Raw genomic sequence first — 128,444 nt, forward strand, 5'->3', positions numbered from 1 at the left:
ACCTTGCCAACAAAGGTCCGTATAGTAAAAGCTCTGGTTTTCCCAGTAGTAATGTATGGAAGTGAAAGCTGGACCATAAAGAAGGCTGATCGCCGAAGAATTGATGCTTTTGAATTATGGTGCTGGAGGAGACTCTTGAGAGTCCCATGGACTGCAAGAAGATCAAACGTATCCATTCTTAAGGAAATCAGCCCTGAGTGCTCACTGGAAGGACAGATCCTGAAGCTGAGACTCCAGTACTTTGGCCACCTCATGAGAAGAGAAGACTCCCTGGAAAAGACCCTGATGTTGGGAAAGATGGAGGGCACAAGGAGAAGGGGACGACAGAGGATGAGATGGTTGGATAGTGTTCTCGAAGCTACCAGCATGAGTTTGACCAAACTGCGGGAGGCAGTGGAAGACAGGAGTGCCTGGTGTGCTCTGGTCCAGGGGGTCATGAAGAGTCGGACTCGACTAAACGACTAAACAACAACAACAACATGCTGAAAAAGGCTTTTATTGCTTAGGAAAAATTTGGGTTTCCTCCGGATTAGACTATTGTACAGTGGTACCTCTGGTTACGTACTTAATTAAGTTCCGGAGGTCCGTTCTTAACTTGAAGCACTTTAGGTAGTGGGGCCTCCCGCTGCTGCCATGCTGCCGCTGCGTGATTTCTGTTCTCATCCTGAAGCAAAGTTCTTAACCCGAGGTACTATTTCTGGGTTAGAGGAGTCTGTAAGCTGAAGCGTATGTAACCCGAGGTACCACTGTACTTGTAAAGGTAAAGGTACCCCTGACCAATAGTTCCAGTCGTGACCGACTCTGGGATTGCGGTGCTCATCTCACTTTATTGGCCGAGGGAGCCAGCTTACAGCTTCCAGGTCATGTGGCCAGCATGACTAAGCCGCTTCTGGTGAACCAGAGCAGCGCACGGAAACGCCGTTTACCTTCCCGCCGGAGCAGTACCTATTGATCTACTTGCACTCTGACGTGCTTTCGAACTGCTAGGTTGGGGAGCAGGGACCTAGCAACGGGAGCTCGCCCCGTCACAGGGATTCAAACAGCTGACCTTCTGATCGGCAAGTCCTAGGCTCTGTGGTTTAATCCACAGCGCCACCTGCGTCTCCATTGTACTTGTACCCTGGACTAAATCACTGATGAGGCCAAATGGCTTTCTCTTGCCTGGTTTAGAGATGTAAGGGCTGCTATTTGCATTAGGTTTATATCCATTGGGATGTGCAGTTAGGCACTAAAGACAGGCTGATGGTTTTGTACATGAATGAGTGGAATTTAAAATAGCCATGCATGCAGATGAATAGTTTATTAGTAGGCCTGAATCATCCATATCAGAATTTCTGGCTAGGTGATCAATTGGTCAAAATCCAAATTAAAGCCAATGGGCGCTATAAAGTTATCTAGTTTATATTCTGTCAATTTTGTTGGTGCCCAGAGGTGCAAGTGTCTCTTTCTGCTAATACCCTTTCATGGGTAGTCTTGGAGATGACCTACTTGGCAATCCCTTTATGGGTGGCATTATATAAATTATATATATGAGGACCAGTTCCATGTGCGCTTACAACAGCTAGGGAGGCCCTGGTCTATAGTATCCCATCGCTTAGTTTGAGTCACATGCTCATGCCAAATTAATTTCATGGGTTATTCTGATTAGAAAATAGAGAGGCAGCCTTTTTGTGCAAGAGGGAGGCCAATAGTAGGATTTATGTCAGCTCAATTAACAGGGTCAGATGAATTTTTGCCATTATGAGTTTTGCTGTTCAGATAATACTTTTCTGCTAGCACTGAATGGCAATGCTTTTTGGAGTCTATCTTTAGACTCCTACCTTTGAGATTCTTGGCATCTCCTATACTGTATTGCTGGAGGAAATCATTAGTTCACAGATTAGATTACAAATGTTTATTGGAATGCTGTAAAGGATCTTTGTGATGAATGCAACAGAGTTACAAATGTTTCATTCTGCAAAGTCAGTGGAAAGTTGCTTTTGTGTCCACACGTAGTGTCACTTTAGATTTAAAATTGAGCTGATTCCACAAAAATTGATGTTTTGAGTATACTGTACTCCACAGCAACTTGATCAGAAGGGTATAGCTAGGCTGGCAATGTAACCCAGAAAATGCCTCTTGGGGTCTCAGGCTCTCTCTGGACATCCCCACCTGCCCCCCAACGACTCTTCACTTCTGACACACCAACCAAGTCACCAGTCTTTTTACGTCCACTGAAGAGGAATTCACCAGGACTGCAAAAGGCAGTCTCTAAAGCAGACAGACACGCCTGGCAACTCTTAGCTTCCCATTGGTAGCAAAATTAATTTAGAGCATGCTTGCCCCTTTAATCAATACTCTTGCGGAGTATGTCAGGGAAAACCTTTATTTTAGAAAGTGCAGGAAAAGCTGTGTTTTCCAGCTGGATATGCAGGGCCAGGACAGAAGCGTGGGGAAATGAGGCTGCTGGCTTGGCAGCCAAGGAAGGCTGCCGAAAGATCCCTGTGACTCAGAGACAGGAAACAATACAGAGACTTGGCCTCCACATTCCTTCCAGTTGTGCTCACTCTGCTCTTTGTTCAAGGATTGCAACATCCATTAAGCCCATTAGCAGAGCCTCCAGCGACACAAAATATTTCTGGTTTCCTTGCCATGATGAGCAGCACAAGGAATGTGTAACTGCTCAAACCAAATTCAACTACTTTAAGGCAAAACAGGTATTTGGTGTTTTTAATGGATACCTGAACTCATTCATGGTTGAAGATGTAGAAAGACTTCAAGGCACGGCAGAAACATTTCCCAAAGGATCTAAAGCAGGTTGGTAAGTGAGTACAGAATTGCAGTCTCAAGACTGGACAAGTGGCGGGGGGGGGGGGGGGGGACAGGACACTTACTCGTTCAAATCCCAGCCACTGCATTGAGAACTCTGTTTTCAAGGTATCCAACAAAGGATGGAGGTTAAGACAGAAACATCATCACATAGCAAACACCTATTTATTAATAAATTAGTATACCAGAAGGAAAGTTTCTTTCAACGTCATCCTCTCCTTCCCCTCCCCATGCAAGGTAGGACATTCCACCTTGCAAGATCCTCTCCAAAGTAAGCCTTACCATGGACTGGTTTATTACTGGCATAGTAGTTGCAAATATAATAGAGGCAGATTTCTTACAATGCAGCATTTTTAATAAAAAGTGATGTCTGTGTGAGGGGGGAAATGCAAAGACCAAGTGAGGTATTTGAAACCTATTGGCCACATCCGTATAGATTTTTTTAAAAAAAAACACACACAAAAAGACAAAAATTTGAAGCACAAATCAATGTCTTGTAGAATGAGAAATGTGGCCCTGCCAGGGTTCTTGTTTACCTTCCAGAGTCCAGCTCCAGGTGCTACTCCAAAAATGACCCAAATTACCAAGCCCACTGAAATCCTAAAATGGCAAGGCAAAGTACTCCTCTTGAGTTGAGTGGACAGAATTACATTCATCTGCAGGCCAAAATGTCATTATCTTGAAGGCTGGAGAAATTACATGTAACATGTTTTGGAGGAGTCACCCACCGATATCTGCTTTGTCCACTTGGAAACCATACAAGGAGCTCGTAAAACATCAACAATTGGAATCATCCAGCAGTTACAGGTGCTTTTTCTTTATATTGTCTTAAGAAAAGCTGATCAAACTGACAACCGCTTTTCACATAAGCCTCCAGTTATGAGCAGGGCAGTAAACGAGAATTAAAAATACCTGCCATGAGAAAAAATATATATATTTCAAGTTGGAGTTAAAAAAACACCACACATAAAACATCAAAAGCAGAACAAAAAGCACCCCTAACTGATGAGACTAGATGAAGCCGGTCCAAATTCAACAGATAAAATTGAAAAGAATATCTGTGGTTGTTGTTTTTAAGTGGTTAGAATGACAGGTTAAAATGTTGTAATTAAGAGGGGGAAACAAGACCTTTTAATTCAGATAATAAACATGAAAGGGTGCACATTGCCCCTCCCTCCTCCGGCAAGGAAGAAAAAAGCAAAACCTTGAAGAAAATACTGGCCACAAGTTCTACAAAATATCCTGCCGGCATGTTGTCTTTAACAGGCGCCAAGCGAGCGCAAGTAGCAGCCAGAATATGTGTGCAGCGTGCAATCATTTGGTGAGCCAGTCTAGAGCAAATCAGGCAGGTGGCTATAGACCGAATCCAGGAGAGTCTGGCTTGCTTCCTGGCTCTTGACACCAGCAATTTCGAAAAGCCTGTCCAGCTTATCTTCTGCCTGTGGGATCTCTTCAATGGCATGCAGCTCTTCTGGGTTCAGTATGTGAAGCATGTCGTCAAAGATGGGCTGCAGGTCACAGGGGTCCAAGCGCACCTGTCGCAGCACAGTATCCTTCTTTTCTGTGGAAAGAAAGAGGGCGTTTTGCTATTAACCCAGGATTTGCCAGAAGTCCCTTGGCCACAGCAACCTCTGCAGCTGCAAACTGAAGCCTCAACACAGAGCCAAACTATAAGTTACACTCCTGAGGTTGGATCCAGGCTCTCAGCGTGCTTAGAGCAGACACTGTTTAATCAAAGGAAATTCTTCTATACTATTAAGACTGCCATATTTCTCTTTACACCTGCTTTCTGCCTAACCAGAAATCTGTTTGTAACAGAGACTGCAGGAACAGATGAGCTTAATGTTTTGAAAAATGGAGACCACCCACTTCTTGCTTATCCCAGAGTCCTAGGGGCAGCCTGATAGCTGCAAGTACCTAACAGAGACTAAGGATGAAACAGTAAAACCTCCAACGGCACAACCAAGAAGAACTGAACGGAAAGACACCTCCACTTCATCCCAAACCCCCCCAGCCTGGAATAACACCGCTCTGTAAGTCTGGATCCAACCCAACAGGGAAATATGCATTCTTGCATCAAATCAGCCCACCCCATCCCTAAACTTGCTATGCAAATGCTGCTCATTAATCCATCCATATCTGGTTCATGTGGAATCCGCTTCCTGCCCACTTAAGGGCCTGTTTGCAAGACCCTGAGCTTCTTATTTCTATCCTGTTTTCCTATCAGCTCAGATTCCAGCATTTTTGGGCTAAGGTTCTTCCAAACCCCTCTATCATGGTAGCTCAGCATCCTCTTGCCTGGCTTATGGAAAATGGTACCCCAGATGACCCACCTGGGCCATACAGGTTTGTGAAGATAAAGTAGTGGGAGGGAGTTGTGTATGTTCCCTTTGCACCTTGAGCAATGACAGGAAAAAATGGAACTAACAATTGCAGTTATTTTAAAATGTTTGGCATGGCATAAAATCAACAGCAAAGCTGCTTTGTAGATAACTTGCCTTATGGGTGATGATCATCAAAAGGAATGTTTAGAAACACACACTGCTGTATTTTGGGCAACAAAATCTAAGTCTGCATTCCTAATACGTTACTGTTGTTCCATTTACTTTGAAGTCTGACAAAACACTAAAGCATGAGATGAGATTTTAGACTGGCAAAATTCAGTACCTTTGGTAATAAAGGAGCCTGTTCGGCTCAGAGCAGAGCAGCCACTGGAGGTTGAATCACAACGCAGAAGCGGTTCTGACTCATCCACAAAAAAGCACTTGTTCTTCTCCAAGGGAGATTGATCCACAGGGATAATGGCTGCATCTGGCTTTGGAGCTGGGCTAGGACTTAGAGGAGCAGGATTTGCAGGAAGAGATGATTTGTCAACTTCAAGCTGAAAGACAAGGACGCAAAATGCATCGGACCTGAGGTGTCAGCAGTATTGCATCTCTGCAGTGCAAGAGGTCACACCCTGCAGGGCTGAGAAGAACCATCAGCCAATCCACTTCTAGGGGAACTTAAAACAACCCACTTGCAGAGAATTATTCGGCATTAACATGAAAAGCTTATTAGCTAAAGAAATTCCCCACTCCACAACTGAGTGTGGGGCCAATAAAAGGAGCAGGACACTGCCAATCTTTCCTGTACCTTTTTTTTTTGGGGGGGGGGGATTGTTGTTCATTCAGGGGCAGAAAAAATGCAATGATTGATCCTCATGATGAAGCAGTTGCAGCAACAGGACTGACTTCAGAGCACACACGCAAGATGAGTCAGTGCAGGTTCTCACTCACTCAGGTTTAAAATCACAGGCCAATAAATGCTGGTTTTGAGCGGGAGTGGAGAACCCTTCTGGGCTGGTGGGCCAGGTCATTCTCTGCACCCCACGGTCTAACTTTCACAGCTGGGTGGAACGACCTTAAGGAGAACCCCTTGCAAAGCTTCCCTGCTGAGCGTGCGGGGTGGGGGGCTGGGGCCGGACTCTGCAAGGGCTTCTTGCCACTCCGCCAGGCTAGGGGAGGGAGCAGCAGACAACCCTCTGCTTTCTGAAGCTCCCTTCCTGTTGCCTTGTCTGTTGCTGCTGCCTGAGGCAGTTGCTTGACCCTCTTCAGGAGGGCAAAAGCTCTGGTTTCATTGCACTATGAAACTGCATGCCATCTTATAGGAGTTTATAACAATTACTTTTGAATGTACAGTTACTCATTTGGGTTTCCGTTAAACACTCAAACTAATAAATGGCTTTGAGGCATCAGTAACTTTAATAATAATAATAATAATAATAATAATAATAATAATAATAATAATAATAATTTATTATTTATACCCCACTCATCTGGCTGAGTTTCCCCAGCCACTTTGGGCGGCTCCCAAGCAAGTGTTAAAAACAGTACAGCGTTACATATTAAAAACTTCCCTAAACAGGGCTGCCTTAAGATGTCTTCTGAATGTCAGGTAGTTGTTTATCTCTTTGACATCTGATGGGAGGGCGTTCTACAGGGCGGGCGCCACTACCGAGAAGGCCCTCTGCCTGGTTCCCTGTAGCCTCACTTCTCGCAAAGAGGGGGCCGCCAGAAGGCCCTCGGCGCTGGATCTCAGTGTCCGGGCTGAACGATGGGGGTGGAGACGCTCCTTCAGGTATACAGGATTGAGGCCGTTTAGGGCTTGAAAGGTCAGCACCAACACTTTGAATTGTGCTCGGAAACGTACTGGGAGCCAATGCAGATCTCTCAGAACCAGTGTTATGTGGTCTCAGCAGCCGCTCCCAGTCACCAGTCTAGCTGCTGCATTCTGGATTAATTGCAGTTTCCGGGTCACCTTCAAAGGTAGCCCCACGTAGAGCGCGTTGCAGTAGTCCAAGCGGGAGATAACTAGAGCATGCACCACTCTGGCGAGACAGTTCGCGGGCAGGTAGGGTCTTAGCCTGCATACCAGGTGGAGCTGGTAGACAGCTGCCCTGGACACAGAATTGACCTGCGCCTTCATGGACAGCTGTGAGTCCAAAATGACTCCCAGGCTGCGCACCTGGTCCTTCAGGGGCACAGTTACCCCATTCAGGACCAGGGAATCCCCCACACCCATCCGCTCCCTGTCTCCCAAAAACAGTACTTCTGTCTTGTCAGGATTCAACCTCAATCTTTTAGCCGCCATCCATCCTCCAACCGCCTCCAGGCACTCACACAGGACCTTCACCGCCTTCACTGATTCTGATTTAAAGGAGAGGTAGAGCCAAGTATCATCTGCATACCGATGAACACCCAGCCCAAACCTCCTGATGATCTCTCCCAGCGGCTTCCTGTAGATGTTGAAAGGCTTGGGGGAGAGGACAGAACCCTGAGGCACCCCACAAGTGAGAGCCCAGGGGTCTGAACACTCATCCCTCCCCACCACTTTCTGGACACGGCCCAGGAGGAAGGAGCAGAACCACTGTATAACAGTGCCCCCAGCTCCCAGCCCCTCTAGACGGTCCAGAAGGATGTTATGGTTGATGGTGTCAAAGGCAGCTGAGAGATCCAGAACTAGGAAACAGCTCTCACCTTTGTCCCTAGCCCACTGGAGATCATCAACCAGCGCAACCAAGGCAGTTTCAGTCCCATGGTGAGGCCTGAATCCCGATTGAAAGGGATCCAAATGGTCCGTTTCCTCCAGGCGTGCTTGGAGTTGTTCGGCAACCACCCGCTCAATCACCTTGCCCAAGAATGGTAGATTTGCTGTGCGTAAGAGAAACCTGGTGGGCAAGCAGCGGCAAGAACAGGCCCATCTGCTTCATCCAACCAGGTCTCTGTTACACATGCCAGGTCAAATCCTCCATCCACAATCAGGTCGTGGATGGCAGTGGTTTTATTCATCATTGACCTGGCATTGCACAGCAACACTTTCAGGTCATGTGGGTTTCCCTTGCTGATTCCAGTATCCTTCCGGTCAGGACCAGACCTGGAGGCAGGGATAGTCCTCAACCAACGACTAAACCTGCCTCCTCGGTAATGACATGGTCTGGTCTTAGCGTAACTCCTCCTCCGGCCCGTGATCACTGAGATCGGGTGTCCCAATACATTCCCTCCTGTGGAACCTGCCCCAGCCATTCTATTGGCTGAGGCCCACTCCCAGGCAGCCCTGACCCTTCCCCTTAAAAAGCAAAGTACAAAGTATATAATAACTTAACAGAATAATAAAATAAAAAAAAGCAAAAAACAATAGTGCTCAAATTAAACTACTCCCCACGCTGACTAAATGCTTATCCCACCCCAAGCAAAAATAAAATAATAAAATAAAATAATATTATAAAAAACAACCACCACCATTTAAGGTGCTGCAAATTAAAAGCGCTTAAAACATTTAAAACCCTTTTGTCCCTTGCTGCAGGTAGCTGCTCAGGCCTCTAAACCGTAGTGGTGAGTGCTGAGTGCAGGCCCCGCCCCCTAGGCCAGATGGAATTGGCAGGAGAGGGAGCGGCCCTCCCAACACTCACGCAGGCAAAAGTGACTGTGCTGAATAGTAAGAAGAGGCGGCCCTTTCCCCAAGAAGATACAGTCGTACCTTGGTACTCAAACGCCCTGGAACTCAGACATTTTGGCTCCCGAACACTGTAAACCCAGAAGTGATTTTCCGGTTTGAGAATGTTCTTTTGGAACCTGAACATCCAATGGGGCTTTTAAAGAAATATACTTTTAAGTGATTTTTTTAAAGAAGTGGACACAGTAAAAGTGGGGGGGGGGGAGTAAAACTGAACTATTTAACCACTAGATGGGCAAAGAGCCTCTTAGGACCCTCTGTGCATGCCAGCATCCTGCCTAATGCTCTGACATCAAGAGGAAGTCTATTGAAGCTGGGGCTGAATGCTGACTCACCCACAGAGCCTTGCTTTAAAGTGGGGGGGGGGAGGGTTCCCAAGAACAAAAGGAGAATAAACACATGCACACACAGAGTGCTCAGCTAGCCACTTCAATTCTCAATTTGAACAAAGCAGCATTCATGTAAAAATGTCTTAAAACTCAAGTGAACTCAGCTGAGCACGTGCAGGTTCCACATGCAGAAAGAGGGAAGCAGAAAGAAGTTTCCTACACAGCAGCTGTTTGGGCTTTGATATTTGGTAGCTTAGAGATGATTGGTAGCTCCGTCCTCTTCTCTTCTTCCCCCTTTGAATGAGCGCCCTTGTGCATGGTTTTGTGCTTGAGCACACGTAATGGAGGCTAGGAGGCAGCGGAATGAGGTGGACCAGATTGCAGGAGGGGCTCATCCTATTGGAAATTCCCTTTGTGGGTAGGAAATGAGCATGCTAAAGAAGGTGCTAGGCTACAATGTCTTTACCTGTTACAGAATGCAGAACACTGTGTGAGAGAGAAGCCATGCTCAGAGACAATGCCAAAGGCAGAAGCTAAAATGTTCCTGCGGCCACATGTACCTCCAGCCATGCAACCAGAGATGTTTTTAATGGAAGGTGTTGGGGACAATGGATGTCGGCATCAGATATGTGCTTTGCTTCTGAGCTACGGCCTGTACATATATTTGAATATGGCAAGGAAAGAGAATTAATAGGAATTAGAATTGTATTAAAGCAAGAAGAAAAGCCACTTGCTCAGGCTCAATCATGATCAAAGCCTTGAAAATGCATTTCCGCCAAATAGCTACTGCCTTCTCCTCGCTGGAAATAGGAACGCACAAGCAACTGAACTGCTCACCCCAAAAGGGTACATTTATTTGCCAGTGTTCAAACGAAACAGTCACACAAAGTTCAAGGACTGCTCCCAAAGCCCAGTACAGTGGTACCTCTGGTTACAAACTTAATTCGTTCTGGAGGTCCGGTTCCTAACCTGAAACCGTTTTTAACCTGAGGCACCACTTTAGCTAATGGGGCCTCCCGCTGGAGCATGATTTCTGTTCTCATCCTGAAGCAAAGTTCTTAACCCGAGGTACTATTTCTGGGTTAGTGGAGTCTGTAACCTGAGGTGTTTGTAACCCGAGGTACCACTGTATTCTGCTGCCTGTCCCTTCCCTAAGCTCCAGGAACTGCCACGGGGCAGGGAAGAGAGCAGCAGGTCTCCTCAGCAGATACTGGTGGAGCGCCTTTTCCTGCCAGGACCACCAGTCACAGAGCCCCAGGTGGAAATTAACATTATCCACGTCATTTCCACTGGGGAGAATGACATTTGAGCCCCGGGTTGCATCCCCAGGAGAAAACTCTGCTCTACTTGGGCTCAGGGAGTATCTGCCCGCCTCCGTTCCATTCCCCAGAGTCAGTAGAAGGGCCTTTCAGTGGTGGGACTCACTGGACCAAGGTGATGCCTTCCATAGTTCTAGTTACAGGTAGGTAGCTGTGTTGGTCTGCCGTAGTCGAAACAAAATAAAAAAATTCCGTCCAGTAGCACTTTAGAGACCAACTAAGTTTGTTATTGGTATGAGCTTTTGTGTATCTGAAGAAGTGTGCGTGCACACGAAAGCTCATACCAATAACAAACTTAGTTGGTCTCTAAAGTGCTACTGGACGGAATTTTTTTTATTTTGGACCAAGGTGAGCACAGGACTTGCTTGCCTCCCTCCAGCTCACAAGCATTCCGTCAAGGGTGCTAGGTCTCGCAAACATCCAAATACTTACTGCTTTGCTAACTAGAGATAGCTTGCTACTTTTTTGATCAACCCAACATTCGTAGCTGTGGCATTCCTGGCAGTTTAAGTCAAGAGAGATTAATATTGCTAACCACCAGTAAAAAGGCCTCAATACATGGCCCAAACACGAGACGCAAAATGAGTAAATATTCCACAGTCGGAATCATCAATATACAGAAGTCATTGCTGTTAAACTGAGAAGGTTTAACGGCAATAAAAACACATTCTGAGCCGTTCGTTCAAGCAGCCGGCCCAATCTCCACTGGGCTCAGAAGCAGGTTCCTAAACTGCTTCTCAGCCCTGTGGCTTCCCTAAATTGCAGCATGGAGCACCTGGGTCCCAGAGCGTCCTGGTCCTTCCCAAAGAAAGGGCTGCCTCTGTGCAATGCGTCTGACTGGGCCTGCGTCAGGAGCAGCTGGCACTGGCAGGGAAGGGAGAGACAGGAGGAAAGGGGAAATGAAAAGGGGTCACAGGAGGACAGAGGAGGACGCCCAGGAGAGCAGATACTGTTACCCTCAGTTACTCAAGGCAATTAGCTCCCATGACTGCTAATAAAATATCTCCATGAACCCAGTATAATCCACCACGGCTCTCCAGACTCTCTGTGTCTCCTTCTAGGCAGCCTTCAGGCTAAACAGTCAGATCCCAGTCATGCAATTCTCTGCTAAAATCCTGTATTTTAAAAATATTTTTATTTATTTATTAAATTTGTACACCACCCTTTATCCATAGATCTCAGGGCAGTTCACAACATAAAAAATACGAGATAAAAAACACGAAACACATAATAAAAAATGCAAAACAAAAACAAACCCATACCCCCCTGAGAGGCGCCTGGACATGTTTTGCATATGCTAATCTTGTACCAAGGTCTCGTCTGGACATGTTTGCCAAGGTTGAACTAGTGTAACCTCTGTCTGCCCCTCCCCTTTTGTGACATGTCAGTGATGTAAAGATGATGTATCAATGATGTTGTATGAACCGTATTCTGGGATATTGTGGGAAGTTTTAAAAGTCAATGTTGCCCCATGCTCGGGGTTCCTTACTCCTGTGGGGATCTGCTGAGCAACAATAAAGAACATGATCTACTGACCACTGTTTGGCTAGAATTTCCTTCTTTCACTGACCGCATGGACCCGTGGGGGACTTGTACCCCGACAAGCTGGGCTGTTGAGTAGTCTCTCACCCCAGAACTTTTCCTTATCAGCGCCAACATCAAAATGGTAGGTGTCTAGTCTGCCAGAATTTCTCCCAGGGGCATACTTGACCCCTTCCTTTATTTTCACCAGAGGTGGGTGGATTCTGTAGCCAAAGAGCAGATTAGAAGCTTAAATTCCCAACCACCTGCAGAGCTGGGGAAGTGAAATGATCAAGCGGGACTCAACTCGCTTCCATTCAAATCTCGCATTTGTCACAAACCCAGTAGATGGTCTTGGGCCAGTCACTATTCTTTCAGCCTCAGTCCACATGGTAATCCTGCTGGCCTACTGTCTTACAAGGTTGTGGCCAGGTGAGATAAAGAGCTGTGTAAATGGAAAGTGTTGTATTAATTATAGCACCTGCATAACAACTACAGCCAGCTTGCCCAGTAGCCAAGGTGACTATGGCCCAGATCAGATGCAATACTAAACCGTGGTTTGTAATGCAGACGAATCTCACAGAAATATTACATGTGGGTGTTTTAAAAAAAGAAAGGTTCAACAATTTCCAAGACCCTGCTATTTACAATTCCCCGCTCACACCATCATGTCTACAGGTGAAACTTGGAAAATTAGAGTATCGTGGAAAAGTTCATTTATTTCAGTAATTCAACTTAAAAGATGAAACTAATATATGAAATAGACTCATGACACGCAAAGCGAGATATGTCAAGCCTTTATTTGTTATAATTGTGATGATCATGGCATACAGCTGATGAAAACGCCAAATTAACAATCTCAGAAAATTAGATTATTAAATGAAATCAGCAAAACAAGGACTGCAAATAGAGCAATATTGGACCCCTGAGAAGTAGAAGCATGCATATGTACTCAGTACTTGGTTTGGGCCCCTTTTGCATCAATTACTGCCTCAATGCAGCGTGGCGTGGATGCTATCAGCCTGTGCTTCATGAAGTCCAGGGTCAACGCAGCCGCCTACCAGGAGATTTTGGAGCACTTTGTGCTTCCTTCCGCAGACGAGCTTTATGGAGACGCTGACTTCATTTTCCAGCAGGTCTTTGTCACCTGCCCACACTACCAAAAGTACCAAAACCTGGTTCAGTGCCCATGGGATTCCTGTGCTTGATTGGCCAGCAAACTCGCCTGACCTGAACCCCATAGAGAATCTATGGGGCATTGCTAAGAGAAAGATGAGAGACAAGAGACCGAGAAAGCAGAAGAGCTGAAGGCTGCTATTGAAGCTTCCTGGTCTTCCATGACACCTCAGCAGTGCCAAAGGCTGATAGCATCCATGCCACGCCGCATTGAGGCAGTAATTGATGCAAAAGGGGCCCAAACCAAGTACTGAGTACATATGCATGCTTCTACTTCTCAGGGGTCCAATATTGCTCTATTTGCAGCCCTTGTTTTGCTGATTTCATTTAATATTCTAATTTTCTGAGATTGTTAATTTGGGGTTTTCATCAGCTGTACGCCATGATCATCACAATTATAACAAATAAAGGCTTGACATATCTCGCTTTGCATGTCATGAGTCTATCTCATATATTAGTTTCACCTTTTAAGTCGAATTACTGAAATAAATGAACTTTTCCATGATATTCTAATTTTCCAAGTTTCACCTGTATATACACATGCTAAAACTTCATGATTTGATGAAGCGGGCGGCAGTTCGGGAAGCTTCTGCTGCGACAAATGTGTTAAGTCATTCGGATGCCACAAGACTTTGAAATGTCCCAGTTTCACCATGATTGCTTCAATTCATTGTCTTGTGCATTTGTAGAAATTGACTTTTCATGGAAATAGACTACAATTGAACATTTTCTGCAAAAGAGAATCTCTTTGCATAATTTCTTGAGTCTTTTCCAAAACTGCATTTGTCCTCAACTAAATTCCCTTCCCTTTCCTAATAGGGCAAGCTCAAGAAGATAGTGTATAGTTTAAGTTTCAAGAAACAGTCACTTTGCATTACAGATATCCGAAACTGCACCTGCTAGCTGCTAAATCCCACCAGAACCACAGACAGACAGACAGACAGACAGACAGACACACACACACACACACACACACACACAGAGAGAGAGAGAGAGAGAGAGAGAGAGAGAGAGAGAGAGAGAGACAGAGACAGACAGACAGACAGACAGACAGACAGACAGACAGACTACTTGTGAGGTTGTGCTGCCTTTGGTGATCCAGATTTCACAGAAGTCTAGAAGGCTAATCCTGCTTTAACCTACATTTCATCATCGATGCCTCTGAGAACAAGCATGACTGGAGATGCTATCTGAAGAGCCAGTGCAACTGTGCTCATTGTAAAATGCACCTCAAATCGGAAAAGCACTTTGTCCTTGAAGGAACATTTTTCTACAACCAGGCCATACAGATGCAGATTGGGCCAGCTGTGTTATAGAAGGATACTTTGTGTTCTAAGCAGGAATTCTCTGGGTTCCAATAACACTGAAAAATAAAAGGGAAAGTGCTCCATATTTGCCAGAGTAATACCTTTCTTTTTATGTTTTTTAAGACTTAGATTTCTGGACAATTTTAATGACCAACAATCATTTGCAGGTATTACTGATCCATTCAGTTTTTATTGTTATACATTCATCACGCTCAATGGAGACTGCAACATGCTTTGCCCAGCTTAGACAACTGCCACCTTCTTAGCTGAATATTTCTTGTAAATAAGGACATTGAACAAATGTGATGGATGAAGTGAGGGGCCCATCTTCCTGTTTCCACAGTGGCCAACCAGCTACCTATGAGATGCACAGAAGCACAACAGCAGTCTCTCCAGCTGTGACTCCCAGAAACTGGTACAGGCAAGTTGCCATTTACGTGAGTTCAAGGCACACACAACTGCACACACATGCAGAAGTGGGCCTTAAAAGCGGCAAAAGAACACAAAAATTGCAAAAACGGCGCAAAAACAGGCGCCTTTGCACTGACCTTTGAGGCCAAATTCCACAACAATCATGCCCTCCATTCTACCAGGTTTTGATTTTGCCCACTTTATGCTGTCCTCTAAAACCAGTCTCCACACAACTAAATTTTACTCAGAGCAGAAATGAGGGTCTGGTTTGGAACAAATCTCCCTTTGGGATGAAGATAAAATTTAAATGGAGAGGAGTACATCTAGGAATTCTGAGTGTGGGAGCACAGAATAGCAAGGCAGCGAGGCCAATGAAGTGCACAAGTGCCAAAGTCACTGGATATATGTCTTTATTCCCTAACACCTGGAGCCTTCAAATCAAGATGTATGAACTGGAATGCTTGCGTCCCGGCCTTGCAGTCTGAGCGCCACCAGTGCTTGAGACGGAGAAGATGCAAATTCCTTGACTAAGGAAGATGTGGGGGAAATTGCTTTCATGGAAAATGGAATAAAATAAACTGGCATTTTCCCACTAAGCTGATGCTACTGCTTGAACTGGAGAAATACTGTGAAAGACATATTTGCAAGTGTCTGAAGTTATCATAACCAAAGGGACACCTTCCATGGGTTCACTTTTCATGGCAAGCTTACAAAGGAAAGACCTTGCTGTACTTCCCTGAAGCTATTAAGATGTGTGTGGAAGTGACTGAAAAGACTTAAGTACAGCTTACTAAAGAGATTAATGACCCAATTCCATTACTTTCTAGCATAAGCCACAACTTGCTCTGCTGGTAATTGATGAATGCAGAGCTGTAAAAAAAACAAAAAAAACCCTTCCAACTTCCCAGCTGTCACAGCTGCCTAAGAATAACATGTCCAATTTTTTGCTACTGCTTGGGAACTTATATTTTCCCGGGCATCTTGTTCTCCTACGTAGCCGGCTTCCTTTCTCTTCTGATCATTGCACCACTTCCTTTAGAAGGTAGTATGATATTAATTACCTAAAGGGATTCTCCTAGTGTGACATACAAACAGAGTCTCCAAAGGTTTAGGACACAGAATGTACAAAGGAAAGGAACTAAGAGCATAATCTGGCAAAAATGGAGTACACTTAATTCCCACTCATTTTATGGGGAGACTGGAGGACATTCTTAACTCTGCCATTGCTAAGATAAATAAAACTGTGCTGCAAATTTTTAGGGACATAACTATTTTGCCAACACAAACATGCTTTGCCAGCACATGCATCATCACATAAAGAGTTCCACCAATTTTTGCTGGACTTCTATCAACCAAATGGCCAGGATACCCTTCTGCAGGGAAAGCAACAAGGAAAAATGAACAAGAGGTCCAGATACATATTTCAGTTTCTTGTGACCAACCTTCAGGATGGGTTCCAGGTTTCAGGGGGCCTTGACATTATATTTATGGCCAGCACAGAGGAAGGCCTCCCTTCCTCTCCCGAACTACAAGAGACTAGCCTTTTTAGCAGGCTAGTAAAAAGTCTAGTAAAATTGAATGCAGATTTCCAAAAAATAGCAAGGAGATACAAGAAGGCCTTCTTAAATGAGCAATGCAAAGAAATAGAGGAAAACAATAGAATGGGAAAAACCAGAGATCTGTTCAAGAAAATTGGAGATATGAAAGGAACATTTCATACAAAGATTACCATAATAAAAGACAAAAGTGGAAAGGACCTAACAGAAGCAGAAGACATCAAGAAGAGGTGGCAAGAATACACAGAGGAACTATACCAGAATGAAATGGATGTCTCGTACACCCCAGGTAGTGTGGTTGCTGACCTTGAGCCAGACATCCTGGAGAGTGAAGTCAAATGGGCCTTAGAAAGCATTGCTAATAACAAGGCCAGTGGAAGTGATGATATTCCAGCTGAACTATTTAAAATTTTAAAAGATGATGCTGTTAAGGTGCTACACTCAATATGCCAGCAAATTTGGAAGACTCAGCAGTGGCCAGAGGATTTGAGAAGATCAGTCTACATCCCAATCCCAAAGAAGGGCAGTGCCAAAGAATGCTCCAACTACTGCACAATTGCACTCATTTCACACGCTAGCAAGGTTATGCTTAAAATTCTACAAGGCAGGCTTAAGCAGTATGTGGACCGAGAACTCCCAGAAGTGCAAGGTGGATTTCGAAGGGGCAGAGGAACCAGAGACCAAATTGCAAACATGCGCTGGATTATGGAGAAAGCTAGAGAATTCCAGAAAGACATCTACTTCTGCTTCATTGACTATGCAAAAGCATTTGACTGTGTCGACCACAGCAAATTATGGCAAGTTCTTAAAGAAATGGGAGTGCCTGATCACCTCATCTGTCTCCTGACAAATCTCTATGTGGGACAAGAAGCTACAGTTAGAACTGGACATGGAACAACTGATTGGTTCAAAATTGGGAAAGGAGTACGGCAAGCCTGTATAATGTCTCCCTGCTTATTTAACTTATATGCAGAATTCATCATGCAAAAGGCTGGGCTGGATCAATCCCAAGCCGGAATTAAGATCGCCAGAAGAAATATCAACAACCTCAGATATGCAGATGACACAACCTTGATGGCAGAAAGTGAGGATGAATTAAAAAACCTTTTAATGACGGTGAGAGAGGAGAGTGCAAAATATGGTCTGAAACTCAACATCAAAAAAACGAAGATCATGGCCACTGGTCCCATCACTTCCTGGCAAATAGAAGGGGAAGAAATGGAGGCAGTAAGAGATTTCACTTTCTTGGGCTCCATGATCACGGCAGATGGTGACAGCAGTCACGAAATTAAAAGATGCCTGCTTCTTGGGAGAAAGGCGATGGCAAACCTAGACAGCATCTTAAAAAGCAGAGACATCACCTTGCCAACAAAGGTCCGTATAGTTAAAGCCATGGCTTTCCCAGTAGTGATGTATGGAAGTGAAAGCTGGACCATAAAGAAGGCTGATCGCCGAAGAATTGATGCTTTTGAATTATGGTGCTGGAGGAGACTCTTGAGAGTCCCATGGACTGCAAGAAGATCAAACGTATCCATTCTTAAGGAAATCAGCCCTGAGTGCTCACTGGAAGGACAGATCCTGAAGCTGAGGCTCCAATACTTTGGCCACCTCATGAGAAGAGAAGACTCCCTGGAAAAGACCCTGATGTTGGGAAAGATGGAGGGCACAAGGAGAAGGGGGCGACAGAGGACGAGATGATTGGACAGTGTTCTCGAAGCTACCAGCATGAGTTTGACCAAACTGCGGGAGGCAGTGGAAGACAGGAGTGCCTGGCCTGCTCTGGTCCAGGGGGTCACAAAGAGTCGGACACGCCTAAACGACCAAACAGCAACAACAAAAAGTCTTCAGGAGTCGGAGTTTGCTGCTGGTTGGTGGCCCGGTTCCTGTGTACCCCTGTTGGTGGTTTCCACATGTTATATCACATAGAACAGTGGTTTTCAACCCCTGTGCAGTGGCACCCTGGGGTGCCTTGCATGGTGGTTAGGGGTGCCTTGGGCAACACTGCCCTCTGGCCCTCTTTCCTTCCTTCCCTCCCTCCTCTGATGCCCTCTCGCGTCTCTGCCTCCCAAAGGCTTCCACAGCTGCATGTTGCAGCAGCCTTGGCTACAGGCTCCTCTGGGAGGCACCTCAAGAGATTCGGGGCGGCAGCAGTGGCTGCCCAAAAGAATCCCAAGGAGAGGTGAGAGGAGAGGAGGCTGAGGGAACACTCCACAAGGAAGGGTGTTTGAAAAAGAGTGAGGGGCTGCCAGTGCTGCAGGCAAGGGGTGACCTAACTGGGCTCCTGAACCCCACGGGGGTCCCGCAGAAAGAAGGTCGTTGGTCAAGTGAGCCGTGGACTCAAGAAAGTTGAAACCCTCTGACACAGAATGAAAACTTTCAGAAGGGTGGGGCGCAGGGAAACCCCCATAATGCTCTTGACTGGTCGCAGCTTGAACAGGAGCATTCCTGTTGGGGGATTTGTCACACTGCAGCATTTTGTTGCAAGCATCCATAGGGATGCAGCTGGCGCTGTGGGTTAAACCACAGAGCCTAGGACTTGCCAATCAGAAGGTCGGCAGTTCGAATCCCCATGACGGGGTGAGCTCCCGTTGCTCGGTCCCTGCTCCTGCCGACCTAGCAGTTTGAAAGCACAAAGTGCAAGTAGAAAAATAGGTAACACTTAGGCGGGAAGGTAAACGGCATTTCCGTGCGCTGCTCTGGTTCGCCAGAAGCGACTTAGTCATGCTGGCCACATGACCAGAAGCTGTATGCCGGCTCCCTCGGTCAGTAAAGTGAGATGAGTGCCGCAACCCCAGAGTCGTCCACAACTGGACCTAATGGTCAGGGGTCCCTTTACCTTTAATACCAAACTTCGGTGATTGGGAAGCAAAGCAAAGCAAAACCACCCAAAACAAGTCAGTCATTTCTGCATACTTAGGGCCCTTTCCCCCTCCTCCCAGATACACAGAAGCATATTAGTTTGCAAACAAGAACCTGAACAGCCTGACGGTACCAATATTCCAGGACTTATGAAATATTGAGAGTGTCAGTTAAAAAGGGAGGGGAAGAATTAGGGATTATTAGTGTATTTGAACCCCTAACAACTTACAGTATCCTGGCGATGGGGACAAGGGTCTGGGAACACAAAGAGCCACCTAGCCAGCCAGATGCACTCAAGGGGACTGCTTTCCTTTCCTTCAGTTTTATGGCATTCATGCAATAATAGTTTTTAGAAGCCCAATTTATGCAGGAAAAATGTCATGCAAATCTGCTGACTGTACATGTACTGTAAGCAAAACACTAGGAGGCTGTTATGAAACACCGCTGGCTTTCTGCCAAAGAGTCAGTCAGTCCTGTACACACTTGATGTTCCTGGAGAAACTGCAGCGATGGAGAAGGGCGGGCTGTAGCTCAGCAGCAGAGCACCTGCTCGGCATGCAGAAGAAGGTCCCTCTTGGCAGGGCTGGGATTATCCCCTCTGAAACCCCAGAGAGCTGATGCCAGCCCAGTATTGAGAGAGACGAACCAGCAGCCGAGCTCAGCAAAAGGCAGTTTCTCCTGTTCCCATGTACTGCACAGAGCGGTTTTTAAACATGCCACACCAGAGGACTCAAATGAACAGTGTCCAGGATCATAGGCGCCGACTCCATGGGGCTTGAGGGGGCCCGAGCCCCCTCAAAAATTTGTTTGGGGGGGCTCTGCCCCCCCAATAATCTCCGGCGCCCCTCCAGCAGAGCGCCATCGCCGCCCCTCCCCCAGCCCAAAATGCACAGGGAGGGGCAGGCTGCATGCCTCCTGCCCTCCCTCCCGAGCAAAAGCTCCACCCAATTTCCTTTGGAGCTGATTAATAGGCGCAGCACGCTCTCCCCTATTCGCTCACGAGGAGGCGGCGCCACTTTATTTGCATATTCATGAGCTTATTTATTATTCATGAGCTTTCCCGGGCCCCCCCAATATTTTTTATAAGTCCGCGTCCCTGTCCAGGATTTTGCAATGGGACAATGGAATGCAAAATCCAGATCAGACGATGATGACTTCTTATCTGATATCCTACTGGAGCAGGAATGGATACTAACAGAATACTGAACACAACAACCCAGAACTGATTTTCTGTCACCTCCAAGACTGTATGCAAAACTGTTATCAAACTTCTGCACCAAGTAACCAAATTCTGCAACTGGCTTGAACTGGGCAAATCTACACACTTCCTAATTTTACCTCATTTATTCTCTTTCTGGTAGTCATAGGGATGAGCCAAGGAATTAATTACACACAAGGCACTGAAGCCCCACCATCTGCCCCATGGAAACTACAGTGGAACCTCGGGTTACAAACGCTTCAGGTTACAGACTCCGCTAACCCAGAAATACCGTATTTTTCGCTCTATAACACGCACCTGACCATAACACGCACATCATTTTTAGAGGAGGAAAACAAGGGAAAAAACATTCTGAATGAAACAGTGAATGTATCATTTTTGTGCTTCATGCTGTGGCCACAGACATGTGATCTGATGGTGAATTCGGGGTGACCCAATGCAAAAATCCTGAGAATCCCTGTGGATCCATGCTTTGTAACCACGTTTTTGGACCATTGCAGCCCCAGGCAACAGTGGGTACGGGATTTTTGGGGGGCAGGCTGTAGCCATGGACATGCTATGTGATCTGATGGTGAATTTGGGGTAACCCAATGCAAAGATCCTGAGGATCCATGTGGATCCATGCTTTTTAACCACATTTTTGCACCATTGCAGCCCCAGGCAACAGTGGGTGCGTGATTTTTTTGGGGGGGGGCAGGCTGTAGCCATGGACATGCTATGTGCTCTGATGGTGAATTTGGGCCGACCCAATGCAAAGATCCTGAGGATCCATGTGGATCCATGCTTTGTAACCACATTTTGAGTGGGGAGGGAAGGAAAAACACAGAAGGGACAAGGAGCACGAGAGGGGTGTGCAGAGAAGCAGCTGGCTAAGAATGCAGGAGAGGGGTATAACGGGAGGGAGGAAACGAAGGCAAAAGTTTTCCCCCACCCAAGCCAGCCAGTGCGCGCTCTCTCTCTCTCTCTCTCTCTCTCCCTCCTGCATGTTTTCATGGAGAGGAATTAGAATGAAGGACGCTCTGCTTTCCCCTCTGCTTGCCTGGAGGGGAGGGGCTTTCCCTGCTCTTTGTTCCGTTTGAGCAAACACAGCAAGGAAACAGAGGAGGGTGGGCAGTAAGACCCTGAGGCAGAATGCAGGAAAGCAGCCGCTTCCTCTTTTCAGGTTTCCCTTCTCCGAGACGCGCAATTTGATTTTTGCCTGATTTTTTTTGCCTCCACTCGCGCCAGTCGGCTCCAGGGACCACACATTCGCTCAATAACACGCACAGACATTTCCCCATCCTTTTTAGGAGAAAAAATCTGCGTGTTATGGAGGGAAAAATACGGTAGTACCTCGGGTTAAGAACTTTGCTTCAGGATGAGAACAGAAATCATGTGGCGGCAGTGGGAGGCCCCATTAACTAAAGTGGTACCTCAGGTTAAAAACGGTTTTAGGTTGAGAACGGACCTCCGGAACAAATTCAGTTCTTAACCCGAGGTACCACTGTATTCCTTTCACTTTGGAGACTTCATCGGGCATGGGTGAGGCATTGAGCAATAGTCAATGTCAGCCATGTTCACAGTAAGCCCATTGAAATCAATGGACTTAAGTGAATTACTTTAAGTACTCAGACTATGACTTGGCTGGATATCACCCACTGAAAATGTACATTTGCAACCAGAAAAGCCAATGAAAGCCAAGGCCAAGACCACACCTTGTAAGGCTATGTTGCAACCTCTGGCTCCCTTGCAAAGCCCAACAAGCCCTGTGCTTTGAACTGTGAACCATCTGTTTCAAATCCATCTGGTTTTTCTAAGAAGCAGTGGGAATTTGTTGTCTGAATTTACTTGCTTTACACTTCACCCCATTCCTTTGTCATAGAAGGGACATAGTTGGAGGAGACCATGAGGGTCATCTAGTCCAATCCTCTGCAATGCAGGAATCTCAGCCAAAGCACCCCTCCCTCACAGATGGCCAACCAACCTCTGCTTAAACACCTCCAAGGTAGGAGAGCCCAGCACCTCACAAGACAGTCCATTTTCCTTGTGTGTCTAGGTCTTTTCACACTGCTAACCTGAGGGCAGGGACTTTGTTCATCATATTGATATGTAAGCTGTTCTGTGATGCTTTGAATGAATGAAGGAATGAATTCTTAAGATACAAGTTGAAGTCTGCACCCACTACCACATCCTGCAGTTCCTTTGAGTTCCCACAGAAACATAACAGACAAAGAATCATATTCATGACATGATTTTAGGTAGGGTGATGTTGCATTAAGCTTTTAGACACAAATATTTGATGCAAGAACTCATCTAGCACCGAACACAGAGACGACAGCTGTATGTGGCACAGTTAAGAAGAGGTTAGAGAAAAATGCTTAGCTTTCTGCTGCTTAAAATTAGAACAGGAACTGCAGCGCATAACATGGTGAGACAAAGGTATTCATTATTTAAAACAATGAATCAGAAGCCAGGCTTGGTGCACAGATGACTCTGCTCAGGTTACAGCTGAGAATCCTGCACCCACAAGAACGAAGCCTAGGAGAGCAAATTTCAGATAACACAAAACAGACTTGAGGAGGAGTCACTCATGCAGCACCCTGTTCATTAAAAAAACTGCCCCACTGAAAGTAACACAGTAACACACACAAAACTTTTTGATACACCATGATCTATTGCAAAGTATATTTACTAGGGAAAACAGGAACAAGAACAAAAGCTCAATGTTGTCAGAAAAGCCTCTGGCTTTGGACCAAGAACCCACATAATTGCGTTAGTCAGGTCTTTCTTCAGAGAGAAGATTTCCAGCAAAAAGGAAACATGAATGCCCATAAGTAATAATAATAAAAATAATGATAAATAATATATTATTTATACCCCGCCCATCAGTTGGGCGGCTCCCAACTGAATGTTAAAAACACAATACAGCATTAAACATTAAAAACTTCCCTAAACAGGGCAGCCTTCAGATGTCTTTTAAAAGTAAGACAGTTGCTTATTTCCTTGACATCTGATGGGAGGGCATTTCACAGGGCGGGAGCCACCACTGAGAAGGCCCTTGGAGCTGGACCTCAGTCTCTGGGCTGAACAAGGAGGGTGGAGATGCTCCTTCAGGTATACAGGACCCAGGCCACTTAGGGCTTTAAAGGTCAGCACCAACACTCAGAAACGTGCTCAGAAACGTGCTTGGAAAAGTATAATACAGTTTAAAAATAAAAGGCAGAGGCAAACCTGATTTAAACAAATGTGTAGAAAATCACCTGCTGCTGACTTGGCATTATGAAATGGTACACTCTCTGTGGTACAATCAGGATCTCCGTAATACTGAGAGATTGCTGGAAGATGGTGGTAAAGTCCCACTTTGCTGCTTAACTATAGGATTGACACTGGCCAATTGTTTCAGAAAGCAACTTTAAACTACATTATGCACTGCTTAATTGGTAGGTACTAGTGTCATTTCAGGGCTTCCAACTGCTTACAGAAGCATGGAGTGAAACAAGGAACAAGGAAACAAGGGGAAAGGGGAATTCTTCTGCTAGCTCCCTGTATTTTGCTGTACAATTCCTGCTTGACACCTGTAACCAATACCAGGATGCCTGAAGGAGGCGAAGGTCTGGTCCAAGGGTTCCGTTATTATCTATCGGCACAGCCACCTCTCAAAACGGGAAGTATGATCTCCTCCAGGTTCCATGAATTCACAGTACACAAAAAATTAAGTGGAGCTCCATCAGATCGTTGAGGAAAATCTTTCAGGCCTTAAGAAACTGGCAACATTTTGCCAGGAATGTAAAGATATGAGTTAAGATTCCTTCCAGTTCTACAAGTCTATGGTGCTATGAAGGTAGTTAAACCCTACAAAGGGCTATCCTGTTTGCAGGCCTCAAAATCAGCAGCAGGGACCGAGCCTTAATTCACTAATGCTGCAGCTCTAATTCCACTTACCTGAAAGTAAGTCCCATTGAATCCAATAGGTGTTACCTCTGAGCAGACATGGTCAGGATTGTGCTGGGCGTGAGCTAACAGAGTCAAGCATTACATGTGTATCTTACCTGTGTCGTGTCTTCCATTAAGCCCCTGATCTTCTCCACCACATCCGTGCGCCGGTGCTGACGGAGAGCACTGATCAGCTGGGCAAGGCTGGCTTCAGAGCCCCTGATGGTCCAGTGCTGTAAAGCTGCATAGGCCCTCTCGTGGTCTGCAGAATAGCTGCTGGTGAAAGCAGCCACCTCCCGCTCGCTTGCATTGCACAGGAACTGGTAGATCTCCTTCCACTGGCTCCCAACTTGGGCTGCCACCAGCTTCAGAATGTCAATGCCTGTTTGACGGGTGATAAACCAAAAGAAAATTGAATTTCGCTTAGTATTCCCAGGGGTCATCGTTGCATATTCGGACCAAGCAACAAGGTCCCTCACAGCGGTATTTCAAAAGCTATTCTGTAGTCTACTGGTTAATATTTTTTCTGAACCAGAAGGTTCACTGAGAGGCAAACACCAATGCTCTAGCTTTCTTAACAGTTGAGGGTGCCACCTTATGTCCTCCAAAATTGTGCCAAGCTGGGGATCCTATGAGTAGCCCTGATCATTGCCTCATGCAGTTATGGCGATGCGACTTTGGTTCACCTAAATTTGGAGGGTTTTAAAAAAATGGGTATTATTGCTTGTGCTTCTGCAATTCCCATACTGCAAAGATGGGCAAACTTTGGACTTTCAGGATCTACTTTGTTTTTTACTAGAACCCCAAGTTCTATCCACTGGAGTCTGGCAGTGGTGAGTTGGGCCCATGGGGAGCAACATTCCCCCATGACTGAAAGGATAATAATAGGAAGAGTTTTGGGATTTGAAAAGGATGGATGACCTGGGCCACCTCTGGAGAAAGCTTAGTAGAAACTGTCTCACTTATCTATCCATACAGAACCTCAGGGCTCAGAAGGCACCTTTCCCCATTTCCCTCTATGTGAAGTTCCAGAGAACACGAGAAAAATACCTCTTGCAACCTGTGGATCCAGCTTACTTTGGGCCTCAACATCCCTTTCCCATATGCCATAGGTGGTGGGAGGGCTCCTTTAATTTGTCTTCATTGCCAAAGGCTGCCAGCCAATTGTCTTCTGCTTCCCGTTGGCAATGGAGCAAAGGAGAAGGAGACTTGTTTGTTGCCACCAGGAGCATGGAAGCCATGCACTACATAGAAGAATTTGAAGCTGAAAGACCAAGATATATATTAAATTCAGGAGGATTGAAGATGATAGCCATGATTTCCTTTCCACCTTCAGCACTTGGTTACAACTCAAATCTATTTCAGAATTATTCTGGCATTTATGCTGATGCCAGATTCAGAGAGACTGCACAGCCAACTCACTAGTATAAGGAAATAAAACTTTCCTTTTATTGCAAGCAGTGACCTTTCTATTCAAAGAGCAGCTTTAAAACAAAACTCAGGGACCAGGGACCTTGTTTAGTACTGATGGAGAGTTGAAAAATACAAACGCAACATATGAGCTGAAGTCCCAGCATGATAAGGCATTTTGGCTGCAAGTCTCTCAGAACACAGCTGTGAAAACTGCCCCCATTGCAAACTGGCTGCACAGAAAGCACCTCTGCAGTTTCAGAATGGAGTTCTTGATCAAGCAAGGCATCAGGCCATTAGAGCCTCTTCTGGCTCATCAGTCTTCCCTTCCTCAGGCAGACAGCCTTGTCCATGTCCCAGGGGGCTGCCCTCCCACTGCCCCTGTAGGACATTGCAGCGGTCCTTCGGAAGAATATAGGCAAGCCAGGGGTCTCTCTTTGGATCTGAGGAATGCTGTGTTTGTCAGTGCCTCTATCAAGTGGGGGTGATGCACCTCCATTCGCCCTGCCAATCTGCTACCATCAGTGGAATTCAGCGGGTTCGAGGAGAGTTCCCTTAACAGTAGTGAAAGAATCTCTGAAGGGAACTCTTGCCAAACTCACTCCACCGACTGCAAGAATCTTCTGACATTGGAAAACAAACAGCTTTATTGCAGCATGACATTTTGTAGTACAGAGTACTCACAGATGCATGCAGTCCATAAACTTATGCCACAATAAATCTACTACTCCTTAAAATGATTGTTTTCTCCGCAGTCTAACAACTCCCTGGAATATATATCACAGCAATCTTTACAATACTTTGGTAAGTTAGGCAGACTCTCACATCAAGGGGGTGTAAGATTGTGGCTTGCCTCAAGTCACCTTGCGAGTTTATGATAGTGCTGAGACTTGAAGCAGGGGGAATGCCAGCTGATAAATAATTGCTCTTATTCACTATATTAGGCTTTCAACAAGCTTGAGACTTCCTCACTACAGAGTCTAACACCAGCCCAACTCAAGCCAGTACCTCTGAACACGCGTAGAGTGCCTTTCTCTAACAAAAAGCTAACTGAGCTCAGCACACAATAACCCAAACATGGACAGAAAACAACACCACATCATAAACACAAATCACCTGGAAGAGCTTGTGAGGAGGACTGAGAGGGGGCAATTTAAAGCTGCAAACTAGTTTTGAGTATTTGCAGACTGCCTTTCTCATTGAACAGATATTGCAGATCGGCTTTCCCCTTATCCCCAAATCGCAGCTGTTGGCAAAGTCACAAATCCCGAGCTTTCATTTTTACGTACGTGAACTAAGTTTCATTAGACCGGGTGGTATTTACTTGGGAAAAAATATTAAAATGATCATTTTGTAGGATATAAACATTTTCTATGCTACTACTTTCCATGAGATTATAGGCTTATGGATCAACTAAACCAAGGTTATGGATCTTAAAAAATAATAATAATCACATATGCTCCAATTAATTTCCTCCTTTATCTAAACCCTCCCTGTTTTCTTTTCCAGTTAATTTCCATGATTCCATCCTCCTTTCCTGTGCTGGCTTCAGTTTCCCCCCTCTTTTTTTTGGGGGGGGTGCTTGGGAAAGATGCCCTCTGTCCCCCTGCTCATGAACACCCTACCTCATTGCCCCCTGTCAGCCCTGCCCAGTACAGCTTTCTCCTTCAGAGCTCAACTTGCATAGCTGCCTAGAAGGGGCAAATTAATTACTAAAAGAAAGAGATAACAAATTGAAACTGAAAAAATATGAGGAAGTAAAACATCACCAAACAGGGTGGATTCAGTACCAGCAATTGAACGAAGTGAAATTCGAATATAGGACAAAGAATTGTTACAAAATAGGACAAAGGTAATCTCAAAAATGTATGAAACATTACTAGAGTGGGAGGTGAAGGATGAACAAGTAAAAGAGGTAATGATTAAATGGGCAATGGACATAGGCAAACCTATTCAATTATCATCATGGGGGAAATTATGGAAAGAGAATTGGAGATTTACAGCTTGTGAGACGATAAAGGAAAATTTGTTAAAGATGTTTTATAGATGGTATTTAACACCACGCAAAATATTTAAAATGTATAAAACAAAGGGACTTGCCAATCAGAAGGTCGGCGGTTCGAATCCCCGTGATGGGGAGAGCTCCCGTTGCTCGGTCCCTGCTCCTGCCCACCTAGCAGTTTGAAAGCACATCAAAGTGCAAGTAAATAAATGGGTACTGTCGGGAAGGTAAACTGCATTTCCGTGTGCTGCTCTGGTTTGCCAGAAGCGGCTTAGTCCTGCTGGCCACATGACCTGGAAGCTGTACGCTGGCTCCCTCGGCCAATAAAGCGAGATGAACAACGCAACCCCAGAGTCGGTCATGACTGGACCTAATGGTCAGGGGTCCCTTTACCTTTTTAAACCTGCACTGAGGACGAAGGAAGTCAATTAGAAGAAAGGAAGAAGTGAAATATGGTGATATGTTTATTATTTGTTTAGTATTTGTGTCTATATTCGTACTTGTATTTGTACAGTATTTTCTTTTTAAGTTTATTCTTTTAGTGTCATGTGTGTTTGTGTTGCAACCATAACATTTATTTCAAAAAAAGAAGGAGGGGCAAATTAAGGGCAAAGGGATCAATTAAGAGCAACAGACTGAAACAACTAGGGAAGGGAGCCCTTTCTGGCAGCATGCGCCACAGCAGTGACCTGTTTTGCTAAGAGTGGCTTCGGTTTGGTTCCCTGCCTCCTGGGGAGGAGTAAGGCACCAAGCAAGCAAAGGCTAACAGGTAGGCTCCCGCCCTAGGATACTTGCATATCGCCATTAAGCATTAGCCAGCTTGGAGGCAGCTATCGGCAAATTCCAGAGAAAGAATGCACTGGCAGGGTGACTCAGGTGAAGACCCTGTAAGTTGCTTGAAAATCTATATTCCAGGAACTAGGCAGTTCATGTTAAAGAAGGAGCCTCCCCTAGAGTGAAGTGAAGGCAGCGTCTATGTTTGTTTAAAAAGAAAAAGAAAAGAGTACAGCCTCTAGAGAAGCATTTGAAGTTGAGGAAGATGCAGTCAGCAGCCCACTTTCACGTAATCACTTGGAAGAGCTGTGTGTTCCCATTTGCCAAAAGTAACCGGAGGCAGAGAGAAGAGCCTTGGCTTTATGAATGAACGCAGGATTCCCTATTCAGGTTTAATGCCAGAGGTGGGGGCGAAGCTGCAAGTGGGCCTGCCAAAAGGGGCACAAAAGTGTGCTAGAGGTAGAATTTTCTTATTGTAAATTTTAGATAGATTTCCACCCCCGTTTTTGTCAAATGGCACATCCTCTTAGGGTTTTTGGGTGGGTCACATGCCAACTGTGGGCAAGACTAAAACTAATGGCAATGGTGGGGTATCACGGGGGGGGGGGGAGGCCAGAAGCATAGCTTCTCTCTCTCTCTGGAGCTCCTGCTGCAAATATATAAAAGCAGTGGAAGTCTTAAAGCCATCTGTGATGTATAACCACTGATTCTGTATTTAAGTTTTGTAGCATAATATATTTTTGGGGAAGATTAAACCTGCTGAGGGGTCCATAAAATTGTGGCTAGTTTAATGGAGGGCTGGCTAACCTTTCATGACCCAAGAGCTAAATTTTACCTTTGCCAGCATTGCAGGGACAGTATACCAGCACCCTCCACAAGCCAAATAAGCCCTCTCTCTTCAGCTGATCTCCACCCAACTGTGCGAGTCCCAGTTGCGCAGCAGGCACTGGGCTCTGCTCACCCCAGCACAGCCTACTTTATTTCTTTTTCCTGGGAAGGGGGCAGATTGGGTCCCCGAACTGGGGCTTAGCCATCTCTGAAGACAGTAATTCAAAGTAGTCCTGGGGACTCTCCACAACCTTGAGCATATTTCTATTCTGCTGAATAAGAAAACTAGCTTGGAAGCCTGCATACATTTTTCAGCTGACTGATCTATCAACAGTCTTATGATAGCCATTCTGGGCTTTCTTGCTTTATTCTCTGCTGAAGACAATGGAAATGTTATGCATTTATACTAGTATCCTTATAGGAACTATTTGAAGAACCGTGCCTTAAGTAATGCAAGAATACAGCTGGCACAGACACAGGCAGATAAGCCAGCAAATACGCAAGAGCAATGGACCACATCAGCATTTGCTTTAACCTGCTGAGCCATTTTGAGATAACTACCACATCACAGAGGCTCAGGAGTTAATAGCAAACAGCTTTTACGAATACAAAGTTCGTCAAGGCACGCCACTCCACTTCCATAGTGCTTTAAGTTTAGGATCAAACCAGAGGCAACTTTTAAGCTGCTGTTTCGGAATGGCCGTGCTTCTTTCCAAAAAGTAGCCATGGGAGATTCCAATCTCTAGTTCTGGGGCAGGTGGAGCTGGGAAAGATCTTATCCCCATCGCTTGTTTTCCTGCCATCCCATCTTGTCACAAAGCTGTTTTTCCCCAACTGAAAAATGCCAGCTTCAATAGCATGGCCTTTAATGTGCTGCAAAACTCTTGTTTTAAGTTAAACAGGATGAACAATTTCAGTTATGAACAGAATTCTCTAGGTTTCATTTGTGGAATTTGCTCGACATCACTCACCATGGCCATTGCAGTAGTAGATCCATTTCTCCCTGTTCTGAGACAGAGTGGAAGATTTTCTCAAAACGGACTTTTCGACAATGGCACTGGGATCCTGCCTTGGTCCTTTCTTTAGCGTTCGAGAACTTTTACGGACACTGCACACAACAATCACCACCAGCACAAGCAGCAGCAGCAGCACAATCATCCAGGGCAGGTGCTCGTTGATATCGAAATGCCTGTGGGCAGCCTGCCTTGGAGAGCCTCTCTTGGGGGGGTTGTAGGGAATGCTGGATCTCACACTGCCACTCATTTCCAGCGCTGGCTGTACTTTCAGGATGGGAGGGGCGTGCTTATGGTAATAGGTTTGCTGGTGATTCAAAGGCGTAACATATCCCATATCAGTCACGTTGACAACTACAGTCTCATTCTTTGAAGTCCCATTGTAGCTGTTGGTTGGCTCCACCATGTCAACGGACACATTTGGGGTAGGGGTGGCAGAAAAATTGGACACCGAAGCGTTCACACCTGGAAAACAAATGCAATGTTAGAGCAGCAGGTATAGAACCTACCCACTCTTACTGTAGCTCTGGCCCAAATGCCCTTTAAGTACAATTGATTCCTAGAGGACGTACAAAGGGGGTTCTCATTTATGTTATGTGAGTGCAAACAAATATACATATAACAGCATCCACAGGAAGAACTGGGTGGAAGGCGCAAGTTGAACTCATGACCCATACACTGGTATCAACAACAGCCCCAAATTTTGTTTAAAAGGGAATGCGCTTCTGGGAAAGGGGCGCTCTGTTGCTCGACTGCTGGAGGCCAAGACAGCCAGACTGAAGAGGTTGCGAATAATTGCCAAGGGCAAGGGAGATAGTTCTAGGATAGAAGGTCTGTATGTGGAAGCCTGTCCCTGATGAGATTCTGAACAATTTTTTCCAAACAAGTTTGCAAGCTGCTTTGATGATCTAAATGTGGGGGGAAGGCTATAAATAAAGCCCCAAATGACACAGGCACAATTAAGCTTTCAGTTAAGTTTTGCAATATTCAAAAATGTTTACAACACCAAAGCTAAACAGCAAAAGTCAAACCAACACCTTGCTCATCGTTCTGACAAAGTGCAGCCATTGTTTTGCAGGGATCCCCAACTTGCAAAAATAATCAAACATGCACATGACATTAAGCATGCTTTTTCTCCTTGTTCTAGATTAGGCATGACCAGATTTTATGGTGAAAGCCATTGATAGTTCATTACAAAGAAAAAGTGTCAGAAATGAATTAGGTTTTCTAAACATGCTGTGCTGAGACCAAGAGAATATCTTGGCTCAAGTCCGCCCACGTCTATTGCTTCGCCTCTTTCAGTTTGGCAGCCATGCTTTGTCATAATGTATCGCACAGCAATGAACCAGGATCTTACTTTAACAACCTTGATTCAGTCCCTCATATTTTTGATACAATACCTTGTTACCACAATCAGATCCTACTTCAATAGCTACATCTCGGTAATACGATGGATCCACTGAAGCCATTTTAAAGTCCCTGACTTAATTCCTCCTCTTTCTGCGGTTCCTTAAATTTATTTTTTACATTTCCTGCATATTCTAAATTAACTTAAGTTATTCATGTATTTTAAATATATACTCTTATAAAACTACAGGTTATTACAATAATCCTGCCAATGTTCTTATCTGTTTACAGTTTGTAGATATTCAATAAACCATTTCTATTCTTTTATTAAAAGTTTGTTATCTTGATTTATTATTTTTCTGGTAAGTTTCAGCAAAACTGATCAGTAGCTTATTAATACAGTATTACCTCGGGTTAAGTACTTAATTCGTTCCGGAGATCCGTTCTTAACCTGAAACTTAACCTGAAGCACCACTTTAGCTAATGGGGCCTCCTGCTGCTGCCACGCTGCCGCTGCATGATTTCTGTTCTCATCCTGAAGCAAAGTTCTTAACCCAAGGTACTATTTCTGGGTTAGCGGAGTCTGTAACCTGAAGCGTATGTAACCTGAAGCGTATGTAACCCGAGGTACCACTGTACTAAGATTAGCTGTTGCTACATTATGTCAGCTAGAAAGTTAACAAAAATACATTTTATCCCCCCAATACAACAGTTTATGTATTGAAAAGGACTGGAGGTATCTGATAACCACTGGGAATATTCCAACTGCATTTCAACCCAGTTTTTAGTTCATTCCAAAGAAATAGCATATATAGACTTAGATAATAAAATTATTCCAATTATGATTTTTATGCTATGGCAAACATTTGGAATAATGGTGTTTTGATCCATAACAGTGAATGGACATTGAGTACAAACTGATTCCACAACCCTTGCTATGCAAGAGCTACGAAGGTTGCAGTTTGGATTGTATCCAAAGGAGGGATGCCCACCTGTGTGTCCATGGAGGTGTCTACATAACAATATATAAATTCCAAAACAAAATGGAACAAGCCACCATTCAAAGATTCCACCTAAACATTAGGAAGAACTTCCTGACAGTAAGAGCTGTTCGACAGTGGAATTTGCTGCCAAGGAGTGTGGTGGAGTCTCCGTCTTTGGAGGTCTTTAAGCAGAGGCTTGACAACCATATGTCAGGAGTGCTCTGATGGTGTTTCCTGCTTGGCAGGGGATTGGACTCGATGGCCCTTGTGGTCTATTCCAACTCTATGATTCTATGATTCTAAATCAATCAGCACCTACTCTCCTGACTGATGCAAAGCAACAGAATCATGAACAGGATGGCGCTAGTCTGAAGTGTTTGGGATAAAAGAAGATCTTATTTGATATAATCCTAGGCATATCTACCCAGAAGTCCCACAAAGTTCCATGAGAGTCCCTGTGAGGGATGCAAGCATAGGAGGATTACAAGATAAAAGCCTCTCCCATCTCCATGGCTTCAGACTGCTCAGAAAAGTTATGGCATGGTATGCTAAACACAGAACCCCCACCAGGGCAGAAGCAGACCCTGACCAGTGTGGAGCTGACCCAAGAGATAATTGCACCGCTTGGGAGCTGGGTAAAGGGTCTCTAATACCATGTAATGCACCAGCTGGAAGTGCCTCTGTACAGAAGGCATTCCAAAACACAGCTAACGCCTTACCAGCTCCTTTCTCAGAAAAACACACTTAATTTTTTAAAAATTAATATTAATATTTTATTGAAAGAATTTCAATTCTAAAGAAAAAGTGATACAGAGAAAAAAGGGGGGAAGTGAGGGGATGGGGGACGACAACAAAGATGTGTATAATAAAAAAGATATACATATATACAAAAATGCGACATACCATACTTCTTGCCCAATCTTGCATGCCCTAGCTACAGACGTTTGACAATGCTGTTCACTTACCTTTGGAAAGAAAAGTAGAAGGAACTTTGTAATGTTCTCCACCCTCTTCCGGTCGTGACAAAAGCCCAGCTCCAGTCAGAAAAGCTGGTGAAAGTCCACAAGTGTTGTCTCTCTCTTTTGTCCCTGGTTTGATCACAACCATGTTTGCTCGTGAGCAGTCAGTGAATGTTTTGCATCTCAGCATGCTGGAAGGCACATCAGAGAAGCTGCCACGAGGGCAAGGTTTACACTTGACATCTTCTGTTTCAGTTCCTTTCTTTTTTAGGCCCCACCCAACGCGGCACACGGAGTAAGATTTGCAAGCATCACCGTCTCGAAATTTACCAGGTGGACAGATGCACTCACGGTCCGTCAAAGCAGTGCAAGGGGTTTTCTCAACCATTGGTGGCTCACACAGCTTTCTACATGGATGGCATCTCTCTATCCCATTTTCATGCTTTGTGAATGTTCCACTGGCGCATGGGCTGCACTGTCTTAAGCTGGTGGTTGTGCAGTGCTTAGACACATAGGTTCCTGCGGGACATTTGTCACAAGTCAGCTTTGTGTTAGTGGCACGATCCAAGTGGCTGTATGTGCCAGAAGAGAGGCTTATGGCATTCTGTTCAGATGTCAGCTTTGACTGAGCATCAGTGGTACCAAGGAACATAAATCCCTGAAACACAGAGATAAATGTAAGTTAGCTACAGGTCATAAGGCAGGTCACAGCAAGCCGTATCAGCTTTACTCTATTTAGGTAACTGCATTTGAAAGACATGCTCGGCTCGTGGCCTGGAAGAGTTTTTGCCCATCTACCAATCCATGAGCTGAAGTTTACTGCCCTGATCGCTAGGCAGGTCATCAGCTTCTGAAGGGAGAAATACGCAAGCTGCTAAAAAGCTGCCAACAAAATGTCTACTAATGGCACTTTAAAGATTTTCCATAGCATCCTGACAGACAAGTATAGACCCTGTGGGGTTCTTTCTTACAGGCAGGTGTAACCCATTCCCTCTGAATTGCCTTTTGGAAAGCCTCTGGCAGAGGACTGGCAGAAGACCGAGGAGAAGCTGCCTTTGATCCTTTGAGCTGCCCCCATCCCGGAACTGTTGTCCTCCTCCTGTAGCCCTAAAACAGCCCCTCCAAGTGCCCTCATCTGCCAGAGAACATTAAGCAGCCAATGGAAAAAGGATCCAGGAAGTTAAAGGCCTGTTAGCGTAACTTCTGGGTAAACTGGTGAAAGAATCATTCAGTTCTGTGACAGGGTCAATAAACACATGGAAAGGAATGATCCAAGAGAGCGGAAAGACACAGTATACTTGGACTTTCAAAAAGTGTTAGATAAAGTTTCTCAGCAAAGACACATGGGGTAAGAGAGGAAGTCCTCTTATAGACTGGAAACGGGCTAAAACAGAGGAAGCAAAGACTGGGAATTAATTGACAACTTTCCTAATAGAGGGATGTAATCAGTGGGGGGGGGGGGTTTATATTGGCGCCAGTGCTTTTTAGCTTGTTTATAAATTATCTGGCATTAAGGGGGTGAACAGCAGGGTGGTCAAGCTTGCTGGTGACATAAAATAACTCGGGGGAGGGGACACACACACACACGACTAAATGAGGTAGGAAAGAGCTCTAAACCCATCTCTCCCAACTAGAAGGAAGGGCATTAAAATGGCTATGCAGGCCATAGTAAGCAGCGGACTCCCTTGGAAGGTAGTGGACTCTCCTTCCTTGGAGGTTTTTAAGCCGAGAGTGGATGGCCATCTACCAGGGATTCAGCAGCTGTGATTCCTGCATTGCAGGGGGTTGGACTAGATGGCCCTTAGGGATCCCTTCCAACTCTATAGTTCTATTATTCTATTATCTCCATGCATTAGTCACTAATGACTGTTGATTCAAATATCCATTTTATTGTGCACTGGATTCAACCAATGAGTCCTGTTTGCAGAAGCCTGCAGAAAGACTTCTGCTAGTACGATGGGGCCTTCCCCCCTTTTCCTTCCCCATGCCCCCCCCCATATGAGCATCAGCTAGGGGTGGGGGTCAGGAGAAGCCCCAATGCCAGCGCATCAGATTTAATGCTGGCATAATAAAATAGATATCTGAAGTGGTGTCAATTTAAAAAATTCAAATCTATTTTGAAATCATACTTTGAAACGTAAGATTTTCACCAGTAGATAACAAAACAGAGTTGCTAAATTAAACTGGCTCAGTTTTCAGGGCTGCAAAGTTTAAGTCCACTCCACATGGTTATAGCAACTGGAATTAAGTGCCCTTCAAGACTATTATCCTGCATTCTTGCTCTTGTTGGGATCAGCTGCAGTTAGCCAGCACATGCAAGTGGTTAACACTTTTGTTGAACTCTTAGCAGTCAACCAAGTGACTGTAATTTTTGGGTGTGCAGCATTTTGAGCATGATGGTCACTGGAAGAGCAAAGAATTGTTTCCATTATATCTTCCCAAATAAGATTCGGCCCCAAATACTAAACTACCACAACTGCCTGTGAAATTTAAAACCTACAAGTTTATCAAATAAATGGCCACAGGGCTGTTCACATCCTAGCAGCTACGCAACTGCACTGAAGATTTCTAGAGATTTAAGAGTAGAATTTCGGTACCAACAATGGAAGGTCATTTTGTTGCTTTTGTCGTCAAGGCCCAATAAAGATGTGATGTACTTATAGCTGAGAAAAGGGGAGTGGCCCAGGGTTAATATTCTGTCAGGGTTAATATTCTGATTAATGGTTGCCCAGACATGGCTTCTCAGGCAGGGCAGGAAAGAGTGTGGAAACCCACTGAGACGGAAATTTAATAGGGAGCCCTTGATGAAGCAGTTACAAAAGCCTTTCGGCTGCAGAAAGGAACATAGGAAGCGGCCTTATAACATTTCCTCTTCTCCAATCTCTCCCCAGTACAAAATGCTTCCACCCCAGATATTCACTTCATCCTGCCCCACAGATGGCCTGTCTTCTTCACCTTGTTCTCCAGTAACAACCACAACCCCTTAAGAATGTTTTCTGCAGCCACTCCATCTCCCAGGGGCCTGAGCTGAGTGGGCTTGCTCACAGCAGCAAGGATATCTTTTAGGCAAATGGTCCTGGGATCTACCACTGGATCCCAGGAGATGTTCTGCCCCCCCCCCCTTGAGGTCTACCGCTGGAGAAGCCCATGGCATGGCAGACAGGCCAGCACAATGGCTGGCCCTGCAAACCGCCAGGCACACTCCTTTATACCAGCTCCAAAGTGGCAGGGGAAGCTCCTCCCCACTAGCTTAATGGAAAGGGAAATTTACTCAAAGCTGGCCACCCCTGCATCAGCTACAATCTCACTCTGACAGAAAACGTAGATAAGCACAATCACAACCACGGCTGGATTGGCGGACTCCTGGGGGTGGGTGCAGTGGGAGTGCTTGCCATTTCCCCATCATTTTTTGCTTTTCAGCTTGGGTGTCTCCCCCCCCCCCCCTTCCCAGAACGAGCACACAATGGATGCAGTTCCACCAGGGCACTCATCCTCCACTTCTGCAAAACCATTGATTTGTTGTTGTTGTTTCCTTTTAAGACTCATGCTGGAGATTTTGGTAACCAGACTGTTTTCAAAGAATGGGAGAAAACGTAACAAATCTATGCCCCAGCATCTATCACAATAGTCATTTTTCTATGCACGCAAGATTAAAATGAATGATAGCATGGTGGCAAGAACCATGCAAAGGATAAATTGGACTTCAGAAAGGCTCTGCATGTTGGTCACGAAAACCCCAAGAAGATTGTTTGCTATTTTTAAAAAAGCTTTTGTACAAACGGTGTATCCTGATGGCAGTTTCAATTCTTCTTGCTGGACTTTCAGGATTACTATTTGCATACAATCAAAATTTGCACAAGAGGGATTCAGTTGCAAAGATACACATGTGGAACCCCAAACACTTATGCTTTCAATATACCCAGAAAAAACACCATTCCAAGTTGTGTGGTGGCTAGGGGCACCCCATTAAGAATGGAGAGCCCTGGCTTCAACTCCCCGCTCTGCCAAGATACAGTCTATGTGACAGTGCCACTCCGTCAGCCCCGCCTGCTTCACAAGGGTTGGGGGGCAGAGATAATGGGGGGGGGGACCCTGAATGCTGCTGCCTTGAGTTCCTTGAAGGAAAGGTGGGATGCAAATGTACTAAACATGCAAGTGTTCTGCTGTAACAGTACTAGCCAGGGTCAGACAGTTCCTTGGCACCTGGCCTATGAGACATCGGATGGCAGGATCCAGGGCCCCGGTCCACAAGCGACCCTTAAGGAGGGCTGCTCCCCCCTCAGCCAGAACGGGGAGAAGCTCCTCTCCTGCCTCCCAGCAGCAGCTTCCCAGCGGGACTTCCAGCCGCGCCCTAATGCTGCCTGCATGCTGCTCCCTTCTGCGCAGGAGGAATATGCCCGCTCGCGGGGCTCCTTGGCGGAGGTCTGGCTTGCCGCAAGAGCGCAGCTGCCTCCGCCCGCGGGCGCCTCCTCGCCGGCCCCGCTGCCGGGAACAGGACCGGCCTCTGCCCATGTGCAGAGCGCCTCTCCGCCCCCCTCCCCGCCCCACTCACCGCGACGAGGCTGGCCACGAGGGCGGCTCCGGGGGCGCCCATGGCGGGCGGGCGGGCGGAGGGCGGGCGGGGGTCCTCTAGGCGCCCATGGAGGCCGCTAGCAAGAGCCCCGGGCGGCGCATGGCCCGCGGAGGGAGCGCGCGGGGCCTCAGCGAGAGGCCGCCTCCGAGGGGGGCGGCGGGCGCGGGGCGGGCGGGGGCGGCCGGCTTCCCATAGCGACCCTCGCTCGCCGCGCTGCCGGCTCCTGCTGCTGCTGCTGCCGCGGAATGGGCGGGGAGCGGCGGAGGCGGGGCTTCTCCCTCCCTCCCATGACGTCACTCCGCAGAAGCCCCGCCCGCGCCTCCGACGCAGCACAATCGCGCTCCGGGGGCGTCAGGGCCGGAAGTGGCCCGCGGGGCGGGGGGGGGGCTGGGCTGCGGGAGAGGAAGAGCCGCGAAAGGCGGCGCAGCGGCTCTTCTGGCCCCGATAAATTGCCGCCCGGAAATGCGCTCAGTCGCTTTTCCAGCTCTCTGGGGGGGTCAGCATTCGAGGGAGGGAGCAGGAGGCAGGGGGCCAGGCGCCCCCCTTTCCCGGGAGGGTCCCCCGATTTACAAATCAGCCCCATACAAAATCCATCGAAGTTGGAAAGTGTCCCCGGATTCATTGGGAAAAAATCTGGTAACCTTAGCGAGAGGGGGAGGGGGGCGTAGGAGTAGGATCGGGATAAATTTTGGCGCAAAAACCTGGTGCCGCCTTTGACTTCCTAAAGCAGGTGTTTTAGGTTCTGCTTGGTTTGGGGCTTGCCGTATTTGACTGTTTCTCTTGAACAAAGCCTATTCTTCATTGCTCAATCAAAGTCTTGCTGTTGTTTTTCGAAATGGGAGATTGCTTCACACCTACAATAGTTTATTGTCTGTTGGGGAGAGGTGGTTCTACGTGTTCTAAGTAGTTGCTGTTGATAAGATTATCCGAAACTAAGCAGTCTGTAGAAAGCTTATTGTTTCGACTTGGAAACTGGGAGTTAATTTAAAGACAGCGGTCAATGCAAGTTATTGCTTAAGGCCGTGGCTCCCAATTAGGGGGTCCAGGGACCACAGGGGGTCTGCAGCCCCATCTCTTGCCTCCCCCAACTAAATTTTTGTCATTTTGCATGGTGATATCACAAGTTTTATTCTCTGTTTTACCACTGTGAGATTTTTCAATACATTGACCAAAATTGGTTTTGAAATCACAAATCATTGACCCGGCAATACGCAGCAATATATCGCTCCTTGTGTGAGGGAGAGCAAGGCAGCCGATTTCAAGTCAAACGAAGGGAGATGAGGGCAGCCGATAAGCTGCAGCCTTCCCTCACGGTGAGGGAAAACAGGTCGCCCTCACTTCAGTCAGCAGGAAAGCAACAGCAGCCCCAGTGGACGGACATCTCGGCTGGCTGCCCCACTGACTTGATGCACCCCCACCTCCTCCCACTCAAAGCATGCAGTGGGGGTGACTCCGCTTCCTCTCCTCCCCCCACCCATCTAATCTCCATGACTGCGCCTTCCCTCATCCCCACACCTGATCTCCAATTTCAGACATCATGATATATTGGAATATTGCAATGTTTAGCTGCTAATACATCACAATGTTGAAAACCAGATATCAATCAGCCCTAGTCTGTTTTTTTAGTACAGTGGTACCTCGGTTCTCTGGGGGACACGGGTGGCGCTGTGGGTAAAAGCCTCAGCGCCTAGGGCTTGCCAATCGAAAGGTTGGCGGTTCGAATCCCCGCGGCGGGGTGCGCTCCCGTCGTTCGGTCCCAGCGCCTGCCAACCTAGCAGTTCGAAAGCACCCCCGGGTGCAAGTAGATAAATAGGGACCGCTTACTAGCGGGAAGGTAAACGGCGTTCCGTGTGCTGCGCTGGCTCGCCAGATGCAGCTTTGTCACGCTGGCCACGTGACCCGGAAGTGTCTCCGGACAGCGCTGGCCCCCGGCCTATAGAGTGAGATGGGCGCACAACCCTAGAGTCTGTCAAGACTGGCCCATACGGGCAGGGGTACCTTTACCTTTACCTCGGTTCTCAATCTGTTCTGGAAGTCCGTTCCAAAACCAAGGCGTGCTCTCCTATAGAAAGTAATGCAAAACAGATTAATCCGTTCCAGACTTTTAAAAACAACCTCTAAAACAGCAATTTAACATGGATTTTACTATCTAACAAGACCTTTGATCCATAAAATGAAAGCAATAATCAATGTACTGTATTATAAAATAAATAAGACAGTATTGTAGATGATAAAAATTAATCTTAATTTTTTTTTCTTAGCTGCACTGATGATAGTCACTGTTTAGAGGGGGACTTTTATCCATTTCCGCAGTCACACAATCAATCAGTAGCTGACCTGGTTTCCACACAGTCACAAAAACAAATTAACTGAAAAAACCTCAAAAACAAAAATGCAAAATAGCAAAAACAAAAGCACCAAACGTAATCCGTTCCAGAAGTCTGTTTGACTTCCGAAAGGTTCGAAAACCAAGGTGCAGCTTCTGATAGGTGCAGATGCCCCCGAAACAATAGCTGACAGCCACATCAGAAATTCAGCTTCCAAAAATCGTTTGAAAACCAGAACACTTAGTTCCAGGTTTTCGGTGTTTGAGAACCAAGGCATTTGAGAACTAAGGTGTTTGAGAACCAAGGTACCACTGTATACCTAAAATCCTTTGCTTATCAGGGGCTACCCCACATTTTCAAAAACTTGCTTCGCAGAGGTAACCACCATAGAGTTATCATTTTTTTTTCTTCAAAAGTAGGGGTTGGATTGGCTTTTGAAAAATTGGGGATCCTCAGTAATTAGCTAATTGGGAACCACTGGCTTAAAGAAATATTCACAATGGAAATTGCAAATTAGCTGTGAAACTTAACACCTTTCCTAATTTTCTATTAACCCAGTGAGAGATAAAGCACACAAAAGGAATTTAGTCATTAGGCAAACTGAGATGCTTATAAATCTTTTTGGGAGGTTTGGGGGTTATAAAACAAGTTTAGAAATGTCCCCCGACTGCACTCAGCTCTCACCTGTGGCTCCTAGAAGCTGTTAGCCTGCGACAGCAGCCACAGTCTGGGAAACGGCTTTGACTGGCCGGCTAAACCAGGAGAGGGCAGCCGATGGGTCTCAAACCCTCAGTGAGTTAAGGACAGGCTCCGGTGGATTGAGTGGATGAGACCAATAGTGGGTCCAATGGCCAAAAAGGCAGTTTCTGCATGTGCTGATGCCAAAAATATTGCTCTGCTCTACTTTGGACCCCATCAGGGAGGCTGAGAGGGGGGTCTTGTCTGGGCAGCCCCGGACCTCCAGACACACTGGCCAGGCTCGCACGCTGAGGAGGTCACTTCAGTGCTGCTGAAGCAGCAGTTTGACTTCGCCTCCAGAGGCACACTCCATTGTCTCTTGAGACAGGCGCCAACAACAACTGATTGGCTGGGACACAAGACAAGGCCTTTTTGACAGGGGTTAGTTGCTCCCTCTCTTTTAAAATCAGGAGTGCTGTAATTTAATGCTTTTGGGTGATATTTAATATTAATCATAGGTACAGTTTTTAGTGATTTTGGATTGTTGTGTGTGTTTTGGAAATCTAGTATGCTGCTTTGTTTTTGTTTTTCAATAAAGAAAAGTAGGACAAGCAAACTACTCAATATAATAAAGCTGTCAAAATGAAGTGGTCTAGGACTGGTAATGGTTTAGCTAGAAATTGCACTACTAAATGAGAACACTCTGACTTGTTTTATTTCTTACAGTGCCCCTAGGTGGCAATAGCAGCCCAGAAACCACAAACATACTTACAGGCTATGGCAGTCTTCATGAATGGCACCAGCAAGCCTCTCACTGCAAGCGACTGAACGTGTCCTCAACTCGCCATATTTTAAAGAGATGAAATGACCTTCAGTCAGAGGCTTCTACTTTTGAGTCTTGTATGTCTCCTGTGCATATTTACATCTCAGGAGTGTCACCCAATGGACAAGGATGCTGAAAGATTCATCATTTAGATGTCAAGAGTGGTGTTGGGGGGCTGAAGATTAAAGGCCCCAAAGCTGTCAGCTATCATTCCTCAAACATTTCCAAAAACTTGCTACACTAAAGCTCTAGAGATTATCTTGAACCTGAGTACAGCTGAGGAGGTGGCAGCAAACACTTAATAACCGACATCTCATCGCATTTCCTTGTGGAGAAAAATATTTGCTTTGAACAATGCAAGGAAAACCCCACCTTCCTGTGTATAATGATTAACTGCACGACCAGTTCTACATCTTTTGATTAACATGTTCCTATTAATTCTCTTAAACAAATGGAGGCTGCTAAAGTTCTGTGATCCCAAAATGGAGATTAAAGGAACAGCTTTGTTGTTGTTGTTGTTGTTTAGTCGTGTCCGACTCTTCGTGACCCCATGGACCAGAGCACACCAGGCTTCCACTGTCTTCCACTGCCTCCCGCAGTTTGGTCAAACTCATGCTGGTAGCTTCGAGAACACTATCCCACCATCTCATCCTCTGTCGTCCCCTTCTCCTTGTGCCCTCCATCTTTCCCAACATCAGGGTCTTTTCCAGGGAGTCTTCTCTTCTCATGAGGTGGCCAAAATATTGGAGTCTCAGCTTCAGAATCTGTCCTTCCAGTGAGCACTCAGGGCTGATTTCCTTAAGAACGGATAGGTTTGATCTTCTTGCAGTCCATGGGACTCTCAAGAGTCTCCTCCAGCACCATAATTCAAAAGCATCTATCCTTCAGTGATCAGCCTTCTTTATGGTCCAGCTCTCACTTCCATACATCACTACTGGGGAAACCATGGCTTTTACTATACAGACCTTTGTTGGCAAGGTGATGTCTCTGCTTTTTAAGATGCTGTCTAGGTTTGTCATTGCTTTTCTCCCAAGAAGCAGGGGTCTTTTAATTTCGTGGCTGCTGTCACCATCTGCAGTGATCATGCAGCCCAAGAAAGTAAAATCTCTCACTGCCTCCATTTCTTCCCCTTCTATTTGCCAGGAGGTGATGGGACCAGTGGCCATGATCTTCGTTTTTTTGATGTTGAGCTTCAGACCATATTTTGCGCTCTCCTCTTTCACCCTCAATAAAAGGTTCTTTAATTCCTCCTCACTTTCTGCCATCAAGGTTGTGTCATATGCATATCTGAGGTTGTTGATATTTCTTCCAGCAATCTTAATTCCGGCTAGGGATTCATCCAGCCCAGCCTTTCGCATGATGAATTCTGCATATAAGTTAAATAAGCAGGGAGACAATATACAGCCTTGTCGTACTCCTTTCCCAATTTTGAACCAATCAGTTGTTCCATATCCAGTTCTAACTGTAGCAGCTTGTCCCACATAGAGATTTCTCAGGAGACAGATGAGGTGATCAGGCACTCCCATTTCTTTAAGAACTTGCCATAGTTTGCTGTGGTCGACACAGTCAAAGGCTTTTGCATAGTCAATGAAGCAGAAGTAGATGTCAACTTCTAAGGGCTGAGGTCCCTCCCCCCCCCCTTAAAGTATTTGAGGGGGCTGCCAAACAAGATGATGGGCATTGCTGTTCAAATGGTGTCCGTGCACTGCATCATGTTATTGATTATGCAGAGTGGGGCTTGCCTGGGCCCCCAATATTTTATTAAAGTCCCCCCCCCCCGCTTTGACCAATAAATATGGGTGGAAAAAAGGCTACATGAAATTTAAAAATTGCCCATCTGCCCATTTCCCCTGCCCTTTGGATTACTCCAGCGTGATTTCTGTATTACCCTTTAAGTGCCATAAGAGGCCAGCCTGCTTGTCTTCTGCTCAAAAGGTATGCCAACAAGAGTTGAAAGTTTCCTCCAGAAAGGTAGAGTGCATTTCTGTGAGCTGCTAAAATGCTCTCAAAACGGTGGCAAATTTTTTGAACCTGGTTACTAAGGCAGCAGATCTGGAAAGAGCAAAAAGGGCCTTAGGCTACATCCTTCTCTACCACCAGGCCCAGAGTTGCTATCATTTCTTTTGAGAGGTCCAGTGTCAAATACAAACTGGCACGGGCAGCCTATGACTGTCAAAACTCAACCGCCCATGGTTCAGCTCTACTGGCATTGCAGGATGTGAGCTCTGAAACCTTGACACTGAACATTGCTGGTCTCAGCAGATGATGTCTCTAACTTCACGAAGCCAAACTGCCTTAGAAATGGGGCTTCTGCTTCCTAGTTGAAGATGATGGCACACAGTGCTCAGCTGTCCCCTGCTCCTTCCTGGGAAGAAAACCAGGACAAATACATTGAGGAAAGGCTACAGCATAACTGCGCAGAATGGTCTGTGGGAGATGGCAGGATGGCTCCAGGTGAAAGAGAGCAGAGTTTTCCTTCAAGGCACAAGTCTGCTGAGACCATGCAGAGCTTCTAGTCACTCTTCAAAATGAGAGTGAACAGACTTTGGAGCAATCAAATGAAGTGGGAACACGATACAGGGAAATAAATGGGAACAAGCTGTGGCATGGGCAACCACCTCCATTCTAGATCTGCTAGAATTCAAGCAAATGTGGTTAAAATCTTCTGGTGCTAGCACAACACACCCGTGTGTCTTTGCAGAATAATGGGACCTAGCTCTCAGCTGTGCTGGAGGGAATGTGGGTTTGGAGGAACCCTGCTGCTTCTGGTGGGAATGGCCAGCAGTGGGTACCACCTGAGCCTCTGCTGAGTGAGGTCTACCTGTAAATGGAGCTCCTGAACTATGCTCATCTTTCATTTTTATGGTCAAAAACGGTAACTTGATAAACTTTTTGTCAATGGCTGCCCATCTTACAATTTCACACCATTGGAAGGAGGCAGACAGACAGGAGGCAAGAGCTTGGGACCTTTGGCCTTCTGGAGGAGTTAACCAATAATTTCTGGACTACTAAGAGGTAAATCAACACCTTAAAGGCATTGTGTGGTTTGGCATCCATTTATTTTGTACACCACAAGGCCTGGAAACGTGAGGCACCCACCTTCCTACGGGAAAATAACCTGGATTGCTTGATTTGTCACCTTTGATCCCCCCCCCCCTTTGGTGGGTCATGTTTTCTGCCCAGATATTTTGGGAGGGGAACCCAGCACATCCACTTCTGCTTTTGAATGGACTTTGTAAAGCCTGGGCTTGTGTATTTTTAATATTAGAGAGGTTTTGAGCAATCCTCGAAGCAAAATTATCGAGGGAGACTTTCCTTCCCCTTGTCTTGCTGTGGAGACAGCTGCATTTTTTACCCTCTAATGAGAAAGTTAATATGAATAGCTTGGAATCATTTATCCCTCACAAACTACTGTATTAGTTTATTTATTGTCTCCAAGTTCAAACACTTCATATGAAGTAACACTTCCAGTCTTTGCATAATTTCTAATCTATGCTGTATTTCAATGTGCCTTTAATAAGCTACTGCGTGAAGAGCAAAAAGGAGGACCCATTTGCCGACTTCGCTGGCGCCCCTGCCAAGGAAGACCTGGGGCCTCTCGGCGGGGCGGGGGGGGGTCCGCGCCGTCGTCTCCCTTTCGCGGTGCGGTTCCCCTTCCCTCGGCCTGGCGGCCCCCGCCCCGAGCCCCCTCCCGGCCCGCCTCCTCGCGGCCTGGCCCGGCGGTCGGGGGCGGCGCAGGCGGGCGAGGAGGCGGCGCCCAGGAGGGCGGAGGCGGCGGCGGGGCCTGCCGGGCTTCCCTTCCTGGCGGCGGCCAATCTCGCCTCGCGACCCGCCGCGTCCGGCCTGAGCGGTGTCGGGCACCGGGCGAGGGGCTCCCAGCGGCGCGGCGCGCTGCCTCCGCCCAGCCGGGTCCGCGCAGCATGGGTAAGGGGCGTCCCTGAGGCGGCGGCGGGGGGGAGGGAGGGGGCGCCTCATGGAAATGGCGGGTCCTGCTCCCCCCCCCGCTCCGCCTTCCCTTCCTCACCAGGGACTGGCGGCGTGAGAGAGAGGGCAGCTTGCCTCGCCTTCCGGGTATAATGGGGGGGGGGGCAGGGCTCCCCTCCTGCGGTTGCCGCTGCTGCCGCCAAAGGGGCTTCACAGCCAGCCCCCCCCCCGTCCGCCTTCCGAGCCGGAGGGGTCGCCCCACCTGGGAAGCGGGAGGGGCTTCCTCCGCAGCGGGAAGCGAGTGGCCGGGCTCGGCGGTCCCTTTGCAGCCTCTCCTCCTCCTCCTCCATTTTGGAAGGAGGCAAAAGGCTTCATCCTTCATCCCAGAGATGGGCGCCCATTGCTCGGGGCCGGGGAAGCCGCTGGCGCCTCCCGTGCTGCTTCCCGGCCCTCCTGCCAGGTACCGGTACTTCTTCCGAGCCCGATTCTGGCGCCGCGTTGCTGTGCAAAAGGCCTCTTGTTGTCAGGCTTGAAGAATCTCCTGACCCCACGCTTTGCTTTCCGATGAAAGTTTCAGGCAAAGTTGCTGCAGCCTGTGGGGGAGTGTTAAAGGATGGTTTGGTTTTCTCTGTCGAGTATAAGGGCCACTGTCTCTCAACAGTTCCCTTTAAGATTAAATTGGAATTACAAGGGACAGTTGGGAAATTTCATGTAACCTGATCCTGTGTACGATTTAGAAGTCAATAATTGCTTATCCAGAGGAACCTAATTCCAAACAAATGTTTGTGTTTGTTGAATGTCTTGATGGTTTTGGAAATAAACCCACAAAAAGATACCAGCAAAGCCTGAATCCCCCTGAACATATTGAGGAACAGCACGCTTGCAAAATGATGCATGTTTTCAAAATTGTAAAAGGGAGAGGATATTCATGTGAAAGAAGAACACCTGTGGACAGAGTAGCTTTGGAGGCTAGCTAGGAAAGAATTCATTGAGCCAAAGAGAGTAGAAAAAATTAATGAGAAACTAATGACATGCAGTTCTTTGGAGAAGACATTTGGGAGGTGGCAGTGGAAGTTACAGAAGGCTACATTTCAAAAAGGGACGCGGGTGGCGCTGTGGGTAAAAGACTCAGCGCCTAGGGCTTGCCGATCGAAAGGTCGGCGGTTTGAATCCCCGCGGCGGGATGCGCTCCCGTTGTTCGGTCCCAGCGCCTGCCAACCTAGCAGTTCGAAAGCACCCCCGGGTGCAAGTAGATAAATAGGGACCGCTTACTAGCGGGAAGGTAAACACCGTTTCCGTGTGCGGCTCTGGCTTGCCAGAGCAGCGATGTCACGCTGGCCATGTGACCCGGAAGTGTCTCCGGACAGCGCTGGCCCCCGGCCTATAGAGTGAGATGGGCGCACAACCCTAGAGTCTGTCAAGACTGGCCCATACGGGCAGGGGTACCTTTACCTTTACCTTTTAAATTTCAAAAAGCAACTGTATATAGTTATTGAAAATAATAAGATCCACGTAACAAATGCCATGTAGTAACTGGAGGAAGTGCCCAGTGGCTTGTTTTTACTCTTTAATTACCACTTGCTTTAAACGTGGCTCAACAGTGATTCTGGCTTCTTTTATATGGAAATAATATACAGTGTATGTTGTGTATTGTAATGATGCTTGATAAAACTTGATTATTTTTCTTCCTTGGGAAGAGGATGTTGTTGCTGATGGGCTTTGCTCTGCATTTGACCACCTCTAAATTGGAAAGTACTGAAGCAAAGCCCAAGACTCCAGCATATGCTGTCAGTGATCACATAGTGTAGCAAAAGAAGCACTGTGTGCCTAACTTCTTAGTAAGAAGGAAAAGTTTTTCTTTGGAGTTTGTCTGTCTACAAGTTACACCTTTCTCTTTGTTCAGAGGTAAATTTGTTGTCCGTTACCTCTTGCATAATTTTAATTACCTTTGTTTCCTGCTAACTGGGCAGTTTTCAAAGATGAAAAGACCTGATTTGCATGTCTTGCTAAACCCTGGTTTAACAAGATGAGGAGGAGGAGGAGGAAGATGACAAGAGCCTCAGGCTTCCATGTTCTGCTTTCTTCATCCCGCATAGCTTGGTAGAAGGACTTGGGAAGCTTTTTTCCTAAGTCCCTGAATCACATGTGACTGTTCAGCCATCACTTCCTTCTGCCTGCGAGGCCAAAAAAGGTTAACCACCCTTGATTTAGTGTGACAGGTGAACTAGGCTAGAAGTTCTGATTCAGAAATTCTTGCATATTATAAATGCTTGTATCTTCTCTACCAAACAAATGTTTAGGACAGCCTACCTACCCAAATGTGCACTGATTTCTGCTGTGATACAGTGGTACCTCGGGTTAAGTACTTAATTTGTTTCGGAGGTCTGTTCTTAACCTGAAACTGTTCTTAACCTCAAGCACCACTTTAGCTAATGGGGCCTCCTGCTGCCGCTGCACGATTTCTGTTCTCATCCTGAAGCAAAGTTCTTAACCTGAGGTACTATTTCTGGGTTAGTGGAGTCTGTAACCTGAAGCGTATGTAACCTGAAACATATGTAACCCGAGGTACCACTGTACTGGGATGAGGTGGGGAAGGAATTTGCTGTGTGTTACAAAGTATGTTTTGCTATAGTCACATGCCTAGACACATCAGAATGCTTCTAACATTCTGTAAATATGTAATGAGTAGGAAACATCTTTAAAACATACTTATCTCATCTACTCCACAATAGTCTTGTGCAAAATTGAGTAAAAGTTTCCTTTGATTATCCTAATTTAAAGTCATCCTTTTATAATCATTTTGTGGGACGCGGGTGGTGCTGTGGGTAAAACCTCAGCGCCTAGGACTTGCCGATCGTATGGTCGGCGGTTCGAATCCCCGCGGCGGGGTGAGCTCCCGTCGTTTGGTCCCAGCTCCTGCCCACCTAGCAGTTTGAAAGCACCCCTAAGTGCAAGTAGATAAATAGGTACCGCTTTCTAGCGGGAAGGTAAACGGCGTTTCCGTGTGCTGCGATGGTGCAGGCTCGCCAGAGCAGCGATGTCACACTGGCCATGTGACCCGGAAGTGTCTCCGGACAGCGCTGGCCCCCGGCCTCTTAAGTGAGATGGGCACGCAACCCCAGAGTCGGACATGACGCCCGTACGGGCAGGGGTACCTTTACCTTTATAATCATTTGGGCACAAAGTAAAGTTTAAAATGCAGTATGTGTGTATGTATGTGTTATACGTATACATATTGTGTAACATCTCTAAAGCTTTTCCACTAGTCTAAAGTGGTTGAATGTTACTTTGTAAGTTGGAGAGAGAAATAAGCAAGTAGCAGCCGGGGGGGGGGGCGGGCGTGTAGTGGTGGCAAAGCAGCTGGCCAAGTTCAGCTCATAAGTTTATTGTTCTAGGCAAAAGCCATGACAAACTTGTATTAGGCAATAATATTAATAAAATAATGCAGAACGTGATCCTTATTTCCCTTGTGCATAGAGTGAAATAAAAACTTTTGACCACTATTAATAATTCATATTTTTATCTCCAAAAGTTACTGAAATGTAATGTAAATTGCTGTGCTTGAACTGTTTATCCAGAAGCCTTTCCCCCCGTTTTATTCTTTTAAAAAAAACAGCCTGTTGCTGAAATGGGAAATGCTGGCATGTGTAGAAAATGCTTGTGGTAGTGTGGGTGACGCTATATCAGCCTATTTATAGCCAGAGAGGAGGAAAAACAGCAGACACACAAAAATGGCTAAAATTAACTCTTGATTATTGACTTGCTTTTAACCTTCAGGTCTAAATCTGTGACTTTAAAAAACCAAGCAAACTAAAATAACAACAAAACCTGTCTTCTGGACTTGCACCCTAATCCTATGTAAATAAAGATTACCATATATACTCGAGTATAAGCCAACCCGAATATAAGCCAAGGCACTTAATTTTAGCACAAAAAACTGGGAAAACTTATTGACTCGAGTACAAGCTGGTTCACCACACCACAGACCTGGTGGCGGCGGCGGCAGGAAGAACAAGCAGCCTGAAACGGCTCCTTTTGGGCCGCTCGTCCTGCCGCCGCCCGCCTCACTCGAGTATAAACCGAGGGGGACCTTTTCAGCATAAAAAATCTGCTGAAAAGGTTGGCTTATACTTGAGTATATATGGTACTTCTATGTGATTATGCACAGGATTGTCACCTAGATTCTTCATTGTGGCCTTTGTGTGGCCACATCAGAACGAAGCAATGTTTGGAAGGGAGCTACAAACCTCTGGGTACAAGAGGCCTCCTGCCCCATGAGAGTGTACAAGACTCAAGGGGCAGGAATTACTATCTTCCCCTTAAGTTCCCTTCTGGCCACCACAAGAGCACTATTGTCAAGTTATTTCCTCATCCAGAGAGCTCATCCTCCCTTTTACTGCCCTGTCCTTTACCTCTTTTGCTTTCTCTTTTCTTTTGTTTGGTTCTTTTCTTTCTTGAGTGCACTTTATTCTATCTCCCCCCCCCTTTTTTTCTTTCTTTTTGCTGCTTTATTGGCCTGAGGGCCTGCTGGAGGGCTAGCGCCCTGCCTTGGGTGAACAGGAATGTTACTTATTCCGTCTCCTTCCGGAGCAAGTTGGATTCCTATTCCCATTGTCCAGTGTTTACTAAGCAGTCCTGCGTCGGTGATGCGTGTGGGTTTTTTTTTTTGGGGGGGTGAATTGTTAGCCGTTAATCAGTTGATATGTGATTTATTTTGTTTTGTATTGACTTGCCTGCCAGTGCTAAAAAAACCTGCTTATTTGGGTGTCTGTTTTCCCAGGTTAGGAAGACTGAAGCTTTGATAAGAGCAATTGCTTCAGTCTGGGAGCTTCTATAGGAACTGGGGCTCTCAGTTGGGTTCTGATCCAAGCAAGTGTTACTGTGTGCTTTCCCGTACTCCTGAGGAGCCCCATGCACAGCTGGTGGACACTTCGCCAGCGGCTTTGAAGTTCTTGCCTGGCTCCTAGTCTCCTCTTCTCCTCATCAGATAGACATATCTGATGGCTCCTTGGAATGAAGACTGTGGCCATGGTGGATATCTGCTGGAGGGCCCAGCTCCTCATCTGAGGAAACCTCGGGTCTGCACAGGGTTCAGCGCTAACACTGGGTGCCAGGGTGGCTTCCTCAGGTGGCAGGAGCCTTGATGGGCCGTGGAGCCTAAAAGGGATAGAGATTGGAAGGGCAAAGGCAGGTTCAGGAATGGTGTGGGCTGGAAATCAAACCCTTGCATGGAGAGATGTAGGCAAAGCCACACACTTCGCAATCTTGAATATCAACTTAGTTACCGTCTCATTTGAGCTTCTTTCTTGTAACTTACAGCCTTGGTGTGTTGCTCTTCTTTGGTTTTGTGAGTGTTATGAGTATTAAAGCAGTTTGTAAAAACACACACAAGTAGGGCTTGTACTTCCATGTGCCTGAATTACATACAGTACGTTTCCGAGCAACAGTTCAAAGTGTTGGTGCTGACCTTTAAAGCCCTAAACAGCCTCAGTCCAGTATATCTGAAGGAGCGTCTCCACCCCCATCGTTCAGCCCGGACACTGAGGTCCAGCTCCAAGGGCCTTCTGGCGGTTCCCTCACTGCGAGAAGTGAGGTTACAGGGAACCAGGCAGAGGGCCTTCTCGGTGGTGGCACCCGCCCTATGGAACACCCTCCCACCAGATGTCAAGGAAATAAACAACTATCTGACTTTTAGAAGACATCTGAAGGCAGCCCTGTTTAGGGAAGTTTTTTAATGTTTGAAGTTTTATTCTGTTTAATATTCTGTTGGGAGCTGCCCAGCGTGGCTGGGGAACCCCAGCCTGATGGGTGGGCTATAAATAAATTATTATTATTATTATTATTATTGACTCTTCTCTTCTCGCTCCTAGTTGAGTATGTTGTGGAGTATGACTATGATGCAGTGCATGATGACGAGCTAACTATTCGAGTTGGAGAAATCATAAGGAATGTGGCAAAACTAGAAGAAGAAGGATGGCTTCAGGGAGAGCTCAGTGGGCGAAGAGGCATGTTTCCTGACAACTTTGTTAAGGCAAGTTCATCACAATTCTTTGCTATAACAGTTGTGCAACTTCAAACATTAAATCATACCTGTACTACTTGACATTAAGCTTGGAGATCAGAACTATTTCAATACAGTGGTGCCTCGCAAGACGAAATTAATTCGTTCCGCAAGTTTTTTCTTCTTGCGAGTTTTTCGTCTTGCGAAGCACGGTTTCCCATAGGAATGCATTGAAAATCAATCAATGCGTTCCTATGGAAACCGCCTTCAGACCAGGTCAGGGGACAGAAGGCTGTTCTGAAGGCTGGCGGTGGGAAGAAAAGCCCTTCTCCCCACCTCCCGCCCCGCAATCTCCGGGGACAGGAGGGCTTTGCTGCCGAAGCAAGCCCATAGGGAAATTCGTCTTGCGGAACGATTCAAAAAACGGAAAACTCTTTCGTCTTGTGAGTTTTTCGTTTTGCGAGGCGTTCGTCTTGCGAGGCACCACTGTAATGATACGGCTGAAATTCTAGAGTGGTGTGCGAAAACCTTTGTAGGAAGAAAGACCTTGATTGGTTCTAGAAATTGGCTGGGAATATTCTGAAGAGTTGTAAATTTAAGGCTGTGATTTGTTTTCTTTCGTATTGCAGCTTACTATTCGACTTTCCCTATTTATATTTTATGGCATTTTCTTCTTAAGGTTGCAACTTGCAAAAGCTCTGAATTGGAACCCTTTCTATTCTTTAATGCCAGTTGTATTCCTCTCTGCAACTGACATAACAAATATGCAAGGAAGAAGTTACTAGGTTCTTGCATATTGCATCACAGTGGGCCAAACTTGACATTACGGGTGACTGATGAAAATTGTATCCCTGCATCTAGTTACCCCCTTCTCAGCCGTTATGTCTGATTTAGCTTGTACCAATATAAGGACTTCAAGATGGTGTACTAGATGCAGTTGGATGGAAAATGGATAGTGTACAGAGTCATTTATGTTTGGTACCTCACTAGTAGCTTTTGGTCCAGAAATGGGTTTGGGTCTTGTCTCCCTCACTGCTCCATTTGAATGGGTCTTCTCTCTGCACAGAAGCTTGTACAGAGTGGTTTTGGAGCTAAAGTTCAAAGACTTTATAAAAAATGAATATCTGTGGCCAAGATATTTCTCAATCAATGCAGAGATTCTTCTGCACTGTATAGAAGTTTTCACCCTTCTTGAATATTTACTTGCTTTGTTGTTTGCAACCACCATCTGACGTTCTGCAATTTGGATTGTATGAGTTACTTGTTATTTTGCCTAACATAATGACTCCTTGATATAATATAAATTTAAAAGGAGAAATAGCTGGTGGTGAAATGGGATGGAGAAGATTCTGATCCCCTGGATATGATGACTTGAGTGTGGTGAAAAGAGCTGTTAAAACAGAATTGGAGAATTGGATCTGGCCAGTTGGCCAGATCCTGATCTCTTCTACCCCTTGTGGGCCAGATGAGCAGGTGGGCAGCCAGTCACTTGACATGGCCATGATGTCAGATGATGGGACCTTTTGGCGGGTCCTGACAATTGCTGGGACTTCAAAGCACCATGCAAAGAGCCTTGCTGGGTGCTTGGAAGCACCACCTGCCAGCTGATTGTTAGTGCTTCAAAGAGCTGAGCAGGGCTCTTTGCAAGGAGCAAGAGGCTTGCAAAGGGCCCTGCTCCATATTATGCAAGCCCCTTCAAGGATTGCACAGCTCCCTTTTACTGCCAGTCAGCTGATGGGCAGTAAGAGCAAGCCTCTTTTACCCAAGCACAAACAGGAGCTCAATTTAAGGTTCCTGATTCTACACTAGTATGATGGGGGAGGTGCTATAGTTTGGGGAAACAAAACTGGAAGCCAGATTGGGACTGCTGGTGGGGCCTCATCAGGCCCATGGGCTGATGTTTCTCCATCCTAAGCTAAAGGATTCGAAATAAGGAAACAAAGCCAAACTTCCACATTTTCAGGATGTATGTAGAATATTTTTCATCAGGGCTGAAGGGCACAATTTCTCAACAGCAGGATGACATGCTTGATGTCCTATTCTGAGTAATGAAATGCTGTTGATGTTTGAAACAAATTGCCTGCCAAGTATTAGGAATGTAATTGATTCAGAAGGGGAATGGACTTCAGAATACCCTCAACAATTCTACAGTACAGATACCTAACCTACACTTTAAAAAATCGTGCTTTCACATTTGGTACTACTGTATTTTAAAACTTGAATTTCTAGAGCTGTTGTTGGCCTGTCAGAATGAGAGTGTAAGTTACCTCAGCTGCCAGGTGTAAAGGTAAAGGGACCCTTGACCATTAGGTCCAGTCGTGATCGACTCTGGGGTTGTGGCGCTCATCTCGCTTTATTGGCCGAGGGAGCCGGCGTTTCTCTGCAGACAGCCTCCGGGTCATGTGGCCAGCATGACTAAGCCACTTCTGGCGAACCAGAGCAGCACACAGAAACGCCGTTTACCTTCCCGCTGGAGCGGTACCTATTTATCTACTTGCACTTTGACGTGCTTTCAAACTGCTAGGTTGGCAGGAGCTGGGACCGAGCAACGGGAGCTCACCCCGTCGCGGGGATTCGAACCGCCAACCTTCTAATTGGTGATGTTAAATAATGAACTTAGCAGCAGTGGGCTTTCTTTGTTCTCCCAAAAGCTTCGTTTAGCTCAGGGGTGAGGAACCTTCAGCTCGCATGCCCCTTGTGCCCCTTCAGGCTTCTCCACGTTTGTCCACTGAGGCCATTTCAGGCAAGCCACACCTACCTGCCCTACACCTGGCATCATACAGGTGAGGATGGGGCTTGCCCAAAACCTGCTTTGTGCGGCTCCCAAAGTGCCTGGCAACCAGCTGTTTGTCAGGAGCCTTTGAAGCGCTGCACAAAGCTGGGACCCAGTTTCAAGGGGCACCCCTCTCTTTTGTACCAGCTGATTGTGCGCCTGAGCCCAGTGCCAAGCAGCCTCACTCCCCCTTTGCACTGACTGAAGGGAGAGTGATCCTGCTTAGCACTGGATCCCCGCTTTGGCAGTGCTCAGCAGGATCACTCTCCCTTAGCATCAGCAGATGGGCAGTGTTCGAAATTCCCAGGCAGCCTTTTGATGTGCTGAGGAGGGACCCTTTCCATTGTGGTATGATTTGCATAAGTAAACAAGCTGTGAATGTGGTTAAATGGATTGCTTCTCTCTTGGCGAAACCTCCCCTTAAATCCAGAACTTTGCAGGTAGCAACTGAAGACAGTCTTTCAGGGGGAGACACCTTGTGGCTGGCAAGTTTTACTTGTAAGGCTTTCATGAGCTGGTTGATTATTGAAGGGGCTTCTCATGGTGATCTTGCTTTTCAAGAGTGCAAGGGCCTCTTTTCTTGCATTTTCCTTCATTTCTTCTCATAATTATATTTTTGTTGGCTTTCCAGGAAGAATAATGGTTTCCCCCCTTTATTTGAATTCTGCTGCATCATTTTGCGTTTTAGGCGTGCAGGCAGAGCATGGGGGTGGGGAGAGCAGACTGGAAATTACGACAAAAAGAGGGTTTTCGCAGGGTGTGGGGGACGCCCTACCTGTGCATTCTGAAGTTTGATTTTGTGTATCTGATGGCGTATTTGGTATGGAGAGAAGAGTGTAAGTGGAAGAAATATTCTTATATCTTGAAATAGATAACAAAACCATTCTGGGTTTTGGTCCTGCCCACTTGTGACCGTGAGTGAGATTTACTGAATGTGTGTTGTCTGCTTTTTGAACTCAAGTCTGCAGCACAAGACAGGGCATCTTAAGATCTAGCCCTTCCTGGAGATGCTGGGGGTTTAACCTTCTGCACTCAAAGCAGCTGTTCTGCCACAGAGCTACAGTTTGCAAAGGAAGAGCATTTCAGAGAGGCTAAAGCATACCCTATAAAACTGCCTTTCACTGACTGACCATTAGAACGTCAATCCAGTTCTAACTGGGTGTTAGAAACAAGCCAACTTGAAGCCCTAGCATGTTCCCCTCCCCCACCCCAGCATTTCATTTCCAGATTGAAACTGACTAGTCACCCTGCCCGCCCCCCCAGCATTTTCAGATTACGCTTATTGCCCTGCTTCCTCCTGCAGCAAGAAGGTTCACATAAGCGGGAGTTTCACCTTGGAATTTCCTGAGTGCCACACGCTGTACACATTGTTTTATCGTGAGTACTTCTGGAGAAAGCAGCTTTTGGACTGCTGGGAGTTCGGCCCTGTAAAACTGCCACTTTTTACTCACAAGGTGAACATCTGAAGAGCAGTACCTATTCTGATTTCTCAATCACTGCCAAGATTACGTACAGCATACATACATCATTTTAGGTATTTGTAAGCTGTCTTCCATTGTCTAAACCACGGGTGTCAGACTCAAGGCCCGCGGGCCAAATCCGGCCCGGCAGACCTCCTCATGCGGCCCGTGTAGCCGCCGCCGGCCGCCAGCGCTTTTTTTTATTCTCGCTTTTTTTTTTTTTAAAGGAGAAAGCTTGTGTGTATTCATTGAGGGAAAGACCGGGGCGGGTGGGGGGTGGCAGCACCGCACATTCAGAGAAAAGGAGGACGGCCCCGGGGGCGGGCTGATGCTTTTACGTGACTGACTGGCTTGAGGTTGTGCAAACAAGGCTGGGCTTTCCCTCCGCACGAAATCTGGCTGCCGCAGTGCCGCCTCTTCGCTTTAGCGCGCAGAAGGCGAAGCGCACGGGAGTCCGGCTCTGAGCAGCAAAGCGGGGAAGGAGGCACGCGCCGCCCCACCCCTTTCTCCCCCCCCCCAGAGAAAAATGCCAGACAAGCCATAGTACGTTCCTAAAGGAGGGCTCTCCCCTTCACGCTGCCCAATAGCAAGCCGCGACCATTCCTGCTAGCCAATGGCGAGGCGACAGAGGACTTTTCCTTTTCGGGCGGTGGCGTTTTGGCGCCGGATTCACGCCTGCTTAGCGGCTCGCTCTGCAGAGCTTTCTCCGAAAAGCAGTTGTTGCGGAGAAAGAGATATCAAGTTATAGGTTCCTCTCTCCGCGCCTCCCCGGTTGGCACCAGCGGCAACCACGCGAAAAAGCGCGCTGGTTTCTAAAGAAGTCTCGTTCCTCCCAAGGCACATGTTCACTTTTTGCAGAGAGGCAGTTGCAAGGCGAGGAAAGCTCCTGGTAATCATAAAAATCCCATAAGGATAATTAAATTGGGATGGGGAAACTAGCTGGGAATTGCACTAGGGCCACGATCCGCAAACCGCTTCCTCCGGAGCAAACACTTAAATAAATCCCAGTGGAACTTCGACCTTGCTTGTCGACATAATAGAGTGGTTACTCCTGTCGCAGGGTCTATTGTTCAAGAAGTGGCAGTTTAAACTATTTGCAGGCTACCGATCCACATCAGCCGCTAACGCAACGTGAACGTGACCATTTGTGCTCTGCGAGCAACCCCTCGCTGGGGAGAGGCTGTTTAGCGCGGGAAAGACTCTTGCCTTAACCCTTGCAGAGCCGCTGCTAGTCAGCCGTGCTCAACCCTCACTGTCGCCAGATATGGCTGGGAAAGACTCTTGCCTTAACCCTTGCAGAGCCGCTGCTAGTCTGTGCCTGGCAGTGCCGGGCTAGATGGACCAATGGTCCGAATCGAATTGTTACAATACTGATGAGACAAATACACCAGTCGATGGCAAACCTTTATTCTGAATGTGGCGGTGATTTGGAATCACTACCCTGCTCCAGTTTCACCTTGTCAGTCACTAATGCCACCCACACACGCGAAAGCACGTATTGGAAATCAGGCTTTGGTAGTTACAGCACGTTAACCAGTCTTGAGTAAGGTACCAGTACTTACTGCCTGGAATAAAATTGGCGTGATGCATGTGGGTACTGGGAAGACAAAAGCAAAATACTGCTAGATACAGGACTCACGGGATAAATAATAATAAATAATAATAATAATAATAATAATAATTATTGTCAGGGGCTCAGGAACAGAGGCACAGGGGAGAGAGGAAATGGAGAGCGAGGGGGAGGAATCTGAGGGCAGTGGAGGGCAGAATGACAGTGACCCGAGAGATTCCATGAGCCTCTCCAGTGAATCAGAAGATTCCCAGAAGGGGGTGCCGATGGCCAGGGCAAGGGGGGTCCCAGGGGGGACACACCAGAAGCAGGGGGCCAGCGGAGACTCCCAGAGCAGTAGCTGGAAATCAGGGCCAGCTTCCCCACCGGAGCGTAGTGGGGGGGAAGAGTCCCATAGGTCAGAGTCAGCGTCTCCTCCGGCAAGCAGGGAGGAGGAGTCAGGCCCAGCTAGCGTCCCCGAAGAGGGGAGCAGCGACAGAAGCAGTATAACGGTCAGAAGGAAGGTGGCAGGCTGGGCGCGCGCGCCCAGTTCAAATGTACAGGCGCGCGGGACAGCAGGAAGCCTGGATTGGGAACCAGGTCCTAAAGCCCGCCGGAGGGAGGGGGAAGACTCGGGGACTCAGCGTCAGAAGAGTCTAGAAAGGGGAAAACCCCGGCGGACAGGCGGACCCAGAGGAGGAAAGAACAAAGGAAGAGGTGGAGCAAGGCTAGGGTCTTAAACTGGTGTCTGGGGGGAGGAGACTCAGACGGAGCTTCGGCGGTCTAGGGTTTAAGACGTAGAGCTGCGCGCCGTGGCTGTAAATGAGAAACTGAACTTCAATAAAGACTATTTAATATGACAACGGACTGGCGTTGGTCCTCTGTGAGCTGGGACCTGAGGCAGCTCTGACAATAATAATAATAATAATAATTTATTTATACCCCGCCCATCTGGCTGGGCTTCCCCAGCCACTCTGGGCAGCTTCCAAAAGAATATTAAAATACAACCGGCCCTTTGAGGGTGACCAAACTGCTGATGCGGCCCCCAATGAATTTGAGTTTGACACCCCTGGTCTAAACCATGCCCAAGGAGGCTTACAACATAAAAAATTACAAACACAACAAAAGTCACCATTAAAATAAAGCATCAAAAAGTACACAGCCAAATTGAACCATTTCCACACAAATCATAATAAGATCTAAAATACGGATACAAAAAAATAACTGCAAAACAGCAACAACCCCCCCCCCAAAAAAAACCCAAACCACTTCTAACCCAAGACCCAGGGCAAGATTACTGGCCTGTACTCCTTCCACTATCAGGCAGCAACACAGAGTATGTTTCTGTCTGCATAACGTCATTCTTTGTAAACTATGGATTATATTCCTATTTCTGCCCCCCCCCCCCCCCATTCCAGCAACATCCCTGTGGTCCCTCGGGTAATCCAGAAGCTACTGTAGGCCTGGAAGACCCAGTCCAGCCTCCAGAGCAGACTTTGGGGGCTGTGAGAAGAAGTCCTGTTGAGCGAATGGAGGAACAGCATTGGATTCAACTTGCAACCTTTATCTTTCCAGTAAATAGGTCATGAACACCCCACCATTTGTTCTTTCTGCTAGTACTCTTAAAAATATTTATTTTGACTTTGTGAAGCAGTTTATCAAGTAAATGAATCTTTTGCATAAATATTTCTGATATTAATATTGCAGACTGAACTGTTACTTTGATTATCTGTTCAAGGCACTTAGGCAAATGAAAGAGCTTTTTATTTACTTATTTTAAAACTTCTTAATTTTTAATTGTTTGTGCTCATGAGCTGTGATTGGAGCTCCAGTTCACTGCTGGAGAAAAGGTTGGTGATCTCCTTGTGCAGCAGCTGCTACAAACACCGTAGGAACCAGGAAGCTTGCGAGTTGATACTTGAACTTTGGCCAGAGCAAGAACTTGGCTTGAAACTTGGTTCAAAATACACAATACGCACAGACATACCTGGGTGTGTTCAAGCAAATATGTCTTTAGAACCAGTAAGTTCATTTTTCCCTTGTTAAAAGCAGTGATATAGTATGAGAATCACAACCTTTTGTGAGTAGTGGGTTGAACCTGGTTAAACGGTTATTGTACTCTGATTTTTTAAAAACAATTAAGTTGAATGTTTAATTTCATGACCTAGTCTGATGTAATGTCTGTAAATTATGTGAAGTTTCCTAGGTTTACATAACTGCCTAGTTTAGTTCAATTTTATTATGCTTGGATTCAGATGCTGCTTTTAATTTTTTGGCAAGTTGTTAATAATTTTTTTCGTGAACTCATGAAGATGCAGCTCATCTGAATTTACATACTGGGGAGTGGAGCTCCTCCCAGTCTTCCTGCTTTGTTCAGGAAGCTTGCACTGGGTTTTTTGGTACAATTTTGCTTTGGTGCTGTCTTCTAAAGTGAAAATACAAATAGACTCTGGTTGTTGGTTATTTCCTTAACTCTTGCGCCAAATGTGACAGTTGCTGTAAGGAAAAACTTTACTTCTCTACTTTTATCGTCAGTGCAGAAGTTCTTAAATGTGGTTTTGCCTTTGTCAGTCCTTTAAAGTGTTTTCAAATCAAATCTCTCCTATATTTGTTATGGCAAAGCAAATCTTAGATAACTCTGAGTTTATATAGAGGTTTAAATAAATGGGTTGGACCAGGAATGACCCTTTTCTGGTACATTATGAGGAATGGTTGAAGGAGCCGGGTATGTTGGCCTGGAAAAGAGGAGGCTGAGAGGAGATATGAGAGACATCTTCAGATATCTACAGGGCTGTTCCATGGAGGAGGGAGCAAGCTATTTGAGGCTTCCCTTCCTTCAGTGCAGGGCTATAGCTTGTTATGAATATTTTAGGCTCCTGTAGTCAATCTCTCTTCTCACCCCACTGCCCCCCTGTTCTTATCTTTACTAGGAAGTTAAGAAAGAGACGGACTCTCAGAATGATGATTTGCCAGTCAAGAAGGAAAGGCATGGAAATGTTGCCAACCTTGTTCAGCGCATGAGCACTTACGGGCTTCCAGCAGGAGGATTCCTGCCCACTTCCCAGTCTAAAAGCTTCAAGAGGAGTATGCAATCATTTCCTTGATAGCTGGATAAATCTCTTGTTAAGTGGTGATATCACTGGGGTACTCTCAGATCATGTGCAAATAGGTCTTGCAGGCTGTTTTCCTAAATTATTTCAGAAAAAATAATAATGCAAGGATATCTGTTTAATATATGATAACATTGTCACTCCATTGGCAGGTATTATACTGCCCTCTCAAACCATTATAATTCAAATACTGTCATACTTTTCTTATTCACATGTTGACATGTTTTCTACATTTATTTTTTGAATTCAGCTGGTGGAAGAAGTTGAAATCTGATCACAAATTTTAACAGCCATGCCCCACTGCTGTTAGAATGTACAGTTACTACAGGAAAATCCTTTTGTACGTGCTGGTAGTTAGATAATCATTAACAGGATCCTGGTAAATGGGCTCCTAGCCTGATACAGCAGTCTCTTCTTACATTCTAGACTCCAGTCATTTTCCATCTGCTTGGCAGCACCCAGCAAGGGTATCTGCTTTTTCCATCATGTTTTCTATTTTTTTAAAAAAATAATATTTATTAATAGTTTCAAGATTACAGAAAAAAAGAGAAAGAGAAAAAAGAAAAAATAAGAAAAAACAACACCACAATACATAAAAGGGAAAAAAGGGGGGGGGGGGAGAAAAAATACATATAAAAGCCAATACATCATCACAACAAAAAAAGAGAAAAAAATCCCTTTTTGCCTATCTTTACCTTTCATTTGCTTGTTTCATTGACCTCCTCACACCTCCGTTTTTGTATTCTAGCTTAATTAGTTGTTTCAGCAAATTCTTTCCATCTTTCTAACTTTTTATTAAACAATTTATCTTAACCGTCTAACCTATTACTTAACTCAACAAATCCTTACCATCTTTCACCATATTCTGTTATTCAATTTACCTCAATTTATTTAACCTTATCTTACCATAAAATACCTTAAAGCTTAAAACTTAAAACTTATTTATACATAACTCCTTGTATCATTTCTACTAAAGCCAGATAGTTTCATTCCAACATTTTCCCCAATATTCATTAATTTACACTAATTCCCAATATAACAAATTTTCTTTATAAACTTTTTTCCAATCTCCATCCAACGTCCCTTCTTCCTGGTCTCGGGTTATGTCAGACCTTACTGTCCATTCCATCTAGTTCATCAACCTGGTAATCTTATGTCCGAGGCTCTTAAGTCTCTTCCATGCCCCTTCTGCAGATCTTCTTCATCTTGTTTATACTTGCACTTTTCCTTGTCTTTTGTTGGTCTCTTTCCTGGTTTCTTTCTTTTCTCATTGGAGAGTAGGTCTCTGGGGGATTCCAAACCAAAATTATCTCCGCTCATCCGACCAGCCCATTCCCCAGAGTCCCACTCCCCACAGTCGTCAGAATAATCCAAAAAGTATTTAACAACATGTTTCAAAGTCCCTCCGAAATTAAGAGCCTCCTCCTCTCCAGACTTCTCCTGGCCCATTCCAAATTCAATCTTCAAAGACAGTAGCTTATGCTCCTGCAGGGCCTCAGATCTCTCCATTTGTAATGCTTGAGGTGCAACCGCAACCTCGTCCATTATCTTCTGCACTTGTACTTGCCCAGTTAAGACAGGTTCCTGAGTTAGTTCCTGCCCTACAGCCGTCATCAAATCCAGTTTTTTGTTCATCAAATCTACCTTCTCATGCAACTGCTCCAGCAGAGCATTTGTCTTACAGAGAGCAAGCATCAAAGCTTCCTCCCGACACATTATTATCCAAGGTCAAAAGACTGATCCCACGATCTTAATCTTAGAGCTGTAGAGTTCCCAAGCAGACTGCAGCAACAATTTAACAAACTCCCTCTAGAGGAGGCAATTTTTATTTGTATCCATCTTTTTAAAGCAAGTCCAACAAAGAAGAATTACTTTCGTTTTTCAAATACTTTGTTTCTTTAAAATGCAAAAGGCAACATTGGAATCAGATTGTTTCTCTCTCTTTTTTTTTTTAACTATGTCAAAATGCTCCATTCACAGTCAATGAACGTCTCCAACAATTTCTGTCTCTGACACCCCGTTCCCAGGTTTGAGACGATGGAAACTTATCTTTCTTCACTCCCTCCTGCAGGGTTGAACAGTCAAAATTCCCCCCCTTTTCTCCTGCTTCCAAGGGGGTTTTAGTGATTGTAAATGAAGGAAATTTCAACCTTTATAAGCGACTTTCCAGGCTATTAGCTTACAAGGTTTTGCTTCAGTCTATTTACAAAAAGCGGAAGGTGGACTTCCTGTTTTGAACCTTCCTGCTTCGGTGCCAAATTAACAAGTTTCTTGATCCAATTTTTCCGTTTCTACTCACGGGTACTTGTTTTTGAGTCCAATTGTCCACAGGACAAAGTCAGCGCTCTCCGGCAACGGCTATGTGGCTTCACTCCACAAAAGTAGCAGTCGATTCAAAACACCTCGCTGCTCACCCCACATCGTTACGGAGCCCCGAAAAAGGGGTTCCCTGCGAGTAGGGGAGGCGCTCTTGGTGTCAGCCGAATCCCACGTTCCCAGGCTTCATCCGCCTGGGATTTTTGAGGGGTCTCCGCCTTCGCCGCAGCGGCAAGACCCGATTTTTGCAGAGCGGGTTCCTCCCAATCAGAGGAACTCCGCCATTGCCGATGGCGCTAACCCGGAAGTCCTCCATCCTGTTTTCTATTGAACCGTTAGCAGAACTCTTCCATGCCACTCCTTCTGCTCTTAAGTGTGTGTGGTGCCGTGAGAATAGTCCTTAAGAGATCTTCAGCAAGTTTCCCAAATGTCTCTACAAATACCCCTTCAAATATCTGCATTTGGCCTCTATTAGTGCTGATATCAGGAGGTATTTCTCGACATTGTTCTGAAAAGCCTTCCTCCAGAGCCTAAAGAGGTATGCCTCGTGACTAGAGGATCATGATGATGCACAAATATGGCTCACGGAATGAATGCATCTTCAAATGACATACAACGTTGCAATAAGAGGGTAGAAAATTTCCCCTTTGGCAGTATGTTTGTGCAAATCCTTAGAGGGATCCCAAACACACATGTTTGTAGGCACACTTTTAGAAGATCATGAACTTGTTTCATTCCATTTTCAACAGATACATGGATTATGCTCTACATTGTGGAGCCTTGTAACCAGATACTATGTGCTGCAAGTATCTGCCTGTTCATGTGGATTTACTCAATTTTTATTGAAACTGCTGTCTGCTAACTCATCTTTAATGATTTTAAGGACACCCATTTCTGAAAATATTTATGTGTTCCGCTAATAAACCAACACATAACACTTCCTGTATTTGCACTTGAATAGCTGCAGTTAGGAACCATTGTTTACACGCAGCTTCAGCAAGTGCAATGATAAGTATAGTTTCTTTTACAGATCTGTTTAATTTTGGTTCCAAATGCAAGTCAGGACACAATTGATTGAATGAGTTCTGTGTTCCTTTCATTGTTAAATGCCCCATCAATTTCAAGATGTCTCCTAGCCACCATCCTGAATTGAGAGTCCCTTGCAATTCTCAACAGTTTTTCATGTTTAGAAATGAGTAATGAAACTAAAATGAACACCTGTGCTACGTTTCAGCATTCACAAATGAATTTCAAACTGATCCACACAAAAATTGCTTGTTCTAGGCAACCAGAAAGAAGGCATATATATAGGATAATTTCCAGAGGGTGTCGCTGCAAGGAAGAGTTTACAAGCACCTGCTTCCTGCTTTTAACTAACTGGTTTATCATTGCATGCAAAGAGAACAATTCATCCTTTGGGGACATAATGACAAATCACCGTTAGTTTAGGACAGGAACCATAAGGCTTGCTGTTGCTTGTTCACTTAACATTCAGCCATGGTGTACATATAGACCACAAAGCCTGTGCTAGAAACAATATGTTAGGCTTTAAGCTGCCATGAGAGTCCTTGATCATTCTATAAGAATGCATATCTTAATGACTTAATTCCAAAATGTAACATATAAAATTGTTTTTAAAGGTAAACTTCACTTTGAGTTAATTTGTTTCTCACTTTCAACAGAATCGAAAAAGCGGCAATGTAAAGTTCTTTTTGAGTATGTTCCTCAGAATGAAGATGAGTTGGAGCTCAAGCTTGGAGATATTATAGACGTTAATGAAGAGGTGAGCCATTTTACAGAATTATGGGGGATAAAATGAAAGTTGTTTCTCACAGAAAGAAATAACTGAACTATCCACATAAACATTGGGAAATTAACCAAATGGGATAGTCAGAATGAAGATGTCGACAGTTGAAGATAACCTAGAAATAGATGCTTAGAAATGAGAGGATTAGAGTATTTTGGAAGTATGTAGTATACATAGTGAAATAATGAGGAAGGTAGATTTGATAAGAGGAGGATGTGAAGCTGCCTATTTTATAAAACAAATAGACTTGACTGAGAAGGCGGTAAGGGGGTTCTAGAGTCTGAAATGCATTTCGGGATATAAAACGTCTTGGGAAAATAATGGAAATAACTTGCTCAGTGTTCCATCGTGACAGATTCCAAGTACTTGGCAAAATGCAGGAAGCGCTTGTAATCTGTTTAAAATCACCAGATTGGATAATTCCATTTCTACATCCTCAGGAAGATAAATTGGAACCCTGCAAAAAACCTCAGGCTTATCTATTTTATTTATTTAAGACATTTATATACTGCTTGATTATTCATATTTCTAAGCAGTTTGCATAAAAACAATTCACAGAAAATCAGACACACAAACTTACCATGAAAATGAACACTAGCTTAAACTTCCTGCTGGAACAAGACAACCTTAGTTCAGCAAGGAGGGTCCTTGTTTAATCTTAGTAGAGAGGGAGAGGCACAGGCTTGGGGCCTCTACATGGAATATACAGCTTCTAGTAGCTCCAGGGGCATCCTCCCCCCATGCCAACGCGCCCCTGCTCCAGTTCAAGGCCCATTCAGAGTAGGATAAGCACCCTGCCAGGGCCTAGGGAGAGCCTCCAGGCCCAGAGAGAGCAGCCTGGAGGACCACGTCTGGTCGTGGGCCTGAAATTCCCCAGCACCTGGCATACAAGTTGTGGCAAGGTATTGCTGGAGCGATTCTGGTGTAACGTGAATGGAGGGACAGGGGACGGGTTTGGTGTGTGTTAGTTACAGTATCCAGCTTGGAAAGGGTGAAAGTGGAGACTCTTTCCCGCCGGGACGAAGCAATTTCCTGCTCCCCTTGCTAGCCATTCCTTGGCCTCAGGCCTTATCTCACTTCTAAGTACTTTGAGGTAGGAGTTGCCAGTGCGGTGCCCACCAGCTGTGGTTGAACTCCAGTTCCCATCATTCCGGATACCTGGGCCATACTGGCTGGGGCTGATGCAAGCTGGAATCCAACACTTGACGGCACCATGTTGGTGGGCAAGAGACACTCTAGTCTATCACTTTAAAAAGCTTACAAAACTTCAGCCTTAGCTTTTGGAACTGCCTTTACAGGTGAGTTGATCATGATGACCCCTCTGAGCAGTTTTATACATCTCTGTCTCCGTGTTCTGATTTCAACTTGGCCACCACAAAATCAGCTTCTTTGCCTCAGAGGAAGTTCATTTTCTGTCCCCCACTCCCTTAGACCAACCTCTGCCCCCTAATTAGAATGTAACTGTGATGCGCCTGATTATTTGATATCTGACTTAAAATGTAGAACAGGACATTTGTTACTTACTTACCATGAGGATTCCTTCTGGCTAGGTGCATGGATGTATCCAAGATTATATTCTGCTCTCAGGCGCTGGCACAAAACAACTTGAAATGGGCCTTTGATGCTCCTCTTTAGCACAGGGGTCAGGGCTTTTTTAGGAGGGGGCCGGTTCACCATCCCTCAGACCTTGTGGTGGAGGGGGGCTTCTATCTCTCCCCCGGCCCCTCCCCTTGCTTTCCTACCTCCTCCGCTGCTCTGCCTGCGCTTTGGCGACAGTGGCGGCGCCTCTCCTTTTCGGGCCAGCTTTCCCTGGCGCGGGGCCAGAAGGCGCGCCAAGCCCCAGCCAAAGCCCCGCAACACCCGTCACGATGCCCACAGCGCGGACATGGACGGAGAGGCCGGCGGGTGGGTGGTGAGTCTGAGCCGCGCCTCAGCGCGACAGGCTTCAGATTGGGTGGCACCAATCAAAGCCCAGCTCCCCCGACGCCCGGAAAAAAAATGGCGCAGCCTGAACGATCACGCTGATCCAAGCAGCGATTCCAGGACCATCCGCGGGCCAAATCCAGAGGGCCTTAGTTTGCTGACCCCTGCTTTAGCCCATTCACGAGGGCTGCGTGTGGTTTGCCCTGCTAAGGCTCTTTCTCTTTTTCTCTCCTCTCTGCATTCTGCCTCAAGCTTGGTCGTGGGGCAGAACTGATGGCAGAATCTGCAGTGCAGAAAGCTAGACTACTTTATTTGCTGCCTTCCTAAGCAAGTGGAGGATATTAAGCCATTGTTGAATACCAAGGCAGGAGAAACCCTCGCTGTGAGCAACCTGTGTTCTGTTTGATCCCCCAGTGCTAATATTGGATACATATTATCCAATATTGAATTCCTGACGGTCTTTAATTGTCATATTACAAAACCTGTGAGTTAATTTTCCCTTTGTAATCATCCTTTCTACAGGTGGAAGAAGGCTGGTGGAGCGGAACACTAAATGGCAAATTAGGACTATTTCCTTCTAATTTTGTAAAAGAGCTGGAGGTCATAGATGACGGAGAAACCCATGAAGACCCGGATGATGCAGGTAGCGCGTCTTGTGTTTGCAGACAGTTATATGGTAGGAGAAGAGGGCAGCAGCTCCAATCTTCACTCGTGCAAAATGGGTCAGGGATAAAAACAGTATTTTAATAGACTAAAGGAAAAAAGGTCTGCTATTTTCTGAGGAAATGGTTGCTTGGTATATGTAACAATTTCTGCAAGATTTTTTTGCTGTTGTGATGTATGAAGGTGTCAACTGTCAACTGTAATTCTATTTTAGTTCAAAAATTTAAACCAAGTTAAAACAAAAAGTAAAACTTGAAACAAGTCCTGGAAGCAGGCTGTCACATACGTATTAAGACATTTTCCTCCTTAACATTGCTTGTTAACTATTTCCACACATTTCCACACAGAGCCTGTTTTTCCTGACCCGCTCTCACCTGTAACCCCACCAGGGAATATGACTGAGTCTGGGCCTGCACTGATAGCACAGCCAAAGAAAATCCGAGGAGTTGGGTTTGGAGATATTTTTAAAGAAGGTTCTGTGAAGCTTAAGACAAGATCACCCAGTAATGATTCAGAAGAGAAGAAGCAAGATAAGGTATTTTATTTTCCATGTGTAATTTGTGATGTCAATTTTTACAAAACTGCAACATTAGTTACTACTCAGCATCTTAAGCGTCCATTAGCATTGTAACTTATTTGCTGAAGATTTTTATTCTATTGAAGAGTTGCTGCTTCACAGACGACATTCTGCAACAGTTACTGTTGGCGGCTTTTATGTAGAGCAGTGGCAGGCACAGAATTGTTAAATTGCACAGTATCCCACTTTTTGCATTGGGAGAGGAACACCCTTAGTTTCTAGTCTTTGATCGTTACAGGGAGAAGTTTGAAAATGTGACAGTTTAAAAAAATATGAAGTTGGGATGCCAATCAACTAGTCACGGCCAAATGTTCTCAGATATTACATGAAATGAAAAATGCCCTTCTGTAGGTGGCAGAGCAGCCTCCCCTTTGAATGGCGCTCTTGTGTCCACTGATAGTCAAGGTAAGAGTCAGGGTAGGGAGTCGCGTCTGTGGTCCTCTAAGTGTGCCTGTTGAAACACGTTTGGATAAAATCAGTTCCTGCTGTAGCTGTGCTTTTCTCAAGGCAGTTTTGGGTGGGCACTTGCCGCATTAGAAGCTGTTGTTTCTCTTCTATACACGTGTCACAATTGGCAGATTCGGCTCGGGAAGTATATTGGTCAGTAACCTGCCAGGCTTACTTTTGAAAGAGAAAGTGCAGTCTTTCCATATGCCCAGAATTCCTTGGTAGTAAAGCAGTTTTTGTATGTATGATTTCTGATGTGGTAAGTGTAGGTGCAAAGCTGCCTTGAGAAAACCCCCTCACATAGTTGAGGTTTGCTCTCTCCCCTGTGGGTGTTTCATCATCCCACAGGTTTCTCCTGCTCTGCTATTTGACAGTGAATGGAGAGCTGTCTGTTCTGCATGATTCTCTATATGCGACACTTACCTTGGTTCTGGTGCTGCCGCCTGTCACTCGCCAATGCTGCTGTTCCCTCTGGGAATGCTGAAGCCTCATCATAGACCTTGGCAGCTCTTAAGGATAGAGAGTGCACCATTAGAACACAGACCAAGCTGGAGGAAGCACATTCGTGTGCTCCATTTGGAGAGGATTAATTCTTAAACTAGCAGCCATAGAAATATAAATGCAAATCCAGGTAGCTTGACACAGAAAGCAGGTACAAATTGTGCAAATGTCTGCATATTACCTTTAAGGAACACTGCTTTGATTCCTGTACAGTGGTACTTCGAGTTACAAACGCCTCAGGTTACAAACGCTTCAGATTATAAACTCCGCTAACCTGGAAGAGTTACCTCGAGTTGAGAACTTTGCCCCAGGATGTGAACAAAAATCATGTGCCAGTAGCACAGCGGCAGCAATAGGTCCCATTAGCGAAAGCACGTCTCTAGTTAAGAACAGTTTCAGGTTAAGAACGGACCCCCAGAACAAATTAAGTTCGTAACTAGAGGTACCACTGTAGTAGCATTTTAGTTGGCAGGTGACTGTTTCCAAGTCAGAAACATTGCTACTGTTCCTAAACTTAAGTAATAATTTCCCAAACAAGAATAAAATTCTTGCCATAGGTATTACATTATAATGTTTGTTCTACACCTTGTTGATCAAATGGGCAGGAGCTTTAATTGCAAATTCAAGTATATTTGGCTCTTGCCTAGGGACCATTTTTAACCTTCACATTTCTTGTGTAGCCATTATTTACTCATCCATCTGGACCAAAAGTAACCCAATTTCCTGGTGCAACGAAAACAGAAATTGCAACCGAGGTAGCAAAAACAGAAACAGAAAGCAAACAGAAAGGTATTGTTTTATATTTTCATATTGTTTTGTGATCTTCATGTTAAATCTTTAAAATAGAAGCCATTATTGAAAGGTTTGCTGTTAAGGCTGTGCAAAACTTCAGCAAGCCAGTGTTTTTCTCAAACGCTTCCATGAATTCCTCATTTGACGGATGAATAGGAATAGCTCCCTGTCCGGCTGTTCGCCTACCTCTCTGTCCCTTTACTACCAGCATGATAATGTAGCCCCTCCAACCCCAGGCTCTGCGGGAGGCTTTCTCCCAGCTGCCACACTTGATCGCGGGAGGCTTCTCTCGGCTTATAGTTTAGCATTCTGCCTCTTCCATCACCCCTTCCCTCAAGACGCTGCTTTCCTGCTGCCATATTAATCCCCCATCTGTCAGCCACCCACTGCTATTTTTCTAGAAAAAAAGGTGTTGGGACTCCCTTGTTCTCTTAGAATGACAATGGTGCCCACCTGAGAGGTGCCGGAACTGAGTTTCAGTGAGTTCCCACTGAAAAAAAGCCCTGCAGCTGCCCACCTTCTTGGGCCCCATACGCCATGGTCTCCATACCAATTTGGCAGGGGTGGGGGAAGCTTATGGGTGACAGAAAAATACCCACACACAAACACAGCATTTCTGCTTTATGAGGGTTTCAAGGAAAGAGAATATTGCAAGACAATGTATGCAAGCACATGGTAGGTACCGTATTTTTTGCTCTATAAGACTCACTTTTTCCCTCCTAAAAAGTAAGGGGAAATGTGTGTGCGTCTTATGGAGCGAATGCAGGCTGCGCAGCTATCCCAGAAGCCAGAACAGCAAGAGGGATCACTTCTTTCACTGCGCAGCGATCCCTCTTGCTGTTCTGGCTTCTGGGGTTCAGAATAATTTTTGTCTTGTTTTCCTCCTCCAAAAACTAGGTGCTTCTTGTGGTCTGGCGCGTCTTATAGAGCGAAAAATACGGTATATAAAATCCACACGTTGCATCTTTGTATATCCTCCTTGTTCTCTTTCCTATCCTTTTAGCTCACTTCCTCTATCCTTCTCTTTCTCTTTATGACTCAGAATTTGAAGCCACAGCTGACTATATTTTACTTGCTGCTCTTCTGCTACCAGTGGACTCTCCCCCCCCCCCCCGCCCCCGCCAACTCCAGCTCACCAATCCTTGCTCCCTCCCACTGCTATTTGCCCATCTAACTGGTCTTGTGGACACATCCCTGATGTTCTGAGGAACCACCAACACATTGTTGCCAGCTAAATGTTAAACAGTGGTCTTGTTCTGGGCAATTACATGTTGGATTTTAAAAGTACATTTGTGTTCAATTACTGTAAATTCAGCATATTTTACTAGCTATTTTGTTGCTATCCACCTCCCCAATGTCCTGCTGGTGAGCTTTAAACACTGGCATTCATGCAACAGGAGTGCACTGGGCACGCATAATATTTATACTTCTTTTTTCAGCTAAGGAATATTGCAAGACCTTATTTGCCTATGAAGGTACTAATGAGGATGAACTTAGTTTTAAAGAAGGTGATATTATTCAAATAATAAGCAAGGTAAGACATTAATCCATGTTCCTTTTCTGTTATTTCTAGGCATGCCAAAGTGAAGTTTCAAAAGTTTTTGGATGTTGTCCAGTAAAATTAAGTTTTGAATGCTTAAACTAAGAAATAAGTATATTCAGTATTGGACTATTCTTGGTTCATATGTTTTATAAGAGACTATGATTAAGACTTCTGTACATCTGAATTGGAGCTTCCCTATATAATTGACCTATATCATATATATTTTTTGATTGCTTGGACATACAGCTTGTGGTGATGATGATGATGATGATGATGATGATCATTCATTAATTGGTCTATTAGACTTGTTTGCCATGATATGCATTCACATAAATGCTTGTAAGCATATGCATAAATATGCACTCATATGACAACTCGTGCATCAGTTACTGAAGCCCCAGTTTCTTTAAAGGAAGTGATAATTGCTCGTGGAGAAATGTGGTCTGGACCCAGAGGATGTCAACAATCCTATGCCAGTGACTAACATTCCCTTCCTAAGTGACTGGCCACCTCCAGTCACTCCTGGATGAGACTGTTTTTCTAGAATCATTTCAGTTGAGTTTTAGTATGGTTTTGGGACAGAAACTGCCTTGGCCGCCCTGTGGGATGGCCTCTGCCAAGAGAGGGATGGGGAGTAAGACCCTGTGGATTCTCTTGAACCTCTCAGTGAATTTCAGTACCATTAGCCATGGTATCCTTCTGGAGGTTTGGGGTAGGAGGCACTGCTTGGCTGTGGTTCCACTTCTGCTTGTACGGCTGATTGCAGAAGGTGGTGCTGTTGGAACGTTGATCGAGCCCTTGGCCTTTATGCTATGGGGCCCTGGGGGATCTGGTTCTCCCCCCGCCCCTCATGCTATTTAACCCTCTGGGAGAGGTCATCTGGGGATTTGGTCTGAGGTGTCACCACTATGTGGATGACACCCAGCTTTATCTCTCTTTTTCATCAGATGCAGGTGAGGTGGTAGATGACCTGAATCGGTGCTTGGGTGCCGTAAAGGACTGAATGAGGGTGAACAAACTGAGATTCAATCCAAACAAGATGGAGGTACTATTGGTGGGTGGGTCGTCCACCCAGGTGAATGGTATTCAGCCCATTCTGGATGGGCTTGCACTCCCCCTGAAGAATTAGGTCCACTGTCTAGAGGTGCTTATTGATCCAGCATTGTTGTTAGAGGCTCAAGTGGCCTCTAGAGATCTTTTTATCAGCTTTTCTCGCTAATATACCAGCTACAACCACAGCCAGATGGAAGTAGCTTGGGCGCTATGATCACATTTCCTTTAGAGTGTGGGACTGCCTTCAAGAATGGTCTGGAAGCTGTTGTTGGTCCAGAATAGGACCACAAGGTTTTTAACAGACAGGGTGGTTGAGCCTGTTTTGCCAGCCTATTTCTGGGCCCAATTTAAAGTACTGTTGTTTACGCTTTAATGGCTTGGGACCAGGTTACCTGGGAGATTGCCTTCTCCTCCAAATATGCTTGCCTGAACCTCTAGATCCTATTCAGAGTCCCTGCTTTGTATGTTTCAGCCAAATGAGGTTGAGGCAGGTACACAGCAGACTTGGCAGTGAAAGGCCGGTTGTGGGTGCCTGGCTTTCTTAGTCGCTCAGGCTTTTTAAACAGCTGTTGTTTTAAAGAAACAAAATCTGGGCTCTCATTGTGTAAGTTGCATTTATTTTGAAAACTGAGCAGTAAATTATATTTTCCTCCAAACTATGTGTTTTCTGGGGGGGGAAATACATATTCTACAACTTTTAAAATTGTTTTTACAAAGAACTGTTTGTTGTTCTAGGATACTGGAGAGGCTGGGTGGTGGAAAGGCGAGCTTGGTGGAAAAGAAGGAGTTTTTCCAGACAACTTTGCAGTTCAGATTTATGAATCAGATAAAGATTTTCCTGTAAGTTCTCACTATCATTTTATAGAAATCATGTACCCCTACTTCAAGGCAGAGATAGAACAAATACTGAACATATTTAGCTCATTAGTCATTTTTACTCTTTAGGCCTCATTATTATACCGTATTTTTCGCCCTATAGGACATACTTTTTACCCTCCAAAAATGAACGGGAAATGTGTGTGCGTCCTATGGGGCGAATGCAGGCTTTTGCTGAAGCCTGGAGAGCGAGAGGGGTCGGGCTTCCCCAGCCCCGCGCCTGGGGGGGAAATAAAAAAAAAAAAACTTTATCCCCCCCCCCCCAAAAAAAACCCCTAGGTGCGCCCTATGGGGCGAAAAATACAGTAATTTATTTTAAAATTACTTTTTAGTCATAGCACTTAAGTTACAGAAATATATGCAACTCTTGAAAATTTTACAATACCTGTGGCATTTCACAGACTAGTAATGGCACAGTTTGTCCCTGGGTATATCCAGTAAACCAGAGGTGTCCTTAATCCAAGTGCAACTTACCTACAGCAAAGAAAATGGACTTGCGGGATACACCTGGGGACCATTGTCTAAGTCAGCATATAGCATTCAGCATTATAATTGACCCTCAGTGGTGATTGATATCATGTCCCCTTTGCAGAAGCCAAAGAAGCCACCACCTCCTGCAAAAGGTCCAGGTATGCAAACCAAGATTTTATCTCTTTAACTTTTGACTAAAAGAAGAAGAATTGATTTGGGGCTGGTACACTGTTCTATTGGAGATACACAAGTTTGTTTCTAAAGCCCTGCCTTTTAGTTTAATATAGTGCTCAAGGTGGTCCAACATTAAAATATACTTAAACACAGTTGACCAGTATTAAAGATTGTAGGGGAAATCTTGCTATGGCTGAGATTGTATGAGTTCTTACCTTGCAATGTGTATGTAAGCATAAACACCAGTGTGTTGCATGAGTTGCTTTCGTGTGAATGTCATGTATCCAACATTTTCCTACTGTTCCCTTTGTAGCAATGCATATAATAGTATAAAGGGTTTTCCATGACCATGTCATGGAATTATTTCAATTTATTATTTTTTTACAAGGACTGTGGACTTAACACACATTTTGAAATACTTCTACTTTCTTGTGTTGCCTGCCCTTTTTGTATAAACTTAAAAACTATAAGGATTCTGATTCTCCCTTCCTCCCTCCCCCCCCCCCAAAGAAAAAAGCATAGTTCCTAAGTTAATTATTGGCTTTGCATTCAGGTTTAAAGCCAGAGTTTCTGATGGCAGAGAAGAAGTTTCCTCTTCCTAAGAATGAAGAAAAAGGTAAAGACCAGTTTGATCCCTGATCACATCAAGACAATAAATGACTGACACAGTAGTTTATAAATTTATTTTTTTTTAAATGTACATGGGCAGTGTCTCTGAACCTGCCATGCCTGACAATTTCTCTGTAATTGACTACTACTCTACACTCCCCAAGAAACCTTCCCTCTTCATCCACAGGGCTCTCTGACAGGGAAACCTTCGCTGCATCTTTGCCAATTCTTAACATTTGGTGCTTCCGCCGCCTGCATGGGCTTCCCCCTCACTAGGGCCTCGTAAAACATGCCATTCTGTCTTTATGCTCTGTCACTCCTCTGTCAACCATCTCAAGGGCCTGCCAACTGCAGAAGCAACACCGGGACAAGTTTGCTCTTCTTGTTTATCCAGTTCAGAGCTAGGAAGACCGGTAATCCAGTGTGGTTTATTTTCCTCTTCTGGCACATGCTCACTGTTTCTCTCACCCCCCACCCCCTTTTAATGCTTCTCTTGAATAAAGTTCTTAATTGAATTCTGGGCTATCTATCAGTCAAAGGAGATGCAGTCAAGTAGGATTTTAATTTATAGCATGCCGAGTTTATTTTATATTGAGACTTTGTGCTACAGAGGTCTGAGAATTTTATGGAATTACTTTACACTACTCTATTTAAACATTTATAGTCTGCCACTCTGTTAAAAAATGCTCACAGTGGTGTACAATTAAAGGTTAATTACTAAAACTGGAATAAGCCAATTCTGAAAGCAGTCATAAGAGAAGAGGTGAGCCCTTAGGGCAACAGTGGGGAGTCTGCAGGTCTAGTAAGCCCTGCCATGTGTTTTGGGCAAACCGCCCCCACGTGCCAGTCATCTAACATTAGAATAGGCCAGAGAGAGAGAGCGGGGGGGGGGGGCGAGATAGATGCCTCTTTTTTGGGGTGATACAGTTGCTATTTGCCATACCAACCTTAGCTCCATTGGACTGTAGCTCCCAGAAGGTGGGGCGAGTTCTGTTTCAGACCTCAGACTTAGCCTGGCAACTGTGGGATTACAGTATTAGCTACAAGGGCATGCAGTAGTCTTTATTGTTTGATGCTCGTACAATTTTTAAATGTTTTTCCTTATTTTATTTTTCATCATGGTGTGGTGTTCTACTGCTTTGTTTGTTACCCTGGGCTCCTTTGGGAGGAAGGGCAGGATAGTAACTCAGGGCTCCGCATATGTCAAGACTGACAAATGGTGGACTTATGAAAACACAGCATCAAAGCATTATGGGAACAAACACTTAAGAACCTTGAGCTGGCATGTTCCCCCTTCACGCAGGCTCTGTACTTCAAATGTATTTTTTGGTGGCAATATATTGTCTGATGTTCATGTAAACAAAGAAACTATGGGTTGTTCTTGCTCTGCAAGCCAGCTTGTAAACTGAACCTTGGAGAGATTTCAACAGCGTGTAGAAGTTACAAGATTCCACCCTCTTATTTTGGGCACTTAGCAAATTGATTTGTTCTTTCCTAGCAGGTGAGTATACAAAGCAGCTAGGGAGGCCCAAGAGCTTTTAGAACTACAAAACTCAGGTTTTCGAAATTTAGAGAAATTGCCTATAAAGCATTATAAGAGAAAGATTATGGCTTCTTCTTCTTTAGCTCATTTCTTGCTGTCTGTTGAACGTTGCCTGTCATGAACCATGTCCACCCGTTTCAGCACAAACCTAGAAGGGAAGAAGCCCCTTGGCAAGGATTCTGCTGTTGCCTGGCTCTCCTCAGGGACAGCAGGACCCTCACCAACCTACTCAGGAGTAGGGGGACAGGCAAAGGAAATAAATAAATAGCCATGTCTGTTATAGAGACTATGCCATTTTAAGGATGTTACAGTTAATGTAAAATGAGATACATTTGGGGTGAGTTTTCTTCCTTAGGGTTGTGGAATTAAGACTGATTTTCAGCCAGTTTGCATTTTATATGGAGGTCTAGTTGATAACAAGTATGTTGGATGTGAAACTTGTTTTAGTATTTCTAATTCTAATATTATGCAGCATATTATTATGGAGAGAATTACATTTTTAGGAAACAGTTTAGTATAAAGAGCGATGCAGCAAGTTTGAAGAATTGTACATATTACACAGTCATTTTGGAAGGACTACGGCTTATTGTTGATTCCAGCTGAAAAGTGATAAAGAGCATTTCCTAAGAAGTTAGAAGCCATCAATCAGTTGTATAAACTTGAGAGAGACTCATAGTTGAAATTGACTTTTTACCGGGTACCTGTAGTTGGTGGTTCATAGTATTTCTTGTTGGATATTTTGTATGAGTGTGGGTTTTTTTAAAAAAAATGTTCTTGATAATTTATATTAAGTATTATATAGATACTATTTATATATATTTGAGTTTCCTCATTGTTCTGATCATTCTGAAATTCTTACAGTACACATCTTTATCTTTTGATTAAAAGTCAAGGAGACCATTAGAAATGATGGCTCTTCCTTTCCTAGGGCTCTTGTTGACCCACCTACTGATTTAGAGAACTTAATAATGTTCATGAATGTTGATGTTTGAGAAGTGTAACTTTTTTTCAGCTCTTGACTTTCTGGACACCAGCTTCAGTCCCCATGGGACTTTCTGGATCTGAGAATACCGACTAGAAGGGAGTAGTTTGTTGCTTTAGGCCTTAATCCAGTTTTGGCTTTCTCTGCTTCTTTCACAGCCAGCCTTGTTCAGAATTCTTCCTAGCAGGGCTACACATTTTGGGGCCCTCTGCTCAGACAGAACACCCTATATCTGGGAGAAGCTCCTAATAAATTGTAACTGCATTGTTTGTATGATGTCAGCTTATGAAATAGCTAATGGTAGTTGTAGAAGGTCGTTTTCTTCCAGTCACCCAAATACTACTGACAGATATTTCTGTTTTATTTGCCAGATGAAAAATCAAGTTTGGATCAGAAAATATCTAAACCAGCAGCTCCTCAAGTACCACCCAAAAAGCCTATCCCGCCAAACAAGGCAAATAATGCGTTGAGATCTGGGATTTCGCCTTTAAAATGGCCAGATAAACCAGTTGTGCAACCACCAATATCTAAGTAAGTATGCCCTTTCCTTACATGTGAAAGCCACAGAATTGTAGGGTTGGAAGGGACCCCAAGGATCATCTAGTCCAACCCCAACCACATGCCTACAGGAAGCCCACAGGTAGAACAGGAGGGCAACTGCCCTCTTCCACTGTTCTCCAGTGGCCAGTATTTGGAGACTGGAGCCTCTGATCCTGGAGGTGGCTGTCATAACTAGCAGTTACTGAAGACACTGCCTTATTCCTTATCTACCCAGTAGGTCGCTGCAGCTCTCCAAAGCCCCCTCTGCAGTAACTCAGCAGGTTTACAGTGTGGTTGCCCCTGTTCTGTGGAACAGCATTTCTGTCAAGATATGACAAGCAACTGCCAGCTGCTCTTTCCAGAAGCACTTGAAGATATTTTTGTCCCAAAGGCTTTCCCCTGCTGGGTAAATGGGTCTTTACCACAAGTATCCATTTGTTAGGGTTTCAGTCTTGCTTTAAATGTAGTAGTAGTAGTAGTAGTAGTAGTAGTAGTAGTAGTAGCAGTAGTTTTACCTGTTTTAAATTATTCTGTGTGTAATTCTCCTTGAGAGAATATTTTAGAAGGATGATGAAAGGGAAGAATCCATGCGCAAGAGGAGAGACTGAAGCAGGTGGGACCAGATCCACTCCTGAGCCTCCAAACCAAGATTTGGAGAACTAGATTCATGAGCCTATTTTTATGAACATGTGTATCAAAAAATAAGCCTTAAATTGTCAAAATTATGCTGGGGGGGTTTTGTTTCCCTATTTTGCTGTAATACCTAATGTTAAATCATTTTCTCTTTCAAACACAGGACAAATGGGGATGTTGTTTCCTGGCGACCAAAATCGGAAATTGAACCAGCAACAAAACCAAAGTTAGATTCTGAACAGTTACCACTGAGACCAAAATCAGTAGAGGTAGATTCAGTTGCAATAAAGAACTTAAAAGAAGCAGGTAAACTTTAAAAAGAAAGGAAGAAGTATAACTGGACAAATGTTCTGTTCAGGAAAGCTAATGACATAAATGCGTGGGTTAGTCTGTGGCATAGTACGATGCTTGCTTTTACCGCAGCAGGTTAACATGTAGACTTTACACCTGGGGTCGGCAACCTAAGGCCACTGTGCCACATGGACCCTCGCTGCCTCTTGGGGACCCCTGCCGCCCGCTCAGTTGGCTAAACCGGTGCAGAGCAGAGCGGAGACCGCCTTCCACGATGCTGGCTCGCTTCGCATTGGCTGCAGGAAGCTCCTGCAGCCAATGGGAAGCTGCGCACGCCTCCTCCGCGCCGGAAGGAGCACTGGAAATAGCATTTGCGCATGCGCGCATACACACTCCGGCCCACTGCAGTGTCTGCGGGACCGTGAACCGGCCCAAGCCACAAAAACTTTGCTGACCCCTGCTTTACACAAATGAACTCCGCAAGGCGCTTAGTTTTCACAACTTGGCAACCCTGCTCATATACATACATTCATGCATCCTTTTGTTACTCAGGTTGCTGCATTACAGATACGGTAAGTTGAGACTTGAGTGGCTGAATAGCTGTTTAATCGCATAGAATCATTTACTTAACACTTGTAGTTGTATATGGTTTTCTAAATGTTTAATTGCAATCTTATTCTGAGAAAGAGATCAGAAAGTTACAGAGTCAGTTGAGTTTTGTGTCTTGCTCCCAATTTTCATTGTCACCTTTATTTTTAACATGGAGTCCTCTTTTAGCATATTAATTGCCACTCTAATCTTTATTTTCTGCACTGATATTGGTAGAATCATAGATTCATAGAAGGGTAGAGTTGGAAGGGACCATGAGGGTCATCTAGTCCACTTGCCTGCAATGCCCATCGTGGAGCTTCAGAGTCTCCAGCTCTACCGACCGAGCTGTCCCAGCTGTCATATTGTGTTGGTGGTTTTTGTCATATATTTTGACAACATTTTATACTTCTCCTCTAAGATTGTTTTCTGAGCTTTAATTGTGACCTCTGTTTTCAAATCTTTTCCAGAAATTTCAAGTTTTGATCATATAATAGCTACCTCAGATAATTTATCACATCCCACTGCTAATCGGCCAAAGATGCCTGGCAGGAGGCTTCCCACTCGCTTCAACGGCAGAAATTCTGTGAGTACAGGGAACTGTGTGTCTTCTGTCTATCTTCTGTGTATTGGGGGGTACACCATAAATTTAATCAATAATAGGTGGTAATAATAGTAATAATAATAATACATAGAAATGTCAGGTTTCATAATTCTTTCACTTACAAGTCTAATGTATGTATGAATGAATGTACTAGATGCATATTACAAATAGGAGTAATAGATGGAAATGTGTGCTTTTAGCTTTTAAAATAGGTGGGTTTGCTTCACACAGAATGCAGATTTTTCCCTTTTCTTTTTCCCTCTAGACTACTCAGAATTTAAGCATAGAGAAAAGTGGGAAGGAGCATAAAGAGGAGGAAGAAAGTGCCAAAGTAAAGCCACCCGAAGTTAAAAAGGTACAGAATTGAGATGGCTTAAGTTAGTTGTAATAAGAAATCTAATAATAGCAGGTCATAATTTTGTTGTATCCACTCATGTAATATGATTCTATACAGAAAAGGGGTATACATTTATTTTGAGTGGCTCATAGAAAAAGTCACTTTAGCTGAATGTATTCTCTGCTGTTCTAAGTAAAATATCCTCAGAGTGTTAGCACTAACTTTGTTAGCAACATACATTTTTAAAACTCGCTTAGAAGATTGCTTGGGAAAGGTAATGAGGGTCATAACTGATACGTGGCTTTTGTGGAGATCCTCTTTCTCAGATGGACAGAGTTTTAAGAAAAACTGAAATAAGCCTGGCTTTCCACTGTGTGGGAAATACAAGAAACAGCTTTTTAAGCCACTGTCGAGTGGCAGGAGTGAGCCTGTGGCCCTCCAAATGTTGCTGCACTTCCACTTCCACCCCCCTTGGTTGTTGCGCAGGCTGTCAGGGCCTGATGGGAGGGAGTCCCTCGGCTTCTAAGGGCCGCAGGCGAGCCTCCCCTGCCCCCGGCAGCCGTCTTCCCAGGGGTCACTGGAAGTATTTCAAGCTTCACTTCTTTGCAGGGGTGGGGGTCAGCAGCAATTAAGCAGACTTTGCTTGTCCTTCAATATACAATTTTGACAGCTTGCATTATTTGCATAGTGTACATTTACTTATTAGATGACTTCCTTCTTCTTTCAGCCATCTCTATTTGCTCAGCCACTTCTGTCTTCATCACCCAGACCAAATTCTTTTGTACTCGGTGCTGTTACTGGGGAAATGAAACTTAAACAGGAAATAGATGAAAGGGAGAAGCCTTCTCTGGAAGACCTCAGGTCACAGGTTTTTGACCTGCTAGCTGTCGTAGAAACACTAAAGAAAGAACATGGGTAAGTGCTAATTTCACTGGATTTGTGGATGAAAGATACAGCAGATTTATGTCATGGCTCTTTTGTGCAAGGATTTTAGCATAGCCTCCTGTATTAATATTATATGATGTCTTAAGGGCAGGGTGGGGAGTGGGTTGGCATCAAGTGGGGATCAGCAGGGGCAGTAAGGGTTTGTTTGTTTGTTTGTTTGTTTGTTTGTTTGTTTGTTTGTTTAAAAAAAGAATCTATCTTGCATTTTTTTAATAAAATGGACAAATTGGGATGTGTGTGTGGATATGACCACCCAAGATTTAAGCACTAGCCTGCTAGGCTTCAGCTTTTATCTAGCCAGCATTTTATTCATTTATTTGTTCATTCCATTTAAATACCTCCCAATGTTCCACCTTTGCTCCCTTATGGATTGCAAGGGAGCAGGCCTTTTCTAAGGTTCTCCATCGAGACGCTGAGCAGACCCAGGTGTCCTTAGCTTTAAGGTGTGGGTCTCATGTGCCTTCAGATGATACCCTGAGACTTGAGGAAACTATACTACAGTGGAGTCACATCGCACATGCATTGAACTTGTTCAAATTCAGTCTTAACTTCCTGGGCTCGAGCTGATCTCCAGGCAGAAGTAAAAGCCTGGAATGGAAGTGCAGCTTCTGCCTGGGTCTCCCTCCAGCTCCCTTTTTGTCTTGCTGCTTCCCACTGTTTCAGCCGAGGAAGCCGGGTGCCACTCTGCACCCTCCCCTCCCCTCTGGGGTGTCACAGTAAGGAGGACAGAGTCTGGAGCAGGAACTTGGCTCCCATGGCTGGGACAGCCAGCAGAGAAGCAGTGGTGGGGTGATTGGCTCCTGTGGTGGCCTTCCAAGCAATGGTTGCAGCGGAGGAGTGGCAGGAAGACAGGGATGCAGGCCGAAGGTGCAGCTCCATTGCAGACCTGTTCTTCTGCCTGCGTTTCTCAGGGTTTGCTTCCCTTCTGTCTCAGTGTCTCTCCAAGGGAGCCCGGTTGCCTATCGGCGCTCTCTCCTCCTTGCCTCAACAACCCAGGGAGCAGGGAAAGCAGTTGTGGAGAACTGAGGGAAGGCAGTGGAGAAACAAGTAGGACATTCACACAGGGCTGCCCCCTGCTTGCCAGCCAGCAGCCAAGAAGTTTGGCATTAAGCATTTTTGCACTGCCTCTGGAACAAAACTCCTGCATGTGATGTGATTCTACCGTGCTGTAGCCTGCTCCATACCTCCTTCCTTGTTCCTTGTTCCTTGTTTCATTGGTTGGTGGTGGCAGTTCTTTCTTTGTTTTTCTGAGGGTGGGTCTGAGCCAAGACAGAGGAAAGCAGGAAGGGGCAGCCTCAGAAAGAAGACAAGCCGTTCTCCAGTGTGCCAGCTCCTGTATTCCCACACTTTGGCTGCAATCCCTTACCCTCTTACCTGGGAGAAAGCCCCCTTGAACTCATCAGGACTTACTTCTGTGTAAACATATATAGGATTGTTTTTGACTAACAAGCTGTCATGGGTGCTACTTGTATGAGAAACCCTGTAGGGTAATATTTTAAAGACATTCCCTCCGGTGGTAAAAAAAAGGGGGAGGGAGCAGTCGAAATGTTTATGGTGCAAGGCCCAGTTATAAAAATGAAATGAGTGTCAATAATGCTCTTTAGTTGCAAATTAACATAGTTTAGTGGTCAGATTTTGCACGATTGTTTAGGAACTATATAAAGCAATATGAATGAGATGGATTTAAACCAGCTGATGTTCTTGCTGATTTAGATCCACACTGTGTAATTCTGGAGGCAAAGCACTTGCGCAACTTTCCTCTGTGGCTGTTCTTTCTGCTTTGAGTCTGGGAATAGTTTATATACTATATGTTTCTTCAACCACAAAAAGAAGTAAAATTTCACATGGCAAAATTTAACTAGGTTTGCCTTTAACTTTTAAAGGAAGGAACTGGAAAAACTGAAAAGGGAGTTGGAGAAAGAGAAGCAGATGCGAAGTAACCTAGAGGTAATGTGTTTGAATAAGTTATTTGAAGCAGTAGGAGGCTTTGTTTTTCATAATTCCATTATTTTTAGAAGTTGAATGAGGGGCTATTGTTTAATAAAGCAGCCCCTATTGGGGTGGGAGGGGGTGGACCGTGGCAATATGCTGCCCTATGCAAGACCATTTGATGCGCTCCCCACTGCCCTTGCAGAGCCAGGCTTTGGGAAGGAGCTGTGGGGCTCTGGCAGAGTCCTAGAGCCATTTACCTCCTTCCCAAAGACAGGTAAATACCATATTTTTCGCCCTATAGGACGCACTTTTCCCCCTCCAAAAATGAAGGGGAAATGTGTGTGCATCCTATGGGGCGAATGCAGGCTTTTGCTGAAGCCTAGAGAGCGAGAGGCATCGGTGCGCACCGACCCCTCTCGCTCTCCAGGCTTCAGGAAGCTATCCGCAAGCCTTGCGAGCCCGGGGGAGTTCCCGCGGGCTCGCAAGGCTTGCGGGCAGCAGCCTGCAGCCGGAGCACGGGGCGCCCTCCGGAGGACGCCCCGTGCTTCGGGAAGGTGTCCGCAAGCCTCCCGCGCCTGGTGGAAGGACCTGCCGGGCGCACGAGGCTTGGGGCGGCAGCCTGCATCCCGAAGCACGGGGTGCCCTCCGGAGGACGCCCCGTGCTTCGGGAAGGTGTCCGCAAGCCTCCCGCGCCCGGTGGGAGGTCCTGCCGGGCGCGCGAGGCTTGGGGCGGCAGCCTGCATCCCAAAGCACGGGGTGCCCTCTGGAGGACGCCCCGTGCTTCAGGCGAGTGTCCGCAAGCCTCCCGCGCCTGGCAGAAGGTCCTGCCGGGCGCGCGAGGCTTGGGGCGGCAGCCTGCATCCCGAAGCATGGGGTGCCCTCCGGAGGACGCCCCGTGCTTCAGGCGAGTGTCCGCAAGCCTCCCGCGGGGGCGGCAGCCTGCATCCCGAAGCACCGGGTGCCCTATGGAGGACACCCCGTGCTTCGGGAAGGTGTCCGCAAGCCTCCCGCGCCTGGCGGAAGGTCCTGCCGGGCGCGCGAGGCTTGCAGGCAGCAGCCTGTTCTGGGAGCTGGGGTTGGGGGAAGCTCGGGCTTCCCCCGCGCCAGCCCCACGCCTGGGGGTGGAAAATAAAATTCTTTTCTTTATCCCCCCCCCCAAAAAAAGGTGCGTCTTATGGGGCGGTGCGTCCTATGGGGCGAAAAATACGGTACTTGCTCAACTTGAGGAAGGAAGCAAGAGGACTCTAGGGCCCTCTCAGAGTCCTCACACCTCCTTCCCAAAGACAGGCAAGCACTTACTGGGCCTTGAGCAGGTGCCCTCCTCGGCTGCATGCCCAGTGTGACTGCATGGCTCGCTCTGTCCTAAATTCAACTCTGCCACTAAAAAATGCTTCACACATTGACTTTATTGTTTTGCTGACGGGGAGAAGAATTCCCCCAAATACAAAGTAGAGACACTAGACTGGATAGGAAACTTGGGGGAACAATATTGGAGCATTGTTTTTCCTGAGATATCTCCCAGTCCTTAGGTTGAAATCCAGGTGTTGCCATTTCCACGAGTGTTGTTTTGAGAGCAGGAAGGGGGGCATTCAAAATGGCTAAAACCTTTTCTTGAAAACTGGGTATATACCGTATTTTTTGCTCTATAAAACTCACTTTTTCCCTCCTAAAAAGTAAGAAGAAATGTGTGTGCGTCTTATGGAACGAATGCAGGCTGCGCAGCTATCACAGAAGCCAGAACGTGAAGAGGGATTGCTGCTTTCACTGTGCAGCGATCCCTCTTGCTGTTCTGGCTTCTGAGATTCAGAATATTTTTTATCTTGTTTTCCTTCTCCAAAAACTAGGTGCGTCTTGTGGTCTGGTGCATCTTATAGAGCGAAAAATACGTTATATGCCTCATTTAAGGTTGTTTAGCAGCTGTTCATGACTAAATTAATCATAATTTTATGCTGTATCACTTTGATGTAGGTTTGTATTAAGGAACAGTTTTTTCATAGAATTGTAGAATTGGAAGGGGCCTTGAGGCTCATCTAGTACCTCCTGCAAGGCAGGAATCTTGCCTCAAGTGGGGCTTGAACCCACCATCCCGTGATTGAGTCTCATGCTCTACCAACAATGCTAAGTGCCAAAATATTGAGGGGATGAGCCCATGCTTCTGCCATGTTTCTTTATGAATCACACCTTAAGCTTAAGTAGCCTCAGTTGCAATTAGTCTAGAAGCAGATAATGAATAACATGAAATTATTATCATTTGTGCTAGTGAAAAGCTTTAGAATTATTATTTTTTAAACCACAGTTTCAATACACATTTGCATTCAACGCATTCAGTTGTGAGCAAATATGTTTATCTGCTGGAGTGTTTTATGGTACAAAACCTAACTCAGGTTAGATGCACATTAATTTCACAAAGATGTTTCAATGGCTGGATGGCTCAATGAATACAATTGACATTCTTAAGCTTTTCACTAGCCCTACAATAGAAGACACAGAACTTGTGGGCGCCTGATATTGCTGGCCTGCAACTCCCCTCCTCCCTGACCGAGGGCCAGGCTGCCTGGGGCAGATGGGAGGGGGCACAGGCTCCCCCATCCCGGCTCTGGTGATCAGCTTTCCTACCAAAGATGTTGTAGCACGTATTTAAGCATTACTGGAAAATATAGGCAAAGTTATTCATTTCTGTATTAAAAGTTTTAATGTGTCTCATCCACAGGTGGAAATAGAGAAGCTGAAGAAAGCTGTCATAACGACATGAAAGAGCCATAGACCTTGCCAGGATTTCAGAGTCAAAATACAAATGAAGCTGACTTGACTTTTCTTTTTTTACTTCAAACCAATGAATGGGCAGCATTCCGTAAAAAAAGGATAAATGAATATAATCTTCTATTTAGTGAGCTAAGAGAAGAAAATGAACCGCTTTTTTGTTTCTTACCAATATAGGAGGGGCCTTATTTCTTACTGTGCTGGAATCGCAGACCTTTATTTCCTTGGTTTGCTTGAAAATACTACTGAATCTGTATAAAAAGAGGGGTTCTTATTAGATTTTTATTGAGCACCTATAGTCTAATTTTTAAGAGATCTGTACTATATATATAAGGCAGTATATCTTTGCAAAGAAGCCCTGTAAAGGAGCCTCTAGGGAGGCACCTGGTCTACCCTTGTACTTATTATAGCCACTACTTTCCCCACAATGCTAAAGGGAATATGATGTTTGTATTTTTTTAATTATTTTTTTTTTTTTGCATTTCTACCCAGGGTTACACTGTTGTGCCTGTCTGCAGTGAGAGTATTAATAATATGCTGTTTTATAGTTCAGGATGATGCTGGGAGTTTGTTCTTGCTATGGAGCAGAAAAGTCACAACTGCTTAATAGTTTGAGAAGAATATTCTGTCACTTGCACTATAGGAGTCATGAAAGGGACTTGGGGTTGGACCCCACACAAACCCCCACACCCAGGTCAATGCTTAATTTCCACAAGGAATGTGGGCATAAGGTTGAAATGGTCTTGTAATTCACCCTGTTGTGCCTAAATATTGCAGCACATGGCATGCTAAGCAATTCTTCACTTTCATAAATTTTATTCTAACACTACAGTATCTTACAGCTTCATACAGATTTTTAGCACTAATCATAATAGCATTATTAAAATCTTCATGTGACAGTGAAGTGTTTAGAGCTACCCACCTGTTGACGACATGCAATCTTGCTGCTACCTACACTAAGGCACAAGAGGATTCGTAGAGACTGGATTCTTGTGTACATCATAGTACTGCAATGTGCTCCTAAATGAAAGGAGTTGATTTTGTTTGGAAGAAAAGACTTCTTTTTGGAGTCATTTTGCCCCTCCCCATTTCTTCCTACAAAGGAGGAAAACTAAAAAGGCTCCACGTTGCATTCAAGCCAATGCTAAAAATACAAAACCCATTCTGTCTCTTGTTTCTCCTTCATTTCTTTTCTAAAAGAGTATAAAAAGGCAATATTTCCAGAGTGGTTTTTAGTTAACCAAATTAAAATAATGTGAAATCTTAACTTTTCCCGTGTCAGTAGTTTTCATGTTCATCTGCTCTCCTTTAATTAAACAAAACTTGGATGGCATAAGTATTTTGTCATAGTTGTATAAGAATACCAACAATTATTAATTGTTAGCAAGTGCAGAAATCTACTTGCAGGTATATCACTTGTGAATTAGTGGATTAAAATGTAGGAACGGAAATGGGTGTCTAAAAACAAAATGCCTGTTTGGTTACCATATTGGTGCTTAACTAATGACAACCATCTAATGAATCAGTTGTTGATGTTTTTTTGTTGTTGCCATTTTTCACACTTGCTAACTTACTAGTCAAACCATCACTCTAGTGCAGCCTTTCTTAACCTTGAGTTCCCAAATATTGCCGGACTCACATCATCCCTGACTGCTGCTGGCTATGGATGATGGCAGTTGTAGTCCAACAACATCTGGGGACCCATGGTTAAGAAAGGCAGATCTAGGAAATCTAATCTGATACTAATTCATAATTTTTGTTGGTCAACAACTTTTGTCTTGTCTTACTAGCCAGACCTGTGACTTGTGTTGCCATTGATTCCTCCTCCCACTGAGTCTCCTGGCATGTGCAGAGGACGTGGGGAGGAGGGCGTCTGCCCCAGAGTTGGACTTTCTGCAGAAGGTTCAAACGGCACCTTCCTGCCGTTGCTGCTGCAGAAGCTCAAGGAAAAGCAGAGGAGACAGGTGACCGCCATCCTACAGGTTGTGCTTTTGCTGCAGCCTTGAAAAGCCCAAAGGGGGAGCAAGAAGCCATCTCTTCCACCGCCCTGGTTCATGTAAAAAAGAAGGGGCCATTTCTTTCCTTTCCATTGGGATTTCTACAGGAGTACTTTGCTCCTGGAGCTTTCTACAAAAGCACAGTTTGCAGGACTGAAACTGCCACTCCTTTCTTCTCTATTCTCCATGAAGGAAAAGGGAGGTGATTTTGTTTGCACTGCAAGTTGGGCCTTTTTAGAAACACCAGCCACACTCTCCTGCTGTCTCCTGTCAAACAGCAGCTGCTTTCCTTTGCCATAAAAAAGGCTTTTCAAGAATTTTTAGGAGTAGCATTTGTTTACTGCCTCTCAAAAAAAAATACCCTGTGGAAAAGAAAAGAGGAACAGTTTCTCTCCATTTCTGTTGGGTTTTTTCAGAAAACTACCATGAGGTGCAAAAAGGTTTTTAAAAAAAGAAAAAGGGGGGAAAGAAACAACAGAAGCCCAATTTGTAGGAGGCAAAACACCTTATCCTTATGTTCTTTCTTGGTGAAGTATTTCCCCACAAACAGAACTTTTGGTGGAAGCACAGATACCTGCCGGACTTGGGATGAGGGCCGGCCAGAACAGAAGAGGGGCCACTTGGTCTGGGCCTCTGATTTTGAAGGGATGCCCTCTGAGCCCCACTGGCAGAGGCAAAGGAGGACCCTTGGGTAAAGGTAATTGGTATTGTAAAGAAAGTCAAGGGCACAAAATATAAATATTTTAAAAAGATTCAGAAGAGATTAATGCAGATAAAAATAGATAGGTGTAGAAATGGGGCCTACATTTGTCCTGTCTGGTTTGGGCCCCCAACCCGTTTTGCGTGGCCCTGGGCAAGGGGCCCTTTCCTCTAGTCCTTACAACCTGGCGGTAGTTCAGCTGCATCACAAATACTAGTCTGTGCTCTCTCAGATAAATGGGCAATGAAATAGCTCCTCTCTGATCCCAGCATGTTGAAGTTTTATTCTTGTGCAGAACAAGAAGTGAGTCTACTGGAAAAAAGTTCTTTTATGTGATCTTCACATAAAATTCAGAGTGTAAGGCAAAATGGTATTAATTATCAGTTGTTGTATGGCAGTTTTGTCTGCCTTGAAGCTCATAGCAGATGAATAGGACCTGACAATCAATGAAATCGGACGTGTTAATTATTAAATGGCCTTTTTTGCTGCAGCAATAAATGATGAAGTGCAATGACTTGATTTCATAATAATAATAATAAAAATCTTCTAAAAGATGCTGCTATGAGTATTTTTAGCAATAGAGGTCTCACTGATATGTCTTAAATTAATACTGTATCATGGGAAATAGGGAACGTATGCAGACATTCCAAAGAATGCAAGTTATTTCAAGCAGTTATGCTTCACTGACTTGTTCACAGGTGCTGTAAAATTATGCATGCTATTGAAACTCCACAATAAAATTATATGCTGTTAATATGTTATGTGAATTTCCCTCCATAAACATTCAGACCCCTTAGATGTAATTCAGCTAGATGTAACATAGAACAAAATATTTCCATGCTTTAAAGAGTCCACACTGCAATATGGAAATAATTCAACCATATTGCTACCACTGATATTCATTATTTGTATTGGCTATTATGGTTCTCTTTTGTTCTGCCCTTTTTAACTGCCCTAATATTCCCATTTGGAAGCTATAGAAAGTTGAGTGCAACTTTTTTGGGGGGGGGGGTGTGTTTCAGAATCCCTAGTGAGAGTTCTTTTCATTTCACTTATTTCCAGCCCTCCATACAGTTTGTTTTCAGACGGGAAAAGACAATCCAATGTCACGTGGGCTTCTTGTTTGTGGGTTTCTTTAAAAATCCAAATTTATACACCTAGCTGCAAAACTGGAAATCTTTCCCCATAGACATAGATGTCTATAGGGTGGTGCTATATATTTATGCCCCTTCATTTTTGTATATGAGGAATATAGATGCATGTTTTCATAATCTAAATGTAACAAAAAATTCTATACGACAAGATTTTAAGTTCTCTTTTGAGGGGATTGAGAAAGTTCTCTTTTGAGGGGATTGTTGATCAGTACCCTTGGTAATAGCTTGAAAAACACAGCTCTACTGGGGACTGTTAGAAAATATCCTTTACTGTATATTCTTAAAGCCAAATGGCATTAGCCTATTAAAATGTTTAATCTGTTCTTTAGATACATTTCGCCTCTCATGTCTTCCTTTCTGCGGTTCAAGCATACAAAACAATACCAGCACTGTACACTTGGAAAGAAATGGGCACCCGGGAATGTTGCCCTGTCTTTCCGCTGGCACTGCCTTCGCACACCCCGTGGCAGCTCTGGAGAGAGGAGCAGCAGCTGAGGACAGGGCTATGTGGGGCAAGGGATGTGTGCTGAGTAGGACAAGGTGCCTGCAGGTGAGAAGGAAGCGGCTGGGGCTATTTCACACCTTGGCTGAAACCAGTGAGGGCCTTTGCCCTTCCTTCGCGGTGCCAAGAGACATCATTGTTCCATTTGTCATGTAATATAAATGGGAACTTTTCCAGTAGCGGAGCTGGGCCTGTGCCTGTAAACTTCCTTGGTAAAGTGATATACATAATTATTTGTCATCCTTTTTACTGTGTTTAAAATTACTTGTTTTAGTTGTTATTATTATTATTGCCTCTGTGGATAACTGCAGGATCACAAATGGAGCTGATTGGTTAATGCCCCTTCAGATCATAGTGAACTGGAGCCCACAGATACCTGCCAGTGAGCAAGGTGAAGTCTCCCCCCCCCCCCGCCCCAGCTTTTTTTACTTTCTCCTCTTCATTATCTTACAAGGCATGGCTTGGGGCTCATCTGCATGCTCCAGTTGTTCTGCTATGGTATTCCGACTTCCCCGACCACAGTATAGGGGGAAATCCTGTGCGCTGAATTTATTCTCCAGTGATAGTTTTGCACAGAAGTTGTCAAAGCACTATTTTCCCTTAAAGCTGCTTTGAGCATAAAACACTAAGATTGCCTTTTCTCCTTTGGGTGACATTTTAAATAAATGCCAAACAGTTCAGCTGTTCCTAATTATTCCTGCTACATGATCATACAATTGTAGAGTTGGAAGGGACCCCAAGAGTCATCTAGTCCAGCCTCAGTGCAGGAATCTCAACTAGAGCATCCATTACAGATTTTTACCTCTTCCCAAGGGAGTCCACTCCACTGTCTAACAGCTCTTACTGTCAGAAAGTTCTTCCTGATGTTTAGTAAGAATCTCCTTCCTTGTAACTTGAAGCCATTGGTTCAAGCAAGAGAAAACAACCTTGTTCCATCTTTCATGTGACAGCCCTTGAGATATTTGAAATTGGCTATCGTATCTCCTCTCAGTCTCCTCTTTTCCAGGCTAAATATATGCAGCTCCTTCAACCTTTCCTCATAAGGCTGGGGAAAACATTTGCCCACCTCCCAGTAAGGGTAAATTGTGGCCAGCTCCAGAGATGACATACTTGGGGGCTCCTTTGGCAGACATTTTGGGAGAACAAGAGGGGGTAAGATCTTGTTCTACTCTCCAGCACACTGCCTTTTAGACTCTTCTGAAGGAACGACAGCAGGACATCTTCCCTTGAGCTTTTTCTATCTGTTGAAATCAGCTTTGCAATACAGGCATATGCTTAAATACCATTACCTTAGTTTTGTGATTGGTGGGTAACTTGTCATGTGAATGCTAAAGCTCTGTCAACATATTCTGGGATTATGCGTGAGAGATACTTCACTAAAAGAAATTGCCAATGGGGTGATGCTGCCACCTGGGGGGTGCTGTGTGCAAGGCACCTGGGGCAGACTCCAAAATGGTGTCCCCAGGCCCTGCCAGGGAAGAAGAGGGGAGGGAAGATCTACCTTCCGATCAAGGCAGGAAGAAAGATCAACATCTGGATCTGCCCCTGTGAGGCCTGTCAGGCTTTGGGCCAGCTTCCTTCTCACTTGGACCGTAGATAAGCAATGCAAGATAAAGCAGTCTCTTGCCAGCATCAGAAACGTTTAATGAAAGCAGCAAAAAAACAAACGACCATTTTCGCAGTGCAGGTGCTCCCCATTAAGTTCCTCCCACTTCCACCACCCCCTCTCTTATTTACCCAATCTCAACCAATAGCCTTCTGTGAAGTTACCTTATCCAGTCTCCTAGCCCTGGGACTAAGAGTCTGTATACCTTCCAGTGTGGGAGATTTGGTTAACTTGTTAAGTTGTGGGTGAGCATATCAGACGACACAGTGAGTCTTCAAACAGCTCTTGTTTATTCACAGAACAGAACAGAACTGAACTGAAGGGTTCAGCCAGCCTGCTTATATAGAGCTCCACTAGAACGCAACAGTAACCATTTTCTGTAACTATCCAGTCACTGAATGTCACTTTCGATCCCCAGGGTGAGAACTTCAGTACATAACATAACTCTCCTCCCGTTCTGCCTCAATTCTGCCCAGCTTCCGTCCTCCGAACTGTGCCCCTCAGCAAACCATCATTCCAGGTCAGTCCTCCTCTCCTGCTCCTGTAGAGCCCCAGGATCCTGGTTCTGTGCGGGGGGGGGGACTCCCCAGCCTGATCCCTGACACCGCCTGAGGACATTTGTATCGTGTGGGAAATACAAAATTAGAATCTATCTTCCGACCTATTCTGTCACTATTTATATGAGTGCATAGGTTCTTAATTAAATCCCTAACGCTAAATAAATCAGTCAGATGCTCGTTCTTGGAAGTAACACTTTTAATGTAAAACTCCCCTACAGCTCTCTTCACAATCTGAATTTGGTTATGAGTTTCCCTCTGGGGTGGAAAGGATAAAGGTTGTGTTGCCTGGTTATCTCTTTCATTTATCAAAATGTTACCATAATTTAAGTTGGCCCCAATGCTCCTAGAGCATCAATATATCTGGCTGAATGTAAAAGTACACAATGTAAGCAAAAGCCTGATTTGTCTTAACTTTGCAGAGTGTTGATAATTAGAAGTTTTTGCTCTAATTAGTGGCTTGCCATTTTCTCAGCAGTTACAAAATGCTGTCCTCAAGGCATACAAGTGGCTATGGGGGGGGGGGTTTCCATTGGAGTGGCATTCCTAAATGTGAGTGCAGAAACACCACAATAAAGCGTGTTTTAGAGTGCCTTTGCTGCAACTATTCTGCTGTACCTTGGGTTGTAGTAGCCAAGAGGCAGAGGACTAAGCCAGGAGAGGCTAGTTGGGACCATCTTGGTCCCCATTCTCCCAGCCAAGAAGAGTATTATGTCTTTGGCCCACATCAGTTTGTTTGCCCTTTGAGATACCAGCCTGGAGGTAGGAGAGTGTTGGTTGCAGTTGCAGGTTGGGGCTGTGTTTGGTGGCTGGCTGAATGGATATCGCTGGGGTGGGAGGTCTGGGGCCTGACTTTGCTGTGGCAGGATACCACCTGTGGCAGTCACAGGGGAGGGCGCCCCCCACTATCAGCCGTGGAATTGTAGGCCAGGCATAATGGGAGACGGTCCTGTGACACCCTGGGGAGAGAGGGGAAGCTTGATGTGGTGGGGGAAGACTTGAAGCGGACTTACTATCTTTTTCCTGAGAGGGTGGGATGTGCACACTGCTAGCCCGGAGCTTCTCATCTGTGGCCCTGATCTCCCAGTTGTATATGGTAATGCTGAATGATGGTGCTAAAATGGGTGGGCAGGTACCAGGGGGTTTCAAATATGTTTTCTAATTTCAGGGGTGCCATCTTGGGCAGAGACCTGGGTGTTTGGTATCTGTTCCTTGTCCAGCCCTCCCCCTCCTCTTGAAGGAAGCACATCCATTGAGCCCTCGGATTGGACCATAATAAAAACATCCTCATCCAGGATTTGTGCTTTGGATGTAAGTCAGAATCACAGAACCGTAGAGTTGGAAGGGACCACGAGGCTCATCTGGTCCGACCCCCGGCAATGCAAGGATCTTTTGCCCAATGGGGGACTCAAACACATGACCCTGAGTTGAAGAGTCTCATGCTGTACCCTTTACAGATGGGTAGCCGTGTTGGTCTGCCATAGTCAAAACAAAAAAAATTCCTTCCAGTAGCACCTTAAAGACCAACTAAGTTAGTTCTTGGTATGAGCTTTCGTGTGCATGCACACTTCTTCAGATGCTGTACCCTTGTCACCCACAGAAATTGACGGATTGCAAGTTTCTCGCCCCCTCTTTCCTCCTTCAGATATTCATCTCCCTGGCTCAGCCACGAAGCCCCCCTGAACAACGTGGAATCAGGTCTGGGGGACGGGGGGGGGGGAATGGCTGTGATGCTTTCTAACTTAACCTGTTTTAAGATCCAAACACAGATTTGACAGCAATAAAGAGGGGGAAAGAGGGAAATAATATACAGCAAATAACAAAACAGATCAGACAGTGTGAGAAAGACTTGGTCAAAAACCCCAAAAAATGAAAAGGCCAGACAAGATATTAAGATCCTACAAGCACACATTTTGAATTTAATTAACAAAGAAGTAGAAAACAAAATTAAATGGCTTAGGCATTAGGCTTAGGCGGATGTTAGCATGGTTACTAAAGAAAAGACAAAAAGATAAAATAATAGGGAAAATAAATAATCAAAGGGGGCAGATTGAGGATCCAGAAAAAAAAAAGGAGCTTCATAAATTATTACAAAATATATAAAACTGAAGAAAAAGAAGAAACTAAACTAGTAAAATATTTAAATCAAAATAAATTACCAATAATAACAGAAGAGGAACAAATGTATTTAAACTCACCTATAAGTACAGAAGAATTACGACAAGTAATAAAAACAAAACAAAAATGGGGAAATCACCCAGGCCGGTGAATAAAGATAAAACAAAATGGTTAGTGAAAAATTTGGATGAAGAAGAAAAAAGAATTAGAAATCAGGATGGGGTTAAAGATAACCAATAAAGCGAAATTCTTAGGAATTTGGATCACGACAAAAAATATAAATCTTTACAACGATACTTTACGTAAAAACATGGAAAGAAGTAAAAAAAAAAAAATTGGAAATCTGGGGAAGGTTAAATTTGTCCCTTTGGGGAAGGATATCCACAGTTAAGATGACCGTGCTGCTGAAGATGTTGTTCCTATTCCAAACAATACCAATAATTAGTGGAGTAAATTGTTTCAAAGATTGGCAAAATTCATTTGGCAAAATTCATTTGGCAGGGTAAAAAGCCAAGAATAAAACACAAATTATTAACAGAAATTAGAGATAGAGGCAGGTTTGCGCTACCAGATCTTAAATTATATTACAAAGCAGCATGCCTGGTGTGGCTCAAAGATTGGATGACTCTTAAAAATGTAAACATACTCAACATTGAAGGCTGGGACAATAGATTCTGATGGCATGGCTATCTAGGATATGATAAAGTTAAAAACCACGGAAGATTCCTTAACCATATAATTAGAAAATCATTATTCACCGTGTTGGAATGAAACAAAAAACTATTGGAACCTAAAATGCCATGGTGGCTGTCCCTAGTTGAGGCAATAACAGTAAAAAATAATAATATGGAAGATAACTGGCCAACATACAAGGAACTACTAGAGGAAGAAACAAACAACTGAAACTTAAGGAAAAGAGGAACTCCAAGAGACAGGTATGACTTGGTTACAAAATTACCATTTAAATGAAATCTTTAAAATAGACAAAAAAATGAAGGACTTTGAGACCAAAATATCGGATTTAGACAAAGAATTATTACAAAACAATAGAAATATATTATCAATAATATAGAGAGTACAACTGGACTGGAACTTGAAAGATGAAGAAGTTAAAGATGTGATGGTAAAGGTGCAGGATTTCGGATACCCAATTGAACTACAAAAATGGGAGGAATTGTGGGAAAGCAATTTAAAAATTACAGCGTGCTATCTAATTAAAGAAAATTTCATGAAAATGACCTTTAGATGGTACCTAACCCCATCAGAATTAGCCAAAATAAACAACAGCAGCAGCAGCAGCAGCAACAACAACAACAAATGTTGGAGATGTAAACATCAGGTAGGAACAGCAAGTGGACCTGTCCCAAAATTAAATTATTTTGGGACATGATTTATGAAGAGTTAAAAAAAAGCTAAAACATACATTTCAAAAAAAACACAAAAAAAAACCAGAAGCATTTTTATTGGGCATTTTCACAATAAACATTCCAAACAAAAATAAAAGAGTGTTCCTCTACACAGTTACAGCAGCAAGAGTCTTAACAGCGAAATATTGGAAGAACGAACTAACGCCAACAAGGGAGGAATGACAATTAAAATTATGCAAGTATTTAGAACTTACTAAAATGACAGAGTTGATAAGAAATCAATCGATAGATAAGGTTAAGAAAGAATGGGAATATTTTAAAAATTACTTGAATAAATATGGTTCCAGCAATAACACTTGGCTGTGTTCAGATTAATTTCACAGATAGAGGTATCCCAAGATTGAGACAAATAATTAAATACAGATCAAAGATAGAAATGGCTGAATTGAAACCGCAAAGAGTAGACGGAAGTCAACAAACCAACAAAATAAAAAAGGGACTCAATCCAGTAGGAGGGACTTTGTGAGTAGAATACCCTGGTACTAGTTTGAATTAATTAAATATTGATTTTTGTTTAAATAGGTAGTTTTAGTTTTGTTAATTTTTCGGTTTTCTTTTTTTCCTTTTTCCTTTTCTCTCTATTTTTACTTCTTTTATATAATACATATTTATTTTGGATTCTTGACAATTCAATTACGTATACTGTAATAACTATCTAGGAATATCTAATGTGCTATTAGTTTGGTTTTTGCTTTTTTTGTATGTTATGTTTGTAATGTTTGTTTAATAAAATTATATAAGAACAAAACAAAAAAACACAGATTTGAACAGTTCCCCCAGAATATTGTTCCCAAGGCTGCTGGAGGTGGGGGAGTAGAGAAGTTCCTTCCAATGATTTCCTTCGCTTAACTTGGCTAAGTCACTAAGTAATGCAGTACTTAAACATAAAGAAGGAAACACCAACTCTACAGATGCATCATTAAAAGTTTGAGCTGCCTGTGACCTTGATAAAGGGAGTTTCGGTCTACACAAAGTCAACACTCTCCTTGCATTTGCACTGTGCCATTTTATTCCAGACAGCCATGGAAGGTGCAAATGTAATGCAAACTGTCATTTCACTGTAATGCAGTTTTTCTTTTCATGACGGTTTGCATTGACCCTGTGGGAATTTGAAAATTGACTGCAGAGGCCTTTGTGTGAAACACTCCCTAGTTTGTTCAACCAGGCAAGGCAGCACACAGAAGTTATTTGTTTCTTAATGGATGCCTTCTGTTAAGAAAATTGACCAACAGATGAATAGCAAATTAATTCTACTTGATTTTTAAAAATCTGTAGCAAAACTGATATATACTTCTTCTGTAAGTCTTTCCATTTAAAGATGAGAAATGACATGTATTGCAGGTAGTGTGAAAAAGGCCGAGTGGACTCTGAATCTAAGTTAACCTGCTTTTATTTAATATATACTTCTATTCAAGGATTCTAAAGAGTATGTGAGAGCTTCAGCTAGGAAGGAGTGGGAAGGTGCTCTCTCCCATGTGCACCTCTTAGCCCCACCCTTGCCAAGGTGAGCACAGTTCCTGATCAAGGGGGGGGGGTCCCTTCAAGCTCCTTGCAGACCTTCCAGGAAGGCCCAGGGTAGAGCAGACATGACGGGGGGCACTGGGGGCAGCGCTGGCATGCAGGTGCCCACTCTTCCCTTGAAGTCAGTTTCTCCCATTTAGTTTCTCCTATTGCTAGTTTGGGGTCTGGCAAAATTTTGTGCCGTGGGGTGGGGGGTGTTTCAGCATTATCTTAAGATTCAGTTCAGTTGACAAGTTTATAAAGTTGAGTGCAGAATGTTATCACAAATCTTGTGGGGATTTCAGGCTTTACGAAACCTGTGAAAGAATCTCAGAAACTGACACTTCACACAGAAGTGTTGGGTGGCTTATTCCCCAGACGACTCTTCTTTTTCTCACTATTCAAGTGAACCATTGGCAACATTTATAATGCATTTAGAAGTTCTGTAGAGATTCCAGCATCGTGGCCCAAATGCTGAAATGTGTGGCATGCATTCTGCAGCTGTGGTGCCCAATGTGAGACACGGCCATGGGAATTAACCCTTTTCTACCACACCACAGCTCCAGTGAAGAACTCACCACCATTCAAAGCTTCCATTCTGTGCCAAAGAGAAGCCGGGGATGGAGGGTTGAAAATGTCTCAGTCCCTACCCAAGCAACTTACTGGTTTAAGTCTCCCCAGCATAACTTGAGGCAGTTTAACTTAGTACTTCTCTGCAAAGAAACCCCCAAGGCATTTGTCACAGAGTGAGCCAGCAGTAAATCACACTGTTTAGTAGCAGAAGCATGATCTTCACAGACTTGGCTGAGTGTCAGGCCTAATGAGCACAGCAGCTCATCCCCAGCAGGTCTGACCCCATGAATCAGTTGCTGAGACTGAAAGTCCCCACCTTCCCACAACTGTCTAAGTCCCCTCCTCTGCAGGGCCTTTTCCAAGCAATCAGAAACTATGTTTGTGTGCAGCCGACCTCTCCTCCACCCATTTCAGCCCTCTTCTAGTTCTGGGAGACAAGAGGGGAGGGGAGCTGGTTGCAGCAGGAGGGGGAGACACCTGTGACTCTTGACCTGCAGGACTCATCTCTGCCTCTTGGTCCCGTCAAGGCAGCCCTGTTTAGAGATGCTTTTAATATTTGATGAATCATTGTATTTTAATATTCTGCTGGAAGTCGCCCAGAGTGGCTGGGGAAACCCAGCCAGATGGACGGGGTATAAATAAATTATTATTATTATTATTATTATTATTATTATTATTATTATTGACTTCTCATTGCCAGAGTCTTCCAGCTGATGAAGACCCGTTAACCCCTCCTGACACCTCTTGTTCCCAGTCTTCCCCCTCTGACCACTCCTTGTTGTCCCACCACTACACCCTGGGCTCTGAGCCTTCTTGCCTTGGGGTTCTCCTGCTGGTCCCCCCCCCCCCACCATTCCTCTGCAGCAAACTGGTCCATGACAGTATCTGACCATTTCAGAAAAAGACAGCTTTTACAGTATTAACTTTATGTGATGCATTTATGCAGATGCTGAACAATATTAAACAGACTCATTTACTCAAATAAGCCCTTTTTCCTCTCTGTTCATTATTCAATGGAAAGCAAATGGAATCTTGTGTTTTGCGCTTATTTTGGCTAAGCATTATCCGGTTTCCTAACACAAGAGAACACTTGTGTGTGCAGTTTTCGTCAATTCCTTCAGTAAGGATAAAGAAACAGCACCACATGCCCCCTGGCCACACGAGGCGAAAGAAAACATCAGTGGCTGTGATCCAGAGCTCGTCATATGCTGTTATCGGTAGCCTGAGGAAGTGGGCAGGGCAGTGGTTCCACATTGCAAAATATCTATGCCCTGCAATGCAGACAAGGAATCTGCATTCATAGATCTCACTCCAGAAAGCAAATCTACATAGAAAAATTGTTTGTTTATCAGTCCTGGAACTCAGCCAGCAGAGGGAGGAGGATTTAAGGAAAACCAGAATCACGTGGTTTTGCCTGTCATCGCCTCTAGCGCCACCTACTGCTGAGCTCCTGGAATCCTGCCCCACCAGCCTCCCTGAACTCGGTTCATTCGGGGCATTTGCCTGCCAACAGGTTAGTCTAATTGCAGGAACTTCTTCAGGGGATTTGAACCAGGATGAGTCGCATGAATGTCTAGTCTTCCTTCTACCTTGGGTCTTGTTCCTCAAGCCTGTGCCTTCAGTTCCCAGCTATGACTGGGAGAGGCTTTTGGAGATGAAGACAAACACTTTGGAGCCCAGCAGACACAGAAGCAAAGGACAGGGCTTATCCAGAAAGCTCAGAGATAAAAGTCACTCACTAGTTTTTTCAGACAAAAGAAATAAATCTGTTTGCTGCGCATTGGGTGTGATGCGCAGCGTAAATTAATAATGCAGAGTTTTAAAGAATAAAAGCTTTACTGAATTAAAATAAACTTCTTCATAAACAACATGGTTCCAAACAGTTTGACTGAGATTATATACTGATCACAACTGAGGCAGACTGACTCTGACTGAAATCTTACAGAGAACACAGAGAGAAAATGGCTGCTCTTATAAGGAGAATGAGTCCCATGCCAGAGTGACTCCACAGTTAGCAGTTAGGCCTGAATAACTTTAGTAGGTCCAAATGATTGTGCAGTCCCAGCACCTCCCAGCCTGCTTTGCTGCTTCTGCTCTCATGTGTCTTTGTCACATGACAGGGTGTGCATAGAAGACTAACTAACATCAATGAACATCTCTCCACTGTTAAGCACAGTTGATCTAGTGTGCTATAACAGAGGCGCAGCTTCCCACTTCAACCCATGGTTGGATGAAAGGCCAACAATCATGTGCATAGAAGGACCCTGGGAAGAAGAGGTTTTCGGTGTGCTCTTCCAGCCAGGTGACTCTTTCAAGCTGATGTCAAGAAAAACTGCTATCAGATATCAATCAATGGCAACAGCTTCCTGAAATATGATCACACCTCCCTGTCAACACAGTGCAAACTTTGCAGTTCACAAAGGATATTTACTCCATCAAATCCAATATTTAAGGAATTGCTGTGTGTCTCTGTGCCATGGTCCTTCTGGACCATGAAAAACAACCAGAAAGAGCTGAGAATGTGACCATCTCCTACATGCAAAATGACTGCAAATCTCCATACTTCTTTAATAACTTTGCTCTTCAGGTCTCCAGTGTGTTCTCCTTTCATGAAATAGAACAACAAAAGTGCATAGCTTTTTACTCTGGATGAGTGTTGCGTCAAAGCATCTGACTTGCAAACCTAAACCTTCTGTAAAGTATCCAGCAAAGACCTTAAACTGGTTCATCATTGACCATCATGTTCCCAGAATAAACTCTGGGGAAATGAAAGGGGAAATAAGGCTAAATCTCACAAACCTTGCCGAACCACCCTTTCCCTCTGTTGCCTCCCTGTTATGCAATAAAATAAATGCCATTCAAGATATAGTGTGAATGCAGTGTTCAGTCTTATCCAATATGCTCTGTTGAATTGCAGTTTTGATTGTATTAGTTAATTTTATGTGATGTTGTGGACTTTATGTATTGCAATGTGTACTGGGGACTAGTATGGTGAAGAGTGTATTATAAATATACCAAATGAATGAAAATAAATACACTATGCTGGCAACCTATTACTTGCTTGTAAGTGCTGGACTATCAATTGTTACATAAAATAACTATCTGCTATTTTTCTAGCTCTTGTTTCCTGAGACACTGTATTATTAAAGTGATATTTGCACCCAAAGTTGCTTCTTGCCTATAGCTAATACCACAGAATCATTAATGTGTATATGTGGGTAATGTTTTATTATGTTTTTATATATGTTGGAAGCGGCCCAGAGTGGCTGGGGCAACCCAGTCAGATGGGCAGGGTAGAAACAATAAGTTTATTATCATCATCATCTAAACCAATTACCATATATTAATGAATCAGATGTCTCTGCTTTTTTAAGATGCTGTCTAGCAGAGACATCACCTTGCCAACAAAGGTCCGTATAGTTAAAGCCATGGTTTTCCCAGTAGTGATGTATGGAAGTGAGAGCTGGACCATAAAGAAGGCTGATCGCCGAAGAATTGATGCTTTTGAATTATGGTGCTGGAGGAGACTCTTGAGAGTCCCATGGACGGCAAGAAGATCAAATGCATCCATTCTTAAGGAAATCAGACCTGAATACTCACTGGAAGGACAGATCGTGAAGCTGAGGCTCCAATACTTTGGCCACCTCATGAGAAGAGAAGACTCCCTGGAAAAGACCCTGTTGTTGGGAAAGATGGAGGGCACAAGGAGAAGGGGACGACAGAGGACGAGATGGTTGGACAGTGTTCTCGAAGCTACAAACATGAGTCTGACCAAACTGCGGGAGGCAGTGGAAGACAGAAGTGCCTGGCGTGCTCTGGTCCAGGGGGTCATGAAGAGTCGGACACGACTAAACGACTAAACAACAACAGCAACAAATGAATCAGAAAGTGACAGATGGGGCTTCTGTCTCTGAGTTTTAAAGAAGTCTGTAGTTCTGCTGTCCATCGTCTCCCAAACATAGTCTTGCAATAATGGTGTGAACTTTGCCAGTGCATGTGGACATTTTTCAAAAACATTTCATGCAAACTGCTTAACCATTCTGAATAATGTTATATAAATATGAAAAATAAATAAGTATTTCAGATATATGGAAGCAATGAATGCTCTCTCACCCTTTTGCCCGATTGAGTAATGGCTATTTGGTCTTCCCTCTATCTCTACAAGAGAAGATGCCTTTGTGCAGGGGTTGCTAAACTTTCTTTACCCAGAGAGCCGCATCGCCCTGCTGCAATCTCTTGGTGTGAGGCGTCAAACGTGAGCAGTGGTTTGTGCCCCAAAAGTGGGCATGGCTACCTGACAGTCTCTCACAGACAGAAATACACGCACACACTACATGCAGATGCATCCCACAAATGTTGGCACACACCTACAAATGTTCCCAGGTTTCCCAGAGGCCTCTGACTGGTCCCTGTGAGATGGGCCTTTGGTCTGATGAAGTTGGCAACGGAGGCTGCCCAATTAGGGCATTGTCCCACCAAGGGAAATGCCAAGCAATTATTTTTATAAGGTAAAGGTAAAGGTACCCCTGCCCGTGCGGGCCAGTCTTGCCAGACTCTAGGGTTGTGCGCTCATCTCACTCTATAGGCCGGGAGCCAGCGCTGTCCGCAGACACTTCCGGGTCACGTGGCCAGCGTGACAAGCTGCATCTGGCGAGCCAGCGCAGCACACGGAATGCCGTTTACCTTCCCGCTGGTAAGCGGTCCATATTTATCTACTTGCACCCGGAGGTGCTTTCGAACTGCTAGGTTGGCAGGCGCTGGAATGACGGGAGCGCACCCCGCTGCGGGGATTCGAACCGCCGACCATGCGATCGGCAAGTCCTAGGCGCTGAGGTTTTACCCACAGCGCCACCCGTGTCCCTTATTATTTTTATATTTATATTTTATATATATTATTATATTTATATTTATATTATTTTTATAGTTTTCCCCAAATCTCAAAGCCACACTTTTTATTGCCCCCTCCATACTCAAGTCCTTTCATTTGAACTTTGAGAGACTCCTGGATTTTTCTGTCAATCTCCCACTCCCCAGCCAGTCAGCTCTCTGCACCACTCAGCCAGTCACCGTGTAAGGCCCAAAAGACCTCAGCCATCTCTCTTCCACGCAGGAACAAAAATGTGATAAATTTGTATTTTACTAGAGCTGCAGATTCCTTTGCCCTGTTTTGCTGGTTCTCTTGTTGTCACAACAGCAATCCAGTCATCGTGTACAAGGCCAGAAGGGCTGCTGCTGCTGCTGTGATGGAAGATGCCTTAGCTTGTTAAGCCAAGGAGGACACGCATTTCTTTGGGGCCAGCAAATGGATGCTGCAAACCTGGCAACACTGGATTTGCCAAGGAAGTGCATGTAAAGTCCAGTGTTTGCAGGCCTGAATATCCTCCACCAATCCCGCCACCAAATTCAAGTGGGTGGGTACAGAAATATGTTTGGAGAGGGGCAGGATCAGCCTGCAGACCAGCAGGTCAAGGCTGGAGAGAGGGAGGTTTGGAAGAGAGATTTCTTACTCTCTCGTAGCTGAGATAAGCACAATGGTGATTGCTCCAAGCACATGAAAATTTGTGTAGCTTTGTTCCCCACAAAAATGCTTCAGCTAGGCTAGAATAAATTGCAGATGCTTAGCTTTGCAAATAAGTGAATGTTTTACTCAAAGTGTTTCCAGAATTAACAGCAAACAAGTCTCCATCTGATAGCAGTAAAATGAAGATGAAAAAGGTTCCAAATGACCACAATTATCTAGTATTATCTGGTGAAGGCAGTTGGGAGTTTGGTGGGGTCCCAGACTTCACAATCCATACTACCTAAAGTTAAGAGATTGTTTTTAAGCATTTACATTCTTGGACAGTGGATTTTCAATGACAAAAATAAAATTACATAGAGTACACAAGGACACATCTGTCTTCATTCTCTTTTTTCAATTCTGCCCCCTGAGTTTATCCTATCAGCAAAAGTAGACCTTCTTCATCCTCTTTAACCATCAATAAACTAAAAATACCCTACATGATGAACATCATTAGCTCAGGCACTTGCATTAATTAACTATGTTTGCAGAGCTTCTGTTTCTTTTATGGACACCAGATAACAGGAAAATTTTGTACTATAGACAAATCATCAGTGTTGCTTGTCACTGCTAAAGGGAGGCTCTTTCGGGCTATGTAAAATCCTCACCTTTTCAATTTGGTCTATGGAAATCTATGTGTTGTTTTGGTTATGTCTCTAAACACGTAACCTCTGGCTTGAAAGGTGACAAGATCTGTGGAATGTTGGCTCCTGGGGAAAAAAATAAGTCAAAAATAGACGATTCATTCAAACAAGATTTGCATGATCCTTCCAATAATTATTGAATTTGACATAGTAAAACTGCATCAATTTTTGCAAATGAACAGCAGCTAGCAGCAAAAGAGAATACCAGTATTTATATGTGGAATTTCACCCCAGTCACAGGCAAAGTCCAGGACTGAAGCAGCATCCGAAGCATCTCTCCCTGCCTCTTGTTCTCTCATTGGCTCCTCAGAGCTCTGACGGGGCAGGTCCCCAAAGGGAGGGGCTGCTGCTCCAGACGGAGAAAGAGCTCCAAGCAGGTGCTAAAAGGCCAGACTCTCAAGCCCCAGCATGCGGGAAGCGGGGAAGGCGGGTGGGATGGAGCAGCGAGCCCATGGGGAACAGCACATCCTGCCAGGCTGTGAGGAAGCCCTTTCCTCTTCTTGACTACCACTTGCCACATCTCCGCTGAAAAGAGCACAATTTGGCATAGACAGTAGTCAAGGAATTACTTCTGATCTGGAAACCAAGAGCAGAGCTTGGAGGGATGTACTGTGCAAAACTCAAGACACAGGTATTTCCGAATTCTTTTCTAACTTTTAAGAACATTTTTGCTCAAGGGTATATCTGAGGGTTCTGCACGTGTGTGTGTGTGTGTGTGTGTGTGTGTGTGTGTGTGTGTAATATGAGGTCATTTTAAGAATAACTTTTGTTGTCTGGGTAATGTCTTGCTCCACAAGAGAATACATAGTTGAAGGAGCGGCTTTTGTACAGCTGCAATCTGTACAATACAGTGTGTCACATCTTCGGCGCTGCAAGTCTAAATAGAAAGCTTGCTGAGGAATCCTTGGCTTTTATTAATGCTCCTTTAGGCTTGCACAATGGAATCGGTGTTCCCCATTTACAAAGTTTGGGCATCATCCCATCAAATTTAGTTCCCATTGTTTTCAAGGAAATGTGATTTCAGTAAACGAGACTTAAGAAACTTGCATGGCACCTTTAAAACAAGAGACTGAGATTAAAATTGATTGGCTTATTTAAAATAAAGATAATGTACTAATAGGGGGTTCAGATTGTTGCAGCTATCATGTCTAGAATCTTTTACTTGCCGATGTGCTATATTTATTTAAAGTACAAAAGATTTGGATTACAGCAGCATTAATCTGACAATAACACCTGCACTTTTAAGGGTTTTCAAATGGCTTTAACTGAAAACCAGTTATCCATTTTACCTGTTGAAGAGCTTCACATACTCCCAAAAGAAGATGATGGTGCAAAAAAATGTCCTATTTTGTGCCCCTCTTTCAATTTTAAATGAACCAAAATGTTATTTTGTTGATCTCTCAGAAAAGGTAAGAATTCCAGGTGAAGATCCACAGTACAATTGGAATGCTAGCAGCAGCATTTCAAGTTAATAAGAGCTACTCTGGTATTCCCTTCTCTTCTTTCCTTTTCAGGCAATAATTTAGGCAGGAGGCAACTTGAATAATATATGACAATAAAGAAAGTGAAGGAGGTGCTTTAGTTTAGTTTATAAGCTTTGAGTGTGAGGGTTGTGACCATTCAGTTGTGTCTAATTATGGGGTGGATCCTATTCATGTCACAACCACTATTTTTCTTTGTCTTTTTACACTTTAACAGGCGAAAGAGAGAGAATGAAAAAGGCAAATACGCATAACTAAAATATAAAAATTCCTGTATCTGGTGATGGGAGTTAAATGGGAATGGCAGGTCTGGAAAGGTTGATGAAGGCTGTCCTGTTAGACACTGACAGCAATCTAGCACTGTGGTCCTCAACTCAACTCTTCCAAAGTTGTCCAATATGACTGTAAAACCACCCAGATCCTGTGGGGTGGAATTCATAAAATCATTACTTAAATCACAGGGCTAAATTGTTTTGAGCGAAAGGCAGTCCAAGGCTGGCCATCCACCCATTGAGTCCACTCTTTTCTCCCTCACATTTTTTCCGTATTGCATTCAAATATAAGTCCATCCTGTCACTCTTTCTTGCTTGACCCACAGAAACCAGCAGAATCTGCTATTTGTTTGGTAGATTCCACTGTATAAGAAAAGGTAAAAAACAAACAAATCCTAAACCTCCAGAGATGCTACAGGCATTCACCTTCTGCTGTCAGGCTATCTTTGTAAAATACTACATCTAAGCTTTTCACCATGCTTCCTCCCTTGCCCAACTTGGGATGTGATATTTAAATCTCTTTAATACAGGACAGCTAGATGCAGGGGGGCAGAGTGTCGGGGAAGTTCTTTCCAAGGCTTCCTTGGCTGACATCCCCCGCTGACACCCTTCCCTCCCTCCGTTCTGCTTGTTGCGTCTTCTCCTCCACCACAGAAAGCTCTTCAGGACTGGGACTTAGTGTTTTGTTTTTGCCTACATTGCCCTTTCAAGTTCTTCAGGCAAATTAAGGACACAGCTCAAAAGGGTGTACTGTGTTTTCAAATAAAACTCAAGAAAACCATTCTTAGTATAAAATAAAGAGTTCTAAAATACTTTCTTGCATGTAAGTCTCCTAATACGGCCAGGTAATTGCATCTGCATAATAAAATCCATGGCTTTACTATTATAATGAATAATTATTTGATTGTATCTTTGAGCTTCTCATGTTTCATCATCACCTTTAAGGGTCTGCCTGCCTCCACCCAAGTTGGAATATCGTTGCAGAGGAAGAAATATGAAGCTATTTATTAAATGATTGAACATATAGACGAAATCCTGCTGGAAAGTTTTTTGATTTCTCTGTATGGAAACCCTTGGTAAATAGCAGAGAGAAGATTTCCTGGTGGAAAAGCACCACTTCCAGCCAGGGGGAAAGTCAAGCAGGTCTTCCCCCCCCCCATTTTGTTTCAGTGTCTCACTTAAAAAAATAAAAATCGCTCCCATCGAAGTGAATGGGAAGGAAAGCCACTTCAGGTCTTGCAACAGACATGAGTAAGACCTGTTATTTTCAATAGGTCTACTCTGAGTAGTAAAGGTAAAGGTAAAGGTACCCCTGCCCATACGGGCCAGTCTTGACAGACTCTGGGGTTGTGCGCCCATCTCACTCAAGAGGCCGGGGGCCAGCGCTGTCCGGAGACACTTCCGGGTCACGTGGCCAGCGTGACATCGCTGCTCTGGTGAGCCAGAGCCGCACACGGAACGCCGTTTACCTTCCCGCTAGTAAGCGGTCCCTATTTATCTACTTGCACCCGGGAGTGCTTTCGAACTGCTAGGTTGGCAGGCACTGGGACCGAACAACGGGAGCGCACCCCGCCGCGGGGATTCGAACCACCGACCTTTCGATCAGCAAGCCCTAGGCGCTGAGGCTTTTACCCACAGCGCCACCCGCGTCCCTACTCTGAGTAGTACATAGATTCAATTTCTTACCCTCCCTTCACCGTAAGGTCCCAGGATAGGTTACAGCAATATAAAACGTTAAAATTTGTTGGATGCATTCCTTATACATTTGGGCAGCTATAGAATTGCACCCTAAATAAAAAAGAAGATCTTTGATGGTGTTTCAGGGATTCCTTCCTCTTGGCACTCTCAAGGAATGTGGGCTGAGGCGCAACCTTCAGCCATCTGTCCTCAAACAAGTCCTCCATTCTGGTCCCAGTTAAGCCCCCATGGAAGGCTTTCCAGAAGCCTAATGGTGTCCTGGGAGGGATGTTTGAGGTGTGGAAATCACAGGCAGGGAGGGCCATCCTTCTGCCTGCAGCTGCTGCTCTCAGTATTATTGCTACTACAGTGGTACCTCAGGTTAAGAACTTAATTCGTTCTGGAGGTCTGTTCTTAACCTGAAACTGTTCTTAACCTGAAGCACCACTTTAGCTAATGGGGCCTCCTGCTGCCGCCGTGCAATTTCTGTTCTCATCCTGAAGCAAAGTTCTTAACCCGAGGTACTATTTCTGGGTTAGCAGAGTTTGTACCCTGAAGCATCTGTAACCTGAAGCGTCTGTAACCCGAGGTACCAATGCATTTACTTCCATATTATTAATTATTAGGCTTGTTCACCCCAGCTGACCATTCCCCTGCCCAGCACATGAATAATTATAAGAATAAATTTTGCATTAAAATTGTTATGTGGTTACATCTTGTAAGTACCAGACCATTAACAGGGCAGTGCTTAGCATGCCTACTCAGAAGTAAGCCTCCACATTCAGTAACGCTTACACCCATGTAAGTGTGCATAGAAGTGCCCTATTGGTGCAGCCAACACCATTTAATCAGTTTTAATCAAACACAAAATCAGAGGTGGGCATTTCACATTAAAAACTTCCATCAAATAGGAATAAGGTTTTGGTATTTCCCCATTTTTATAAATGAAGAGGTTTCTAGATTTGTAGCATTGTGCCAGGTATGCGCCATTAATATTATTCTACTTCTCAGGTACTAATTTCTATTTGACTGAAATGGACTCAAAACAAAACATCTCATCTGAAGATGGCTCTCTTCCTCCCTACGAGCAACATGAAGATCCCTTTGAATCAAAACTCTCAAAAGAAGCTGACATAGTTGCTGGATTTTATTTATTAGTAATTGGTAAGATTCTCAAATTATTCCCGTGAATATACCGTATAGTACTATCTCTGGATGTCTGCAAAGGAACTAGATATATCCAAGTATCAACCATGAAAATAAAGTGTGGGTGGATAATATTAGTTTTGATTTCCATCGCGCCCTAATCCGATGGGGGGACCCCACCCCCCTTTATCCCCCCTTTGGCAGCTTCATGATAGCCATTTTCCTGTTATTAGATGGTTATGGGGATTCCAAAATGTATTGCGAATGGAAACTTCATAAGCCATTCATCTCTTAAAATTTGGCCTCAAGGTGGCTCACATTATGTCAAATCAACAACAATAAATATAACAGAACACATATTGGGGAAAATTACAAATAATCATAACAGGTAGAATTCACCGTTGGGGGGGGGGGGAGGCACCTCTGCTTGTGCAGCAAAGCTTTGCGAACTTTTCCTCTCCCTACAGCCCCCTTTGCACCTCCCAAATCTGCCCTAGAGCATCTGCCCAACCCTCTGGAGCCGATTTTGAGCTGCACAGAGGGATGCAGGGGGAAGAAGAGGGAAGCCAAAGTCTGTCATCTAGTCCAACCCCCTGCAATGCGGGAATCTTGTGCCCAACGTGGGGCTTGAACCCAGGACCCTGAGATGAAGAGCCTCGTGCTCTACCGACAGATGCCAGCGGCCTCGGCCCTATAGGAAGACATGCAAGGCTTTGTTTCCAGCCTTTGCTCAAATGGGAAAGCCCCGAGCCACAAGAGGCACCCATGGAAAGCCCTCCTATGGAAAGGGGCCTCCTATGTGGCGGGACAAGTTCATGCTCCTGGGGCTGCCATGTCAGAAGCCAGCAGGTGCCTTGAGGACCTTGAGCACCAGAAGTGGAGCGAAGAGGAAGGAATCGGCCTTTTAGCCTCAGGGCGACAAAGAGGGAGGGCCGCCATCCCCGTCCCCAAGACCGGAGTGAAAAGAAAGAGAAGGGGGAGAAGCACCAGGCTGTATCAAGACTTTAAAACAGAAAGCTGGATCAGGAGATCCGCCATAACTCCTCAGTTCAAACTGCAGCTTAAATGACCTTGCAGCAATTACACCGCAATAAGACTGAAGACATTTCATCAGAATCTAGAGGAAAACTCTTTATTACAACTTGCACTGCGCATAAAGACAAAGGAACGGTAGCAAGAGGGGGAAGGGAAAGCAGGCGGAAACATATCAGACTTAAAGGCAGAAAAACAGAAAATATCCTTACAAATAAAGCATCGGGAGAAAGAAGCGCGGCGCGGAGGGAGGGAGGGAGCAGGAAAGCGAAGGATGGCGTGAAGGGCGGAGGCAGCGGCTGGAGGAGCAGAGAGCGAAGGGGAAAGAGGCGGGAAGCGGGAGAGAAGAATGGCTGGAACAGGGAGAAAGGGAGACCAGCAGCGAGCAAAAGTGAAGAAGAATGGCAGAGACAAGAAGCTGAGCCATCGCCTCCTCCTCCTCCTGTAAGAGGAAGAAACTTCGATTCATGGCCAGAGTGAAGAGATACAACCAAGATGGCAAGGACACCTAGTGGAGGGACGAGGCAACTGCGCCTCCAATACCTATATATGGTATTGGTCGAGAGAGAGAGAGAGAGAGAGAGAGAGAGAGAGAGAGACCAATACCATATATATATATAGACTATATATAGACTATATATATATATAGACCAATACCATCTGCCTCACGACTATAGGAGTATCCCATCCATCCCAACAACAGAATCTACTATTCAATTCCACAAGACTGTTCAAGTAATAAATTCCACAAGACTGCTCAATTAATCAATTTTATAAGCATTTACTAACCTGTATGAATTCAAAGAGCCTGTTGATTTATATTGATGCTATTTGTTGTTGTTTAGTCGTTTAGTCGTGTCCGACTCTTCGTGACCCCCTGGACCACAGAACGCCAGGCACTCCTGTCTTCCACTGCCTCCCGCAGTTTAGTCAAACTCATGCTGGTAGCTTTGAGAACACTGTCCCACCATCTCGTCCTCTGTCGTCCCCTTCTCCTTGTGCCCTCCATCTTTCCCAACATCAGGGTCTTTTCCAGGGAGTCTTCTCTTCTCATGAGGTGGTCAAAGTATTGGAGCCTAAGCTCAGGATCTGTCCTTCCAGTGAGCACTCAGGGCTGATTTCCTTCAGAATGGAGAGGTTGGATCTTCTTGCATCCATGGGACTCTCAAGAGTCTCCTCCAGCACCACTGATGCTATAATGTAATGTAAAAAGCAATTGATTGCATGGGTCCCTCAAAGTTTGTAAAGTAATATAATTTGATAAACTGATAACTCTGATACATTGGTATTATGCAATTTAACGGATATAAAGGTGTACAAATAGAATTACAGAAACAAATCAATCCCTTTTTATTTAATTGGGGTGTGCTATATTGCTCCTCAAGTTATCATTGTTAAAGGAAGGATTTGGAATTTAAGATCTAGTAACCCCAAATGGGGGGTAGTTAACTGACTAAGTACCACCCAGTTCTCTCTAAAATAAGGAAGTACAGATACTGAGGCTCATTTTTAATTTTAATTCTATATATTTTCTTAATCTTTTTATTTTATTTCATTATATTTGTTGGAAAACTGTAAATAATAATCAAAAGGAGTCAACTAAGACTGGGACAAAGTTTATACTTGTGTGTACATAGAAAGACAGTCATAATGGCAAATAAGAAAAATCAAACCACACAAATGACCTCCACAGTAGCCTCAAGACATCAATCAGCTGAACTAGACACCAATGTAGACCAAAGAGAGCTCATCATAGGAATGAATAAATCAATAAATTACAATCTTGATAATATGGGCAGCAAGATAGAACAGAATTCCAAATTAATAATGGATCTATCTGGACAGCTAAAAGATTTGACTATCAAGAACATAGAGAAAACTGTTCAAGATCTAAAATCCAGAACTAATAAGCATGAGGAACTCACAAAAGAAATAACTAAGAAGATCCATAACGAGAATAAAGACCTGAAGAGGGTCCAGAATACAATCATGGAGGAAATGACGGAATTAAAGAGAGTGCAGGAGGAAACATTAGACCAGATTGCAATTCTTGAGATGCATCGAAGAGAACTCATTCTGTGCTTTAGAGGTGACCCAGAAACTCCAGATGAAGATATAGAAGCTAAACTATCAAAAGAACTCACCAGTTGGCTAGGAGTACAAAAAGATGAATTGCTACAAGATATAGATAAAATAGGGACCGCTTACTAGTGGGAAGGTAAACGGCGTTTCCGTGTGCGGCTCTGGCTTGCCAGAGCAGCGATGTCACGCTGGCCACATGACCCGGAAGTGTCTGCGGACAGCGCTGGCCCCCGGCCTCTTGAGTGAAAGGGGCGCACAACCCTAGAGTCTTTACCTTTTATAGATAAAATATTCAGAATAAGATCAGGAAAACAAACAAGTCAACCAAAGGACCAGGAGATTGCCTGGTCTTTTTGAATTCAAGACTGCTGAAAGATAAAATTTTGCAGAAAAGGAAACTGGTGATTGACGAGAAATATAATAATATACAAAGAAATACCAAAAAGACTTCTTTAAAAGAGGCTGAATTACAGGACAATAACAGAGGCCTTAAAGAGCAATCATGTAAGGTACAAATGGGAATTCCCTGAGAGGATTTCCTTTACATTTAAAGACAGGAGGAAGACCTTCAGATCTGTTGAATAAGTTTCGAAATTCTGGCGAAGATATAAGAGAGAACTGGGGGGAGAGGCATCACAGGAAAGTGAAGAGACACTGGAGGCCATGGGAGGGGAGTGATAACAACAAAAAGCCCAAATCAATATATTTCTATTGCACGTCTTTGAATATTGAAACTAATAAAAATTGATGAATTTAAATATTATCTCTTGGAATATTAATGGTTTCTTGATGATTAATGGTTTCTTGATTCTGTGGATGAATTTTTGACACAATGAAAATAGAAAACAAAAATGGGTGCTTTTCATTTAAGCAGCCTTTCCATTAGTGTGAATCTATTTTCCGTCAAGGTTTTCTTCTGTGAACACTTTACCATTGAATCCATTGTAGGGTCAAAAAGCTTTACGTCTCATGATTTTATTAAGAGTGTTATGAGTTGTGGGGAGGAGGTTAGGCTATATGCCTGAGCCCCCTTTCTAAGTCCTCGATCCAGCATGGTAATTTCCTGACAAGTGTGGGTTGGTTGGTAAGGAAAGAAAGGGAGTGGCTCTGTGCCAGAGGGCGAATGGGTGCCCCCCCCTCCACTGTCTGTTAGGAAGACAAGAGGCCAGAGTCGAGAGGGGAGGGAGGGGAGCTAGAAGCTGGAGGCAAAAGCAGCAGCTGGGAAGCCAGAGACAGAGCCAGGCCTGAATTCTGCTGGGACCCAAAGCAGGACCTTCTTGGGGTGTTAACACTGGGGACCCCTCCATCGCAGGCTCAGCTTGTATATACAGGTGCCCCCCTCCTTACGTGTGATCATATAGCACGCAACCATGTATATGCGCTAAATGAAAAGAGTCAAACCTGGAAGAGAGCTGGAGAGTCCTTGTGGCTCACAAAGAGACCCTCGCTGAAACCTGAGGAGGACGTCCATGAGGGCGGAGGAAGCCCCAAAGAGACCAGAGGCACAGCGAGGCTTTGTTTAGGCTGCTCAGCCTCCCTGCCTAACAGCGCACCCTCCAGCCTCCAGCTGTCCCCAGAGCTTCAACTCCAGATATTTTGGTCTGGATTGGGGAGAGAAAGCTGGGAAGCAGGACAAAAAATGGGCATTTAGAGGCTTTTCAGAGGCTGCTCCTCACATGATTTTTGCTTAGGTACTCAGGGGCCCAGCACGTAACCCACGTGCGAGTGGGGGAACACCAGTATTTGTAAATAAACCATATATCATACAGACACCGTTGTCTCTGCTGTGTCTCATTGTCCCAAAGGGAACCTGGACCCTGAGTGATCCCCCTGGGATCTTGCACAGCTCAGAGATTGGGCTGGCAGGCAACAGTAGTTTTCCCCTAGGACTGTGACCTTCCTATGTGTAAGTACACATACACTGTTTTCTCACCATGGTTACATTCAAGATATGAGCCAGTTACAGCTTTTAAGAACATATCTACATCGTAGATCTAAAATGGTTTGATAATAGCTCTCTTTACCCAGAGAACCTAGGAAAGTATTCTTCTGTGAAGGAGGCTCTTTCTCTTTCAGAAATCTGATTTTCACACAGGTCTGTAGTGTAACTTCTTCTGGAATGAAGTGGGCACCTCCTTCCTCAGGGGACTTGAAATTAGTAACACATCAAAGATGACATCTCCTCTTTGTCCACACTTGATACAGTGCTAATTGTGTAGATGCAATTTGCATGCCCTGTTTTCCCAGTGCAAAGAGCTGTCCTGGAGAGGCACAGTCTAGGACCGCAGTGGATGGGGCAAAAGGGTTAGTATTTAACTCACACCCTGCCATTCCAATGAAAATTATTGCCCCCCCCCCATCCCAAGGTACCCCAAGGGGACTTCCTTTTTGGCGTTCACCCCCCTCCTCTCCAACTGCACAACAGCATTTGCATTTTTAGACATGCGCAGATTGATGTGACATCTGATGTGGCCTTTGGAGCCCATACAGGGATGATGGTGAAGAAGCTTCATTTCGTTGCGCCATGGGGTGAATCTTGTGGCAAAAGAATGTCAAGGGAACGGCAGTGGCTGAGCTCTCCAGCTCTTTATACTAGTCTTGTTCATTTCAAGAATCTTACAGTTCATTTTCATTGCTGTGTATGCAATTGGAGCAGAAATTATTTCAGTTCTGGGGAAAATATTCTGAAGTTTCTTTTGAGTACACCGACACCATTTTTGTTTGATTTTTCATTACAGGGATTATGTCCACTTTAGGCAATGGATATGTCCTTTATATGTCTACACAACGGAAAAAGAAGCTGAGGCCTGCGGAAATAATGACTGTCAATCTAGCAGTGTGCGACCTGGGTATTTCAGGTAATTTAACTTGAGCGGAGCTGAGAATGAAAATATCACCATAGTTCCTGTTCCTATGGACAGGCGTGGACTCTACATGGTTTTCACATTCAGATTTCGGTTGGCATCATTTCTGCCTTGAGTAATGATTATAGAAAATCATTAGCAACATTCAAAGGCCCAAACGTTTAGCACTTCCACAGGTTACTTGGTCTAACATATAAGTGATCAACATTGTTAAATTGATTAATTAAACATGACAGCTTTGTTTTCTTTTTAGCTTTATATTTAATCATTTATTATTTTAAGAAACACTGAAAATTGTGTGTGAGAGAGAGAGGGGAGAGAGAGGGGGGGAGAGAGAGTGAGAGAGTGAGAGAGAAATTCACAAACAGCAGAAATGAGGAATCCTGCAAATTTAGATGTTCTTACCAAAATCTGCTGTGCTTCCTTGAACCCACGGTACAGATTCACTCTGATAGCTACAGTGTGTGTTCTCATGACATCATTCTGCGACATTTTTCATTTAAAAAAATTCCAGTTCTGAAGAAATGTAGCCTTATTTTAACAAGAATAATGAAATAATTTATATCACTTAAGTTACATTAATATTCAGGTGACTTATTGAAATCACATAATTCACACTTTCAAAACAAAAACAGCAGCTAGAACTGCCATGGTTCATATTTGAAGGCAAATTTGTTCCGGCAAAGCAGTATTAGGAATATCATGGGAAGATAAAATTATCTTAAAATAAAATAATCAACTTTCCCACCTCCAGCTCCTCCCTGCATCGCAGTTCTTTCACGAAGACTTCTCTCAGTCTCCATGACCTTGCTTGGGCTGTCTTCCATTGCCCCTGTTCCCCCCTGAACTCTCCATTGTCCATATGCTATGCAGCACCTTGCATCCTGCTAGGGATAAATGAATATTTATTGGTAATGATATGAGAGACCACCTTGCACCAGAAACCCCATCTTGGTCAAATGTGTTTTGGAAATTAAAATGTTTAGAATTCAAGCGTCAGAGTTCTGAAATTAATAGCTGAATGTCAGCAAAACATTCTAGCTTACTAATCTCGACCTGAGAATGAATAATTATCTATGAAGTGTGGTTGGTTTTGGTTGTTGTTCTTCTCAGTAATTTATTTGCATAAAAAGGCAGATCTGTTTATACTCTGCGAATCCTGCCATGTCATTCTGTTTTTGAATATGCTGTTTTGCGCTGCTTGAAAAGTTCACTTTCGCGCATCTCCTTCTTGAAATGCTGCTTTGAGGGCGGCAGCGCAAGATCATTGAACTCTGCGCTTTCCTTTCCAGTGCTGGGAAAGCCTTTCAGCATCATCGCCTTTTTCTCCCATCGATGGATTTTTGGTTGGAGTGCCTGCCGCTGGTATGGATGGGCAGGTTTCTTTTTTGGCATCGGAAGTCTTATTACCATGACAGCAGTCAGCCTGGATAGATATTTCAAAATCTGCTACTTATCGTATGGTAAGTGACCGGGTGGGGTGGGGAGGATTAATGTCCCTCCTTTATTTTGGAAACTAGAGAGCAAATTTCTCTTTCCATCAATTTAAGCCGCAAACGTTTGTTCAGAGGAATGTCATCCAAGAATTGTGTCCTTGTAAATGGGCAAGAATTAATAAAAATCCCTTTGTGCTCATAAAATAGATGTAGAGAACATCAGGAGTTCTAAAGTCATTTGAATAGTCAGATGGTTAGTTAAACATAACTGTAGTGTTATAATTACTTTAGAATTAGAATTTTGAGTGACTGCTATGAGTTGAATAAGATGGGTAGAAATTAAAAAGCAGGTGAGAAATCCAAAACTATACAGTTAGGCATAATAAACTAGAAAAGATTTCTTAAATCTTAGATTTAAAAAGTTTTTAGAAAATATCTGGCCAACAATATCACAGACCCAGATAAAACACAATCCAGATCTATTTCCACCCACGTCGAAACTCTGAGCCGTTCCACTCTGAGCCTTTTCTCCAGCCTGTGTATGTGTTTGTTCAAGCGTGAGTGCATGTGTGCACGAGAGAGAGATTTTTTGCCAGGATCCTGACATTAGGGAAAGGGCCAAACACTGCTACTCATCTCACTGCTGGTCCAGATCCTGATTTGGATGCAATGCAACTGATTTAAAAGAATATTTAAAAGAGTGTGACGGCAATGTTACCTGAAGGCGACAGACAGATCATAGAGATCGGAAATCTATAGAGCCCATGTCTGAGCTCCTCTCTAGCTGAAAAGCAATGGGATAGCTTTGCCCTGACTCACCTTAACCCTCCAGTTTAAGAAGGCAGATTTCCTAAGCTCTGAAAAGAAGAGGAAGCAAAAGGGGCAAAACCTGAGAAGCCGCATTTAGCTTACAGTATAATGTCATGCCCCCTTTGAATAACTCAGAGAAGCTATGAACTATGCCATGCAAGGCACCCAAGATGAACAGGTCATAGTGGAGAGTTTTGACCAAACGTGATCCACCTGGAGCAGGAACCGGCAAGCCACTCCAGTATCCCTGCCAAGAAAACTCCATGGACAAAGACAACAGGCATATAAAAGTTATGATGCTGGAAGAGGAGCCCCTCAGGTCGGAAGGCATCCAACATGCTACTGGGGAAGAGCGGAGGACAAGTACAAGTAGATCCAGAGCTGATGAAGCGGCTGGGCCAAAGCCGAAAGGACGCTCAGTTGCGGATATGCCTGGAAGCGAAAGGAAAATCCAATGCTGTACAGAAAAATATTGCACAGGAACCTGGAATGTATGAACCTGGGTAAGTTGGATGTGGTCAAAAATGAGATGGCAAGAATAAATATTGACATCCTGGGCATCAGTGAACTAAAATGGATGGGAATGGGCAAATTCAGTTCAGATGACCATCATATCTACTACTGTGGGCAAGAAACCCGTAAAAGAAATGGAGTGGCCCTCATAGTCAACAAAAGAGTGGCAAAGGCTGTACTGGGATGCAATCTCAAAAATGATAGAATGATCTCGATACGAATCCAAGGCAGACCTTTTAACATCACAGTAATCCAAGTTTATGCACCAACTACTGGTGTTGAAGAAACTGAAATTGACCAATTCTATCAAGACTTACAACACCTTATAGAAATGACACCAGAGAAGGATGTTCTTCTCATTATAGGGGATTGGAATGCTAAAGTAGGGAGTCAAGAGATAAAAGGAACAACTGGCAAGTTTGGCCTTGGAGTTCAAAATGAAGCAGGGCAAAGGCTAATAGAGTTCTGTCAAGAGAACAAGCTGGTCATCACAAACACTCTTTTCCAACAACACAAGAGACGACTCTACACATGGACATCACCAGATGGGCAGCATCGAAATCAGATTGATTATATTCTCTGCAGCCAAAGATGGAGAAGCTCTATACAGTCAGCAAAAACAAGACCTGGAGCTGACTGTGGCTCAGATCATCAGCTTCTTATAGCAAAATTCAAGCTTAAACTGAAGAAAGTAGGAAAAACCACTGGGCCAGTATTCAAATCCTTTATGAATACACAGTGGAAGTGAGGAACAGGTTTAAGGATTTGGATTTGCTGGACAGAGTGCCTGAAGAACTATGGATGGAGGCTCGCAACATTATACAGGAGGTAGCAACGAAAACCATCCCATTCCATGTATGGAAGTGAGAGCTGGACCATAAAGAAGGCTGATCGCCGAAGAATTGATGCTTTTGAATTATGGTGCTGGAGGAAACTCTTGAGAGTCCCATGGACTGCAGGAAGATCAAACCTCTCCATTCTGAAGGAAATCAGCCCTTAGTGCTCACTGGAAGGATAGATTCTGAAGCTGAGACTCCAATACTTTGGCCACTTCCTGAGAAGAGAAGTGTGATGGCCTGGGAATCGGATTCAGAGGCTGAACCTGAGGAACCCCAGCCTGCACTGGAGTCCCCGCCTCCAGGGCCGGCTGAGCCGGGTCTGGGGCTTGAACCTGAAGCGCCCTCACCTGTGCTGGATCCTCAGGAGCAGACACCAGCTGAATCCGCTGTGGTGATCGGGGACCCATTGCCTGCAGGTGCTCCACTAACAGCCCTGTAACCCTCCAGCCTCTCCTGAGCTGCAGAGGCTCAGGGCAGAGAGGCGGAGGGAACTAAGTTCTCATAGGAGGAGTGCTCACCTTCAGGCCAGGAGAGGCGAGTCACCTGTGGGCCGGGACTGCCTATGCCTCAGAGGAGATAAAGGCCAGTCAGCCCAGTCCCAGGTTGCGGGAGCAACATCGTTGGTAACCTGTTCCTGCTGGCACCCTGTCCTGCTCTTCCAGAGTTCCTGACCATGCCCGGCTCCTTGCCTTGGACCCCGCTTCGCCCTTGACGGACAGCCTCCATACTCTCGACCCAGGACCAGACTCAGACCACGCCGCATGGTAACCCCAACCCCCCCCCCCCGGGATCAGCACAAGAAGACTCCCTGGAAAAGACACTGATGTTGGGAAAGATGGAGGGCACAAGGAGAAGGGGACGACAGAGATGGTTGGGCAGTGTTCTCGAAGCTACTAACATGACCAAACTGTGGGAGGCAGTGGAAGACAGGAGTGCCTGGCGTGCTCTGGTCCAGGGGGTCACGAAGAGTCAGACACGACTAAACGACTAAACAACATAATGTCATGCAGATTCCCTGTAAAGTGCAAGTATGCAAAGAGCAGCAATTCCACAATAGATGCGGAAGGAGCCTAATGTGTGGGGCTTGTGATCTTGCGCCCCTGGCAGAACCATCCAGATTGCGCCCCCCAGACACAGACATTTTTTTTCTCTGCCTCTCCTCCAACCCCCCTCTCCATCCATTCAATTCCTTACACACTTCAGTTGCTCACACACAAACAATATTTTTATTTATAGATGTATTTATGGACATATTTTAGCCAATTTTGTGTGTGCGCCCCTCGCCTGTCTAGCGGGGGCCTTCCTCACCCCCCCCCCGTAGCTACAGCCCTGTGTTTTCATGGGGTCACTGCCATATTAGGAGGGCACCGAGATCAATGGGAAAGGCTCGTACAATTATGCCAAACCTCCATGGTTGGTAATTTAAACATTTTCCCAGGGACTTTTAAAAGGTCTGATAAATTGGATTACTCACATGTGTACATGTACAGTGGTACCTCGGGTTAAGTACTTAATTTGTTCCGGAGGTCCGTTCTTAACCTGAAACTGTTCTTAACCTGAAGCACCACTTTAGCTAATGGGGCCTCCCGCTGCTGCTGCGTCGCCAGAGCACGATTTCTGTTCTCATCCTGAAGCAAACTTCTTAACCTGAAGCACTATTTCTGGGTTAGCAGAGTCTGTAACCTGAAGCGTATGTAACCTGAAGCATATGTAACCCGAGGTAACACTGTATATTTATTGCATAGGCATGTTTTTAGCATTTACTTAGCAATAATACATTTATTCTTTTCTAGGTACTTGGCTAAAGAGATGCCACGCCTTTATCTGCTTGGGAATAATCTGGTCCTATGCTACGTTTTGGGCAACAATACCATTTGCTGGCTTGGGAAATTATGCTCCAGAACCATTTGGGACCTCGTGCACCCTGGACTGGTGGCTAGCTCAAGGTTCTGTGGCTGGACAGGCTTTTATTATGAATATCCTTTTCTTCTGTCTCTTATTCCCAACTGCAGTGATCATGTTTTCCTATATTAAAATAATAGCAAAGGTCAAGTCATCCACAAAAGAAGTAGCTCATTATGACACCAGGATTCAAAAAACCCATGTGCTGGAAATGAAGTTAACTAAGGTGGGTACAGGACTCCCAGTGGTTTTTGGAAGTCATCTGCTTGGACTGAAGGATAAAAGTTCAATCAAACTTTTGCCTACTCACCTAGAGAGCATAGGCATATTTTTGTGCGCTGTTATGCCCAAATCACATAGTTTTGTATCCATCTAAATCACGCGGATGGCACTGTGGGTTAAACCACAGAGCCTAGAACTTGCTGATCAGAAGGTCAGCAGTTCGAATCCCTGTGACAGGGTGAGCTCCCATTGCTCGGTCCCAGCTCCTGCCAACCTAGCAGTTCAAAAGCACGAAGTGCAAGTAGATAAATAGGTACCGCTCCGGCGGGAAGGTAAATGGCATTTCCGTGCACTGCTCTGGTTCGCCAGAAGCGGCTTAGTCATGCTGGCCACATGACCCGGAAGCTGTCTGCAGACAAACGCCGGCTCCCTCGGCCAATAAAGCAGGATGAACACTGCAACCCCAGAGTCGTCCACGACTGGACCTAATGGTCAGGGGTCCCTTTACCTTTACCTAAATCACACACAGAAAAGAAGTCACTCGACTTGGGCTAGCCATGTCCATGGATTTCAGAGGGCCTTCTCCAAGCATGACTGGTGGATTATTCACCATCCATGGGATGAACGGTATGTCTCCCTCCCATCCGTACCCCATAAAGGGTGATGGGTGGATGGGAAAATATCATACAATCTGCCACATCCATGTGATTTGCCTGCCTATTATTGGAGCATCATGGAAGAAGACAGAGGCTGTTTCAGTATTGTATGAATTAGCCGTAACTTTCAGTGGAGTCCTTCCATTCTAATTTTTGCCTCTGTTATATATATATATCTTATTCTTAACCTTAAGCATAAGTAAAGGTAAAGGTACCCCTGCCCGTACGGACCAGTCTTGCCAGACTCTAGGGTTGTGCGCCCATCTCACTTAAGAGGCCGGGGGCCAGCGCTGTCCGGAGACACTTCCGGGTCACGTGGCCAGCGTGACAAGCTGCATCTGGCAAGCCAGCGCAGCACACGGAACGCCGTTTACCTTCCCGCCGGAGCGGTACCTATTTATCTACTTGCACTTTGACGTGCTTTCGAACTGCTAGGTTGGCAGGCGCTGGGACCGAGCAACGGGAGCGCACCCCGCCGCGGGGATTCGAACCGCCGACCATGCGATCGGCAAGTCCTAGGCTCTGTGGTTTAACTCACAGCGCCACCCGCGTCCCATAACCTTAAGCATAGATGTCTGCTAAAAGAATGTCTGTGTTATACCAAGTGGAAATAGATCTGAATATAAATGTCAAAACTTAAATAAATGTGTTCTGGTTTTCTCAATGTGAAAAAAACCAAAATCTGCTTGCTTCACAGTATCTGCCTTTTGTTATACAGCTCACAATGTACAGTATATCCATATGTCTATTATACTAAGTGGGGTTTTATCCTCATCATTTCATGAAATGAATCTTCTCACCAGGTGGCGATGTTGATCTGTGCAGGATTCCTAATTGCTTGGATACCCTATGCGGTTGTCTCCGTGTGGTCAGCGTTTGGAAGGCCAAATTCAGTTCCCATCAAAGTTTCTGTGATCCCAACCTTACTTGCAAAGTCTGCCGCTATGTACAACCCTGTCATTTACCAAGTCATTGACTGCAAATCTGCCTGTTGCCGGCCATGTCCTCTCAAGCCACTGCAGAAGAAAACCTCCTTAAAGAGATCCCAGTATGTTTTTCAGAAGTGGCCAATTTCTGCATGCTGTTGTCAGAGTACTGGTGTGAGTTTGGGGGGTCAGTCTGTTTGAAACCTGAGTCCCTTCTAGATTACGGGGTCCTGGATCCAGTAAGGGTTGTATATATGTAGGAATAACCCAAATAGCATAAAGACGCTACAGTCTTCACCGCTCCTCCTTCCAAAGAATGCAAAGGCCTAGGACCCCTGGAATCTCTCACTGCTCGGAGACTGGGGTGGCATGAAACAGTACTTTTCCAAAGACGTGTAGGACTTGTGGGATTGAAACCCATTTCTGAAAATACATGGGGATGTAACACAACAACAATATGAGCCAGGGGACCAAACTTGAAGTGATGGAAGGCCCAATAATTCATATATTGAGGGTGAGGATTAGCATTTAAGGAATGCAGACATACACCCCCCCAACATATTCCTTCCTCCACCCCAAGCACTATTCATCCAGCTGAATATACTTCTGGTATCAGGATCAGTGGAGGAGAAAAAGTGCTTAACAACAACAACAAAAGCTGTAGAAAGTAAGTTAATCTTATGGGCAGGAGGGTTTTGTATTCCGCATTAATTTTTTACCCAATTCTGTTCGAGTTCTGTGTTTTAACATATGGAAATGCTGTATTTACATGAGATACTCCTGTATTTTAGTTGTTTTAACATTTATTCAGATTTTAGGTGTCTCAAGATAGCAGTTTTGTGGGCCATTTGATAAATACACACTCATTTTCCTTGATTGTACTCAGATATTACTTGGGATTCAGTTGTGCAATCTAAAGAGGGAGGAAAAGTCTGGGTGAACACCTTATTTATTTTTTAACATTAATCAAGATTAATATGACATCAAGGTCATATGACATTATTTTATTTCTTCCCATAGGCCGTATACAATATCTGCAGATAACAATTCTGAAGTAATTAATGAAACTCAACTGGACAGCGAAGAAACTCTGTAAACAGTAATTTTAACCTACCAAGCAACTCTTTTCTTAATTGCTTCCTTTACAACGTTTAACATTAATTTAGCTCTATTTTGCTGTGTTTTTGTTTGCATGCATTTTTCCATGCCAAGTGAAAGATCCCCCCCCCCAAAAAAATAATCAGTTTGTTTGTGTATGTTATAAGAATGTAAACACAAGCTTCATTCTTGCAAAGTGCTTGCCATTGACAAGGTTGACGTCTGCTCTGCTCTGCTTTCATTCATTAAAATATATTCACTCTGGTCAGCAACAGCCATACATAAGCAGCAGACTTCATTGGGCAAATGACTGAAGGTAAACCCCCGCGGAAAGATTGTTTACGATGTGTGTTTCTTATTGAGTTGAAAATTGTTACACAGAATTGCAAGAGTAAGGGGTGTCTCTCCACGTGGGCTGTTTGCTCACTCCCACTTCCTGGGCATCCGGTTGCTCCCACCAGTAATTTGTGTTGCTGTGCACTTCTAACTGGTAGTTCCTTGAGAAATACTGTGTTTTTATGTGTCCTACCACCTTTGATCCAATTTGAAAAGGACATCTTTGTTCCCTCTTCACCCACTGACGTGAACAGAACATGAAATCAGAGACACAGCAAAGGGGGGGAAAGGTGTTTTAAGCTGGTGGTGTGTACATAGTCATAGTCTTCATTTGCCATAGAAAATATATAATACCTATGAAAATGTACTTGCAGAACAATAAGAAAATTGCAATGCAACATTTTCAAGATATGAGTAGAAGTAGTGATTCAAAATTTGTTGTTGTGTGCCTCTTCCCATGCCTTCTGCAGCAAGTACTTTTCTCTAGTCCAGGAAAGAGGTCTCTCTGTGCACTACAGTGCTGCTGATGGGGTGGCCATTGAGTCCCTTGGAGCTTCTGGGCTGTGCGCCATGCAAGCGGGGCAGCACATCAGAAAGGGGGCTGGATTGAGGGCTAAGGATCCATCCTTTCAGAGTTCCTTCTCAAAACCACATCCCACTTTAGATCTGGAGCAATATTGATTGCCTCCTGCTCTAGGTACGTAGATTGCTGAGACTGCAGCACCATGTATGGATGATTTATTACCGTGAGGCAGATAGTGTGAAAATGGTGTTATTAAATGGCTTTCTTTTAAAATGTAACTACATGTTAAAGCAAGGGACGCGAGTGGCGCTGTGGGTTAAACCAAGGAGCCTAGGGCTTGCCGATCAGAAGTTCAAATCCCTGCGATGGGGTGAGCGCCCGTTGCTCGGTCCCTGCTCCAGTGTGCTGTCCCAGAGCCAGTGTGGTGTAGTGGTTAAGAGCAGTAGTCTCGTAATCTGGTGAACCGGGTTCGTGTCTCCGCTCCTCTATATGCAGCTGCTGTGTGACCTTAGGCCAGTCACACTTCACCTCATAGAGTGTTTGTTGGGGAGGAAGGGAAAGGAGATTGTGAGCCACTTTGAGACTCCTTAGGGTAGTGATAAAGCGGGATATCAAATCCAAACTCTTCTTCTTCTTCTCCTGCCAACCTAGCAGTTTGAAAGCACAACAAAGTGCAAGTAGATAAATAGGTACTGCTCTGGCAGGAAGGTAAACGGCGTTTCCGTGTGCTGCTCTGGTTCACCAGAAGCGGCTTAGTCATGCTGGCCACATGACCCGGAAGCTGTACGCCGGCTCCCTCGGCCAATAAAGCGAGATGCGCACCGCAACCCCAGAGTCGGTCACGACTGGACCTAATGGTCAGGGGTCCTTTTACCTTTACCTTTTACATGTTAAAGCATTCACCAGGTTTACTACAGATGTGGGAAGGTTCTTTTATTGCCATCTTTGCCAAAAGTTTCATTTAAGAAAACAGGTCCTCAAAGAAATTAGAACACGTTTGACGAATGTTTTCTTTGACGTTTCTTTGATGTTCCCATGAATATCTACGCTAAGCAGTGAAAGGTTAGCAAAATTTAAGATACCCTTTCTTCTTCTTCTTCTTCTTCTTCTTCTTCTTCTTCTTCTTCTTCTTCTTCTTCTGCCACATCTGGCCTGTCCTCCTCTGTCAGGCAGCACCAACTCCCTGCCCCCATCACTGGTCCCCTCTCCTGGGTCACTCCTGGTCATAGATGAGCTATGATATGTTGCATTTGTTTAACAGAACCGCATAAGAAATAAAAAGTAACACATTTTGTTATTTTTATAGAAGTTTAATTAAAAATCAGTTTTCTCTTTTGATACAAAATTACACAAGCTGGTAAATTTTGGCAAGATACTGAGAATAGTGCCCTCCCCCCAGAAGATAAACATAACAAAACTTCAGAATAATTGAGAGCATTCATCAGGTTATCATCACCCAATCTACACTTCTAATATAAAATGTATATTAGTCACCACCCTACGAATAACTGCATATAGGACAATACTAATAATCTGGATTCCTTGACAATTTTCAGTGAGCCAAACAGCTGATGGTTACAACAAAATAATAAAGCTGTATAAGGAATCCTAATACAATGAACCCTGTAAAATAATGTAAATATGTGCCGATTAGCATAGTTAATCAACACTATAACTCATACGGCCCATTCCGTAATTTTGTACTGGAGTATGTGCTGGTATGTTATGTTGTGCTATAATGTGAAGAGCATGCAAATTGGTGAAATACAACCTTCACACAAATATTGGATCCGGTGGGCTCTCTTTCAGTCCCTAAAATGGTCTGGGGGACTTCAATGCATTGCTGTTCCAGAGTTCTCATTTTCTTATGGAACCTGCGGCTCTCCCCTCCAAATCCCACTGTAATGAATGCAAGAAGTTTTTGATGGATCAAGTGTATTACAATACACTTAAATGCTCCATGAAACAGATGGCAATATTGAAGCCTACAGTAGTATCTCCCATTAACTGGACTGAATACTAATTGCTATCTTTGATAAACACACAATATTTTGCATCTCCTCAAATTCAGCACCACACAACCGCCCCCAAGACCAGCACTTCCCCACTGCAGATGGTGGAGTTTATGGCTTGGTTGTGATGGCAGCTCTGCAAATGGCAAGGAATGCAAAAGCCGCATGACTTCCTTAAGCAACTTAGAAAGGGCTTCCCAGGATCACAGTTTCGGTGGTAAAAGCCTGGCATTAAATAAAAGTCTGAGGAAGTTTAAATCTCTACTTTGTTTCCGTAAAATGAACAACAGCACTGAAATAACAACATGGAATGTAAAGTTTGCATTTCATTTTGCATAGCATATTTGATACTCTCTTGTTAAGAACAGAGTGAGGATTAAATGAACGTTTCTCATTCGTCTGCCGTCCTCAAGGGAAAGAAAGGAAGGCAGCCGAAGCACCACATCCAACACCCAGCCAGGTTTGCCCTCTAGCACAGCTCTCTTTCTCCAGGCTTTTAAGTGGGAAACAATGGGAGGATCTCTTCTCAACCCAAGATCAAGTTTAGGAAACAATAGGCGGAAAGCTCATTCTGCTAGGTCTCTGGGTTGGCAGGGGATGGAGGAATGAGAAGGTGCTGAATCCCTCAGGTCCAAGCTTTGTTGTGATGCTCCAACAGTTTCAACCTATAGGTACTTTCAGTTGTTCCCTAAATGAGAAATATGGCCTTCACCTCAGCTTCCTTTCAACTGATGGAAAATCATATGAATTGTCACAAAGAGTTGGACACGACTAAACGACTAAACAACAACAGCAGCAACAAAATAACAGCATAGCTATACATCGAAATATGTCTGAAGGTTGTAGTTATGTGGTGGGATTTTTAGGATCTTATTTTTTTGCAGAAGACACTGCTGCACATTCCATGTCAATAAATATTTTTAAGTCCCTCAGCAGGACTAAGACCCAGGAGACCAGGGTTCAAATCCCGACTGAGCCATGAAACTCACACGGGTTGACCCTGGGCTAGTCATAATCTCTTAACCCAAACCTATCTCACAGGATTAACATGAAGATAAACTGGTGAAGAGGCGAATCATGTTCACCACCTTGAGGTTCTGAAAGAATAATTGGATGTAAACAGTTGGGCCTACTCTGAGTAAAAGTTAATTGGCTACAAACTTATGCAGATTATGCTAATGGGGGGCTTTAAAAAATGCTGCTTTTGCATGTTCTTTTTTCTCTAACCCATATTTTTAAAATGCAAAGTGGGGCTGATTAACTCAGTGTCCTTTTTGTGCAAACCTCCAATCCAACAGAAACTATTATTCCCTACGATTATGAATTGATGGTGTCAGGGGCTCAGGAGCAGAGGCACAGGAAAGGGAGGAAATAGAGAGCGAGGGGGAGGAATCCGAAGGAAATGTTAGCGATGACAGCGGTCCGAGGTCTCTGAGTCTTTCCAGCGAATCGGAAGATTCACAGAAAGGGGCTCCCATGGTCAGAGCAAGGGGGGTGCCTAGGGGGACACCCCAGGAAGAAGGGGCCAGAGGGGACTCAGAGAGCAGCAGTTGGAAATCAGGACCAGGTTCCCCACCAGAGCGCAGTAGGGGGGAGGAGTCCCAGGTATCGGGATCAGGAGGCTCACCGCCAGCGGGAGGAGAGGAGTCAGGATTGGCCACGCCTCCATCGGAGAGCGAGGAAACGGTCAAGAGGAAGGTTGAAGGTTGGGCGCGCGCGCCAAGTTCAAATGTACAGGAGGGCGGCGCAGTTGGCAGCCCGGATAGGGAGCCAGGTCCCAAAGCCCGCCGAAAGGAGGGGGAGGAGTCAGGGGGGTCAGCGTCAGCGTCAGAAGAGTCCAGAAAGGAGGAGACCCCGGGGGGCAGAAGGACCCAGAGGAGAAAGGAGAGACGGAAGAGATGGAGTAAGGTTAGAGTCTTAAGCTGGTGTACAGGGGGTGGAGACTCAGATGGAGCTTCGCCGGTCTAGCCTCTAAGACTTAGAGCTGGGCGCTGCGGCTTGAAAATGGAAACTGTACTTCAATAAAGACTTTTGTACATTACTACCGGCTAGCGTTGGTCCTCTGTGAGCTGGGACCTGGAGCCAGCTCTGACAGATGGTAATAATAATAGTTTATCAGAATTTATCAGTGATGGTGGTTTTACAGCTGTATTTAACTCACAGCTATTAAAAACCTATCCCACAAACATATTAACCAACATATTAACAATGTCCTAGTTCTTTTATGTAATGTTCTTTCTCTCTTTCTCTCCCTCTCCCTCTCCCTCTCCCTCTCCCTCTCCCTCTCTTCAGTTGTGTTTTATTGTCCCTGAAGTTAACACTAGGGGAAACTACCATGGCCTTTCATGTTCCATCTGCACCAGGAGTTCAGGGAAAATGTGTAATCATCCACCTCAAAAGGGCCACCTAACATAAGTATTTCTGATA

General features: G+C 44.7%; 3 protein-coding genes, 1 long non-coding RNA gene and 1 pseudogene across 7 annotated transcripts; 4 read left to right on the forward strand and 1 right to left on the reverse strand.

The window, feature by feature from the left end:
- Positions 1 to 2,954: 2,954 nt before the first annotated feature.
- TNFRSF21 (TNF receptor superfamily member 21) lies at positions 2,955 to 38,389 on the reverse strand. The gene is made up of 6 exons (XM_077926626.1): positions 38,280 to 38,389; positions 33,734 to 34,385; positions 30,397 to 30,903; positions 24,528 to 24,793; positions 5,476 to 5,689; positions 2,955 to 4,369 (listed from the first exon to the last, which is right to left on the reverse strand). The coding sequence occupies exons 1-6, from the start codon at positions 38,319 to 38,321 to the stop codon at positions 4,140 to 4,142; spliced, it is 1,911 nt and encodes a 636-aa protein (XP_077782752.1). The 5' UTR covers positions 38,322 to 38,389; the 3' UTR covers positions 2,955 to 4,139.
- A 314-nt stretch (positions 38,390 to 38,703) lies between these two features.
- LOC144327347 (uncharacterized) lies at positions 38,704 to 44,435 on the forward strand. Its single transcript, XR_013392436.1, has 3 exons — positions 38,704 to 38,936; positions 42,032 to 43,711; positions 44,036 to 44,435. It is a non-coding gene; the product is annotated as an uncharacterized LOC144327347 (long non-coding RNA).
- Positions 44,436 to 45,734: 1,299 nt separating this feature from the next.
- On the forward strand, positions 45,735 to 90,037 carry CD2AP (CD2 associated protein). Of its 4 annotated transcripts, none has more exons than XM_077926622.1 (18): positions 45,735 to 46,052; positions 51,923 to 52,087; positions 60,770 to 60,919; positions 64,944 to 65,044; positions 67,514 to 67,634; positions 68,002 to 68,189; positions 69,860 to 69,968; positions 71,411 to 71,505; positions 73,303 to 73,407; positions 74,036 to 74,072; positions 74,642 to 74,704; positions 77,594 to 77,753; positions 78,559 to 78,701; positions 79,745 to 79,860; positions 80,144 to 80,233; positions 80,943 to 81,130; positions 83,044 to 83,107; positions 85,803 to 90,037. In XM_077926622.1, the coding sequence occupies exons 1-18, from the start codon at positions 46,049 to 46,051 to the stop codon at positions 85,842 to 85,844; spliced, it is 1,941 nt and encodes a 646-aa protein (XP_077782748.1). In that variant the 5' UTR covers positions 45,735 to 46,048; the 3' UTR covers positions 85,845 to 90,037. The 4 variants fall into 4 exon arrangements, with proteins under 4 accessions (XP_077782748.1, XP_077782749.1, XP_077782750.1 ...); XM_077926623.1 differs by having other exon boundaries at positions 68,044 to 68,189; XM_077926624.1 differs by lacking the exon at positions 80,144 to 80,233.
- An 18,603-nt stretch (positions 90,038 to 108,640) lies between these two features.
- Positions 108,641 to 123,619, forward strand: OPN5 (opsin 5). Its single transcript, XM_028721679.2, has 6 exons — positions 108,641 to 108,784; positions 114,619 to 114,738; positions 116,037 to 116,207; positions 120,136 to 120,470; positions 121,926 to 122,170; positions 123,069 to 123,619. The coding sequence occupies exons 1-6, from the start codon at positions 108,655 to 108,657 to the stop codon at positions 123,142 to 123,144; spliced, it is 1,077 nt and encodes a 358-aa protein (XP_028577512.2). The 5' UTR covers positions 108,641 to 108,654; the 3' UTR covers positions 123,145 to 123,619.
- LOC144327124 (uncharacterized) lies at positions 111,449 to 112,465 on the forward strand (annotated as a pseudogene).
- Positions 123,620 to 128,444: the final 4,825 nt, after the last annotated feature.

The sequence above is a fragment of the Podarcis muralis genome, chromosome 3 (genome assembly GCF_964188315.1).
Source record: "Podarcis muralis chromosome 3, rPodMur119.hap1.1, whole genome shotgun sequence".
Classification (NCBI taxonomy): Eukaryota; Metazoa; Chordata; class Lepidosauria; order Squamata; family Lacertidae; genus Podarcis; species Podarcis muralis.

Coding starts and splice junctions, on each gene's coding strand:
- TNFRSF21 (XM_077926626.1), bottom strand. CDS start 38,321: ATGGGCGCCCCCGGAGCCGCCCTCGTGGCCAGCCTCGTCGCG. Junction 24,794..30,396: donor CTACTACTGCAATGGCCATG/GTGAGTGATGTC, acceptor CCCGTCAAACAG/GCATTGACATTCTGAAGCTG. Junction 5,690..24,527: donor TAATGGAAGACACGACACAG/GTAAGATACACA, acceptor CTTGTCTTTCAG/CTTGAAGTTGACAAATCATC.
- CD2AP (XM_077926622.1), top strand. Junction 60,920..64,943: donor GTCTAAAAGCTTCAAGAGGA/GTATGCAATCAT, acceptor CACTTTCAACAG/AATCGAAAAAGCGGCAATGT. Junction 74,073..74,641: donor ACCTCCTGCAAAAGGTCCAG/GTATGCAAACCA, acceptor CTTTGCATTCAG/GTTTAAAGCCAGAGTTTCTG.
- OPN5 (XM_028721679.2), top strand. CDS start 108,655: ATGGACTCAAAACAAAACATCTCATCTGAAGATGGCTCTCTTCCTCCC. Junction 114,739..116,036: donor GTGCGACCTGGGTATTTCAG/GTAATTTAACTT, acceptor TTTCCTTTCCAG/TGCTGGGAAAGCCTTTCAGC. Junction 120,471..121,925: donor TGGAAATGAAGTTAACTAAG/GTGGGTACAGGA, acceptor TCTTCTCACCAG/GTGGCGATGTTGATCTGTGC.